Source organism: Pelobates fuscus, chromosome 9 (genome assembly GCF_036172605.1).
Source record: "Pelobates fuscus isolate aPelFus1 chromosome 9, aPelFus1.pri, whole genome shotgun sequence".
In the NCBI taxonomy this organism is placed as follows: domain Eukaryota; kingdom Metazoa; phylum Chordata; class Amphibia; order Anura; family Pelobatidae; genus Pelobates; species Pelobates fuscus.
This window is the reverse complement of record NC_086325.1, coordinates 169,984,761-170,128,939: the sequence shown is the minus strand read 5'-3', so window position 1 is coordinate 170,128,939 and position 144,179 is coordinate 169,984,761. Positions and strand designations below refer to the sequence as shown.

Below are 144,179 nucleotides of genomic sequence, written 5' to 3'. Positions count from 1 at the left end.
AGACCCACCATAGACAAGTCAGAAAGGTATTACACAAACTTCTACAACACGGCTTATACTGCAAATTGGAGAAATGCAGCTTTGACCAGACCCAGATAGATTTTCTTGGATACGTGATTTCTGGGGAAGGCTTTAAGATGGATCCTGACAAACTCCAGTCTATTCTAGATTGGCCATTGCCTAAGGGACTCAAGGCTATCCAGAGGTTTATTGGGTTCTCCAATTATTATAGGCGCTTCATTAAGGGTTACTCTTCTATTATTGCACCTATTACCAATATGACCAAACAAGGGGCTGATACTAAGACTTGGTCTACTGAAGCTCTCGTTGCTTTCAAAAATCTCAAAGAACTTTTTGCTTCTGCTCCAATATTAGCCCATCCTGATACATCCTTGCCGTTCCTACTTGAGGTCGATGCCTCTGAGACAGGAGTAGGTGCCGTTCTCTCACAAAGGTTGGGGGTGGATAAACCGTTACATCCTTGTGGGTTTTTTTCCAAGAAACTTTCTGGGCCTGAGAGCAGGTATGACATCGGAGACAGGGAATTGTTAGCAGTCATTAAAGCCTTGAAAGAGTGGAGACATCTATTGGAGGGCACCTTACATCCGGTTACTATTTTGACGGACCACAAGAACTTGTCCTATATTGGGGAGGCTAAGCGTTTGTCCTCTAGGCAAGCTCGTTGGTCCTTATTCCTGACTCATTTCAATTATGTACTTACTTACAGACCTGGCTCTAAGAACTCTAAGGCCGATGCTTTGTCTCGACAATATGAACCTTTCACTGTATCTGAACCGATTCTTTCTTCTATAGTTCCTAAATGCAAGATTGTTGCTAATACGAATCTCAGGATTCATTCTCCGTTACTGGCCGAGATCATTAAGCTGCAACATCTAGCACCTAAACAGACTCCTGAGGGTCGACATTTCGTTCCTCCTACTCTTCAACTGGAGCTGTTGCAATGTTTACATAACAGCAAGATGGCGGGACATCCTGGTATCCGCAAGACGTATGCTTTGATTTCTAAAGACTTCTGGTGGCCTGCTTTACGTAAAGATACTAAGGATTTCATCGCTGCGTGTGAAGTGTGTACTAAGACCAAACAACCTCATACGCTCCCAATTGGATTCCTGCATCCCTTAGAGGTACCAGAGAAACCATGGTCTTGTTTGGCCATGGACTTTATTGTCGATCTACCTATCTCTAAAAAACAGACTGTTATCCTCACCGTGGTTGACAGATTCACCAAGATGGCCCACTTCATACCCTTGCTTAAACTTCCATCCTCCCAAGAGTTGGCAGAGATATTCGTGAGGGAGATTTTTCGCTTACATGGGATACCTTCCCAAATCGTATCTGACAGAGGGTCCCAATTTGTTTCCCGTTTTTGGAGATCCTTTTGTTCTCAACTAGGTATTAAATTAAATTTCTCTTCTGCCTATCATCCCCAGTCTAACGGAGCTGCTGAACGTACTAACCAAAAGATTGAGCAATATCTACGTTGTTTTGTTTCCGAACACCAGGACGATTGGGTCGGTTTGATTCCTTGGGCGGAGTTTGCGCACAACAATCTCGTTTGTGACTCTACTCATTCAAGCCCCTTCTTCAAGAACTATGGCTTTCATCCATCTATTCTTCCCTCGGTTTCTCCTTCCCAAGGTGTACCGTCGGTTGATGTACATGTTGCCAATTTGAGGAAGTTGTGGGATCAGACTCGACAAATTCTTCTACACAATTCTATGCTGGTTAAGAGACACGCCGATAAACGTAGAAGGGCGGCTCCGATTTTCGTTCCAGGCGATAGAGTATGGTTAAGCACTAGGAATATTCGGCTTAAAGTTCCTTCCATGAAATTCGCTCCTCGATATATTGGCCCTTACAGGATTTTGACTCGAATTAACCCAGTGGCGTATCGTCTAGCTCTCCCAGCTGCCTTACGCATCCCTAACTCCTTTCACGTTTCATTGTTGAAACCCCTAGTTTGTAACAGATTCTCCTCCACGATCGCCCCTCCTCGCTCTGTTCAGGTGGAGGGTCAGGAGGAGTATGAGGTTAACTCCATCATTGATTCTCGTATCTCTCGGGGGAGAGTACAATATTTGGTCGACTGGAAGGGATATGGTCCTGAGGAGAGAAGTTGGGTACCACAAGAGGATGTTCATGCTCCTCGTCTTCGCAGGGCGTTTCACTCACGCTTTCCGTCTCGTCCCGGTTCCTTCCGCCCGGTGGGCGTATCTGAGAGGGGGGGTACTGTCAGGGTCCCTGAAGCCTCTACCTCCGAAAGAGGTAGAGACTTAGTAGTTTACTCCTCCAGCAGGTCGGCTTCCTCCATCCCTCGCGGCTCTCCTAGACACTCTCACGCCGGCCGCGAGGGATCCGTCTCATTTTATGACGTCACGCACGCTGCCCGACGTCATGACGTCAGTCCGGACCGATCTGTCACTCAAGTGACTGGAAGCCACTCAGGACTCGTCGGAGGCGGGTATACTCACTGTAACCAGGGTATTTAAACCTGTTTCTCCCATTCACTCATTGCCCTGTCGTGGTTCTAGCCTGTCTAGTCACACAGTGCTCTGGCGATTTCAGTTATTCCTTTGGTTCCGACCCGGCTAGTTTGACTTACTCTGTTTCCCTCTGGTATCCTTGACCCGGCTTGTTCCTCGCTCACCTGTCCTCTCGTTCCCTCGACCTCGGCTTGTTTCTGACCATTCTCTTTACTCTCCGTACGTTAGTCCGGCCATTCTAAGGTCCGGTATACGTACCCTGTCCTGTTTGTACTTTGCGTGTTGGATCCCTGTCCCGATCCTGACATAAGCTCCGCCCTTTACACCTGGCAGTCAGTATAGAGAGATCCACCTCCATCTTAGCTCCCTGTCAATCATTGTTATAAGCTCCGCCCTTTACACCTGGCAGTCAGTATAGAGAGAGCAGCCTCCACCTTAGCTCCCTGTCAATCATGGTTATAAGCCTCGCCCCTTACACCTGGCAGTCAGTATAGATAGAGCCACCTCCATCTTAGCTCCCTGTCAGTCATTGTTATAAGCTCCACCCTTTACACCTGGCTGTCAGTATAGCGAGAGCCACCTCCATCTTAGCTCCCTGTCAATCATTGTTATAAGCTCCACCCTTTACACCTGGCAGTCAGTATAGAGAGAGCCACCTCCATCTTAGCTCCCTGTCAATCATTGTTATAAGCTCCGCCCTTTACACCTGGCAGGCAGTATAGAGAGAGCCACCTCCATCTTAGCTCCCTGTCAATCATTGTTATAAGCTCCACCCTTTACACCTGGCAGTCAGTATAGAGAGAGCCACCTCCATCTTAGCTCCCTGTCAATCATTGTTATAAGCTCCGCCCTTTACACCTGGCAGTCAGTATAGAGAGAGCCACCTCCATCTTAGCTCCCTGTCAATCATTGTTATAAGCTCCGCTCTTTACACCTGGCAGTCAGTATAGAGAGAGCCACCTCCACCTTAGCTCCCTGTCAATCATTGTTATAAGCTCTGCCCTTTACACCTGGCAGTCAGTATAGAGAGAGCCACCTCCATCTTAGCTCCCTGTCAATCATTGTTATAAGCTCCGCTCTTTACACCTGGCAGTCAGTACAGAGAGAGCCACCTCCATCTTAGCTCCGTGTCAATCATTGTTATAAGCACCGCCCTTTACACCTGGCAGTCAGTATAGAGAGAGCCACCTCCATCTTAGCTCCCTGTCAATCATTGTTATAAGCTCCGCCCTTTACACCTGGCAGTCAGTATAGAGAGAGCCACCTCCATCTTAGCTCCCTGTCAATCATTGTTATAAGCTCCGCCCTTTACACCTGGCAGTCAGTATAGAGAGAGCCACCTCCATCTTAGCTCCCTGTCAATCATTGTTATAAGCTCCGCCCTTTACACCTGGCAGTCAGTATAGAGAGAGCCACCTCCATCTTAGCTCCCTGTCAATCATTGTTATAAGCTCCACCCTTTACACCTGGCAGTCAGTATAGAGAGAGCCCCCTCCATCTTAGCTCCCTGCCAATCATTGTTATAAGCTCCGCCCTTTATACCTGGCAGTCAGTATAGAGAGAGCCCCCTCCATCTTAGCTCCCTGCCAATCATTGTTATAAGCTCCGCCCTTTATACCTGGCAGGCAGTATAGAGAGAGCCACCTCCATCTTAGCTCCCCGTCAGTCATTGTTATAAGCTCCGCCCTTTACACCTGGCAGTCAGTATAGAGAGAGCCACCTCCATCTTAGCTCCCTGTCAATCATTGTTATAAGCTCCACCCTTTACACCTGGCAGTCAGTATAGAGAGAGCCCCCTCCATCTTAGCTTACTGCCAATCATTGTTATAAGCTCCGCCCTTTATACCTGGCAGTCAGTATAGAGAGAGCCACCTCCATCTTAGCTCCCTGTCAATCATTGTTATAAGCTCCGCCCTTTACACCTGGCAGTCAGTATAGAGAGAGCCACCTCCATCTTAGCTCCCTGTCAATCATTGTTATAAGCTCCGCCCCTTACACCTGGCAGTCAGCATAGAGAGAGCCACCTTCATCTTAGCTCCCTGTCAATCATTGTTATAAGCTCCGCCCTTTACACCTGGCAGTCAGTATAGAGAGAGCCACCTCCATCTTAGCTCCCTGTCAATCATTGTTATAAGCTCCGCCCTTTACTCCTGGCAGTCAGTATAGAGAGAGCCACCTCCATCTTAGCTCCCTGTCAATCATTGTTATAAGCTCCGCCCTTTACACCTGGCAGTCAGTATAGAGAGAGCCACCTCCATCTTAGCTCCCTGTCAATCATTGTTATAAGCTCCACCCTTTACACCTGGCAGTCAGTATAGAGAGAGCCACCTCCATCTTAGCTCCCTGTCAATCATTGTTATAAGCTCCACCCTTTACACCTGGCAGTCAGTATAGAGAGAGCCACCTCCATCTTAGCTCCCTGTCAATCATTGTTATAAGCTACGCCCTTTACACCTGGCAGTCAGTATAGAGAGAGCCTCCTCCATCGTAGCTCCCTGTCAATCATTGTTATAAGCTCCACCCTTTACACCTGGCTGTCAGTATAGCGAGAGCCACCTCCATCTTAGCTCCCTGTCAATCATTGTTATAAGCTCCGCCCTTTACACCTGGCAGTCAGTATAGAGAGAGCCACCTCCATCTTAGCTCCCTGTCAATCATTGTTATAAGCTCTGCCCTTTACACCTGGCAGTCAGTATAGAGAGAGCCCCCTCCATCTTAGCTCCCTGCCAATCATTGTTATAAGCTCCGCCCTTTATACCTGGCAGGCAGTATAGAGAGAGCCGCCTCCATCTTAGCTCCCTGTCAGTTATTGTTATAAACCCCGCCCCTTACACCTGGCAGTCAGCATAGAGAGAGCCACCTTCATCTTAGCTCCCTGTCAATCATTGTTATAAGCTCCGCCCTTTACACCTGGCAGTCAGTATAGAGAGAGCCACCTCCATCTTAGCTCCCTGCCAATCATTGTTATAAGCTCCGCCCTTTACTCCTGGCAGTCAGTATAGAGAGAGCCACCTCCATCTTAGCTCCCTGTCAATCATTGTTATAAGCTCCACCCTTTACACCTGGCAGTCAGTATAGAGAGAGCCACCTCCATCTTAGCTCCCTGTCAATCATTGTTATAAGCTCCACCCTTTACACCTGGCAGTATAGAGAGAGCCACCTCCATCTTAGCTCCCTGTCAGTCATTGTTATAAGCTCCACCCTTTACACCTGGCAGTCAGTATAGAGAGAGCCACCTCCATCTTAGCTCCCTGTCAATCATTGTTATAAGCTCCGCCCTTTACACCTGGCAGTCAGTATAGAGAGAGCCACCTCCATCTTAGCTCCCTGTCAATCATTGTTATAAGCTCCACCCTTTACACCTGGCAGTCAGTATAGAGAGAGCCACCTCCATCTTAGCTCCCTGTCAATCATTGTTATAAGCTCCGCCCTTTACACCTGGCAGTCAGTATAGAGAGAGCCACCTCCATCTTAGCTCCCTGTCAGTCATTGTTATAAGCTCTGCCCTTTACACCTGGCAGTCAGTATAGAGAGAGCCACCTCCATCTTAGCTCCCAGTCAATCATTGTTATAAGCTCTGCCCTTTACACCTGGCAGTCAGTATAGAGAGAGTCACCTCCATCTTAGCTCCCTGTCAATCATTGTTATAAGCTCTGCCCTTTACACCTGGCAGTCAGTATAGAGAGCTACCTCCATCTTAGCTCCCTGTCAATCATTGTTATAAGCTCTGCCCTTTACACCTGTCAGTCAGTATAGAGAGCTACCTCCATCTTAGCTCCCTGTCAATCATTGTTATAAGCTCTGCCCTTTACACCTGGCAGTCAGTATAGAGAGAGCCACCTCCATCTTAGCTCCCTGTCAATCATTGTTATAAGCTCCGCCCTTTACACCTGGCAGTCAGTATAGAGAGAGCCGCCTCCATCTTAGCTCCCTGTCAATCATTGTTATAAGCTCCGCCCTTTACACCTGGCAGTCAGTATAGAGAGAGCCGCCTCCATCTTAGCTGCCTGTCAATCATTGTTATAAGCTCCGCCCTTTACACCTGGCAGTCAGTATAGAGAGAGCCACCTCCATCTTAGCTCCCTGTCAATCATTGTTATAAGCACCGCCCTTTACACCTGGCAGTCAGTATAGAGAGAGGAACCTCCATCTTAGCTCCCTGTCAATCATTGTTATAAGCTCCGCCCTTTACACCTGGCAGTCAGTATAGAGAGAGGAACCTCCATCTTAGCTCCCTGTCAATCATTGTTATAAGCTCCGCCCTTTACACCTGGCAGTCAGTATAGAGAGAGGAACCTCCATCTTAGCTCCCTGTCAATCATTGTTATAAGCTCCGCCCTTTACACCTGGCAGTCAGTATAGAGAGAGCCACCTCCATCTTAGCTCCCTGTCAGTTATTTTAAACCCTAGGAAATTCTTTGAGGCGTCTCGTCCACCTTGGCTCAGTTCCTTTTCCCAGTAAGACGGCTCGGAATATCTCGAATTCCTCTTAAACAGGTACATGTAAACCCTCCTTATCCCCTGGTTATAGACTCGCTAGTAAATGCAGAACGTTATAGCGTAATCACTCTCCTAAACATGGTATTACATGAGAAACGGCTTTATTACATTTATTTTGACATTTAGACATTCCAAATCTTGTCACATTTTGTCCCTGTTTGCCGATTTCATGAATATTATTATTCTTTAGACCTTTAGACCATTTGGATATCTTGGTCTCTAATTCCCAATCGATGGGTCCAATTTCAAGTTCATTAGCTCGATCACATTGTTAAAACTCAGACAAAGCTCGTTAGTAGTCAAGGACCCTGTAAACATGTGGCTGTAAATGCGTGAAGCGGATGAATGATTATTTTACGGAGAGTAAGTGGTTTTTTTGTCAGGTATGATTCGTATTAATGACCTTCGTTTTCCTTTTCTTCTGTTAGCTTGCACGAGGAGGAGATCTTATATAAGGCTCTTGCTGACTCTGTGGTGAGCTGATGATGTCCCTCAGGAGCCTTTAGCTTTCTAGGACCCCGATGATAACCGCCATTCACAGAGCGCAATCTGGGGGAACACCTGTTTCAGGGAACGCTGCAAATTAACATCTGCTGCCAGGCCTGCAGGAGCGTTTCGCACAAGACTGAGGCTTTTATAGACCTTGCGCTGGGTTCTTCTACAACATCCAAGGATAAACCTGCCCCACTTGAGACAAACGCCACCCTTTTAGGTGACAATGTCTTATCCTGTAAAGCCCTCAAAGAAAAAGCCTACAAGAAACTTTCTGTCACGTACCTGCTCCGCCATTTCCTGGATCCGGAGATTCTCGATGGAGATAACAGCATGTGCTTCCCTCCAGAAAGCAGAGAAGGTCACACAAATCAGAGAGGAGCCGGACTACCACATTCTGAACTTACCGAGGTTTTATTACGATCCAGATCACCAGGTGAGCCGGAAGGTATTGGATCCCGTGTTCATTCCACCGCCTGTGGAAAGGCCCACCCCTCGGGCCACTGTTATTTCTGGTGCTGATGGGATCAGAGCAAATGAGCTAAGACCACCTGAAAAGATAAACCCACTCCGAAACCAACAACGAGTGCCGTATGTCAAATTCCATTGTAGTCCATTCAGGAAAAACATCTGACCGTGGCCATTATTATACCTACGCCAGGGACATCTCCAGCGATTCAAGGGGTGCCCAGTCAGAGAAATGCTCTGCAAATCCTGCCCCAGAATCCCCCAGCTCTGTGAATGGAAGCCAAGCCCAGAGCAAACCAAAGGAATGGCTCCAGTTTAATGACAGCAGCGTCACTGTGACGACCCAACGCACTGTGTTATATTCCAGTCAGGGCTCGCCACAGGATACGCCCTATATACTAATTTATAAAAAGCAGGGCTGAGGGAGACTGACGCTAAACGCAAACGAGGAAACGAAGCTCTGGGCTATTAACACCAGATATTAAAAACATTGTAGAAAATGCTAAATAAAACAAAATGTTAATTTTTAACAAGAATCCTGCGTGACATTACATCCTTCACAACTGTAATTAGAATAAAACATTATATAAAAAGTGTTTATTTTATGTTTTTGAAATTCTCTATTTCTACACGTCTCTGGCATGCGTGAGCAGCGTCAGACATCGCAAGTACAGGTATGTGGGAAAACATATCGCACAGGCGAACAAACCATAATCCACACACAGCAGGGAACTAACCCGCGATCTGAGGAGGTTTTATGTACCGGTATATTAAAGCTTAAACAGAAGCTGATTGGTCGGAGCGATTATTCTCCTAGGGAGGGGTAGGACATTGTCTTTCTCTGGTACACTCTTACCCTATAAATACAGCCTCCAAGTCCTACGGTATGTATGCTTTTACATGTATAGCCAATGGCAAAAGGTGAAAATAAAACAAAACAACTAACAATGAAATAATATACCACCAGCTTAGAGAGGCGCCTATCACCCACAAGGCCTGTAAGGTCAGCGCGGAGTGATGCCACATCCACCTGTAGAGTTTCCTGGAGGTCACTAAGCACTTTCTTTAGCGTGGCAGTCGTCACAGGCAGGGAGTCTGAGGCCATGGAAGAGACAGTAAGTTCGCAGCTCCACTTCCTGGAATTGACTCCCCAGAGGAGTCTGAGAATCCATCTATGTCCGCTGCCATCTTGGGACCACATGCACCATGCGCTTACCGAAAGAGTTCTTCAATATTCATGCCCGATCTGGGCTTGTCTGGTTTTGCGACCAATGGTAAGTGATGATGCCAGATGCACTGTTTTAGGGCTTTAGAACAGCTTAATAACGCTACAATATGTCGTTATGATATGAAGCCCGTCAAGCAAGCGTCCCCCTGGTTCAGCTCCTTGGCCCTGCCCACATTAGTTTTATTTATCAGTAAAAAGTTTTCAAAGAGACATTTAAAAGTGTAAAAATTTAAAACGAGGAAGACAGTGTTCGTTTGCTGTACCCCTCCAGTTCTTCTGAAGGCCGGACACTTCAATGAGGAAAATTTTGACCATTAGAGAAATGGATGGAGAGAGCGATCAGACGTTATCTTTCAGAGTATAAAGTTAAACTCCGGGGACCTCCCACACCATAACAATTTAACTGTCGGTAAAGCTGGTATGGTGCCCAGAGTGGTCCTTCAAATATCTTTAGTTCAAAAGTCAGCACCTTTACAGGCACTCTATATTGGATACACACAATGCTGCACCAGTGACGCAGCAGAGGGGTTAAACTTTGTATGTGCAGCGTCTCACATACATATTCAAGACACCATGACCACTTCAAATCAATGAAGTGTGCTTGAACCCTTTAAACCTAATATCCCTTTTACCCAATCCCCTTAGTCCATTGCAGTTATGCCCCTCCCACGCAGAGCATACCTTTCTGGAACTGGAGAACCCGTGTCTTATGTGAAGATGGCAATGTCAGGTTTTAGAGCAATAAAAACACAGGGGTTTGATCATCCTATCGGCCAATAATAAGAGTTAAAATGGCAGAACATAGCTAAAAGCAGATATTAAAGGGATTCATTACAAGCACGCGGTGTCCGTGCTGCTTTTTACTTTATGTCAGTCGGCGCACACAGGGAAGGTGCACAAGACACAGATATCTGCATTGGTAGGATTTTTAAATATAGTTATAAATTGGTCTCTTAAACCAATATGGCTGACAGATCATGTGACCTCTGGCCTCATTATAACATAGTGTTCCATGAAAAGTGGAGAATCTACTTCATTAATTGTTGTTTTATGCTACATTAAACTCTCCTTACAGAACTCAAGCAGATCACAACAAGAAAAAAACAACAACCAATCAGAAGCAGGCTGATAGAGGGTATATAAGCCCCTCCTCTTTCTTTGTTGCTCCTGCTGTGCACAGGTCAGAGTATTTTGGCCATCTGACTTTATTATGCTATTTGACTTAATTGTATTGATTACTTTAACCTCTCAGGCCTGAGCCTTGTGGCTCTTCCTACCTATTATTCACTGACTGCAGCTAGATGTACATTACACACAATATGTATGCTAAAACGCACCCAGGCGTACAACTCAAAACACCATAATCAGAACCTGAAAGCAGAGCCCCCCATCCCCGTGAAAAGCATTAAAAGACCCAAGTATGGAATAAAACAAAGGGCAAATAAAGATCAACAGGGAAAGGCAAACCCCCGATCAATAAAAGCTGACAGTAAATGCATAAATGAAGGAATAATAAAACCCACAGATGCAGGAGGCCGAAGTACTCTGACCTGTGCTGTCGAGGAGCAGCAAAGAAAGGGGAGGTGCTAGGAGTGGAGATTTATTGTCTCTGGTGTTACCTGATTGGTTGTTTGTTCTTAGTTAACTTGTGCGGCTGTGGAGTTTAGGAAATAGAGTTTAATGCAAAATATTTGCCTCCTGTTATGTAATAAAAATATTATTATTATTATTATTATTATTATTATTATTATAGCTACCTAGAATAATAAAAGATCAATGTTATAAGTTAGACCTGAACATCTAAAATCACATGGATTTCAAGATCAGAGACAACATGGGTTTACTTCAGGGAGATCATGCCGAACTAATCTTATTGATTTTTTTGATTGGGTAACTAAAATTATAGATCAGGGTGGTGCAGTAGACATTGCTTACCCAGATTTCAGTAAGGCTTTTGACACTGTTGCTCATAGAAGGCTTATCAATAAATTGCAATCTTTAAGTTTGGATTCCAATATTGTTAAATGGGTGAGGCAGTGGCTGAGTGACAGGCAACAGAGGGTTGTAGTCAATGGAGTATATTCAAAGCATGGGCTTGTCACCAGTGGGGCACCTCAGGGATCTGTACTTGGACCCATTCTCTTTAATATTTTTATCAGTGATACTGCAGAAGGTCTTGATGGTAAGGTGTGTCTTTTTGCGGATGATACTAATATATGTAACAGGGTTGATGTTCCAGGAGGGATAAGCCAAATGGAAAATGATTTAGGTAAACTAGAAAAATGGTCAGAGTTGTGGCAACTGACATTTAATGTGGATAAGTGCAAGATAATGCATCTTGGATGTAAAAACCCAAGGGCAGAGTACAGAATATTTGATAGAGTCCTAACCTCAACATCTGAGGAAAGGGATTTAGGGGTGATTATTTCTGATGACTTAAAGGTAGGCAGACAATGTAATAGGGCAGCTGGAAATGCTAGTAGAATGCTTGGTTGTATAGGGAGAGGTATTAGCAGTAGAAAGGGGGATATGATAGAAACATTTAAATAACTTGCAACGGACCCTCCACCAACGGATGCTCCTAGTGCTCACCAAGGACCATCAGCACCGCACCAGACACCATAAGCACTGCAGACCGCTCGAACCGCCGCACTTTGGTTGGGGTCTCGCCGTCTTCTGCCCACCTTGGACCTACGACAAGGCTCCAGGTTCCAGTGGGTAACCCTCTCCTCCAAGAGAGTATAGCAGGATCAGCTGTAGAGCTCTTACAAGAGCTAGTAGAATCCAAGGGAGTATAATGATTAGTGATTATGTAGTGATTATGTTGTGACTATAGCTGTAGTGATTATGTAGTTATTATAGCTGTAGTGATTATAGCTGTAATGATTATGTAGCTGTTCCCTACAACACGAGATGAGGCTGCGAGTTGAGGGTAAGAAGGTCTGAATGTTTATTGGTACAGGTTGGCTTTATCTACAATTCCCCAGGCCAGAGGAACACCCCCTGGACCTGATGGGGCACTGGATTACAAAAAGTACAGAGCAATAAAATCAATGTAACAATGAACGACACTCCCACGTACAGCACACAATCCCTCCCCTCTGCCTGTGATACAATTAAGGCAGATAATGCTTTAACTTAATTATCCCCAGGCAAAAAACATATATTTTTATAGAGTACCATAAGTACCCCAAAACACAACATATCCCCATGTAACATCCCCTGATAGCTCTGATCTGTGTGAACAACATATCCAGAAATCACCCAGATCAGATCAAGGGTTTAGAAATTTTATGGAAGTCATAATTTTTGCCCAGGCGAACACAGGATTTCATGCCCAAAACGGTTCCATAGATTTGCGGCTAAGTGCCGCTGGAGAACCGACCGAGAACCACAAGGTTTTCATGCCGAAAATAGTTCCAGGGCATTCGCGGCTAAGTCCCCCTGAAGCCTATTCACGGTTTTGGCCCATGCGAACAAGATGGCCGCCACCACGTGTTCGAATGTCAAATGGCGGCAACTTCAACAGCTCGGAAGTTCGAAGAAACTTCAGTGGCGAAGTGGCTTTCGTCACATACATAAAGGGAATCAACACAGTAAAGGAGGAGACTATATTTAAAAGAAGAAAAACTACCACAACAAGAGGACAGTCTTAAATTAGAGGGACAAAGGTTTAAAAATAATATCCGGAACAAGCATATAAGATGCTATTCCGATGGTACCTCACACCCAAACGGCTAGCAATCATACACAAAACACCCGACACATGCTGGAAACAATGCGGCGAACAAGGGACATTCCTCCACTGTTGGTGGACTTGCCCCAAGATCAAACCTCTATGGACAAAGGTCACAAACCTACTGACTAAAATACTGCACAAACCATACCCACTAGACCCATGGGCGTTACTATTATCAAAACCACTGGAAGAACTCACAAGAGCAGAAAACAAACTTAGCGCCCGCATAGCTCTTGCAGCTAGAAGAGCAATAGCGGAACTGTGGTCGACCCCCCGAATCCCATCCCCGACAACTATCACAAAAAAAATATTAGATCACATACAAATGGACAAACTCACATCCTTGCTCCACGACACACCTAAACGCTACCACAAAATTTGGGACCCTTGGATCGAGGGAGACACATCCCTACCTTGGTAACTATAATATAGGAAACAAAAGACTCGAAACAATAGGAACCCCCCACTGCGCAAGAACAGGGAGTAACCCTAAAACCAAAAGAACACCCAGAGCATACCTGACCCCTCCGGACCGGGGCCCCGTGCCTTACCGTACCCCATATAACAGCAGAAAGAGACCCCCATGAGAATGAACTACCCTGAGACCAACCCTCCACTCATGACTCCATCGACTTACCTTTGTACGATAAACGTATTCCCCGACAAATCCGCATCACATGATACGCAAACTCGGACACACCTTGACATAAGCTTGATCACCGACTCGGCCACAGACAAATATGCCGACCATGAATACATAAGAACACATATCTATACGGGAAAACAAACCGAACGGTAAAACAGGTCAGATAGGGGACCCGACACCCCCCTTCAACCCTATACAACCCCTCACCTGTTCTACCACCTATACCTCTCAAGGTACACAACCCGACACACATATCAAATAGCGGAAAATTTTGAACTAGAACGTGAACGAACTAGATAGGGCACCCGTACCCCCTCCCTCTACTACTTTTGTACCCCCCCCCCCCCTCTTAGATTCAGAACAATCTTAAAGGTTACACACAAAGTATTGGTACCCGGATGCACAGCAATTAATGTAACCAAAGACGAATTGTACCTAACATGCTTATACAGTATGACTGTTAATGCCAACAATGTTACGCTTGGCACTGTTTGAACCACCTCCCTGTTGCCTCATCCTCCCCTGTACCCTCTACCAACGACAATGAAAATAACCTTTCTTAAAAACAACGATGTTAAAAAACTAAAAATAAGCAAACAGGGTACCCGTACCCCCTCCCCCTTCTATTTTTGTACCCCTCCCTAACCCTTAGAATCAGCGCAGCAACAAATGTTGCATGGATAGCACAAAAGTACCAACATACGTGTGATATTGCAACCAATGAAAGACCTTACCTTGCAAGTATATGATGTATGATTGTCATCACAATGGTAAATAAGCTTTCTGACCTCTGTAACAATAATTTTATTCCCTTGTTCTTTTCTGTACCCCCACCCCAATGACACTGAAAATATTATAAAATATGACAAAAATAAAGAATTTAAAAAAAAAAAAAAATAATATCCGGAAGTATTACTTTACTGAGAGAGTAGTGGATGCATGGAATAGCCTTCCAGCTGAAGTGGTAGAGGTTAACACAGTAAAGGAGTTTAAGCATGCGTGGGATAGACATAAGGCTATCCTAACTATAAGATAAGGCCAGGGACTAATGAAAGTATTTAGAAAACTGGGCAGACTAGATGGGCCGAATGGTTCTTATCTGCCGTCACATTCTATGTTTCTATGTTTATGGCCCGCCAACGGATTTCAGGCGGCTCGGAGGCACTGCCTCCCTCTCAATTAGGAGTTCCATCAAGAGGCCTTTGTACTTAGGGCCACTCGATGGGCATTTGTTAGAAGGCCCGGTCGGGCACTGTGGTGCTTTAACAGCGCGACCAGGCCCCTTGCCCCACTATCAAAGTGTATATTTTGACTTGTGTGTCTGTCAATATGTGTGTGTGTATATGTCTGTCAGTGTGTGTGTGTGTATGTCTGTCAGTGTGTGTGTATCTGTATGTCTGTCCTTGTGTGTGTGTATCTGTGTGTTTGTCAGTGTGTGCATGTCTGACAGTATGTGTCTGTATGTCTGTCCTTGTATGTGTGTGTGTAAGTGTGTGTGTGTATGTCAGTGTGTGTGTATGTCTGACAGTATGTGTCTGTATGTCTGTCCTTGTGTGTGTGTATCTGTGTGTTTGTCAGTGTGTGCATGTCTGACAGTATGTGTCTGTATGTTTGTCCTTGTGTGTGTGTGTGTAAGTGTGTGTGTGTATGTCAGTGTATGTGTATGTCTGACAGTATGTGTCTGTATGACTGTCCTTGTGTGTGTGTATTTGCCAGTGTGTGTGTGTATGTGTCTGTCAGAGTGTGACTACATGTTTCTAGGTATATGTATGTCAGTAAGTGTCTGCATATTTATCAGTGTGTGTGTGTGCATGTCTGTTAGTGTGTGTGTCTCTGTGTGTCTGTGTGTGTGTGTATCTGTATTTCTGTCTGTATGTCTGTCTGTGTGTATTTGTATGTCTATCTGTGTGTTCGCGTGTAATAGGCTCTAAAAAACTTTCTGCGGCCCGAAGAAGCTTAACCTATCAATTTTGGCCCCTACCTATTTCCAAGTTGTGCAGGTCCAGTATAATTGGAAGTAGTGACATCTAGTGGACTAGATTAGTACTACATGCACATGGGATTTAACACTGTAATAAAAGTGTAAAAAGATAATTACTGCTTTTTATGCCTTTACACCAACATTAGTTTACTAATGGAATTTCTAGTACATTTCAAACTCTTCAAATCATTTTTTTTTTTTAAATGCGCTTTTGGCTAACGATCCTCTGCTGCCACCCAGATACATCTGCCGCTGGGAGGACAATGAACAAACATATTTCTTCTGACCCTTCAGAGCACTGTATCCAGTAACATACAGAAGACAAACTACGAGATCCTCTCGGGGCGATATAACACCCCAAGCTGTTACTGTCCATTTCCAGAAAGCAGTCGGTGGCATGGGCGTCCACAGGAATTTTTCCGGGGGGGGGGGGGGGGGGGGCATAATTGTAATGACATCCATGCTCGGTCCCTTTTTGACAGTGTCATGAAGGGGAGGAGCATAGTCATTATCACATAAAGCCAGGGTGAATAGCGTTTTCACATCTATGGTGTCAGGAATACATGTTTGTATTCCTGACATTATAGCGTTCCTTTAAGCAAATTAAAGGAACATTCTGGTCACCATAACAACTTCATCTAAATGAAAATGCTATGATTCCAGGAAGCCCCTGGGTGCTCTCTTTCCTTTAAGGGGTTAAACCGCTCTCAAATGGTTTAACCCCAAAGGCTTCCTCCAGCTCCAGATTTCCAGGTCGCTCAGTGGTATTCAGCTTCTGAAACGGAGCGTTAGGAAGCGCAGATTGAGGTCAGGCATGGATGTTACAGATTGGCTAGAATGGTCAGCTGACGCTCTAAGCCAATCGCTAGTTCCCAGTTCATAAAAATGTTTTACTTTTTTATGAATGGGGAGCTACTGGTTGGCTTAGAGTGACAGCTGACCGCTCTAGCCAATCAGCGACACCCCTCCCCAGCGGCCCTCTGTGCTTCCTGACACCCAGTAAATAAAAGTGAACTCATTAACACTGATGAGTTTTTTTTTTTACCTGGGGAGATGAGAAGGTCCAAAGTTTCCCTGCCAGGCCCAGGTACCAAAGCCTTATGATGTGGTGTCCAGAATAAAGTGGAGGGTTCACTTCACTTGTCCTTCCTGCTCCAATCTCCTTTTCTTCTCCTTCATTTGACACAGTCTTCTTTTTCTTCTGACATTGTCTGCTCTCCTCCTTGGCTCCTTCTGCTCCTTTACCTTTGTGCTACTTCTGTCCCTTCCTGCTCTTTGCTGCCCCTTCCTGCTCATTTGTGTTCCTTTGTGCTCCTTCTCCTCCTTTACCTGTTGTGGTCCTTGCTGTCCCTTCCAGATCCTTGCTGCCCCTTTCTCCTCATTTCTATTCCTTCTCCTTTCTGCTCCTTCTCTTACTTTACCTCCCCATGCCTCACTTCGATGATCTGTAGGCTATCTGTGCCCTCCCCATGCCTCACTTCACTGATCTCTAGGCTATCTCTGCCCCCCCATATTCTTCACTCCCCTAATCTATAGGCTATCTCCCCCATCCCTCACTTCCATGATCTATAGGCTATCTCTGCCCCCCCCCCCATGGCCCCACTTCCATGATCTATAGGCTATCTCTGCCCCCCCCCCCCATATGCCTCACTTCCCTAATCTGTAGGCTATCTCTGCCCCCCCCCCCATATGCCTCACTTCCCTGATCTGTAGGCTATCTCTGCCCCCCCCCCCCCCCCATATGCCTCACTTCCCTGATCTGTAGGCTATCTCTGCCCCCCCCCCCCCCCATGGCCCCACTTCCATGATCTATAGGCTATCTCTGCCCCCCCCCCCATATGCCTCACTTCCCTAATCTGTAGGCTATCTCTGCCCCCCCCCCCATATGCCTCACTTCCATGATCTGTAGGCTATCTCTGCCCCCCCCCCCCATATGCCTCACTTCCCTGATCTGTAGGCTATCTCTGCCCCCCCCCCCCCCCCATATGCCTCACTTCCCTGATCTGTAGGCTATCTCTGCCCCCCCCCCCCCATATGCCTCACTTCCCTGATCTGTAGGCTATCTCTGCCCCCCCCCCCCCCCCATATGCCTCACTTCCCTGATTTGTAGGCTATCTCTATTCTTCACTCCCCTGATCTATAGGCTATCTCCCCCCATGGCCTCACTTCCCTGTTCTATAGGCTATCTCTGCCCCCCCCCCCCCCTTCCCTGATCTGTAGGCTGTCTCTGGCTGCATGTGCTACTCCCCTGCGGATTCAGTCAGAGAGAAGCAGGGATAGATGCAGCTTCCTGTCCCTGTCTCTCTCCATACACAGCGCCACCTACTGTCCGACGTCGGTATTGCAGTTCATTTTAAATCTCACACGAAAATCAGCAGAACAAGCTGAAAAATCCAGGGGGGGGGGGGGGGGGGCAAGTGCCCCCCCTTACCCTCCCCTGTGGACGCCCATGGCCGGTGGCGAACGTGTGTTGTTATTATTTTCAGGAAGTGATATTATACAAAGTTATACGTTAAAGTGAGAATTGGCCAAAAACCATTCCAAGTCTATTCTTTTATCAGTTCTTATATTTTGTGTCATATTTTGACACTAAATTTGAAGTTCACTCTAAGGGGTTATTTACAAAAGACCTAATTTTATCCAGACGGACAAAATTCTGTGAAAACGGGTGAATTGCATCCTGACTGGCAATTCTCATATCTACGAAAGCCAATTCAATTTAAAATCAGGGCTTTTCACACAGCACAAAGTATGGGATCCAGAGTATTTTCACTAAATTGAGACTGCGTTGCATCGTGCTGCCTTTTTGCATTAACCCCTTCAGGACGGAGTCAATAGTGCATGTTCTGATCAAAACAAAACATAAACAAAAACTGGAATTTGCGCTATATGTCTGTTCACCCGTAGTTCCCCTCTTTCATATTAAATGCACCCACACTTATTATATATCATTTTGTTCAGGAGAAACAGGGCTTTAATTTATCATTAACTATTCATCTATGGAACATAATTCATTATGAATAAAATAAAAAAAATGTGAGAAAATAAGATTTTTTAAAAATTTGTATTTCCGTCTGACATTTTAACTGTGAATGTCATAATACTGTTTTACTGCACAAAAATGCACATATTTGTAATCAGCGATGTCTCACGAGTACAACCGTATTAACAGGTTTTATGGTGTTTTGGAAAGTTACAGGGTCAAATATAGAACGTTCCATTTTCAAATAGAAATTTGCCAGATTAGTAATGTTACCTTTGAGACGGTGTGGTAGCCCAGCAATGAGAATTACCCCCATAATGGCATACCATTTGAAAAAGTAGACAAGCCAAGGTATTGAAAGTGGGGTATGTTTAGTCTTTTTTAGTAGCCACTTAGTCACAAACACTGGCCAAAGTTAGCGTTCATATTTGTTTTTGTGTTAAAAAAGCAAAAAATGAATATTTGGCCAGTGTTTGTGACTAAGTGGCTACTAAGAAAGACTGGACATACCCCACTTGCAATACCTCGGGTTGTCTACTTTTGCAAATGGTATGCCATCATAGGGGTAATTCTCATTCCTGGGCTACCATACGCTCTCAAAGGCAACATAACCAATCTGGCAAATTTCAATATCAAAAAAATTAAATGCAAGCCTTATATGTGACTCTCTAACTTTCCAAAACACCATAAAACCTGTACATAGGGGGTACTGTTATTCTTGGGAGATTTCACTAAACACAAATATTAGTGTTTTAAAACAGTAAAACATATTACAACAATAATATAGTCCATAAAAGTGCAGTTTGTTTGTAAAAAATGCAAAAACCGTAACTTTTACTTAAAATATCATCATTGTAATACAATTTACCAATTTGAAACACTAATATTTGAGTTCAGCGAAGTCTCCCGAGTAAAACAGTACCCCCTATATACAGGTTTTATGTTGTCTTGGAGAGTTACAGGGTCAAATATAGTGCTTGCGAATTAAATTCTCTGCACTTTCTCCCTGTGTTGTCAGGCATGTCAATCAAATTTTATTAATCAAATGACATAATTATGTTAAAAAAATTACTTAAATATACACGTAGAATTTTAATATATATGCATTTATAGGTATTTAAATTCGACGTGTATACTAATGTAATCTTTTATGTAATTATATGTATTTATCTATATATATATATTTGCGGTTATTTGCATTTTATATATAGATAGATATATATAGAATGTCATTCTAAGTGTATTTTATTACCAATATATGTATATTAATAACAAAATACAGTTAGAATGAAATTACATATGTATATATAATTTATATTAAATTTTGTTTCAATATTTTATTTATTAATTTTATTATTTTATTTATTTATTATTGTAATTATACGTATTTATATATATAATATATGTATATTATATATATGTAACGTCATTCTAAGTGTATTTTAATACTAATATATGTACTTATATTAGTATTAAAATACACTATGTATGACGTTAAATATATATAATATACATATATATTATATATATATAATATAAATACATATATTATATATATATATATATAAATATATTTATTTTAATTTTACACATGTCTAATATATTTTTTTTACAGATCCCACCAGCAGGGGGACTGTCTGATATTTTAGACAGTCCCCCTGCTGGCAGATCCACAGCCAGCTATAGGGGGCCATGTGATCGCTCTTTGAAAGCGATCACATGGCCCCCGGGGGCCTGATTTGCCGTGGGGGGGCTGCCTGGGCTGTGAGGCAGTCCTCCCGAAGCGGAGCGCTGGTAAGGTAAGTATACCGGGCGCTCCAGGGCTCAAAGCCGTTACGGAGTTCTATGCCGTCGCAGCGGCTTTAAAGCCCACTTAATCCGTGACGGCACAGAACATCGTAACGGCGTTAAGGGGTTAAAGGAAGTCTTAAGTGTTAAGAATACAAAGCTGCTGTTTCCTGTATCCCTAACACTAATGTGTCCCTCTGCCCCCGCCCTTCCCCTGCAATCCACCAAAGGGTTAAAAAAAAATGTTTCAGTCCCTTCCAACGCCAAAGTCTCTCTGCTCTGGGTTGGGTTCCTCCTCACCATCGTCAGCCGAGGGAGGGTACCTAATGTGCATGCGCGATAAGGTGCACTTTAGATATTCCCCATAGGAAAGCATTGAATCAATCGTATAGCGCTGTCATACAAAGCCATATATCGGAGACAGCCACTAGAGGCAGTCTTTACCCTGCAATATAAAAACTGGGACAGTGCACCCACACCACTTTAGTGAGATGAAATAGTCTATGGTGTCAATTTAATCATAAGTGCTATTTGCTTGCCGGCAGACTTGTTATACCAGAGAAACACGCTATACAGAAAACCTCTATGGGGAATCACAAGGACACCATAACGATGGTCTGGAACTCACAGGAGGTTTATACAGATCTGATATCTTTCTCCAGGCCTCCATCATTCCATGATCCCAGAACATTCCATGCGCGAATACGTCAGAATGACGCACGGCTAGTGATAAAGTACGCAGGAGTGAAGCATCTGGCGATACAGTTGTTGCCAGAAAGACACAAATACTGGATGGGTCATTGCTCAGCGTCACAATTGATGTGGATACGAGAGGAACAGAGAGTACGGTAACCTTACAGGGTTAAACGGTTTGAAACTAGTTTAACCACTGAAGGTAAGATGGCACCCAGGGAATCCTGCCACCATCACAACATCATAGACATGAAGTTTTAGAGTGGTAGTGTTTCTTTACTCGATACTAACAAAACAAACAGCAGTGCAAAGAAACATTAGGTATTAACGGGGCACTAGGCATGTTTGGGCCCCTCATTCTTCACGTAAGGGTGGTGAATGGGGCCAAGCAAATTCAGGATTCCGTGGTCCCTGTCTGACCCCTGGGCCAGGTGAATGGCCAGGTGAACCGGCGATATAATCCGGTAATAGAAGGTTTTACACCATCAGCTTAAGCCAATCACGCAGACGGACCCATTGCTATTAAACTAAAAAACTACTTAAAAAAAAAAAAAACACTTTAACTTAATTTCCAGTTGGGTCTCGAAAGATTTTATTAATTACATTTATAGTAATTACTTTTAATTCTTTATTTTATTGTGCTGGTGATAACATACACGATTGGTGCGCCACGATAGCTGTACCAATAACAATATGAACATTCAATGAGAAGCAAAACATGGCATATATAGAAACAGCACATTTTTAGGTTTTAGTTGCAATCGTTAAGGTGAGATGCCATTCAGAGCTAGCTTTTTGTGTTGTATACCCAGCCCCTTTTTAAGGAGTCTGTTACTTGAGAACACAGCCTCGCTAAGCCTTGGATTCTGTATTGTTATCGGTCTCTGCTCTAAGTGAAATCTCCTTCCACCAGTCCTATCGGGTGACGACGTGATCTTTGGACAGTCCTGTTAATAAACGGGTCCTATATATGTTACAGTCATGTATCATATCTCCTGGTTCATTTCTAAAATAAACAGCTTCATTATTAAACAACTCCAGACGTTTATAAATGTTATCTACAAAGGGGGCTACGAGGTGGGGGTCTTCCGTCGTTTTATAAAATGATAGATTTTTGTAATCATTCCAATCCCTAACCTTGCCTTAGTGCTATATGTTTTAATGTCTGTTTTTGTGTCGGTTTATATGACTGTACCACCCTGTTTATTGGGGATATTCAGAACGTATACGAAGTCAGAAGACCTTAATATTATTATACTAGTAATGCCTATTACACCATCAGTTGTGTATTATCCTACGGACGGACATGAATTTGGGAGTCAGATGGCTTTAATAAACTAATACCCAATAAAAGCCTTTTCTAAGAAGGAGCAATATGTTTGAGAGGAATACCTATATTTTTACATTATTGGAGCTCTGCGTTACTGGATATTAAATGGTTTAAAATGCTGTTTCTTTAGTTCTAAGATATTCTAACGCTTAAAACAATAAATAGTCAGCAAGTAGCAGGAATAAAGCAGGGATGGGTCTGATCCGAGGAGCTTACAGTCTAGAGCCTGTTGGTGCTATAGTTCTAGAAGAGGGACGTCATGTAGCTATGTTCCAGCCGAGCCAGCAGATTCGCGAATACCGTTTGATCAAGACGTGTTGACTGCGCTACAAGCTTGAAGCTATCAACATGTCTGCAAACAGGAGGTAGCCCAGCGAGGAGCGTCTCTCTCTCTCCGGACACAGGGGAGAATTGGATTCTATTTATTTCTATTTATTTTCTCTAGCACCATCTTCTGCACTTCCCCCTCACTCTGTGATCTTCACATAAGATATTTGCGACCCTCTGCAAGCATGTTGTCTATTTTCTATCAAACCTGTGTCTTCTCTGCACTCCTGTCGCTTAAACCCCTTGCATCACAACTCAACTTTGAATTCTATGTGTCGTCTTGCTCAGAAATGCTTCAGACTTGAGAAAGGGAGGTTCTCCCGAAAGCTTGTCATTAAAAAATTCTGTTAGTCCAACACTATATTTTTAAATAGAGAATGTCGTTTGTTCCCGTTCTCTGTCGTGTCAGTCTAACCAGTCTGCATTCCCCTGAGCTCGAGCCCTGCGGCTAGCCATTGACACAAGGTGGCTGTCCTTTCCCTCTCTCGGCCGCAAGTTCCCGGCTCACATAACGACCCTAACGTATTCATTGTCTCCCTAGCTGCAGGGAACTTCAAACAACATGTCTGAAAATTATTGGATTGGGTTTGTTTTTCGATAGTATCAAATCTGTATAAGACAATTCAATTACAGCTTAATGTATTATTACTGCTCGGTGTATTATAACAGCTTATTGTATTATTACAGCTCAATGTATCATTACTGCTCGGTGTATTATTACAGCTTATTGTATTATTACAGCTCATTGTATCATTACAGCTCGGTGTATTATTACAGTCCGTATTATTACAGCTCAGTGTATTTTATTACAGCTCAATGTATCATTACTGCTCGGTGTATTATTAGAGCTCAGTGTATTATTACAGCTCATCGTATTATTACAGTCCGTATTATTACAGCTCAATGTATCATTACTGCTCGGTGTATTATTACAGCTCAGTGTATTAGTTCAGTCTGTATTATTACAGCTCAGTGTATTATTACAGCTTATTGTATTATTGCAACTCAATGTATCATTACTGCTCGGTGTATTATTAGAGCTCAGTGTATTATTACAGCTCATTGTATTATTACAGTCCGTATTATTACAGCTCAATGTATCATTACTGCTCGGTGTATTATTACAGCTTATTGTATTATTACAGCTCAATGTATCATTACTGCTCGGTGTATTATTAGAGCTCAGTGTATTATTACAGCTCATTGTATTATTACAGTCCGTATTATTACAGCTCAATGTATCATTACTGCTCGGTGTATTATTACAGCTTATTGTATTATTACAGCTCAATGTATCATTACTGCTCGGTGTATTATTAATGCTCAGTGTATTATTACAGCTTATTGTATTATTACAGCTCAGTGTATTATTACAGCTTATTGTATTATTACAGCTCAATGTATCATTACTGCTCGGTGTATTTAATGCTCAGTGTATTATTACAGCTTATTGTATTATTGCAGCTTATTGTATTAGTACCGCTCATTGTATCATTACAGCTCAGTGTATTACAGCTCAGTGTATTTTTTACAGCTCATCGTATTATTACAGCTCAATGTATTATTACTGCTCGGTGTATTATTACAGCTTATTGTATGATTACAGCTCAGTGCATTATTACAGCTCATCTTATTATTACATCTCATTGTATCATTACTGCTCGGTGTATTATTACTGCTTGGTGTATTATTACAGCTTATTGTATTATTACAGCTCATTGTATTATTACAGCTCAGTGTATTATTACAGCTCATCGTATTATTACAGCTCATCGTATTATTACAGTCTGCATTATTACAGCTCAATGTATTATTACTGCTCAGTGTATTATTACAGCTTATTGTATGATTACAGCTCAGTGTATTATTACAGCTCATTGTATAATTACTGCTCGGTGTATTATTACTGCTCGGTGTATTATTACAGCTTATTGTATTATTTCAGTTTATTGTATTATTTCAGCTTATTGTATTATTATAGCTCATTGTATTATTACAGCTCATTGTAATATTATAGCTCAGTGTATTATTACAGCTCATCGAATTATTACAGTCTGTATTATTACAGCTCAAGGTATTATTACTGCTCGGTGTATTATTACAGCTCAGTATATTATTGCTGCTCAGTGAATTATTACAGCTCATTGTATTATTACAGCTCATCGTATTATTACAGCTCATTGTATTATTACAGTTTCTACAAAAGGAAAGAGAAAGAAAATAAGAAAAGAGACCAGGGAGCTGATACGGAGAAAACCTCTGAACTGGGGGTAACCCCTATAAATAAACAGCAATAGGAGAGGGAAAAAATAGGAGGATATCTGTGTATCCTAAAATTGTGAAAAATCTGTATGAAAATTGTAAATATAATGTATACGTGGAAAGATTCCTAACTCAGTCAGAATCAGACTGAAAAAAAAGATAAAACGTAGTCTTTATTAAAATTTAGTTTAAAAAGTGGGACAACCGAGCAAGCAGAGCGGACGCACAAAGCTGAGCTCCCGACACACAGACCCGATTTACCATGATTACTCGCCAAAATCGAAACAATTTCCCAACCGGGTTCCGATACCTGAATCAAGGAGGACCTGGTGACAAGCCCGACACCTTACACGAGTATCCAGGAAATCGGGAACCCAAGATGGCAAGCCGTGGCTTAAAGGCAGCGGGGGACGGGAGAGACGGCCGCTTTCCCGGCCACCGCACTGGAGACCCACGAGCACCCTGCTCCCCCCCCCGGACCGGTGGGGGTTATCCCGGTCCAGCCATGAGAGGGCACACACGAACGGAAAACCAACTGGAAAAAACATGCGAGCAGCGAGACGAGGCGCGGACCCGCAAAATGGCCGCCGCCACGTGTACTCAAGCCAATGCACTGCCTAGTCTCGAAGACAGGCTGGAAGCTATACTAACTGCCTTCTGGAAGAAACTGGCGCAGACCCAAACAGCCAAAAAGGCCCCTCGCCAGCCAGTCATCCCTCCGGTGCATCCACTAGCCCCGACAGGCACTGAGGAGCCGCTGGACGGAACAAAGCGAGGGAGGAGAGCGAGAACTACCCCCCAACTTCTGAGCCGCAGAACACGCATCGAAGGCCGCCCACCTGGTTCCCGACGCAGACGGAGAGCCCACGCACATGGCCCTCTGTGGTCCGTGCCTAAAGGACACTACAGGGGGGTCCACGCACGGCACACAACCAGCATGGCTAAGTTGGTCACTCAGCGCCCCACCCACCGTCAAGCTAACAAAGCTGCTACAAGTGCCCTGGCGGGCTTCGACTCGGGGCCTCGGGGAAACAACCAAACATCAACTCACAGATCAGCAGGGAGAGAGACGAGGTCGGCGCACCGACGAAATCATACGCCCACCACACAAGGTACCCACGATAAGCTGGAGAGTTGCTACGGAGCCCACTTGACCCCCTTGCCTGACAGCGGTGCCGGAATCTCACTAAGCCAGGACTGTGGAATCGGCTGAGGTCTTGCCCATAGACTCTGAGCCCAATATTTGCTCAACTGACTCACGAGGCTGTCCTGTAGTGCCTCACATTCGCATACCCTCTCACTGACATTTCTAAACCTTATAATCTACTAATAAGTTTAACATTTTGAAATCCATAGGAGTACTCTAACTAAACGCTTAATCCTTCCTCTCACGTGTACCCTATTTCCAAATGTTTTAGCCTGTATAACTTAGTAACAATGCACGTGTTTATAGTTAATCTATAATCTATAACCCTACTGCAGCACACACAACCGCACTAATAATAACCAATGCTTGATTGTCTATAAGTGACTACATACCATCTCTCCAGTTAAAATGTTTAAATGTTTCATTGTTAGGCATCCACATGGTATTTTCTTAATACTTAAAAGCATTATTGTTATCGTTTTTTTATTTTTTTTATTTTATTATGCCTAAGTGATTACTCCTAGTACGGACCTGGGCATTACCTAGCCTACCTACCTGCCCGCATATGTGTAGCCATTAGCAGTAAGAGGCAGGGAAATCCCAGTGGAATCTATAAAGCAGAGGCTAGCTACTAGAAATCAGCTGGTTTACATTTAAGCGACTACACCAAAGTTTACTTTGCATTACTTATTGTTTTGTTTTATTCATACTTTTACTCGACATAACTTTATTGCAAGACTCGGGGGGCCTAGGATGTGACGCAGGCAAGAATTAGGGCAAATATTGTCAGACACCTGAGCTTGTACATGCCTGTAATTATTTTATTTTTTTTAATGTCAGTTTGCATATCCGCTCCTGTCTACTTTTCTACGCTGCATGTTGCGTGTTCACTGACATAGCTATTACTTCGCCTGAAACCAAGCTTGTATGTTAAAGATAAAAAATTGTGCAGTTGTCACTTATGTTTGCTATACCAGAACCGCCGGCACCTGCTGTTGTGGCAGTACCGGCAAGTTTGTAATTTCTATGCACACCAAAATAAAGAATTTAAAAAAAAAAAAGTGGGACAACCAAAGAAAAATAAATCCCACAATACACAACATATCTTTTTTTCCTCAAAATGCCAACACGGCAATTAAACACAGCAATTACACACACTGACACTCAAAGATACACACACACTGACAAACACACACTCACAGATATACACTGACACTCACAGACACACTTACACTGACACACACACCAGAGGCGGCTCTAGACTTTATGAGGCCTTAGGCGAAACGCAAACATGAGGCCCCACTAACAAAAAAGTGTCACATATACACATTGATGCACTGTCTACCTGTGTATGTGCCTGAGAGTGTGTCTGACAGAGAGTATCCTTGTGTGTGCGAATGTATGTCTCTGTGAGCATGTTTGCGTTTTTGTCTGAGACCCTATGTGTATGGGGTAGCTGATGGTGAGAGGGAGCGGGGGGTGTGATGGTGAGAGGGAGCGGGGGGGGTGTGATGGTGAGAGGGAGCGGGGGGTGTGATGGTGAGAGGGAGCGGGGGGTGTGATGGTGAGAGGGAGCGGGGGTGTGTGATGGTGAGAGGGAGCGGGGGGGTGTGATGGTGAGAGGGAGCGGGGGGGTGTGATGGTGAGAGGGAGCGGGGGTGTGTGATGGTGAGAGGGAGCGGGGGGGTGCGATGGTGAGAGGGAGCGGGGGGGGGGTGTGATGGTGAGAGGGAGCGGAGGGTGTGATGGTGAGAGGGAGCGGGGGGTGTGATGGTGAGAGGAAGCGGGGGGTGTGATGGTGAGAGGGAGCGGGGGGTGATGGTGAAAGGGAGCAGGGGGTTGATGGTAATGTGAGAGGGAGCGGGGGGTGATGGTAATGTGAGAGGGAGCGGGGGGTGATGGTAATGTGAGAGGGAGCGGGGGGTGATGGTAATGTGAGAGGGAGCGGGGGGTGATGGTAATGTGAGAGGGAGCGGGGGGTGATGGTAATGTGAGAGGGAGCGGGGGGTGATGGTAATGTGAGAGGGAGAGGGGGTAATGTGAGAGTGAGAGGGGGTAATGTGAGAGTGAGAGGGGGGTAATGTGAGAGTGGGGGGCTAATGTGAGAGTGGAGGGCTAATGTGAGCGTGGGGGGCTAATGTGAGCGTGGGGGGCTAATGTGAGCGTGGGGGGGCTAATGTGAGAGTGGGGGGGCTAATGTGAGAGTGGGGGGGCTAATGTGAGAGTGGGGGGGGCTAATGTGAGAGTGTGGGGGTAATGTGAGAGTGGGGGGGTAATGTGAGAGTGGGTAATGTGAGAGTGAGAGGGGGGTGATGTGAGAAGGAGGGGGTGATGGTAAGTGGGGGGAGGCTGAGGGTGGTGATGCTGAGGGTGGTGGGGGGTAATGCTGAGGGTGGTGAGGGGCGATGCGGAGGGTGGTGGGGGGTGATGCTGAGGGTGGTGGTGGGTGGTGAAGCTGAGGGTGGTGAGGGGTGATGGGGGATGGTGAGGCTGAGGGTGGTGGGGGGTTATGGGGGATGGTGAGGCTGAGGGTGGTGGGGGGTGAGGCTGAGGGTGAAGGGGTAATGGTGAGGGTGGTGGGGGTGAGGCTGAAGGTGGGGAGGGGTTATGGGGGATGGTGAGGCTGAGGGTGGTGGGGGGTGAGGCTGAGGGTGGGGAGGGGTTATGGGGGATGGTGAGGCTGAGGGTGGTGGGGGGTGAGGCTGAGGGTGGGGAGGGGCGATGGTGGTGGGGGTGAAGCTGAGAGTGGTGGGGGGTGAGACTGAGGGTGGTGATGGTGGTGGGGGGTGAGGGTGGTGGGGGGGTTAAGCTGAGGGTGGTGGGGGTGAGGGTGGGGAGGGTGGGGAGGGGTGAGGGTGGGGGGGTGATGGTGGGGAGGGGTGAGGGTGGTGGGGGGGTGATGGTGGTGAGGCTGAGGGTGGTGATGGTGGTGAGGCTGAGGGTGGTGATGGTGGGTGGTGGGGGGTGATGGTGAGGAGGGGTGATGGTGGTGGGGGTGAGGCTGAGGGTGGTGGGGGTGAAGCTGAGGGTGATGGTGGTGGGGAGTGAGGCTGAGGGTGGTGGGGGGTGATGGTGGTGGTGGGGGGTGAGGCTGAGGGTGGTGGGGGGGTTATGGTGGTGGGGGGTGCGGCTGAGGGTGGTGGGGGTGATGGTGGTGGGGGGTGAAGCTGAGGGTGGTGGGGGGTGATGGTGGTGGTGGGGGGTGAGGCTGAGGGTGGTGGGGGTGATGGTGGTGGTGGGGGGTGAGGCTGAGGGTGGTGGGGGTGATGGTGGTGGGGGTGAGGCTGAGGGTGGTGGGGGTGATGGTGGTGGGGGTGATGGTGGTGGTGGGGGTGAGGCTGAGGGTGGTGGGGGTGGGGGTGAGGCTGATGGTGGTGGGGGGTGATGGTGGTAGTGGGGGTGAGGCTGAGGGTGGTGGGGGTGATGGTGGTGGGGGGGTGAGGCTGAGGGTGGTGGGGGTGAGGCTGAGGGTGGTGGGGGTGATGGTGGTGGGGAGTGAGGCTGAGGGTGGTGGGGGTGATGGTGGTGGGGAGTGAGGCTGAGGGTGGTGGGGGTGATGGTGGTGGGGGTGAAGCTGAGGGTGGTGGGGGTGATGGTGGTGGTGGTGGGGGTGAGGCTGAGGGTGGTGGGGGTGATGGTGGTGGGGGTGAAGCTGAGGGTGGTGGGGGTGATGGTGGTGGTGGGGGGTGAGGGTGGTGGGGTGATGGTGGTGGGGGGTGATGGTGGTAGTGGGGGTGAGGCTGAGGGTGGTGGGGGTGATGGTGGTGGGGGGTAGGCTGGGGGTGAGCCTGAGGGTGGTGGGGGGGTGATGGGGAGGGAGAGCCTACCTTTCCCTGGTGGTCCAGTGGGCTCCCTGGTGGTCCGGTGGCCACTGCTCACGGTCTGCAGCTCCTCAGAGCTGCAGACCGTGTAATCTCGCGAGATTTCAGAGCGTTGCCGTGGTAACCCGCGGCAACGCTCTGATTGGCCAATTCTCGCGTGTCACATGGTCTGCAGCTCTGCACACCGCGGAGCTGCAGACCAGTGTCTGCGGTGGCCGGCCTGGCAGCCAGGAGGGGCCTCGCACCCGGCGGCATACCGGGCAAGCCGCCGGGCCCCCTCCTGGTGTCAGGTCCTCGGTCACTGACCGAGGACCTGACACACTCTGCCCACAGGCGGTTTAGGCGGCCGCGAGGCCCCCGCCAGCGCGAGGCCTTAGGCGGCCGCCTAAACCGCCTAATTAGAGAGCCGCCTCTGACACACACACACTGACACACACAGAGTGACACACTCACTCACTGACACGCACTCACTGACAGACACAGAGTGACTGACAGACACACACACACACTCACTGACAGCTATGGGGTGGGGGCCAGGGGGGGAGGACATTAGGTCCCCCCCTTATTTTACTGTAGGGCCCCCACCCACCACTCAGGGGTGGGGGTCAGGGGGGAGGACATTAGGTCCACCCCCCTTATTAGTATTTAGGGCCCCCACCCGCCGCTGAGGGGTGGGGGCCAGGGGGGAGGACATTAGGTTCCCCCCCCTTACTAGTATTTAGGGCCCCCACCCACCGCTCAGGGGTGGGGGCCAGGGGGGAGGACATTAGGTCCCCCCCTTATTAGTATTTAGGGTCCCCACCCACCGCTCAGGGGTGGGGGCCAGGGGGGAGGACATTAGGTCCCCCCCTTATTTTACTGTAGGGCCCCCACCCACCGCTCAGGGGTGGGGGCCAGGGGGGAGGACATTAGGTCCCCCCTTATTCTGATTTAAGGCCCCCACCCACCGCTCAGGGGTGGGGGCCGGGGGGGGGGGCAATAGGTCCCCCCTTCAGGTTAGGAGGGGGGACATTTTTTTGTGTGTTTTTCACTGTGAGCAGCCACAGGCTGTTCACTGTTTAATAGACATGCCCCTACTTGTGGTATAGCGAGTAGGGGCATAATTTACTAATACTAAGTAATCTTTACTTAGTATTAGTAAATTTGGCTGAAAGACCAATTCAGGTATTTCATTCAGCCTTTTAGTAGATAGCTCCCTAATACCGTGGGAATTAGGGAGTTATCTACTTATTCATTCCTGTCATTACACTGACTGGCCAAGTAACTTACATTTTATATGAATGTGTGTTACTTGATTGTTGTAAGTGTTGCAAATGCTTACAGCTGAATCCTGTCTATGTTTGTATACTTTTTATTTAAAATTGTTTAAAATGTAACATTCTTCTTCTTTCACTGGGTAAGTATATTAGTACTTAGGCAATACTGTGCTTCGGCACTTTGACACTTCGGAACTTCGGCAAATTCGGAACTTCGGCACTTCGGATATTCGGTAATTTCGGAACTTCGGGACCTCGGCAATTCGGCACTTCGGCAATTCGGACATTCGGAAGTGCCCGAATGTCCGAATTGTCCGAAATTCGTCCAAATTCATATTCGGACCGAAACGAATTGCACATGTCTACTATAGAGGGATACCTCCCTTCTTAGATTGGAGTCCCGTGAACACATAGCATTCTCCAATACGCAGGCAAGGCATAAAGTCCCTTCGCTCACAACAGGTGACCCCAGAGAGCAGATAAAACGAAAAAAAATCTGAATATATATAATATATGATATAATAGAAAATGGTATAGGCTATATACCAACAAGTGGAGCGGTATTACAATATGGATAGTAAAGGGGTACACTTACCCAATTCAGTACAGTGACAATCTGGGAGTATACGCTTGAGTATGCATCAAAAGGGAAATACAAGGAAAAACAATATATAGTGCAGATGGTTTTCAAATGGAAATGAGTGATAGTAGAAAATTGTTGAACCACTCACATGGACTGGAGCCTATATGGTATTGGCTCCGTAAATAAATCCTTTTTGCTTTTTGGCAGCAACACACCCCTGTTCCCGAATGATATTCCTCCAGGGATATAGAACAAGAAAGAGACAAACCAGCTGAGTAGTACTGTATGAAGACGTAAATATAGTATTGGTGGTAATGGTTATGCTCACCTCAGAGGCGGCTCTCTAATTAGGCGGTTTAGGCGGCCGCCTAAGGCCTCGCGCTGGCGGGGGCCTCGCGGCCGCCTAAACCGCCTGTGGGCAGAGTGTGTCAGGTCCTCGGTCAGTGACCGAGGACCTGACACCAGGAGGGGGCCCGGCGGCTTGCCCGGTATGCCGCCGGGTGCGAGGCCCCTCCTGGCTGCCAGGCCGGCCACCGCAGACACTGGTCTGCAGCTCCGCGGTGTGCAGAGCTGCAGACCATGTGACACGCGAGAATTGGCCAATCAGAGCGTTGCCGCGGGTTACCACGGCAACGCTCTGAAATCTCGCGAGATTACACGGTCTGCAGCTCTGAGGAGCTGCAGACCGTGAGCAGTGGCCACCGGACCACCAGGGAGCCCACTGGACCACCAGGGAAAGGTAGGCTCTCCCTCCCCATCACCCCCCCACCACCCTCAGGCTCACCCCCAGCCTACCCCCCACCACCATCACCCCCACCACCCTCAGCCTCACCCCCACTACCACCATCACCCCCCACCACCATCACCCCACCGCCCTCAGCCTCACCCCCACCACCCTCACCCCCCACCACCACCATCACCCCCACCACCCTCAGCTTCAACCCCACCACCATCACCCCCACCACCCTCAGCCTCACCCCCACCACCACCACCATCACCCCCACCACCCTCAGCTTCACCCCCACCACCATCACCCCCACCACCCTCAGCCTCACTCCCCACCACCATCACCCCCACCACCCTCAGCCTCACTCCCCACCACCATCACCCCCACCACCCTCAGCCTCACCCCCACCACCCTCAGCCTCACCCCCCCCACCACCATCACCCCCACCACCCTCAGCCTCACCCCCACTACCACCATCACCCCCCACCACCATCAGCCTCACCCCCACCCCCACCACCCTCAGCCTCACCCCACCACCACCATCACCCCCACCACCATCACCCCCACCACCCTCAGCCTCACCCCCACCACCATCACCCCCACCACCCTCAGCCTCACCCCCCACCACCACCATCACCCCCACCACCCTCAGCCTCACCCCCCACCACCACCATCACCCCCCACCACCCTCAGCTTCACCCCCCACCACCATCACCCCCACCACCCTCAGCCGCACCCCCCACCACCATAACCCCCCCACCACCCTCAGCCTCACCCCCCACCACCACCATCACCCCCCACCACCCTCAGCCTCACTCCCCACCACCATCACCCTCAGCTTCACCCCCACCACCCTCAGCCTCACCCCCACCACCATCACCCCTCCTCACCATCACCCCCCACCACCCACCATCACCACCCTCAGCCTCACCACCATCACCACCCTCAGCCTCACCACCATCACCCCCCACCACCCTCACCCCTCCCCACCATCACCCCCCCACCCTCACCCCTCCCCACCCTCCCCACCCTCACCCCCACCACCCTCAGCTTAACCCCCCCACCACCCTCACCCCCCACCACCATCACCACCCTCAGTCTCACCCCCCACCACTCTCAGCTTCACCCCCACCACCATCGCCCCTCCCCACCCTCAGCCTCACCCCCCACCACCCTCAGCCTCACCATCCCCCATAACCCCTCCCCACCCTCAGCCTCACCCCCCACCACCCTCAGCCTCACCATCCCCCATAACCCCTCCCCACCTTCAGCCTCACCCCCACCACCCTCACCATTACCCCTTCACCCTCAGCCTCACCCCCCACCACCCTCAGCCTCACCATCCCCCATAACCCCCCACCACCCTCAGCCTCACCATCCCCCATCACCCCTCACCACCCTCAGCTTCACCACCCACCACCACCCTCAGCATCACCCCCCACCACCCTCCGCATCGCCCCTCACCACCCTCAGCATTACCCCCCACCACCCTCAGCATCACCACCCTCAGCCTCCCCCACTTACCATCACCCCCTCCTTCTCACATCACCCCCCTCTCACTCTCACATTACCCACTCTCACATTACCCCCCCACTCTCACATTACCCCCACACTCTCACATTAGCCCCCCCCACTCTCACATTAGCCCCCCCACTCTCACATTAGCCCCCCCACTCTCACATTAGCCCCCCCACGCTCACATTAGCCCCCCACGCTCACATTAGCCCCCCACGCTCACATTAGCCCTCCACTCTCACATTAGCCCCCCACTCTCACATTACCCCCCTCTCACTCTCACATTACCCCCTCTCACTCTCACATTACCCCCTCTCCCTCTCACATTACCATCACCCCCCGCTCCCTCTCACATTACCATCACCCCCCGCTCCCTCTCACATTACCATCACCCCCCGCTCCCTCTCACATTACCATCAACCCCCTGCTCCCTTTCACCATCACCCCCCGCTCCCTCTCACCATCACACCCCCCGCTCCCTCTCACCATCACACCCCCCGCTCCCTCTCACCATCACACCCTCCGCTCCCTCTCACCATCACACCCCCCCCGCTCCCTCTCACCATCGCACCCCCCCGCTCCCTCTCACCATCACACACCCCCGCTCCCTCTCACCATCACACCCCCCCGCTCCCTCTCACCATCACACCCCCCCGCTCCCTCTCACCATCACACCCCCCGCTCCCTCTCACCATCACACCCCCCGCTCCCTCTCACCATCACACCCCCCCCGCTCCCTCTCACCATCACACCCCCCGCTCCCTCTCACCATCAGCTACCCCATACACATAGGGTCTCAGACAAAAACGCAAACATGATCACAGAGACATACATTCGCACACACAAGGATACTCTCTGTCAGACACACTCTCAGGCACATACACAGGTAGACAGTGCATCAATGTGTATATGTGACACTTTTTTGTTAGTGGGGCCTCATGTTTGCGTTTCGCCTAAGGCCTCATAAAGTCTAGAGCCGCCTCTGGCTCACCTTTAACAGAGCCCTGGATTCCCGGCTCTGAGGTTGATTGACAGTGTGCTGCTTTTATTGGGCTAGCACTCCCCAAATGTGGTTCCTGATGGCTAGAAAGGACTTGTAGGACTAATAAGTATAAAAAATTAAAACAGAAATAGTACTTCTTCTATAAAAATAAAAAAAGTCTGAATAAAAAAGTCCAAATTAAAAGTCCAAAATTTAGCTAAACACGTTTCACTCCATGAGCTTCCTCAGTAGCTGTGTAGTAGCCTCAGGGATCTTCTGCTTTATATATGTTCCAAAGTTCATATGGGTCCTCCCTTTTAGGGTCACATGATGTATAAATGACCAATCATAAAGTAAAGTTCTTTCTCTTTATTATGTGTGGTAGAGACACCTGTAGTGGAGGAGCCCCCATTTGATAATAATACTGTCAATCCTTAAAAAACTTTAATTGAACAAAAATAATTGGTGATTAGATGATTTCATAATGCTAGACATCCAATGGGGTCAGTGGTTGGCGGAAGTGACGACACGGATAGTTCCGCCCGCCACTTCCGCCCTCCACCGCCATCACAAAGTTATATATATATTAGAGTAATGGTTGATAATCAGGCATGTCGCTCCCTAATGATGGAAGTGACAAGGCATAATGGGCTGCATGTCACAGCCTCCTATGTATAATTGCCGGATTGCTACCATGCGTACATGGGAGGGTCCGGACGTCGGTCGGGGGAGTGGTTTCGCCGACGTCACAGACAGGAAACTGTGCGTCGGATTAACGATCCCCCCCGAACGGCGAAAAAAAAAGGGGAGGGAACCCCTGTTCAGGGAAAAAATAAACAGGAGGGAGAATATTATTGAGACACACTGAAATCACCCTAATGGGTTCAACTTACATAAGTCTTCCCATCCGGTCCGCGAATAGCAAAAATGAAGTGATGGGCGATCCCGTTCGTCAAAACAGCCCTCTGCATGAGTGGGCTTAAATAAAAAGTATAAAGTATTAAAAGTATTGAGGGTAATATCTGGGGGGGGGGAAATGTAGATACTAGTGAAAAAGAATATGGTACGAAGCATAGATAAAAAAGGAGGGAGGTGGCCGTAATGACATAACAGTTAGACACTGTGTGTCAGCCCAAAACCCCTCCTAATTGCATATGAGTTACAAAAAAACTCCATCTTGAAGATGGGCATAGAAGAAGAGAAAAGGAAAATGATGAGTGACATTGCCTGAGTAGCACTCCATATCAAGTTATCCAATTGAGATTATAAAATTAGCAATTTGAAGCCCACAAGGGATAGAAGGGAAAATACAATTAAATAAATAAAATAAAAAAGGAAAAAAGGTATACGTTTAAACAGATAATACATACATCGAAGGATTGCAAAGTGCAGAAGGTGATCAATTTGGAAAAATAAAGTAAATAATGAAAAATAAATAATAAAATACATTGATTATATAGGAATGCCATTTAAGATATATATTAAATGTATAATAGTAATTGGTGGTTAAAATTACCTAGAGGTGCCTGTTGAGTGTGGATTTAAAGGAAATGGCATAATTCAAAGTCAATGTTTAGGCCATTAGGTTGCAAAGTCCCAAGGTTAAAAATCCACCTCATTTCACTTTGTCCTAAAATGTTATTAAAATCGCCTCCTCTCCAATTACCTAACACTTTCTGTATACCCGTGAAAAGAAGTCCTTTGGGGTTACTATTGTGTATGATCTTAAAATGGTTGGATACACTGTGTCCTTCATGTCCCTTCCTAATGTTTCTTATGTGTTCTTCTATCCTTGTGTGTGTCAGGGTACCTGAAGTCTCTACCTCCGAGAGAGGTAGAGACTTAGACGTCCATCCGTCCGGACGGGCTGTTTCCTCTGTTCCTCGCGGTCCATCCGGTCACGTAAACGCCGGCTGCGAGGGACTCACTTCCTTTTCTAGCATGACGTCCGGAAACCGACGTCATGACGCCAACCCGGAACGACCTGTCACTCAATCCTTCAGAGACTAATCAGGACTCGTCGGAGGCGTGTCTACCCTTCCGAGCCAGGGTATTTAAACTTGCTTCTCCCATTTGCTCATTGCCCTGTCGTGGTTCTAGTCTGCCTAGTCACACAGTGCTCTTGTATTTCTGTTATCCCTTTGGTTCTGACCCGGCTTGTTTGACTTACTCTGTTTATCTCTGTTACCCTTGACCCGGCTTGTTCCTCGCTTACCTGTCTTCTCGTTCCCTCGACCTCGGCTTGTCTTTGACTATTCTCTATATTCTCCGTACGTTAGTCCGGCCATTCTAAGGTCCGGTATACGTATCCTGTACCTGTTTGTACTCTGCGTGTTGGATCCCTGTCCCGATCCTGACAGTGTGCAAGTTTCGTTTTGTGCGGCCCACATATTTTAGGCCGCATGGACATTCCGACAAATAGATTACGTTGGTTGAATGGCAAGTAATAAGGCTTTTTATGTCAAACTCTTCATCATTTTTAGTGTTCCTGAATTTTTCTATGTGTCTTTTTTTGCTTCCAGTGTTCCTACATGCCAGGCACATACCGTACCCAAAGAAACCGTTCCTTGTATCAATCGGTTTCATGTTACATTCTTTTCTAGTAACTTTTTCATATTGGGAGCTCCTCTAAAAATCACCTTCGGTTTGTCCGGCAAGATAGTGGACAAGACAGGGTCTTCCCTTAAAATTGGCCAATGTTTATTAATGATTTTTCTAAATTGATAGTTGCCGTGACTGTAGTTGCAAATAATTGGTGTGGCATCATTAAGCCCTATTTTATTATCATTATTTTCTCTATTCTCCAGTAGGGTCTCTCTTTTAATCGTTGATACTTGATTTAAAACACTGGCTAGATCCTCTTGTTTGTATCCCTTTTAAAAAAGGTTAGCTTTTCATTTCTGCGACTGTTCCATAAATTTTGCCTCCTCTGTGCAGTTTCTCTTAATCCTAATAAATTGGGATTTAGGAATCCCTTTGAGCCAAGGTGTGAAGTGACAACTGGTGGTGTGGATAAAACTATTTGCATCAAATTTTTTAAAGTATGTGCATGTTTGAATTCTATTGTCTTCAATAAAAATTTCAAGATCTAAAAAATTCACTCTGGATATACTAAAATCCGAGGTTAAAACTATGCCCCAGGCGGAGCCTGGCAGCGAAACGGGCCGGTCACCATTGCCGCGAGCTCCGACAACCACGGGCTCAATCTGACGGACATCAGCCAACAGCAGCACCATCCACCAGCACAAACAACACCATCACACGGAGGGGAACCCCCGGAACCGACCGATGCCATTCCGGTACACCCCGAAGCAGGCAAAGCCGAAAACCAGAGCCCGGGCCTACCTCCCATCAGCCCACCACGGCCTGGATTATCTGTTTGACGGGGACCTCCTGGACGACGTGTGGGGCACGTCCCAGCTCAACTCCGACCACGGAACCCTCGGAATGGGGCGCAGATCACAGAAGCCCCAACCAGGTACAGCACAGCCTGATATTAGCACACTGCTACTAAAACACACACCCGCCAAAATGGCGGCCGCACAAGGCCCTGTTCCCCCTCCAGAGCCTCACTCAGTGGAACATAGCCCTCAAGGGGTTAAACAGCCAAACCTCACACCCCAGCAGGTTACCACCGAACTTGCCACTAAACAAGACCTACAGCACATGCAAAACATGCTGCAAGAAATACAAAGCCTACTGGCAGCAGATTTGCCCACCCTCAAAACCAGCATGCAACAAATCACTGACAAAGTACTACACACAGAGGGAGAAGTAAAGGGGATCCAAAAGGAACTCACCTCGCTGCAGGAATCCCTTTCCCAAATGCAACATACTCAAAGAAATCTGGAGGCACAGATGGCAGCCCAAGAAGATAAACTCAGAAGCAACAACATTAAAATACGTGGTATCCCTGCATCAGTCTCCAGGGAAGATCTACCTCACTATGAGCGACGTCTCATGCAATCCATACTTCCCCCCGGGGTGGCAAGGAAACTCACCTTTGCCGGAATATACCGACTACCCACTCCAACAAGGGCATCCACACTCCTCGCTGGAGATGTAATACTCCGCTGCGCCCTTCACCAAGACAGGGGACACATATTGTCGGCACTCAAGGGCAAGACACCACTCGACTTTGAAGAGTCCCAATTGACTTTCTACCAGGACCTAACTAGAGCCACTCTCCAATGGAGAAAAACCCTCAACGACTTCACCAGCCAGCTGCGCGCAGTAGAAATACCATACCGGTGGGGAAACCCACGCCACCTCCTGGTTACACACCAAGGACACACATACAAAATCACTTCAGGAACTGAAGCTGCCGCGCTACTATCAAAACTGGGTATACCAACCAAGACCACCCAGATCGCTTCTCCCGCTTGGGACCCAGAGACAATCGAACCATTGGTCCCGAGGACACAGAGAATGGACACCCAGGCCACTTGACAGGATGGGGGTGAGAAGTCTCCTACCCCAACCTGCTCACAGGCTAAATACTGTAATTTGCCGTTTACCTATGGTTTTTCTCCTTTTTCTTCTATTACTTTCTAACTTCTAACGTTAACGTTCTGTTGATTTCTCCACGACTTAAGTAACGCAACTCTAATGACGACCTAAGAGCATGCCAGGGATGGCGCCGGCACGCTAGTGTACCAGAGGAATGTGTGCTGCACCAAGGCACACACCTCCCCCCCCCCCCCCCCCCGACAGCCCCTAGGTTAGGGCTACCACACCTCAAAAGTAGTTTAAACAGACCAAACTGAGACCATTAGACCAGGGCCGGACTGGGAAAAAAATTAGGCCCGGGCATTTTTCAATCAGAGCGGCCCCCTAAAAAGGGGGCGGGGCCAGAGAGGGTGTGTTTTGTCATCACTAATGACAAGCACACCCCCTCTCAAAGTGAGCAAGTTGGTTCAATGCGCAGAGCCGCGCTGAAGAGCTCTGGCATTAGAAAAAGGCTTGCGCTGTGTTTGCTTTTAAATTGTCTCTGGTCTTTGATCTCCCCACCGGCCCATGGAGGCTCAGAGCAGGGCCGGCACTCGGATAGCGCTGGCCCTGCTGGGGCTGGCAGGGGAGATCCTGTGATCTCCCCTGCCGGCCTCGGCCCCACGGCCATCGCGGCCCACCGGGCATTTGCCCGGTATGCCCGATGGCCAGTCCGGGCCTGCATTAGACAAACTACTCCCAAGACGAACCGACCATCACCACAGACCACTGGCTAGAACCACGGATCCATTCAGGAGATATTCCCTCCTCACGAAACCTAGACTCCGAGCCTAACACTGACTTGGTACAAACCACCCAATATGGACCACCCCATCTTTACTAATCTAGGTCCTAGGAATGGGCGTCCACAAACCAAACAGAACACCACACGTAGTATTATACCACTTCCTAGGTCTTACGACGTTTCCTTAAAAATAAAAATTGTGCTAAATTACAACATATGCTCTGTAACTTTGAAACTGTACATGTTAAAGTTCACTATTGCATGTGGTTACGTTACCCTATGTTAAACAGCACGCAAAAATAAAGAATTAAAAAAAACAAAAAAACTATGCCCCAATCGTTGGCATTGAGTGTGTTGATAAAACCAAATATAATATGGTAACTAAATATAATGTATATAATATATAAAATAAATATATAATATGGTAACTAAATATAATATAAATCAGAAATAAGTCATACTAAATCCCAAAGCCACCCACTATAAGCAGGAGGCAGTGGTACTCTGACCCAGGGCCGCCATCAGGGGGTGACAACCATGACAGTTGTCACGGGCCCGGCGGCCCTGGGGGGCCCGGACTGCTCTGGCAGTCCTGGGCCCCGCTTTCCCTCTCTGCACACATAGATAGCGAATATCGCGATCTATGTGTGCAGCCGCGGGCCCCCCGGCTTCCCTGTTACCGCAGAGGGGGCCCAGGCAGCACACAGCCTCTTCTCTTCTCGTTTCTGCTAATAACTCTCGCGAGACCCGGTTGCCATGGCAACGCTCCGCGGGTCTTGCGAGAGTTATTGGAGGAGAGAAGAGGCTGTGTGCTGCCTGGGCCCCCTCTGCGGTAACAGGGAAGCCGGGGGGCCCCACCATGCCACCGGACCACCAGGGATGGAATCTCCCCCCTCCCTAGACACAGGTAAGCAGGGAGGGGGGAGAAACAATTTAATTAAATTATTTATTTTTTTTTATGTTAAAATGCCCCCCCTCCCCCTCACCCCAGATTGCACATTTACACACATACACTGACACAACACACACACACACACTGCATACACTGACACAACATGCACACACACACACTATATACACTAACACAACACACACACACTATATACACTAACACAACACACACACACTGCATACACTAATACAATACACACACTGCATTCACTAATACAACATGCACTCTGCATACACTACACACTAACCCACTCACTGCATTCACTACACATTAACACGCTCTCTGCATTCACTACACATTAACACACACTCTGCATTCACTACAAATTTACACACACACTACATTCATTACACTGACACACTCTGCATTCACTACACCCCAACACACACTCTGCATTTATTACACACTAACACACACTCTGCATTCACTAAACTATGCACACACTCTGCATTCACTACACTAACACTCTGCATCAACTGTACACACAGCATCCACTACACAAACATCCTGTATTCACAGTACACACACTACATCCACCACAAATTGAAACACTCTGCATTCACTATACACAGATACTGCATCTAATACACACACTACATCCACTACAGACACTGCATCCACTAAACACATTTCATCTAGTACATACAAACACTACATCCACTACACAAACACACACTACATCACTGTACACACACTACATCCACTACTCAAACACTCTCTGCATTCACTACACATTAACACTCTGCATTCACTAAACTAACACACACTCTGCATCCGCTACACACTAACACACCCTCTGCATTGACTACACATTAACACGCTGCATCCGCTACACACTAACACACACTCTGCATCCGCTACACACTAACACACTCTCTGCATTCACTACACATTAACACACACACTCTGCATTCACTACACATTTACACACACTCTGCATTCACTGCACTAACACACACACACTACATTCATTACACTGACACACTCTGCATTCACTACACACTAACACACACTCTGCATTCATTACACACTAACACACACTCTGCATTCACTAAACTATGCACACACTCTGGATTCACTATACTGACACACACTCTGCATTAACTGTACACACAGCATCCACTACACAAACATCCTGTATTCACAGTACACACACTACATCCACCACAAATTGAAACACTCTGCATTCACTATACACAGACACTGCGTCTAATACACACACTGCATCCACTACAGACACTGCATCCACTAAACACATTTCATCTAGTACATACAAACACTACATCCGCTACACAAACACACACTACATCACTGTACACACACTACATCCACTACTCAAACACATTCTGCGTTCACTATACACACTGCATCCGCTACACAAACACACACTCTGCATTCACTGCACAAACATTATCTAATACACACAAACACTACATCCATTACACACATTCTAATTCACTTCCACAATACACACCACATTCAGTCCCGCATCATTGTCAGCGGACTAGGTAGGGCGTGGGCGGGCCCGGGAGGGAGGGGGCGGGGGGGCCCAGACCTTGTGCTTTGTCAGGGGCCCCAAAATTTCTGATGGCAGCCCTGCTCTGACCTGTACTGACTGCAGAGCAGCAAAGAAAGAGGAAATGATGCATGGGGAGGGGAGTTTTATAGTACCTAACTTTTTTCTGATTGGCTGTTTTTTCTGTGCTGCTGTGGAGTTCTAGTAAAGAGAGACTTAAGCAAATACGAAGCCTCCTGTCATGTTATAAAATTGTCTTTATAATATTGCATGTATTTCCCCATGTATTTGTGACTATTCGTGTGTTTGCCAGCTCTCTGTTCAGGGGAACTATATGAACGGAACTCGTTCGTCTCCCGTACGGGGACCACCCTAATACCTAATTTAGAATGCTGATTTAAAATGTTCACACCTCGACCTACAGACAAAGCCGCACGGGAAGCCTTGGCGTCTATCTCCCCTGGGTGGCCTCCCTTTCGTATCACTGGCCACCATCCAGGGGAAGCATCCGTGAACTGCTTCCCTCCTCGTTCGTGTCCCGAACATACCCCATTAGTTTCCCAAATGAAAACCACCCAAGGTCCATTGAAATGTTCACACCAATCAATTAGAACATTCCCCAAGTTGCAACATAAGTGCAAAACCAAAATAACACTTCGCAATAAGTGTGAAACCGCAAGGGAGGTAATTAATGAGTGCTTCCCTGGGTAGCAGCCGTTCGTATAAACGGGCACAGACCAGGGAAAGCATTCGTATCCCGAAAAGAGACACTTCCCTTGCCTGGTTTTACACAGGGACCTAGCAAACGGGGACTGTTCACAACAGGTACCGTTGTGGAGGTCCCTGGGGTCTGTGTGGACATCCTTTGGGGACAATGGCAGGTCTGGTGGGCTTTTTGTGCCTAGGAGCCCAGGAGGCGGGAGTCTTTCCCGCGCTCGGACTCCCAGGTATAGAGGCTCTTGGGAAGAAGACCCTGAGTGGCAGGAATTCTGTGCCTGTGAGACAAAAGGACAACGACCCCCCTCTCCTGCGTTTTGTCCCCGGGTATAAAGGATTACGGGAAGAAGACCCCCTGTCTCCAGGGCCAGACTGGCCTACCGAGATACCGGGAAATTTCCTGGGGCTGGGCTGACAGCCCTAATCAGTGATCATGTAATCACGGCCGGCCATGTGCGAGCTGTGGGAGCAGGGGGAGCCAGGCAGCCGGCACAGCTCACAAATGGCCGGCCGGGATTATAAAAAAAAAAAATAATTAAAATAATAATATTGCGGCAGGGGCGAAGCTAAGCGTGCGGCGGGGGGCGGAGCTTACTGTGCGGCGTGGGACCTGGTAACTGCAGCATGGGAAGCAGGAAGGAGTCCCTGCTTCCCCAACAACCAGTCTCCAGGAGCTCCAAGGGATGTGGAGGTAAGAAGCAGGTCAGTGTGTGTGTGTGTGTGACTGCCTGTGTGTATGTGTGTGACCGCCTGTGTTTATGTGTGTGACTGTGTATGTGACTGTGTGTGTGTGTGTGTGTGACTGTCTGCCTGTCTCTGTGTGTGTGGACGTCAGCCTCTGTGACAGTGACTGTCTGCCTCTGTGTGTGTGGATGTGTTTGTGTGTGTGCATCTGCTAGTGAGTGAGCGAGCTTCTGTGTGTGTGTGTGTGCGCGCATCTGCTAGTGAGTGAGCTTCTGTGTGTGTGTGCATCTGCTAGTGTGGGAGCTTCTGTGTGTGTGTGCATCTGCTAGTGTGGGAGCTTCTGTGTGTGTGCGCCTGCTAGTGAGTGAGCTTGTATGTGTGTCAGTGAGCTTGTCTATAGGGATCATATGTGTGTGTGTGTGTGTGAGTGTTAGTGAGCTTGTCTGTAGGGAGCATGGGTGTGTCTGAGCCTGTCTTTGGTGAGCATGTGTGTCAGTGAGCTTGTCTGTAGGGATCATATGTGTGTGTGTGTGTGAGTGTTAGTGAGCTTGTCTGTAGGGAGCAAGGGTGTGTCTGAGCCTGTCTGTGGTGAGCATGTGTGTCAGTGAGCTTGTCTGTAGGGATCATGTGTGTGTGTCTGTGTGTGTGTGTGTGAGTGTTAGTGAGCTTGTCTGTAGGGAGCATGGGTGTGTCTGAGCCTGTCTGTAGTGAGCATTTGTGTCAGTGAGCTTGTCTGTAGGGATCATATGTGTGTGTGTGTGTGTGTGTGTGAGTGTTGGTGAGCTTGTCTGTAGGGAGCATGGGTGTGTCTGAGCCTGTCTGTAGTGAGCATGTGTGTTAGTGAGCTCTTCTATGTATATATATATATATTGTGAAAGAAATGGCAGAACTCACGGTCTTCACTTAAAATCTTCTTTTATTTGCAAGATTAAAACATGGGTCAACGTTTCAGTCCCTAAGTGGGACTTTCTTCAGGATCAATATGATATATGATAATTATAAAATTTGCATGGGGGAAAAGTATAAAGCCAGGTGTGGCCAATAAAGTTGTTGTTGTACCCCGGGGAACTGTGTATCGTCCAGTTACTGGGGGGGGGGGGGGGAGAATGGGATTCTATATGTTTTTTTTGTTTTTTTTTAATTCTTTATTTTTGCTGCGCAGGTGGGTACAAGGAATCAACAAACGCCACAACAGCGTATTGCAAGACATACATTGGCATAACAGTGGCATAAGAGACTGCACATTTTTATAATTATAACAAGCTTGGTTAGAACAGTTGTGTCGTTAGCGTGAAGGTAAATAAAATGTAGCAAGATAACTGTCGTTCAACAGGGCTAAAACGTCAATGGTGTTAGGTATACATGCGAAATACAAAATAGTTAGCTGTATTTTGACATTCAAACTTAGATTAGGTTCATTATCAATATTAGATTACTGTAAGCTCAATTAAGGTTATAAACCAGGGGGCAGCAGAACGTCAGGCATATTTGTATGCCCAGATAGCTTAGTTAGAATATGCAGAGAGCTTAGAACACCTACCACATCACATTGCAAACTTTTACAATTGCACACCTCTTTATAAAAAAAAATAAAAAAATGCCATAAACCAGGGTTAGTAACATCTACTATATAATCGATTTGGGTGACCCTGTGTATGCCATATTTGGTGGGGTAGTATGAGCTGTATTAAGGGTGCTAGGTGGTCGGTTGATCATGTATAGTGTCATTTCAGTCCGCCATCTTGTTGTGTGTGTCCCCTTTTACCCTATACCAGAGGTCGGCAGGCCTTCGGCATAGGTCTGCAAGCAGTCCGAGGCTTCCTGTGAGGGGGCTATCTCCTGTGTTGCTGCTGTGTGGTTTCGGCTGTGAGCAGTCGCTTGGGCTGGGTGTCCAGCTTGGCCGTGTGCGGTGAGGTTTCGCTGGGGCTGGGTAGTAGTTTGTTCCGGGGCTTTCACCGGCAAGTGTGGGCGCTTGAGAGGGGGAGCGTTGGTGCCTGGGGGGCGATCCGTCATCTCTCGTTGCTTTGTTCTCTGCCTTCGTCCCCTTCTGACGGTTTCCCTGGGGGCTCGTTGTGGGCATTTACTCAGTAGCCGCCGGGTAGCTGGTCGGACCCATGCTGCTATTGCTTGGACCGCTTGTTGAAAAGGCCGAACCTTACGATGGAGTTGTGACCATAAGTAGCAGCAGAGCTCCCATGTGTCTAGGTGGAGTGGCAAGGGCTTTGTTGGTACCTCGGTTCGCCATTTTTCTCCCTTTTGCTGAGTGTCTGTCTTTGCTGTAACGGGGCTGTATCAGGCCACGTGTAGTAAAGCTGGGCTCGTCTGCCATCTTGGGCGCCGCCGTTTCCCTCCTGCTTGAAAGTTTAGTGGCTTCTGCCGATATGTCTCGGCTTGTTGTTGCTCGTGCTGGTGGGGACCGGGATATCCCCCACCGGTCCAGAGGGGCGGGGGGAAGCGGTGTGTGGGTGTCCCCTCCTCTGCCTGAGACCCGGGAGAGCGGCCGTCTCTCCACGGCTCCCACCTGTGCAGGCCGCGGGTTGAGAGGTGGGTTTTTCCGCGGAGGAGAGACCCGAATCGGGTATCTCCAGGCTCAGCATTCCCTCCTGCATATGAGGGTGTTTGTCCGCTTACTGCACGATCCGGTGGCCGGGCGTTATGCCCAGGATCAAGGCGTCAGATGTGGGAGCTCCAACCATGTGCGTCTGGCTTGCTCGGCTGGTAAGCTCCGCCCCCGGATTCTATATGTTTTAACGATTTCCTCTTAAGTGACAGAAGTGAAGATAACCGTTCAGGTTACCCCGGCTCGCTATAGCATGTATATCTAAAACCTCTAGAAAATCAAGTGAAACTCTAGCATAAACAGACAGACGCTGGAACCACATTTAGACTTGAATACGATGCAAAGTAGAACTGGACACAATGTAAGGTGCAACAATGTTTCAATAGGAAATAACACAATAGGAGCTGATACAAGTAGGGAGTGATATAGGATAAGGCAAGAAATCTTATACAATAACCGCTTATATCTCCTAAAGTACCGGCTACTAAAGTATCCCTATTATAATGATTAACCCAACATGCAGAATGAAAACCCATCAGTATAATAGAGAAAGAAAGAAAGTCCTTCAGCCGGTCCTTAGAATGGCCGGATAAAAGAGTCAGGGAAACGAGAAATACACGATAACGAGGAACGAAGCCGAGTCAGGGAAACCAGAAATACACGATAACGAGGAACGAAGCCGAGTCAGGGAAACCAGAAATACACGATAACGAGGAACGAAGTCGAGTCAGGGAAACCAGAAATACACGATAACGAGGAACGAAGTCGAGTCAGGGAAACCAGAAATACACAATAGCGAGGAACGAAGCCGAGTCAGGGAAACCAGAAATACACAATAACGAGGAACGAAGCCGAGTCAGGGAAGCCAGAAATCAGAATAGTCGAGAGCAAGCCGGGTCAAAACCAAAGAACTATCACAAAGGGATACAGGAACACACTAAGGGGACACTAGTGACACAAGGCACACTATGAACCACAACAGGGCACTGTATTTAGGACCGACTGGGCTTTTATATGATTGGAGGCAGTGGCGTACATACCAGGGTTGCAGGGGTAGTGGCTGCGACCGGGCCCGGACCACCAGAGGGCCCGGCCGCCCCTGCGACCCGGTATGTACCCACCGTGGCCAGCCTCTTCTCCTGCGGGGCCCAGGAGCCGGCCACCTCAGGGCCCCCCAAGGCTGGCCCTGCTGTCACCCCACGGCCGGTCCTGCGGGCACGTGAGGGAGCACTCTCCCCTGAGTGCTTCCTATTCAGCTTCCTCGCGCACCGCACTGATAACGGAGCGGGAATGTTAATGTCATCTTCCGGCGCCGGCATCCTTATGCGGCGCGCGAGGGAGCTGAAGAGGAAGCACTCAGGGGAGAGTGCTCCCTCGCGCGCTGGCCAGCCTGCCTGCCTGCCCAGTGACCGGCCGCCCAGGAGCCCAGCAACACCACTGGACCACAGCACTCCAAAAGGTAAGGAGGCTGGGGGGATTAAATAATAAAAAAAATGTGTGAGTGTTAGTGTGAGTGTTAGTGTGCGTGTTAGTGTGCGTGTTAGTGTGAGTGTTAGTGTGAGTGTTAGTGTGTGTGTGAGTGTTAGTGTGAGTGTGTGTTAGTGTTAGTGTGTATTAGTGTTAGTGTGTGTGTGTGAGTGTGAATGTTAGTGTTAGTGTGAGTGTGTGAGTGTTAGTGCGTGTGTTAGTGTTAGTGTGTGTTAGTGTGTGTGTTAGTGTGATTGTGTGAGTGTTAGTGTGTGTGTTAGTGTGTGTGTGAGTGTTAGTGTTAGTGTGAGTGTGTGTGTTAGTGTGAGTGTTAGTGTGTGTTAGTGTTAGTGTGTGTGTGTGAGTGCTAGTGTGTGTTAGTGTGAGTGTGTGTGTTAGTGTGAGTGTGTGAGTGTTAGTGTGTGTTAGTGTTAGTGTGAGTGTGTGTGTTAGTGTTAGTGTGAGTGTGTGTGTTAGTGTGAGTGTTAGTGTGAGTGTTAGTGTGTGTGTTAGTGTGAGTGTGTGTGATAGTGTGTGTGTGTGTGTGTGTGTGACTGTGTTAGTGTGAGTGTTAGTGTGTGAGTGTTAGTGTGTGTGTTAGTGTGAGTGTGAGTGTTGGTGTGTGTGCTGGTGTGTGTGTGTGTGTGTGTGTGTGTGTTAGTGTGTGTGTTAGTGTGTGTGTGTGTCTGCTAGTGAGTGTCAGTGAGTGTGTCTGTTGAGTGTGTGTCTGCTAGTGAGTGTGGTACTGTGTGTCTGTTACTGAGTGTGTTTGTGTGTGTGTTAGTGAGTCTGTTTGATGTCTGTTAGTGAGTGTGTGTTTGTCAGTGAGAGTGTATGTTTTGTAAGTGAGTGTGTATGTATGCCTGTCTGTCGCTGAGTGTGTCTCTGTCAGTAAATGTGTGTGTCTGTTAGCTAGTGTGTATGCGTCTGTTCGTGAGAGGGTGTGTATGTGTCTTCAGCACTTACCTTTCTCCAGCGCTGGACTCCCATGGCGCTGGGGATCCCTCCGCCTCTCAGCTCCGAATGCGCATGCGCGGCAAGAGCTGCGCATGCATTCAAACCACTCACAGTAAAGCATTACTCGGGGGCACCCCTTAATAAAAACCTGTCCCTAGTATTCAAATGTTCAATAGTTGCCCGCCCAGTTAATAGTTGCCCGCCCAATCGATTCAGTCACCAAAGGCACTGTTTGCTCCTCTCCACATTCTCCTAAGTTGATTCATATATTGACCGGTATCTCAGGAGATTTATTCATTGGGCGGGCAACTATTGAACATTAGAATACTAGGGACAGCTTTTTCTTAAGGCACAATAGGGATACTTTAGTAGCCGGTACTTTAGGAGATATAAGCGGATATTGTATAAGATTTCTTGCCTTATCCTATATCACTCCCTACTTGTATCAGCTCCTATTGTGTAATTTCCTATTGAAACATTGTTGCACCTTACATTGTGTCCAGTTCTACTTTGCATCGTATTCAAGTCTAAATGTGGTTCCAGCGTCTGTCTGTTTATGCTAGAGTTTCACTTGATTTTCTAGAGGTTTAAGATATACATGCCTCTAATACTATCTGCATTTGGGAGGTATTTAGACGAAGCTATTTTGCATTATTTAGTAGACCTTCCCCTTCTATCTCATATTTCCTTCATTCATGAGGCTATTTTTCGTACACTCTGTAGACAGTCCCTATCTATTGCACATTTGCTGTTTCTACGTCTATTTTTATATGTATGGTTTTATTGAGTTTATGTTGTGTATTGTGGGATTTCTTTTTCTTTGGTTGTCCCACTTTTTAAACTAAATTTTAATAAAGACTGCGTTTTATCTGTTTGTTCAGTCTGATTCTGACTGAGTTAGGAATCTTTCCACGTATACATTATATTTACAATTTTCATACAGATTTTTCACAATTTTAGGATACACAGATATCCTCCTATTTTTTCTCTCTCCTTTTGCTATTATTACAGCTTATTGTATTATTACAGCTTGGTGTATTATTACAGCTCATTGTATCATTACAGCTCATTGTATTATCACATCTCATTGTATTATTACAGCTTATTGTATCATTACAGCTCATTGTTTTATTACAGCTTGGTGTATTATTACAGCTTATTGTATTATTACAGCTCAGTGTATTATTACAGCTTATTGTATTATTACAGCTTGGTGTATTATTACAGCTTATTGTATTATTACAGCTCAGTGTATTATTACAGCTTATTGTATTATTACAGCTTGGTGTATTATTACAGCTTGGTGTATTATTACAGCTCATTGTATCTTTACAGCTCATTGTATTATCACATCTCATTGTATAATTACAGCTTATTGTATTATTACAGCTTAGTGTATCATTACAGCTCATTGTTTTATTACAGCTCATTGTATCATTACAGCTCATTGTATTATTACAGCTCATTGTATTATTACAGCTCATTGTTTTATTACAGCTCATTGTATCATTACAGCTCATTGTATTATTACAGCTTAGTGTATCATTACAGCTCATTGTTTTATTACAGCTCATTGTATCATTACAGCTCATTGTATTATTACAGCTCGGTGTATTATTACAGCTCATCGTATGATTACAGCGATGGACAGATCGATTAGATTAGAACAGGCATTTGATTCACTCAGTACAGTTTACGATTTGCTTTCTGGATTATCCTGCTTGAGCCCAGATTTACTGCGTTACAGGACATTAATCTTCTTATGACATGTGCCCTGGCCTGGTGGGGTACCTCAGGGATCTGTACTTGGACCCATTCTCTTTAATATTTTTATTAGTGATATTGCAGAAGGTCTTGATGGTAAGGTGTGTCTTTTTGCTGATGATACTAAGATATGTAACAGGGTTGATGTTCCAGGAGGGATAAGCCAAATGGCTAATGATTTAGGTAAACTAGAAAAATGGTCAGAGATGTGGCAACTGACATTTAATGTGGATAAGTGCAAGATAATGCATCTTGGATGTAAAAACCCAAGGGTAGAGTACAGAATATTTGATAGAGTCCTAACCTCAACATCTGAGGAAAGGGATTTATCATGCATGGAATAGCCTTCCAGCTGAAGTGGTGGAGGTTAACACAGTAAAGGAGTTTAAGCATGCGTGGGATAGGCATAAGGCTATCCTAACTATAAGATAAGGCCAGGGACTAATGAACGTATTTAGAAAGTTGGGCAGACTAGATGGGCCGAATGGTTCTTATCTGCCGTCACATTCTATGTTTCTATGTCTCCAATACCGCACGCCCAACAAGGAATCAGGTTTGATGGCCTTTATGTCACCTTTCTGGTATAACCAGATTCCAACCGATAATCTCCTAAATCAATGCTCGATCTGGGGATCCTCTCAGCGTCACACACAAACACTGCCTCCACTATACAAACACTGCGTCCACTACACAAACACTGCGTCCACTACACAAACACTGCGTCCACTATGCAAACACTGCGTCCACTATACAAACACTGCGTCCACTATACAAACACTGCGTCCACTATACAAACACACAAACATTGCATCCACTATACAAACACTGCGTCCACTATACAAACACTGCGTCCACTATACAAACACTGCGTCCACTATACAAACATTGCATCCACTATACAAACACTGCGTCCACTACACAAACACTGCGTCCACTATACAAACATTGCATCCACTATACAAACATTGCATCCACTATACAAACACTGCGTCCACTATACAAACACTGCGTCCACTATACAAACACTGCGTCCACTATACAAACACTGCGTCCACTATACAAACATTGCATCCACTATACAAACACTGTGTCCACTACACAAACACTGCGTCCACTATACAAACATTGCATCCACTATACAAACACTGCGTCCACTACACAAACACTGCGTCCACTACACAAACGCTGCGTCCACTATGCAAACATTGCATCCACTATACAAACACTGCGTCCACTATACAAACACTGCGTCCACTATACAAACACTGCGTCCACTATACAAACACTGCGTCCACTATACACACACACAAACACTGCATCCACTATACACACACTGTGTCCACTATACACACACACAAACACTGCATCCACTATACACACACTGTGTCCACTATACACACACTGCGTTCACTATACACACTCACTGCGTCCACTATATACACACACACTGCGTCCACTAAACACAAACACTGCGTCCACTATAGACACACACAAAAACTGCATCCACTATACACACACTGCGTTCACTATACACACACACAAACACTGCGTTCACTAAACACACACACACACTGCGTCCACTATAGACACACACAAAAACTGCATCCACTATAGACACACACACACCTCCTTTCTGATGCACACACTACATCCCTTACACACACTGGATTCTCTATACTACACATTCACTACAATCCCTAAACACACCCATTACATCCACTACAAACACACACTTCATTACCTACCACAGCTAGAATTTAAATTCAGCCGAATTTCGGCAATTCAGACATTTGGATGCTTCCGAATGTTCGAATTCCGGAAGTGCCGAATTTTGGAAGGGCCAAACCGAACCGAATAGCAGAAGTGCCGAATTTCGGAAGTGTTGAAGTGGTTCGAATTTCTGAAAAGTGGCAAAACAGGAGAGGGAGGGAAAATTAAGGGAATGATGATAGGAATCTAACCCTACTCCTAACCCTAGCCATAAACCCACCCCTACCCCTAACTCCACCCCTACTAGGGTTAGGGGTATGGTTGGGGGTAGAGGAAGGTTGGGGTTATGGGTAAGTGGTAGGGTTGGGGTAGGAGTTAGGGGTGGGTTTAGGGTTAGAAGTTAGGGGTAGGGATGGGGTTAGGGTTGTGGTAGGAGTTAGAGGTAGGGTTAGGGGAAGGGTTAGGGGTGGGGTTAGGAGTTAGGTGTGGGGTTAGGAGTTAGGGGTGGGGTTGGGTAGGGTTGGAGCTGGGGTAGGGTAAGGGCTGGGGTTAGGAGTTAGGGTTAGGTTAGGGGTAGAGTTAGGGGTAGGTTTAGGGGTGGGGTTAGGAGTTATGAGTTAGGGGTAGGGTTATGAGTTAGGCGTAGGGGTAGGGGTGGGGTGAGGTTAGGGAACTGCCAAAGTCCCGAATTCCCGATTTTCGGAAATGCCGAACCTAACAGAAATGCCGAATTGCCGAAGTTCCAAATTTCAGAAGTGCTGAACCGAAGTGCCGAAGTCCTGAATTGCCGAAGTCTCGAATTTCGGAAGTCCGAACTGAACCAAATGTTTTGCCCATGCACATCCCTACTAAGTGCCTGTTATATGGTGGTGGAATGGGTGGCGGGCCCTTTGGGTGGACTTGGGGCCAGCCCTGTGGGCAGACTCAGGGGAGATGGGGACGCTCGGGGCCCAGGCCTTAAGCTGTGTAAGGGGCCCAAACCTCTGTGATGGCAGCCCTGATTGTACATATTTCAATATACATGTGTGTGTAATTGTGTATTTTTATATGTTTAAGGCCGTAGGCCTGTATTTGTGGGAGGAGTTAGTGTTCCTATAAAATGCTACTCCTCTCTCCTTACCTTTGCCATGTTGTCCGCTGTTAACCCCACCCACCACACCCTCTCATATTCACACAATACCTTCGGGAGGCCCTCTTTTTTACAGGTCTACCCCCTACGTCGGTTCCGGCACACCACACTGACTTTAACCAATCATATAGTATTTCACAGTCACAAATTAACGACCACAAATATATCTTGGTTGGTGGGTAGTGTGATGTCATGGGAACGTTGGTTGGTGGGTAGCGTGATGTCATGGGAGCGTTGGTTGGTGGGTAGCGTGATGTCATGGGAACATTGGTTGGTGGGTAGCGTGAGGTCATGGGAGCGTAGGTTGGTGGGTAGTGTGATGTTATGGGAACGTTGGTTGGTGGGTAGCGTGATGCCATGGGAACGTTGGTTGGTGGGTAGCGTGAAGTCATGGGAGCGTAGGTTGGTAGTGTGATGTCATGGGAACGTTGGTTGGTGGGTAGCGTGATGTCATGGGAGCGTTGGTTGGTGGGTAGCGTGATGTCATGGGAACGTTGGTTGGTGGGTAGCGGGATGTCATGGGAACCTTGGTTGGTGGGTAGCGTGATGTCATGGGAACCTTGGTTGGTGGGTAGCGTGATGTCATGGGAGCGTAGGTTGGTGGGTAGCGTGATGTCATGGGAGCGTAGGTTGGTGGGTAGCGTGATGTCATGGGAGCGTAGGTTGGTGGGTAGCGTGGTGTCATGGGAACGTTGGTTGGTGGGTAGCGTGATGTCATGGGAACGTTGGTTGGTGGGTAGCGTGATGTCATGGGAACCTTGGTTGAGTGGCTGTTTGTTTGGGGCTGTGAGTCACAGCTACGGTTACTTAGAACCAGTCCTGTGGTTGGCTAAATGTGGTTCCAGCTTCTGTATGGTTGGCTTCTCAAGCCAGCCGCCTGCCTTTATAGTGTATAGCGGTGCGGTGCAAATGGACGACAGTTAGCAGAAACAGTCTATTGGTTTCCATGGTGATTGCGAAAGGTTTTTCTTCATAATTGCCCCATGGGGCATTCTCTGTCTGGAATATGACTGGATGCCCACAGGTTCCGTATTTCCATATTTATAAATGGATTATTCTTAGCTCCTGGGTCACAGCGATGCCTGTAAGGAGTCACTTTACAGGCAGTCTCTGCTCACTGCGAGGAGGGGCCAGACAGAACCCAAAATGCCCAGGGGGGGGGGGAGAATAGCTCCACCCTGGGAGAGTGACATCAAATCTCAGCACCTTTCTTCTGTTTTATATACAGGCGGCTCGGCTTAGAAAGGTCACCCAACTCCTAGATTCCCAGCCAGGGAAATGACCTGCCTTCACCCCCTCTATACAAGGTATGCCTTATACAGAGAGTTAGTGTGAGTGTGTGTTATACAGAGAGTTAGTGTGAGTGTGTGCGTTATACAGAGAGTTAGTGTGAGTGTGTGCGTTATACAGAGAGTTAGTGTGAGTGTGAGTGTGTCCTGTGTGTTATACAGAGAGTTAGTGTGAGTGTGCGTTATACAGAGAGTTAGTGTGAGTGTGAGTGTGTCCTGTGTGTTATACAGAGAGTTAGTGTGAGTGTGTGTGTTATACAGAGAGTTAGTGTGAGTGTGTGTTATACAGAGAGTTAGTGTGAGTGTGTGTTATACAGAGAGTTAGTGTGAGTGTGAGTGTGTCCTGTGTGTTATACAGAGAGTTAGTGTGAGTGTGTGTGTTATACAGAGAGTTAGTGTGAGTGTGTGTTATACAGAGAGTTAGTGTGAGTGTGTGTTATACAGAGAGTTAGTGTGAGTGTGTGTTATACAGAGAGTTAGTGTGAGTGTGTGTTATACAGAGAGTTAGTGTGAGTGTGTGTTATACAGAGAGTTAGTGTGAGTGTGTGTTATACAGAGAGTTAGTGTGAGTGTGTGTTATACAGAGAGTTAGTGTGAGTGTGTGCCTTATACAGAGAGTTAGTGTGAGTGTGTGTTATACAGAGAGTTAGTGTGAGTGTGTGTTATACAGAGAGTTAGTGTGAGTGTGTGTTATACAGAGAGTTAGTGTGAGTGTGTGTTATACAGAGAGTTAGTGTGAGTGTGTGCATTATACAGAGAGTTAGTGTGAGTGTGTGTTATACAGACAGTTAGTGTGAGTGTGTGTTACACAGAGAGTTAGTGTGAGTGTGTGTGTTATACAGAGAGTTAGTGTGAGTGTGTGTTATACAGAGAGTTAGTGTGAGTGTGTGTTATACAGAGAGTTAGTGTGAGTGTGTGTTATACAGAGAGTTAGTGTGAGTGTGTGTTATACAGAGAGTTAGTGTGAGTGTGTGCATTATACAGAGAGTTAGTGTGAGTGTGTGTTATACAGACAGTTAGTGTGAGTGTGTGTTACACAGAGAGTTAGTGTGAGTGTGTGTGTTATACAGAGAGTTAGTGTGAGTGTGTGTTATACAGAGAGTTAGTGTGAGTGTGTGTTATACAGAGAGTTAGTGTGAGTGTGTGCCTTATACAGAGAGTTAGTGTGAGTGTGTGTTATACAGACAGTTAGTGTGAGTGTGTGTTATACAGAGAGTTAGTGTGAGTGTGTGTTATACAGAGAGTTAGTGTGAGTGTGTGTTATACAGAGAGTTAGTGTGAGTGTGTGCGTTATACAGAGAGTTAGTGTGAGTGTGTGTGTTATACAGAGAGTTAGTGTGAGTGTGTGCGTTATACAGAGAGTTAGTGTGAGTGTGTGCGTTATACAGAGAGTTAGTGTGAGTGTGTGTGTTATACAGAGAGTTAGTGTGAGTGTGTGTTATACAGAGAGTTAGTGTGAGTGTGTGTGTTATACAGAGAGTTAGTGTGAGTGTGTTATTCAGAGAGTTAGTGTGAGTGTGTGTTATACAGAGAGTTAGTGTGAGTGTGTGCGTTATACAGAGAGTTAGTGTGAGTGTGTTATTCAGAGAGTTAGTGTGAGTGTGTGTTATACAGAGAGTTAGTGTGAGTGTGTGCGTTATACAGAGAGTTAGTGTGAGTGTGTTATTCAGAGAGTTAGTGTGAGTGTGTGTTATACAGAGAGTTAGTGTGAGTGTGTGCGTTATACAGAGAGTTAGTGTGAGTGTGTTATTCAGAGAGTTAGTGTGAGTGTGTGCGTTATACAGAGAGTTAGTGTGAGTGTGTTATTCAGAGAGTTAGTGTGAGTGTGTGTTATACAGACAGTTAGTGTGAGTGTGTGCGTTACACAGAGAGTTAGTGTGAGTGTGTGCGTTATACAGAGAGTTAGTGTGAGTGTGTGTGTTATACAGAGAGTTAGTGTGAGTGTGTGCATTATACAGAGAGTTAGTGTGAGTGTGTGTTATACAGACAGTTAGTGTGAGTGTGTGTTACACAGAGAGTTAGTGTGAGTGTGTGTGTTATACAGAGAGTTAGTGTGAGTGTGTGTTATACAGAGAGTTAGTGTGAGTGTGTGTTATACAGAGAGTTAGTGTGAGTGTGTGCCTTATACAGAGAGTTAGTGTGAGTGTGTGTTATACAGACAGTTAGTGTGAGTGTGTGTTATACAGAGAGTTAGTGTGAGTGTGTGTTATACAGAGAGTTAGTGTGAGTGTGTGTTATACAGAGAGTTAGTGTGAGTGTGTGCGTTATACAGAGAGTTAGTGTGAGTGTGTGTGTTATACAGAGAGTTAGTGTGAGTGTGTGCGTTATACAGAGAGTTAGTGTGAGTGTGTGCGTTATACAGAGAGTTAGTGTGAGTGTGTGTGTTATACAGAGAGTTAGTGTGAGTGTGTGTTATACAGAGAGTTAGTGTGAGTGTGTGTGTTATACAGAGTTAGTGTGAGTGTGTTATTCAGAGAGTTAGTGTGAGTGTGTGTTATACAGAGAGTTAGTGTGAGTGTGTGCGTTATACAGAGAGTTAGTGTGAGTGTGTTATTCAGAGAGTTAGTGTGAGTGTGTGTTATACAGAGAGTTAGTGTGAGTGTGTGCGTTATACAGAGAGTTAGTGTGAGTGTGTTATTCAGAGAGTTAGTGTGAGTGTGTGTTATACAGAGAGTTAGTGTGAGTGTGTGTGTTATACAGAGAGTTAGTGTGAGTGTGTTATTCAGAGAGTTAGTGTGAGTGTGTGTTATACAGAGAGTTAGTGTGAGTGTGTGCGTTATACAGAGAGTTAGTGTGAGTGTGTTATTCAGAGAGTTAGTGTGAGTGTGTGTTATACAGAGAGTTAGTGTGAGTGTGTGTGTTATACAGAGAGTTAGTGTGAGTGTGTGTTATACAGAGAGTTAGTGTGAGTGTGTGTTATACAGAGAGTTAGTGTGAGTGTGTGTTATACAGAGAGTTAGTGTGAGTGTGTGTTATACAGAGAGTTAGTGTGAGTGTGTGTTATACAGAGAGTTAGTGTGAGTGTGTGTTATACAGAGAGTTAGTGTTAGTGTGTGTTATACAGAGAGTTAGTGTGAGTGTGTGTTATACAGAGAGTTAGTGTGAGTGTGTGCCTTATACAGAGAGTTAGTGTGAGTGTGTGTTATACAGAGAGTTAGTGTGAGTGTGTGTTATACAGAGAGTTAGTGTGAGTGTGTGTTATACAGAGAGTTAGTGTGAGTGTGTGCATTATACAGAGAGTTAGTGTGAGTGTGTGTTATACAGACAGTTAGTGTGAGTGTGTGTTACACAGAGAGTTAGTGTGAGTGTGTGTGTTATACAGAGAGTTAGTGTGAGTGTGTGTTATACAGAGAGTTAGTGTGAGTGTGTGTTATACAGAGAGTTAGTGTGAGTGTGTGCCTTATACAGAGAGTTAGTGTGAGTGTGTGTTATACAGACAGTTAGTGTGAGTGTGTGTTATACAGAGAGTTAGTGTGAGTGTGTGTTATACAGAGAGTTAGTGTGAGTGTGTGTTATACAGAGAGTTAGTGTGAGTGTGTGTGTTATACAGAGAGTTAGTGTGAGTGTGTGCGTTATACAGAGAGTTAGTGTGAGTGTGTGCGTTATACAGAGAGTTAGTGTGAGTGTGTGTGTTATACAGAGATTTAGTGTGAGTGTGTGTTATACAGAGAGTTAGTGTGAGTGTGTGTGTTATACAGAGAGTTAGTGTGAGTGTGTTATTCAGAGAGTTAGTGTGAGTGTGTGTTATACAGAGAGTTAGTGTGAGTGTGTGCGTTATACAGAGAGTTAGTGTGAGTGTGTTATTCAGAGAGTTAGTGTGAGTGTGTGTTATACAGAGAGTTAGTGTGAGTGTGTGCGTTATACAGAGAGTTAGTGTGAGTGTGTTATTCAGAGAGTTAGTGTGAGTGTGTGTTATACAGAGAGTTAGTGTGAGTGTGTGCGTTATACAGAGAGTTAGTGTGAGTGTGTTATTCAGAGAGTTAGTGTGAGTGTGTGCGTTATACAGAGAGTTAGTGTGAGTGTGTTATTCAGAGAGTTAGTGTGAGTGTGTGTTATACAGACAGTTAGTGTGAGTGTGTGCGTTACACAGAGAGTTAGTGTGAGTGTGTGCGTTATACAGAGAGTTAGTGTGAGTGTGTGTGTTATACAGAGAGTTAGTGTGAGTGTGTGCATTATACAGAGAGTTAGTGTGAGTGTGTGTTATACAGACAGTTAGTGTGAGTGTGTGTTACACAGAGAGTTAGTGTGAGTGTGTGTGTTATACAGAGAGTTAGTGTGAGTGTGTGTTATACAGAGAGTTAGTGTGAGTGTGTGTTATACAGAGAGTTAGTGTGAGTGTGTGCCTTATACAGAGAGTTAGTGTGAGTGTGTGTTATACAGACAGTTAGTGTGAGTGTGTGTTATACAGAGAGTTAGTGTGAGTGTGTGTTATACAGAGAGTTAGTGTGAGTGTGTGTTATACAGAGAGTTAGTGTGAGTGTGTGCGTTATACAGAGAGTTAGTGTGAGTGTGTGTGTTATACAGAGAGTTAGTGTGAGTGTGTGCGTTATACAGAGAGTTAGTGTGAGTGTGTGCGTTATACAGAGAGTTAGTGTGAGTGTGTGTGTTATACAGAGAGTTAGTGTGAGTGTGTGTTATACAGAGAGTTAGTGTGAGTGTGTGTGTTATACAGAGAGTTAGTGTGAGTGTGTTATTCAGAGAGTTAGTGTGAGTGTGTGTTATACAGAGAGTTAGTGTGAGTGTGTGCGTTATACAGAGAGTTAGTGTGAGTGTGTTATTCAGAGAGTTAGTGTGAGTGTGTGTTATACAGAGAGTTAGTGTGAGTGTGTGCGTTATACAGAGAGTTAGTGTGAGTGTGTTATTCAGAGAGTTAGTGTGAGTGTGTGTTATACAGAGAGTTAGTGTGAGTGTGTGTGTTATACAGAGAGTTAGTGTGAGTGTGTTATTCAGAGAGTTAGTGTGAGTGTGTGTTATACAGAGAGTTAGTGTGAGTGTGTGCGTTATACAGAGAGTTAGTGTGAGTGTGTTATTCAGAGAGTTAGTGTGAGTGTGTGTTATACAGAGAGTTAGTGTGAGTGTGTGCGTTATACAGAGAGTTAGTGTGAGTGTGTTATTCAGAGAGTTAGTGTGAGTGTGTGTTATACAGAGAGTTAGTGTGAGTGTGTGCGTTATACAGAGAGTTAGTGTGAGTGTGTTATTCAGAGAGTTAGTGTGAGTGTGTGCGTTATACAGAGAGTTAGTGTGAGTGTGTTATTCAGAGAGTTAGTGTGAGTGTGTGTTATACAGACAGTTAGTGTGAGTGTGTGCGTTACACAGAGAGTTAGTGTGAGTGTGTGTTATACAGAGAGTTAGTGTGAGTGTGTGCGTTATACAGAGAGTTAGTGTGAGTGTGTTATTCAGAGAGTTAGTGTGAGTGTGTGTTATACAGAGAGTTAGTGTGAGTGTGTGTGTTATACAGAGAGTTAGTGTGAGTGTGTTATTCAGAGAGTTAGTGTGAGTGTGTGTTATACAGAGAGTTAGTGTGAGTGTGTGCGTTATACAGAGAGTTAGTGTGAGTGTGTTATTCAGAGAGTTAGTGTGAGTGTGTGTTATACAGAGAGTTAGTGTGAGTGTGTGTGTTATACAGAGAGTTAGTGTGAGTGTGTTATTCAGAGAGTTAGTGTGAGTGTGTGTTATACAGAGAGTTAGTGTGAGTGTGTGCGTTATACAGAGAGTTAGTGTGAGTGTGTTATTCAGAGAGTTAGTGTGAGTGTGTGTTATACAGAGAGTTAGTGTGAGTGTGTGTGTTATACAGAGAGTTAGTGTGAGTGTGTGTTATACAGAGAGTTAGTGTGAGTGTGTGTTATACAGAGAGTTAGTGTGAGTGTGTGTTATACAGAGAGTTAGTGTGAGTGTGTGTTATACAGAGAGTTAGTGTGAGTGTGTGTTATACAGAGAGTTAGTGTGAGTGTGTGTTATACAGAGAGTTAGTGTTAGTGTGTGTTATACAGAGAGTTAGTGTGAGTGTGTGTTATACAGAGAGTTAGTGTGAGTGTGTGCCTTATACAGAGAGTTAGTGTGAGTGTGTGTTATACAGAGAGTTAGTGTGAGTGTGTGTTATACAGAGAGTTAGTGTGAGTGTGTGTTATACAGAGAGTTAGTGTGAGTGTGTGCATTATACAGAGAGTTAGTGTGAGTGTGTGTTATACAGACAGTTAGTGTGAGTGTGTGTTACACAGAGAGTTAGTGTGAGTGTGTGTGTTATACAGAGAGTTCGTGTGAGTGTGTGTTATACAGAGAGTTAGTGTGAGTGTGTGTTATACAGAGAGTTAGTGTGAGTGTGTGCCTTATACAGAGAGTTAGTGTGAGTGTGTGTTATACAGACAGTTAGTGTGAGTGTGTGTTATACAGAGAGTTAGTGTGAGTGTGTGTTATACAGAGAGTTAGTGTGAGTGTGTGTTATACAGAGAGTTAGTGTGAGTGTGTGTGTTATACAGAGAGTTAGTGTGAGTGTGTGCGTTATACAGAGAGTTAGTGTGAGTGTGTGCGTTATACAGAGAGTTAGTGTGAGTGTGTGTGTTATACAGAGATTTAGTGTGAGTGTGTGTTATACAGAGAGTTAGTGTGAGTGTGTGTGTTATACAGAGAGTTAGTGTGAGTGTGTTATTCAGAGAGTTAGTGTGAGTGTGTGTTATACAGAGAGTTAGTGTGAGTGTGTGCGTTATACAGAGAGTTAGTGTGAGTGTGTTATTCAGAGAGTTAGTGTGAGTGTGTGTTATACAGAGAGTTAGTGTGAGTGTGTGCGTTATACAGAGAGTTAGTGTGAGTGTGTTATTCAGAGAGTTAGTGTGAGTGTGTGTTATACAGAGAGTTAGTGTGAGTGTGTGCGTTATACAGAGAGTTAGTGTGAGTGTGTTATTCAGAGAGTTAGTGTGAGTGTGTGCGTTATACAGAGAGTTAGTGTGAGTGTGTTATTCAGAGAGTTAGTGTGAGTGTGTGTTATACAGACAGTTAGTGTGAGTGTGTGCGTTACACAGAGAGTTAGTGTGAGTGTGTGCGTTATACAGAGAGTTAGTGTGAGTGTGTGTGTTATACAGAGAGTTAGTGTGAGTGTGTGCATTATACAGAGAGTTAGTGTGAGTGTGTGTTATACAGACAGTTAGTGTGAGTGTGTGTTACACAGAGAGTTAGTGTGAGTGTGTGTGTTATACAGAGAGTTAGTGTGAGTGTGTGTTATACAGAGAGTTAGTGTGAGTGTGTGTTATACAGAGAGTTAGTGTGAGTGTGTGCCTTATACAGAGAGTTAGTGTGAGTGTGTGTTATACAGACAGTTAGTGTGAGTGTGTGTTATACAGAGAGTTAGTGTGAGTGTGTGTTATACAGAGAGTTAGTGTGAGTGTGTGTTATACAGAGAGTTAGTGTGAGTGTGTGCGTTATACAGAGAGTTAGTGTGAGTGTGTGTGTTATACAGAGAGTTAGTGTGAGTGTGTGCGTTATACAGAGAGTTAGTGTGAGTGTGTGCGTTATACAGAGAGTTAGTGTGAGTGTGTGTGTTATACAGAGAGTTAGTGTGAGTGTGTGTTATACAGAGAGTTAGTGTGAGTGTGTGTGTTATACAGAGAGTTAGTGTGAGTGTGTTATTCAGAGAGTTAGTGTGAGTGTGTGTTATACAGAGAGTTAGTGTGAGTGTGTGCGTTATACAGAGAGTTAGTGTGAGTGTGTTATTCAGAGAGTTAGTGTGAGTGTGTGTTATACAGAGAGTTAGTGTGAGTGTGTGCGTTATACAGAGAGTTAGTGTGAGTGTGTTATTCAGAGAGTTAGTGTGAGTGTGTGTTATACAGAGAGTTAGTGTGAGTGTGTGTGTTATACAGAGAGTTAGTGTGAGTGTGTTATTCAGAGAGTTAGTGTGAGTGTGTGTTATACAGAGAGTTAGTGTGAGTGTGTGCGTTATACAGAGAGTTAGTGTGAGTGTGTTATTCAGAGAGTTAGTGTGAGTGTGTGTTATACAGAGAGTTAGTGTGAGTGTGTGCGTTATACAGAGAGTTAGTGTGAGTGTGTTATTCAGAGAGTTAGTGTGAGTGTGTGTTATACAGAGAGTTAGTGTGAGTGTGTGCGTTATACAGAGAGTTAGTGTGAGTGTGTTATTCAGAGAGTTAGTGTGAGTGTGTGCGTTATACAGAGAGTTAGTGTGAGTGTGTTATTCAGAGAGTTAGTGTGAGTGTGTGTTATACAGACAGTTAGTGTGAGTGTGTGCGTTACACAGAGAGTTAGTGTGAGTGTGTGCGTTATACAGAGAGTTAGTGTGAGTGTGTGTGTTATACAGAGAGTTAGTGTGAGTGTGTGCGTTATACAGAGAGTTAGTGTGAGTGTGTGTGTTATACAGAGAGTTAGTGTGAGTGTGTGCGTTACACAGAGAGTTAGTGTGAGTGTGTATGTTATACAGAGAGTTAGTGTGAGTGAAGTCCTGTGTGTTATACAGAGAGTTAGTGTGAGTGTGTGTTATACAGAGTTCAGTAATTTGAGGGGTTAGTAGTTTGTGCTAATGTATCTGAAGTTGTGTATTTAGAAGGTACAATAACTAATGGAATCATGGAAATGTCAAGCGGCACTAAATCCTTGGTTTTACCAAAATGGAGCCAGTACAAAGCTGAGGCACTCACTGGGTATTACGTTATAAGAAGTATAAAGGGGGGGGGGGGGGGTAGGGGGGGCACACTCAATAATGGATAGAGCTTAATTAATATCAAGAGAGGAGGAATTATCCTGCATGACTGGGGCAGCTGAGTCTAATATGACTAAAAGTTAATATTTGGCTTGCACACAGACTGATTTAGTACAATAACAGCTACATTTAGTCTTGGATCCCTTGCTCCCTGAGTTGCGCAGTTAACTCAAATTGTTGTGGGTTCCTTTTTTTCCTCTACAGATTAAATAATGTGAGAATTATTGGATAATGGCAGATTGCATACCGGGGAGGGCAAGAAGGATCTGGTATTTTGACGTCTCTGGTTATTGATATAAACTGCAATGTCTGCCCTGATCAGCAGGTAGGATAGGCTGCAATGGGTTAAATCCACACATTGCCTGAGCTTTGTAAAGAATAATCCTCTGATATATGCCAAGAGCGAACACAACTAAACAATACGGGATTCATTTACTAAATGGTCACAGGCTGTGAAATAATGGGGAAATAAGAGCAGGTCACAGACAGCAGGTAACATAGAGCAGGTAACAGACAGCAGGTAACAGAGAGCAGGTAACAGAGAGCAGGTAACAGAGAGCAGGTAACAGAGAGCAGGTAACAGACAGCAGGTAACAGAGAGCAGGTAACAGAGAGCAGGTAACAGACAGCAGGTAACAGAGAGCCGGTAACAGAGAGCAGGTAACAGAGAGCAGGTAACAGAGAGCAGGTAACAGAGAGCAGGTAACAGAGAGCCGGTAACAGAGAGCAGGTAACAGAGAGCAGGTAACAGAGAGCAGGTAACAGAGAGCAGGTAACAGACAGCAGGTAACAGAGAGCAGGTAACAGAGAGCAGGTAACAGAGAGCAGGTAACAGAGAGCCGGTAACAGACAGCAGGTAACAGACAGCAGGTAACAGAGAGCCGGTAACAGAGAGCCGGTAATAGAGAGCCAGTAACAGAGAGCAGGTAACAGAGAGCAGGTAACAGACAGCAGGTAACAGACAGCAGGTAACAGACAGCAGGTAACAGACAGCAGGTAACAGAGAGCAGGTAACAGAGAGCAGGTAACAGACAGCAGGTAACAGACAGCAGGTAACAGAGAGCAGGTAACAGAGAGCAGGTAACAGCCAGCTGGTAACAGACAGCAGGTAACAGTGAGCAGGTAACAGACAGCAGGTAACAGACAGCAGGTAACAGTGAGCAGGTAACAGACAGCAGGTAACAGACAGCAGGTAACAGACAGCAGGTAACAGTGAGCAGGTAACAGACAGCAGGTAACAGTGAGCAGGTAACAGACAGCAGGTAACAGACAGCAGGTAACAGACAGCAGGTAACAGAGAGCAGGTAACAGACAGCAGGTAACAGAGAGCAGGTAACAGAGAGCAGGTAACAGAGAGCAGGTAACAGACAGCAGGTAACAGACAGCAGGTAACAGAGAGCAGGTAACAACCAGCAGGTAACAGACAGCAGGTAACAGACAGCAGGTAACAGACAGCAGGTAACAGACAGCAGGTAACAGACAGCAGGTAACAGACAGCAGGTAACGGCCAGCAGGTAACAGACAGCAGGTAACAGACAGCAGGTAACAGAGAGCAGGTAACAGCCAGCAGGTAACAGACAGCAGGTAACAGACAGCAGGTAACAGACAACAGGTAACAGAGAGCAGGTAACAGACAGCAGGTAACAGACAGCAGGTAACAGACAGCAGGTAACAAACAGCAGGTAACAGAAGCAGGTAACAGACAGCAGGTAACAGACAGCAGGTAACAGAGAGCAGGTAACAGACATCAGGTAACAGACAGCAGGTAACAGTAAGCAGGTAACAGACAGCTGGTAACAGACAGCAGGTAACAGACAGCAGGTAACAGACAGGAGGTAACAGACAGCAGGTAACAGGCAGCAGGTAACAGACAGCAGTTAACCGTAACAGTGAGCAGGTAACAGAGAGCAGGTAACAGACATCAGGTAACATAGAGCAAGTAACAGAGAGCCGGTAACAGACAGCAGGTAGCCGAGAGCAGGTAACAGGCAGCAGGTAACAGAGAGCCGGTAACAGAGAGCCGGTAACAGACAGCAGGTAACAGAGAGCAGGTAACAGAGAGCAGGTAAAAGAGAGCCGGTAACAGTTAGCAGGTAACAGAGAGCAGGTAACAGACAGCAGGTAACAGAGAGCCGGTAACAGAGAGCCAGTAACAGAGAGCAGGTAACAGAGAACCGATAACAGTGAGCAGGTAACAGACAGCAGGTAACAGACAGCAGGTAACAGAGAGCAGGTAACAGCCAGCAGGTAACCGCCAGCAGGTAACAGACAGCAGGTAACAGTGAGCAGGTAACAGAGAGCAGGTAACAGACAGCAGGTAACAGACAGCAGGTAACAGACAACAGGTAACAGTAAGCAGGTAACAGACAGCAGGTAACAGACAGCAGGTAACAGACAGCAGGTAACAGTAAGCAGGTAAAAGACAGCAGGTAACAGACAGCAGGTAACAGACAGCAGGTAACAGACAGCAGGTAACCGTAACAGTGAGCAGGTAACAGAGAGCAGGTAACAGAGAGCAGGTAACAGAGAGCAGGTAACAGACATCAGGTAACATAGAGCAAGTAACAGAGAGCCGGTAACAGACAGCAGGTAACAGACAGCAGGTAACAGACAGCAGGTAACAGACAGCAGTTAACCGTAACAGTGAGCAGGTAACAGAGAGCAGGTAACAGAGAGCAGGTAACAGACATCAGGTAACAGAGAGCCGGTAACAGAGAGCCGGTAACAGACAGCAGGTAACAGAGAGCAGGTAAAAGAGAGCCGGTAACAGTGAGCAGGTAACAGAGAGCAGGTAACAGACAGCAGGTAACAGAGAGCCGGTAACAGAGAGCCAGTAACAGAGAGCAGGTAACAGAGAACCGGTAACAGTGAGCAGGTAACAGAGAGCAGGTAACAGACAGCAGGTAACAGACAGCAGGTAACAGAGAGCAGGTAACCGTAACAGTGAGCAGGTAACAGAGAGCAGGTAACAGACAGCAGGTAACAGACAGCAGGTGACAGACAGCAGGTGACAGACAGCAGGTAACAGAGAGCTGGTAACAGAGAGATGGTAACAGAGAGCAGGTAACAGACAGCAGGTAATAGAGAGCCGGTAACAGAGAGCCGGTAACAGAGAGCCGGTAACAGACAGCAGGTAACAGAGAGCAGGTAACAGAGAGCAGGTAACAGACAGCAGGTAACAGTGAGCAGGTAACAGAGAGCAGGTAACAGAGAGCAGGTAACAGACAGCAGGTAGCAGAGAGCAGGTAACAGAGAGCCGGTAACAGACAGCAGGTAACAGATGGCAGGTAACAGACAGCAGGAAACAGAGAGTAGGTAACAGAGAGCAGGTAAGCGTAACAGTAAGCAGGTAACAGAGAGCAGGTGACAGAGAGCCGGTAACAGACAGCAGGTGACACACAGCAGGTGACACACAGCAGGTAACAGAGAGATGGTAACAGACAGCAGGTAACAGAGAGATGGTAACAGACAGCCGGTAACAGACAGCAGGTAACAGAGAGCAGGTAACCGAGAGCAGGTAACAGTGAGCAGGTAACAGACAGCAGGTAACAGATAGCTGGTAACAGAGAGCTGGTAACAGACAGCAGGTAACAGAGAGCAGGTAACAGAGAGCAGGTAACAGTGAGCAGGTAACAGTGGGCAGGTAACAGAGAGCAGGTAACAGTGAGCAGGTAACAGACAGCAGGTAACAGAGAGCAGGTAACAGACAGCAGGTAACAGTGAGCAGGTAACAGAGAGTCGGTAACAGTGAGCAGGTAACAGTGAGCAGGTAACAGACAGCAGGTAACAGACAGCAGGTAACAGAGAGCAGGTAACAGACAGCAGGTAACAGTAAGCAGGTAACAGACAGCAGGTAACAGACAGCAGGTAACAGTAAGCAGGTAACAGACAGCAGGTAACAGACAGCAGGTAACAGACAGCAGGTAACAGACAGTAGTTAACCGTAACAGTGAGCAGGTAACAGTGAGCAGGTAACAGACAGCAGGTAACAGATAGCTGGTAACAGAGAGCTGGTAACAGACAGCAGGTAACAGATAGCAGGTAACAGAGAGCAGGTAACAGTGAGCAGGTAACAGACAGCAGGTAACAGACAGCAGGTAACAGACAGCAGGTAACAGTGAGCAGGTAACAGACAGCAGGTAACAGATAGCTGGTAACAGAGAGCTGGTAACAGACAGCAGGTAACAGAGAGCAGGTAACAGAGAGCAGGTAACAGTGAGCAGGTAACAGACAGCAGGTAACAGAGAGCAGGTAACAGACAGCAGGTAACAGACAGCAGGTAACAGTGAGCAGGTAACAGAGAGCAGGTAACAGTGAGCAGGTAACAGTGAGCAGGTAACAGACAGCAGGTAACAGACAGCAGGTAACAGTGAGCAGGTAACAGACAGCAGGTAACAGATAGCTGGTAACAGAGAGCTGGTAACAGACAGCAGGTAACAGAGAGCAGGTAACAGAGAGCAGGTAACAGTGAGCAGGTAACAGACAGCAGGTAACAGAGAGCAGGTAACAGACAGCAGGTAACAGACAGCAGGTAACAGTGAGCAGGTAACAGAGAGCAGGTAACAGACAGCAGGTAACAGACAGCAGGTAACAGAGAGCAGGTAACAGACAGCAGGTAACAGACAGCAGGTAACAGTAAGCAGGTAACAGACAGCAGGTAACAGACAGCAGGTAACAGTAAGCAGGTAACAGACAGCAGGTAACAGACAGCAGGTAACAGACAGCAGGTAACAGACAGCAGGTAACAGACAGCAGGTAACAGCCAGCAGTTAACCGTAACAGTGAGCAGGTAACAGTGAGCAGGTAACAGACAGCAGGTAACAGATAGCTGGTAACAGAGAGCTGGTAACAGAGAGCTGGTAACAGACAGCAGGTAACAGAGAGCAGGTAACAGAGAGCAGGTAACAGTGAGCAGGTAACAGACAGCAGGTAACAGACAGCAGGTAACAGTGAGCAGGTAACAGTGAGCAGGTAACAGACAGCAGGTAACAGACAGCAGGTAACAGAGAGCAGGTTACAGACAGCAAGTAACAGACAGCAGGTAACAGTGAGCAGGTAACAGAGAGCAGGTAACAGAGAGCAGGTAGTAGATAACAGTTAGCAGGTAGTAGATAGTTTAGTGTTTGTTTTCTTGTTTCTTTTTGCATTTTAAATGTGAGCTGCGTATTCCATCCAAATGCTTTTCTTTGACATTCTGCATACCGTTCTCTGTTCCTGTCTGTTGTTCTGCCTATGTTTTTCTGTGTCTGTACGTTTGTCTTACAGCCTTTCTCTAGCTGTCTTTTTCAGTCAGTCTTTTATCCTCTTTACCTGTCTTTGTCTACTAACCCCCTGTCTGCCTGTCTTTGTCGAATACCCTCGCAATCTATCTGCCTTTGTCTAATACCCTCGCTATCTGTCTGTCTGTCTGTCTTTGTCGAATACCCTCGCTATCTATCTTTGTCTAATACCCTCCCTATCTGTCTGTCTTTGTCAAATACCCTCGCTATCTGTCTTTGTCTATTACCCTCGCTATCTGTCTTTGTCCAATACCCTCGCTATCTGTCTTTGTCCAATACCCTCGCTATCTGTCTTTGTCCAATACCCTCGCTATCTGTCTTTGTCCAATACCCTCGCTATCCATCTGTCTTTGTCCAATACCCTCACTATCTGTCTGTCTTTGTTTAATACCCTGTTCCTAAATGTAATGGAGCTGCCTGTACCCCGGCTGGGTACCTCCGCCAAGGACCGCTACCTAGCTGGAACAGGGGACAAACCACAGCACTTCTGCCCACAGTCGCCGTGGCTTGACTGGGGTCCTGGAACTGCTCCCTCCTGGAGAATTCGCTGTATACAACCCCGGGCACTGGACGACATTCAGTCCTGGGAGCTCTAGTCCTTACAAGGACTTTCCCCATTGAATCCTCCACACTGGAACACAGTTCTGTGAGTGCAAGCTGAAATACATTTATTGGCAACCACAACTGTTGGCTACCACAACTGCCTTATATGCAGTTCTCCATGCAAGGGGCACTCCCTCCTGGACCTGAGAGGAAAGACTACAGTAAAAACATACACATGATTACATTGGCTCTCAGGTCCAGGACACTCCCATACAAAACAAGATAATCCCTCCCCTGTGCCTGGGAGATAATTGAGTCAAGCATTGTATTAACTCAATTATCTCTAGGTACAACAAGCACTCCAAAAGTTCCTTAAAAATACATAAAACCCAACAAGTTACATCCCCTGATAGCCCCGATCTGAGTGACCAACATATCCAAAAATCACCCAGATCGGTTCAGGGGTTCAGGAATTTCCTGGAAGTCATAATTTGACAGATGGCACGCATGGTCCCATGCCCTAAACAGTTCCAAAGAAGCAGGGCTTGCGGTCGGTCTAGTTCGGTAGTTTAAAAACTGAACAAACTACCAAACAGAGTCAATGTTCTTACCCTGGAGCTTGTTTCCCTTGTTCGTGGGAAAGTTTCCACCGAACAATGTCTTTCTAAGTGTTGTAGAACCAAACGCGGGCGATCATGGAAGTCCAGCGGTGTTCGGGAGTTTCAGTGTCCAAAAATAGTTCCATGAACTGGACGACCAAACACCGCTATACGTCCATAGGAATTGCAGCCACCCAGATGAACACTTAGACCACTGAGGTGGAAATTGCTACAAAGTATCAATTAGGCTTAACAAGCTCCAGGGTGGTCTCCGGTTCGTGTGGCTGTTCGGTTCCCGAACCATATAGTCCAAATACACGAATGGAGACTTTTACATCACATTTTACCGGGTCCATAGTCTGTGGCCAGGAGGCTGGCAAGCAGGCTCCTCCAGGAACTTATGACAAACTCACTTGGAAAGGGGAGTTTGTCACACTAAATTACTAATTTTCATTGACTGGATCGGTATACGAGCCTCACCGAACAGATTGCCCTATTTGATTCATATACTGAATAAAGTACCGAACACATGGATCAACCAGAACAGCCGTGTGCCAATCGTTAACCCACTTGACCTCACTAACACTTTCACAAACCGCAATCACTTCAACATTCTAAGTGGTCGGCTGGGTGGCCGTCGTTCGGATGGACAAACACGAGGCGGCAGCCATCTTGGTTTTCGAACCCACCCAGCGGTGTTTGGTCATCGAGTGTATGGAACTATGATTGGACTTCCACCTATGTTCGTTTCCATTCATCTGGGAGGTGCGGCGTTCGGTGGGAGCAAACTCCTGAACAAGATACACGGTGTAAGCGTACGCATGAACAGTTTATTTGCATACATTGTTTTATTTCATACTCCCGAAAGAGACCGACCGCACAGGCTTAAGTCATGGAACTCTTTTGGGCAAGCGCCTTGTGTTCAGTCGATCTAAACTATTCCCCGGTGGTGATTCGGCTACGTTTTTTGAGCGCTTTTCGATACATTGGGCGCTCATATCTAGGCTATCCGGGGATATAGTACTTGAGGGGTACCTCACTGTTAAAGGGGTGTTTTGGGGGTTATTCCTGTACATGTCCTGGACCTGAGAGTTAATATAATTATGTTGTGTACTTTGTGTCTATCCCCTCTCAGGTCCAGTGGGCAATGCCCCTGGAATATGTTATTGTAGACCCCTTGCCTGGGGATTCACATGAAAGGCCAAGTGTGGTCCCATTAAAACCAGTTCACTTCACCCTCAACACAGACACTCGTCTCGTGATTGTAGGGAACAGCTATACCAGCTTTATTACCGCTTGGACATCTACTTGGGAATGCTACAGCACTACTCACACTAGGGGGAAAGGACATCTCTGGCGGCAGAAACCCCTCTTCTCTCGGGGTGGCCGCCACACTCGCTATCTGCCTGTCTTTGTCTAATACCCTCCCTATCTGTCTGTCTTTGTTGAATACCCTCGCTATCTGTCTGTCTTTTTGTTGTACCATTGCTATTTGTCTGTCTGTCTTGCAGGCTCCCTATCAGTCTGTCTTTTTGTACAACTACCTGTCTCCCATTTATATGTCATCCCCCATGAAATGCTGGTTTAGTGAAGTACATGGACATTAAATGCAATGCGAGGATGGCCAAACACAAAGCACCTAGTGAATAGTTACAAATGGACTTTCTTGCTTCCAATTTAAACAAAATTATGTTTCAACACAAATCACATGATCTTCAAGGTACCAGCAGGATGTGTTGGTCATTGACTGGTGCTGTCCAGCTGTACCCGTGCCTGGCCATGTTTCAGCTGAAGCGCTGTAGGAGTGGTCAGATCCCCTGAGTTTGTCTTATTGGGGTCTTGTCTTTGGTCTCCCTAGTAGTAGGACATCAGATGGTAAATCTGCAATGGAGGGCGAGTAACGTCTTACATCTGGTCTTGGACTGTCATTCTCAGTCAGATCCCCAGAGGGATTAGACCGCACATAGGGCTTTTATTGCTAAAGATAATTTAATCTCTGTCTCTTCCAATCTGCCTGTCTCTTGTCTTAAATTTCTCTAATCTTACATTGTATTTTTTCTGTATTTTGTTGTCCGTTACAGAATATCCGCTACGACCATTTGCTCCACATGCTGGGTTATCTAATGAGACCCTCTCCTCAGAAATACACCATATTTATATTAAATTATATATATTTTCCTGTGAAGTTTTGTTTTGAGACGATTGGTCCCAGTGAAGATGGGGTGACGTCCGGAAAAAGATCTTCCCAACGTTCAATAAATGGGGGCTCCCTGTGAAAAGTATCTCGATATGGAGGACAGCAAACAGAACCCAGAACCCACCCACTGCGCAGAGCAAGTTATTGTATCCAACCTGCCTCTTCCACCGGAGGAGCGTATAGACAGCACTGGAAAAGAAGGGAAATGGTGCCGCTTCCTCCCTACCGGTATTTGGAAAGAATCCCGTCTTCTGCTGGTGTTGGCCGGTCCTGGGGTAAGAACTAACGGTAAAGTGTCTACAGAAATGGTCGATATGTCGACCCGCCCCTTCTTACCCCCAGCTATCAAGGCCAGCAAAGCATCGTTGCAGTTGTAGCTCTATAAGAGTTGGGGGGTCTTCATTGTCACAGTCCCTGCATCATATAGGATATTTACTAACCCACCGTGACCCGGTAAAAGAGGAAGTGTGACTTCCCAGAATTTGAATACTATGTTTACTTATATTTAATAAATATGTATATGTGAGCTGTGAAAAAATTAAATGTAGAAATTCACAGCTTTATTACCCTGCATCTATGGCGGAGCAAAGGGGGCATTCAACCCCCTAGATTATTCTTCGGCCCTCTTTATGCCCCTGCCTAGAGTGCCAGTGCCCAACTAGTAGGGCAGTGTAGGCGCCTGCCCACTCACATGACAGGGAGCCAAAATATCTCAAAATATGTCTCCAGTCTCGGAGCTGGACTTGGGGCTACAGTGGAGGCCCTTTAATACTGTGCTCTTTCTGTACAGCTAACTCACGCACCCTGTAGTGAGCCAGCAGCTGGGAAATGGCGTCATCCTACTGGGCACACGTGGGTACTGTGCAGGAAGAGCACAGCGATCCCATCACATTGGCAACCACTGGCCACCAGGGAGAGCATCCACCCCAGCCCTCCCACAGCAAGGTACGGACGCTGGGGGGACCTCAATTACTAAATGTGTGTATGTGTGTCGATGAATGTGTGTAGGTCTGTGATTGTGTGGATGCCTCTGGTTACGTGTGTGTATGTATTTGAGTATATGTGTGTAGGTCTGTAATTGTGTGGATGCCTGTGGTTACGTGTGTGTATGTATTTGAGTATATGTGTGTTTAGGTCTGTGATTGTGTGTGTGAGGTTCTGTGATTTTGTGTGTATGTCTCTAGTTATGTATGTGTATGTGTTTAGTAGATAGCTCCCTAATTTGGAATCCCTAAATATGTCAATCCCACATAAGGATACCAAATAAGGGAGTTATCTGCCAAACAACTGTAATATTACATTTAAAGAAATGCTTTTCTTAATGTGCCCTTTTAGGTGTTTAGTAGATATGTCCCCAAATGGATGCTCTGTTTAGCAGACATCTCCCTTATGTGGTCCTTTGCGCCTGGCAGTCAGCACAGAGAGAGCTTACAGTGAGGAGGAGGAGTGGAACCATTTTTCTATATCTTCTCTTCATTTACATTGTGTGCCTTGTCTGTGCCTCGTCTGAACTGGACTACGATATTCTAAATCTTTAATGCAAAAGAAAACAGAACATTTCATGAAAACAGTTTAATACAGTAATAGTTACATTTTATTCAGCGGGATAAACCCACTTTCATACACGGACACCTGCCGTTAGTTTAGATAATAATCTCGGCAAATCCCGCATTATTGGCAGAACCCTGTCAGACGGCAATGGGTGCAGTAGTTATAGTGGCCTGACCTGTTTGGGGAATATTGGATGAGCAAAGAGGTACACAAATGGAAAGGGATCAACAGAAAATGTTAGGGGTTTACTCACTAAACAGCAGGAGCCGTTGAGAGTTTCTGAAGTGACTGTTTAGTAAATAAGTCCTTTCAGTGCGATTCAGGACAGGGGATGGTGATGTCGGCCTATGTGGGATGTCTATGAATACACGGGGGAGCAGGTCCATTTAATAACACAGGGAGCTGCTGATTAACCCCTTAAGGACCAAACTTCTGGAATAAAAGGAAAATATCTGATTTACAGCTAAAATCCCATGAACGCTTCCAAGACACAAACAACGTCTTTGGATGACACAGCATCATGGGAGTTGTAGTTGGCTGATAGTGAGTATCTGTGTTATGTATTGAAGAGTGAAATGGTGATCCCTGGGCCATCCTATGGTCAATGGATCTCAGTACGCGATAAAGAAATCATTGGGGCTTACTGCCATCAAACTGAATCATCCCCCATACCGAGCACTTTATTACTGCCATCAAACTGAATCATCCCCCATACCGAGCACTTTATTACTGCCATCAAACTGAATCATCCCCCATACCGAGCACTTTATTACTGCCATCAAACTGAATCATCCCCCATACCGAGCACTTTATTACTGCCATCAAACTGAATCATCCCCCATACCGAGCACTTTATTACTGCCATCAAACTGAATCATCCCCCATACCGAGCACTTTATTACTGCCATCAAACTGAATCATCCCCCATACCGAGCACTTTATTACTGCCATCAAACTGAATCATCCCCCATACCGAGCACTTTATTACTGCCATCAAACTGAATCATCCCCCATACCGAGCACTTTATTACTGCCATCAAACTGAATCATCCCCCATACCGAGCACTTTATTACTGCCATCAAACTGAATCATCCCCCATACCGAGCACTTTATTACTGCCATCAAACTGAATCATCCCCCATACCGAGCACTTTATTACTGCCATCAAACTGAATCATCCCCCATACCGAGCACTTTATTACTGCCATCAAACTGAATCATCCCCCATACCGAGCACTTTATTACTGCCATCAAACTGAATCATCCCCCATACTGAGCACTTTATTACTGCCATCAAACTGAATCATCCCCCATACCGAGCACTTTATTACTGCCATCAAACTGAATCATCCCCCATACCGAGCACTTTATTACTGCCATTAACAATGTGTCTCTGAATGTCCCTCCAGTTTCTGTACCAGTTGATGATCTTCATGATAAGTATAGTTAGTGCTATTTTCTGTGGACACCTGGGGAAGGTGGAGCTGGACGCAGTGTCGCTGGCGGTTGCGGTAAGTCTGAGCTCTCATTGGGTGCAGATTATTTACATTTCTCTGAGTTCAGTAGCCCTGTCCTGCTTGATAGCTATTCAATAGTAAAGGCAAGCAGTGACAGACCAATGCTCACAGTGCGCAGACACATACTGACAGTGACAGACACATACTCACAGTGACAGACACATACTCACAGTGACAGACACATACTGACAGTGACAGACACATACTCACAGTGACAGACACATACTCACAGTGACAGACACATACTGACAGTGACAGACACATAGTGACAGTAACAGACACATACTCACAGTGACAGACCAATGCTCACAGTGACAGACACATACTCACAGTGACAGACCAATGCTCACAGTGCGCAGACAAATAATCACAGTGACAGACAAATAATCACAGTGACAGACAAATAATCACAGTGACAGACACATACTCACAGTGACAGACCAATGCGCACAGTGCGCAGACAAATAATCACAGTGACAGACAAATAATCACAGTGACAGATACCTACTCACAGTGACAGACACATACTCACAGTGACAGACACATACTCACAGTGACACATACTCACAGTGACAGACACACTCACAGTGACAGACCAATGCTCACAGTGCGCAGACAAATAATCACAGTGACAGACACATACTCACAGTGACACATACTCACAGTGATAGACACATACTCATAGTGACAGACACATACTCACAGTGACAGACACATACTCACAGTGACACATACTCACAGTGACAGACATACTCACAGTGACACATACAGTGACAGACACATACTCACAGTGACAGACCAATGCTCACAGTGCGCAGACAAATAATCACAGTGACAGACACATACTCACAGTGACAGACACATACTTACAGTGTGCAGACCAATAATCACAGTGACAGACACATACTCACAGTGACAGACACATACTTACAGTGTGCAGACCAATGCTCACAGTGACAGACAAATAATCACAGTGACAGACAAATACACACAGTGAGACACATACTTACAGTGTGCAGACCAATACACACAGTGACAGACACATACTTAATGTGTGCAGACCAATGCTCACAGTGACGGACAAATAATCACAGTGACAGACAAATACACACAGTGAGACACATACTTACAGTGTGCAGACCAATACACACAGTGACAGACACATACTCACAGTGACAGACCAATACTCACAGTGACAGACAAATCAATGCAGTTTCTGCACTGGGATGAATGTTTTAGCAATATTTCTCCGTCACTGTTGTGATAGGCCAGCACATATAAGGATTTGCAATCTGTATTAGTGGTGAGTTCACTAAACCCCGCATTAGAGACTAATCACAGCGAGATTAAATTTCTGGCAAAACAGCCAAAATCTCATACTTGCCCCCCCAAAATAATCTAATTTTCCTCCTGGGACGCGGACTAATTGGATGGAAAAAAAACATGAGATGAAATATGGGTGGAGTCTGGAGAAAGGGGGAGGTGCCATTACATTCAGATTATTAGCGCACCGCGTTTTCGTTTAGCACATTCACAGGTAAAGATCCTTTTTAGCGTCAGTTACTGAATTCTGTACTATGATTGGCCGCTCTCTTTGTTTCCAGATGATAAACATCACAGGCGTGGCTGTGGGAGCTGGCTTAGCCGGAGCGTGTGACACGTTAATATCACAGGTGAGTAATCCAGTTATAGGCACTATAACCACTTCATCAGAGTCTTCTGGCACTGTCCTTCCATTCAGTGTTAAACCATTCCATCTCATTGAAGTGGTTATAGTGCCTGGAGTCCTCTGGCACTGTCCCTCCATTCAGTGTTAAACCATTCCATCTCATTGAAGTGGTTATAGTACCGGAGTCTCTGGCTCTGTCCCTCCATTCAGTGTTAAACCATTCCCTCTCATTGAAGTGGTTATAGTGTCTGGAGTCCTCTGGCACTGTCCCTCCATTTATTGTTACATCATTCCATCTCATTGAAGTGGTTATAGTGCCTGGAGTCCCCTGGCGCTGTCCCTCCATTCAGTGTTAAATCATTCCATCTCATTGAAGTGGTTATAGTACCGGAGTCTCTGGCTCTGTCCCTCCATTCAGTGTTAAACCATTCCCTCTCATTGAAGTGGTTATAGTGCCTGGAGTCCTCTGGCACTGTCCCTCCATTCAGTGTTAAACCATTCCATCTCATTGACGTGGTTATAGTGCCTGGAGTCCCCTGACGCTGTCCCTCCATTCAGTGTTAAATCATTCCATCTCATTGAAGTGGTTATAGTGCCTGGAGTCCCCTGGCACTGTCCCTCCATTCAGTGTTAAATCATTCCATCTCATTGAAGTGGTTATAGTACCGGAGTCTCTGGCTCTGTCCCTCCATTCAGTGTTAAACCATTCCCTCTCATTGAAGTGGTTATAGTGCCTGGAGTCCCCTGGCACAGTCCCTCCATTCAGTGTTAAATCATTCCATCTCATTGAAGTGGTTATAGTACCGGAGTCTCTGGCTCTGTCCCTCCATTCAGTGTTAAACCATTCCATCTCATTGAAGTGGTTATAGTACCGGAGTCTCTGGCTCTGTCCCTCCATTCAGTGTTAAATCATTCCATCTCATTGAAGTGGTTATAGTGCCTGGAGTCCTCTGGCACTGTCCCTCCATTCAGTGTTAAATCATTCCATCTCATTGAAGTGGTTATAGTGCCTGGAGTCCCCTGGCGCTGTCCCTCCATTCAGTGTTAAACCATTCCATCTCATTGAAGTGGTTATAGTACCAGAGTCTCTGGCTCTGTCCCTTCATTCAGTGTTAAACCATTCCCTCTCATTGAAGTGGTTATAGTGCCTGGAGTCCTCTGGCACTGTCCCTCCATTCAGTGTTAAATCATTCCATCTCATTGAAGTGGTTATAGTGCCTGGAGTCCCCTGACGCTGTCCCTCCATTCAGTGTTAAACCATTCCCTCTCATTGAAGTGGTTATAGTGCCTGGAGTCCCCTGACGCTGTCCCTCCATTCAGTGTTAAACCATTCCATCTCATTGAAGTGGTTATAGTGCCTGGAGTCCCCTGACGCTGTCCCTCCATTCAGTGTTAAATCATTCCATCTCATTGAAGTGGTTATAGTGCCTGGAGTCCCCTGACGCTGTCCCTCCATTCAGTGTTAAACCATTCCCTCTCATTGAAGTGGTTATAGTGCCTGGAGTCCCCTGGCGCTGTCCCTCCATTCAGTGTTAAACCATTCCATCTCATTGAAGTGGTTATAGTGCCTGGAGTCCCCTGATGCTTCCTCATTATCCCAATCAGCACAAAGGGGATGGGGCTGCTGAGAGTCTCTTGTTTAACACTAAATAAGGGACAGCTCCAGGGGACTCCAGACACTATAACCACTTCAGTGATATGAAGCAGTTACAGTGCCTACACTGTCCCTTTACTATTACAGGTTGTAAGAAATTATGACCCTCTTACAAGAATATTTTTTTAGGGAATGTGTGACAAATAAGACACAAACACAAGTGTTTTCATAAAATGTATTGTTAAAGGAACACTATAGTCACCTAAATTACTTTAGCTAAATAAAGCAGTTTTAGTGTATAGATCATTCCCCTGCAATTTCACTGCTCAATTCACTGTCATTTAGGAGTTAAATCACTTTATTTCTGTTTATGCAGCTCTAGCCACACCTCCCCTACAATATAAAGATATAATATACACAATATATCGCTATAATATACACAATATATCAATATAATATATAATATACACAATATAACGATATAATATACACAATATATAGATATAATATATACAATATAACTATATAATCTACACAATATAACAAAATAATATACACAATATATAGATATAATATACACAATATAACTATATAATCTACACAATATAACGATATAATATACACAATATAAAGATATAATATATACAATATAACGATATAATATATAGATATAATATACACAATATAGAGATATAATATACACAATATAACTATATCATCTACACAATATAACGATATAATATACACAATATATAGATATAATATATACAATATAACGATAAAATATAGACAATATAACGATATAATATACACAATATAAAGATATAATATATAGATATAATATATACAATATATCGATATAATATATAATATACACAATATAACGATATAATATATAATATACACAATATAACGATATAATAACACAATATATAGATATAATATATACAATATAACGATAAAATATAGACAATATAACGATATAATATACACAATATATCGATATAATGTAATATACACAATATAAAGATATAATATACACAATATAAAGATATAATATATACAATATAACGATATAATATATACAATATAAAGATATAATCTACACAATATAACGATATAATATACACAATATATAGATATAATATATACAATATAACGATATAATATATAGATATAATATACACAATATAACGATATAATATAGACAATATAACGATATAATATATACAATATAAAGATACATATACACAATATAAAGATATAATATACACAATGTAACGATATAATATATACAATATAAAGATATAATATACACAATATATCGATATAATATAGACAATATAACGATATAATATACACAATATAAAGATATAATATACACAATGTAACGATATAATATATACAATATAAAGATATAATATATACAATATAACTATATAATCTACACAATATAAAGATATAATATACACAATATAACAATATAATATACACAATATATAGATATAATATACACAATATATAGATATAATATATAGATATAATATACACAATATAACGATATAATATATACAATATTGCAGTTTTGCATATCAATTTCTTACAAGGTGAGCATGCATTTAGTATCCCAGGCCGTACCTACTGTGATATTATGTTATAAAGCGATTTCTATGGTAACTGTGCGCTGATTTGGTAATACTCAGTGACTGACCAGTATTAATAACACAGGGCTGGGATCGAACAGGACGCACATTTATTTGCTGTATACTAATCAGAATGATATAATAATGTTCAATATATCACATATTTGTAGTAAAATCTGATAGAGAATGGCGGAGATCCTGGAGTCGCTGGTAGTAAAGGTTTTTCATTTTTGTGTTGTAGATTTACGGAGGACGTAATTTAAAGTTGGTTGGGACGGTCCTGCAGCGTGGGATCCTGATCCTGCTGCTATTCTGCTTTCCGTGCTGGGCGCTGTTTATTAACACGGATCCAATTCTGCGCCTCTTCAGACAGGACCCCGAAGTGTCTAAGTAAGCCCTCCCACATGAATATCACAGAGTAACCGGCTACACAGAGACCTCGCTTATTACATTCCTGATTCCACATGTCACTCGTGGCGCTAATTACTATTCTGCCATGAATCGCACGCAATTATGTCATCAATGGGAATTCTATATCGTCAACCCCTTAAGGACCAAACTTCTGGAATAAAAGGGAATCATGACATGTCACACATGTCATGTGTCCTTAAGGGGTTAAAGGGACACTATAGTCACCTGAACAGCTTTAGCTTAATGAAGCAGTTTTGGTGTATAGAACATGCCCCTGCAGCCTCGCTGCTCAATCATCTGCCATTTAGGAGTTAAATCCCTTTGTTTATGAACCCTAGTCACACCTCCCTGCATGTGACTTGCACAGCCTTCCATAAACACTTCCTGTAAAGAGAGCCCTATTTAGGCTTTCTTTATTGCAAGTTCTGTTTAATTAAGATTTTCTTATCCCCTGCTATGTTAATAGCTTGTTAGACCCTGCAAGAGCCCCCTGTATGTGATTAAAGTTTAATTTAGAGACAGAGATACAATTATTTAAGGTAAATTACATCTGTTTGAAAGTGAAACCAGTTTTTTTTCATGCAGGCTCTGTCAATCATAGCCAGGAGAGGTGTGGCTAGGGCTGCATAAACAGAAACAAAGTGATTTAACTCCTAAATGACAGTGAATTGAGCAGTGAAATTGCAGGGAATGATCTATACACTAAAACTGCTTTATTTAGCTATTATTATATAATATTACTCACCTTTCCTGCGTTCCCTCTGCCAGGCCAGGTCACGCCACACGCCAAACACTGATTTGTCCATATCATACTTATATTTGTCAGATTCACTCATTTCGGGTTAGTAGCTTGTTATTTACACGTTTCTTTTTTTTATTGGGCTTTTGTTTTTTTCAGATTAACAGAGATTTATGTCTTGATCTTCCTCCCCGCACTGCCGGTAAGATATTTCATGCTATCTCCTCGCACCGCAGCCATTTTTATTCTGTATATTTTCCGACTCCCCTGGTTTTAATGGCGGCTTTCAGGGCACTATTTTTGCAGTTTTTCGGGCTATAGAAAATCTTTATTAAATGGAAACTGTCACTTCTCAGGATTTCGATGTACTTTGTTTCCTTAACCCCTATATTAAACAATATGTGTTAGTGAGGTCTAAAAAATGAAATGAAATAGTAATCCACGCGGCTGTATTTACCTCTGTCTTGGAGCTGGGTGCCGCCATCTTGGCTCCCTGTCAATCATTCTGTAAGCTCCGCCCTGGCATTTACCAGCTGTTTATTATTGAGCCTCGATATTAAAGAGCAACGTTCCCTAACGGGAAATTGGAGCAATCACAGCACGAGGACGTCAAACGGAATTGGACGTTTTTACACCCAACCCTCCGGGTTTCTGTATTGTTCTCTGGCTCTCCATTTTCAATGTTTTATTGGATAGCGTAAATGCCAGAGGAGAGACCGTTCCCCTTTAAATGTTTCATTAGACAAATGGAGGTTATTATCAAATCAGTCACATGGGGATTATTTATTGACAGGCTGCGTTCATGTTCCAACTTCAAGCAAAATATCTTCAGAATCAGGTACGAAGTGTTTCCACTGATATCTACTGCGCGTTCCAAAATCAACAGAAATGTCGAAACTGAGTAAAAAGCCAAAACCTGGAACATTAAGGGGCTTGTTTATTATAATACATTTAAAGTGACCTCATCATCTACTGATAACTATTTATGGAAATAAAACGCACAAGAACAATGTATCTTATTACACAGACTGATTTCTAAACACATTTATTGAAGTTTAAAGACACATTACTGGGAGTATTATTGCTGTGGAGCTCTGTTATATACTCAGACACATTACTGGGAGTATTATTGCTGTGGGGCTCTGTTATACACTCAGACATATTACTGGGAGTTTTATTGCTGTGGAGCTCTGTTATACACTCAGACACATTACTGGGAGTATGATTGCTGTGGAGCTCTGTTATACACTCAGACACATTACTGGGAGTATTGTTGCTGTGGAGCTCTGTTATACACTCAGACACATTACTGGGAGTATTATTGCTGTGGGGCTCTGTTACACACTCAGACACATTACTGGGAGTATTATTGCTGTGGAGCTCTGTTATACACTCACACATTACTGGGAGTATTATTGCTGTGGAGCTCTGTTATACACTCAGACACATTACTGGGGGTATTATTGCTGTGGAGCTCTGTTATACACTCAGACACATTACTGGGAGTATGATTGCTGTGGAGCTCTGTTATACACCCAGACACATTACTGGTAGTATTGTTGCTGTGGAGCTCTGTTATACACTCAGACACATTACTGGGAGTATTATTACTGGGGAGCTCTGTTATACATTCAGACACATTACTGGGAGTATTATTGCTGTGGAGCTCTGTTATACACTCAGACACATTACTGGGAGTATTATTGCTGTGGAGCTCTGTTATACACTCAGACACATTACTGGGAGTATTATTGCTGTGGAGCTCTGTTATACACTCAGACACATTACTGGGAGTATTATTACTGTGGAGCTCTGTTATACACTCAGACACATTACTGGGAGTATTATTGCTGTGGAGCTCTGTTATACACTCAGACACATTACTGGGAGTATTATTGCTGTGGAGCTCTGTTATACACTCACACATTACTGGGAGTATTATTGCTGTGGAGCTCTGTTATACACTCAGACACATTAAGGGAGTATTATTGCTGTGGAGCTCTGTTATACACTCAGACACATTACTGGGAGTATTATTGCTGTGGAGCTCTGTTATACACTCAGACACATTACTGGGAGTATTATTGCTGTGGAGCTCTGTTATACACTCAGACACACCAACAATATCGAGCTCTTAGAAAAGAGGGATGTTAAAGCGGGACAGAGGGATGCTATGACTGCAATAGGGACATTGGGATAGAGAATAAGAGATTTGGGCCCGATACGGGGAAATCTGGGAGTTCTGTCGATTGCTATATTCCTGTAAAATAGATGTCTTATGTCAATATTGTCTTTAATAAAGTGAATATTATCACAGGCAGACTGACTCTCCTGGTCTGGAAAGAGTCATAACAATATGTTCTCCTCCAATATTTGGGAGCGATGTTGTCCTTGGAGTGCGGGACTCACTGGGTGGATGATTGCTGTGGAGCTCTGTTATACACTCAGACACATTACTGGGAGTATTGTTGCTGTGGAGCTCTGTTATACACTCAGACACATTACTGGGAGTATTATTGCTGTGGGGCTCTGTTACACACTCAGACACATTACTGGGAGTATTATTGCTGTGGAGCTCTGTTATACACTCAGACACATTACTGGGAGTATTATTGCTGTGGAGCTCTGTTATATACTCAGACACATTACTGGGAGTATTATTGCTGTGGGGCTCTGTTATACACTCAGACACATTACTGGGAGTATGATTGCTGTGGAGCTCTGTTATACACTCAGACACATTACTGGGAGTATTGTTGCTGTGGAGCTCTGTTATACACTCAGACACATTACTGGGAGTATTATTGCTGTGGGGCTCTGTTACACACTCAGACACATTACTGGGAGTATTATTGCTGTGGGGCTCTGTTACACACTCAGACACATTACTGGGAGTATTATTGCTGTGGAGCTCTGTTATACACTCAGACACATTACTGGGAGTATTATTGCTGTGGAGCTCTGTTATACACTCAGACACATTACTGGGGGTATTATTGCTGTGGAGCTCTGTTATACACTCAGACACATTACTGGGAGTATTATTGCTGTGGAGCTCTGTTATACACCCAGACACATTACTGGGAGTATTATTGCTGTGGAGCTCTGTTATACACTCACACATTACTGGGAGTATTATTGCTGTGGAGCTCTGTTATACACTCACACATTACTGGGAGTATTATTGCTGTGGAGCTCTGTTATACACTCAGACACATTAAGGGAGTATTATTGCTGTGGAGCTCTGTTATACACTCAGACACATTACTGGGAGTATTATTGCTGTGGAGCTCTGTTATACACTCAGACACATTACTGGGAGTATTATTGCTGTGGAGCTCTGTTATACACTCAGACACACCAACAATATCGAGCTCTTAGAAAAGAGGGATGTTAAAGCGGGACAGAGGGATGCTATGACTGCAATAGGGACATTGGGATAGAGAATAAGAGATTTGGGCCCGATACGGGGAAATCTGGGAGTTCTGTCGATTGCTATATTCCTGTAAAATAGATGTCTTATGTCAATATTGTCTTTAATAAAGTGAATATTATCACAGGCAGACTGACTCTCCTGGTCTGGAAAGAGTCATAACAATATGTTCTCCTCCAATATTTGGGAGCGATGTTGGCCTTGGAGTGCGGGACTCACTGGGTGGATGATGTTTTGTTAATTCGTGGTTTCCTTGAATATTGAGATAGCAGATAGACAAAGATTATGAAAGAGGTGGAAAGTTAGTATAGAGCACTGCCATTCCCACTACACTGAGCCAGCACCACACACAGTCTGGCTTAGAGTTTAACATCCATCACAATCACTCAGAATGGAGCAGCTTTATTGATTGGGATTATTGGGGAGGGTTTGAGACTGTGCAGGCCGCGGTGAGAGCACTCACTGGATTTACCGCTCGGCTAAAGATCATTTCCAAATAGCTGAGCAAGTCATCTCCGCATAGACTAGATGGTAAGCTCTTGTGCCAGGCAGACACAATGCAAATTCCCAGCTCTAAAACTACAACTCCTATCATGCTTTCTCTGCCTAAACAAACTAGGATTGTAGACAACCCCAATGGCATCTTACTCTGTGTTCATATGCTACAATGTGATGTAGGTTTTATAGCTGTGGAGCTCTGTGATACTCATACACACTGCACATTACTGTGAGTATTATTGCTGTGGAGCTCTGTGATACACTCATACACATTGCACATTACTGTGAGTTTTATAGCTGTGGAGCTCTGTGATACACTCATACACATTGCACATTACTGTGAGTTTTATAGCTGTGGAGCTCTGTGATACCCTTATGCACACTGCACATTACTGTGAGTTTTATTACTGTGGAGCTCTGTGATACGCTCATACACACTGCACATTATTGTGAGTTTTATTGCTGTGGAGCTCTGTGATACGCTCATACACACTGCACATTACTGTGGAGCTCTGTGATACGCTCATACACACTGCACATTACTGTGGAGCTCTGTGATACGCTCATACACACTGCATATTACTGTGAGTATTATTGCTGTGGAGCTCTGTGATACGCTCATACACACTGCATATTACTGTGAATATTATTGCTGTGGAGCTCTGTGATACCCTCATACACACTGCATATTACTGTGAGTTTTATTGATGTGGAGCTCTGTGATTCATGCAATTATTTCTGCTTCTTTTTGTGTATTTTCAGGGCATCATTCTGCCTCAGGTTCTGACTGGATTTATAGCAAATCTGATTAACGCGTTAATAAACTATATCTTCCTGTACGTGCTGGGCCTGGGTGTCATGTAAGTACCTGGGGAGGAACCCTGCAGATTTCTGGGAGTATGTAAACGGACGGCCGTGATGGGGACAAGGTTTATTCACATTCTAACTCACAATATCAAAACTGCAAAAAATCCTCAAATCAGGTAAACTGTGCATAGCCAGCTCTTCTCACTGTGGGCGGTGTACAGAGCACGCACTCTGCGCTAGGCCAGGTTAGGGACACACACTATTTATTCTGTCAGGAGATAAATTCCAAGGCCTCTCTTATGACATCAATGCACAATTCAGCTTATTCTACAGTCCGTCACGAAATGCAACATTCAGGCTAAAGTAGCCAAGATGCAACCTGAGCACAGTTGGGGAATTTTTCTAGATCGGCTATTTTAGCCTAAATTTTATCAAATGTTTTCACACAATCTAACTCACGAATAAACCCCTTTCCTGCCTTTTCTCGTGTTTTTTTTTTATTATTTGTTTTGTACTATTTTCGTCATTAGAATTTGGAATGCGTAGACAATGTTCAGACATTAGTTTTGGTGACTGTCTCATTAGTGACTGTTCTTGTGACTGGCGTGCGGTGGACTAATGCAAAAATACTTTACAGCTGGCACGGACAAATCTAATTTAATTTAATTTACGCCAAACTAATCGATCCATCCAGAATTTACCGGTGGAGTCCGACCCAATAAATAAGGCTACACAGGGACACCGGGCGGAATGATTAATTCAGGTGTAAATTAAAAGTAATTCGATTGGCGTCCGCTGAGAAGAATATGTGCACAAGTCTAGCGCGTGATAAATCGCAATCAATATGGCTGAACGCTCGCTCTCTCTCTGCAGGGGCTCCGCCTGGGCTAACACAATATCCCAGTTTGCGCAGGCCATTTTATTGTTTCTGTACATCATATGGAAGAAGCTGTACCGGGACACGTGGTCAGGTGGGTCACGCAGTGCTTATAGTGTGCTTAATCCAGATCTTCTATAAATGTTCCTCTCAAACCCCATTCCAGAGATCACTTAATGCAGCCTGAGGAGGATCTAGGGACAGGTTGGCAGAATTGGGGGCCCCTGTTTAGCTCTCGTGGGGGCCACTTTAACAGACACCACGTGACGGAATATTCTGTCATATTTTTGGAAATTTGCACGGAATTAACATTAAACCATCTCAGGATTCCGGATATTGTGAAATAAATGATGACCCAGCTCTATGTACTCTAGGTAAACCGTGCCAAAGTCTGGATAAAACGATTAGGAGTTTATTTACTAAACAGTGAGTCGCGTTGAGTTAATGTTCCAATTCTATGATCAGCTCCTTCACGTTATCCTAAAGTACAGATACATGACGGGTCTCCGCTCACCGTGGCTGCTTAGTGTAATGAATTCTCGCTGTTTACCCCCCCATTATCCATCGTTAGAGGGGGGCTTTGTTTCCCATCTCTCCTTAAAAGATAAAAAGTAGAAATGGGACAGGCAGCAATCCCCAGGAATAAACTGAAATGACCTGTCGCTCCTCCTTATTCCTGCCGTAGGGTGGTCTCCGGAGTGCTTTGAGGAGTGGGGGTCCTTTATCCGCTTGGCTATTCCCAGCATGTTAATGCTCTGCATTGAATGGTGGACGTTTGAAATCGGAATCTTTCTGGCAGGTCAGTAAAAACGGACAAATTATTTGTATTTTCTACAAATGGTTCTGGAAATGAGTGTGTTATGCAATGAGGGACCATATGCCATCGCAGTGTTGGTATGTAGGGATTAGGGTGATATCCTGTATTAAAGGTGGTAAGCTGGCATTACGGGTGCTTTATTGGCACAAGGACTGGCATGTGGGTATAGAGCTCAGTATACTGTATGAGAGGGGGCATGTCGGTTTGATGGGTGGTATATTGTATGAGAGGGGGCATGTCTGTTTGATGGGTGGTATATTGTATGAGAGGGGACATGTCTGTTTGATGGGTGGTATATTGTATGAGAGGGGACATGTCTGTTTGATGGGTGGTATATTGGTATTATAGGGGGCATGTCGGTTTGATGGGTGGTATATTGTATGAGAGGGGACATGTCGGTTTGATGGGTGGTATATTGGTATGAGAGGGGGCATGACGGTTTGATGGGTGGTATATTGGTATGAGAGGGGGCATGTCTGTTTGATGGGTGGTATATTGGTATGAGAGGGGGCATGTCGGTTTGATGGGTGGTATATTGGTATTATAGGGGGCATGTCGGTTTGATGGGTGGTATATTGGTATGAGAGGGGGCATGTCGGTTTGATGGGTGCTATATTGGTATTATAGGGGACATGTCGGTTTGATGGGTGGTATATTGGTATGAGAGGGGGCATGTCTGTTTGATGGGTGGTATATTGGTATGAGAGGGGGCATGTCGGTTTGATGGGTGGTATATTGGTATTATAGGGGGCATGTCGGTTTGATGGGTGGTATATTGGTATGAGAGGGGGCATGTCTGTTTGATGGGTGGTATATTGGTATGAGAGGGGGCATGTCTGTTTGATGGGTGGTATATTGGTATGAGAGGGGGCATGTGTAGCGGAACGCAGTAAGCCTGTCCTGCAAAATGCCTGTGTGACTGTATTCGTTATATTTTTACCTATGTTGAAATTGCTATTCGCCTATTTAATATGTGAATTGTATGTTATTCGGTAGTTTCCATCCGTACTATATACTTATGGAAACTACCGAACGGAGAGACCACCCCGGAGAGAAGTGTGCCAGCAATTAAGGTTCACATTCTTTCCAAACCGCAAGTTAACCGGCTCATTAACATTGTGTCTGGGTGGCCGCCATTCGGCATGCGTACACGTGGCGGCGGCCATCTTACGCATGAAAATCTCAGCGGTGTTTTGTCGTCGAGTGTCTGGAACTCAAATCGGACACTCAAACAACCAAACACCGCTGAGACCTCCAGAGCTCCGTAACTGCCGAACGGAGAGACCTAACGAATCCCCATTCGGTAGTTACAAAGTACCGAATGAGGGAATCACTATCCAGGTGAATGTAAATGTGGATGGCAATTATAAATGTCTGTTTTAACTGCCGAACGGAGACCGACCGCAGGGCCCATTCTCATGGAACCCTTTTCGGATACCAACTCGTGTGCGGTCGGTCAAACTTCACCTTCCTGTAACTACCGAACCCCTGGTCCGATCTGGGTGAATTTTGGATATTATATTCACCCAGATCAGGGCTACCTAGCGGTACCCTAATAGTAAGGATATGTGATGGTTTAGGGGTACATCCAAGTTTGGGGTAAAGTACTGTACAAGTTAAGGGGATCATGACTCACTCTGAGGGGAGGAGATGTGTGGGAGGTAACAAGCACTGCATTGGTTACTGTCATAATTACTGTAGTTCCCTCCCTTGCATGGGAGCAGGCTTTATAAGAAACCTTGGAATAAACGATTGTCAGTTCTACTCCTGAAACTGTGTGTCGTCCAGTTATTGGGAGTGCTGTGGGGATTTTGCTGTACCTTTTTACCTGCTGGAAACTCTGCTGTGGATTTACTAATGACTTGTTCCTGAGCCCTCCTTGGATCTAAAGTGGAGAATAGCTGTGAGAAATCAGCTCTCCGCTACAGCATGTCTGTTTGATGGGTGGTATATTGGTATGAGAGGGGGCATGTCTGTTTGATGGGTGGTATATTGGTATGAGAGGGGGCATGTCTGTTTGATGGGTGGTATATTGGTATGAGAGGGGGCATGTCTGTTTGATTGGTGGTATATTGGTATGAGAGGGGGCATGTCGGTTTGATGGGTGGTATATTGGTATGAGAGGGGAAATGACGGTTTGATGGGTAGTATATTGGTATGAGAGGGGGCATGTCGGTTTGATTGGTGGTATATTGGTATGAGAGGGGAAATGACGGTTTGATGGGTAGTATATTGGTATGAGAGGGGGCATGTCGGTTTGATGGGTGGCATACAGTAATGGGAAGGATGCTTTGCATGTGATAGAGTCTCTTTGCAGGTTACTTTAATGGTGTCTGTTCCCACTAGGAATTATTGGTGTGGTGGAGCTCGGGGCGCAGGCGGTGGTTTACCAGTTGGCGAATATTGTGTTCATGGTAAGACCCAGGGAGCTCGCTACTGTCACTGACAGATTAATAGTTTATTCTTTCATCGGTAGATAAAAATGAACAGTGAGTTTTAGAAGTTAACAGCAAAAATTGAAAAATAACTCTGTGTGGCCACCAGTTCGCCCAAATAAAAATACCTACAGCTGCTGTGGGAGACAGAGACCCTGTGTGTGATATACAGGACGGCTGGAGAATGGTGGGAGTCACATGTCACCTGCCATACAGCAAGCGGTTCTGGAATGGTTCACGCAGGCCTAGTACCATGCCATACTATATGTCACATGTCACTAAGTTACCGTACCCCTAGCGGTTCTGGAATGGGTCACACAGGCCCAGTACTATGTCATACTATATGTCACTAAGTTACTGTACCCCTATCGGTTCTGGAATGGGTCACACAGGCCCAGTACCATGCCATACTACATGTCACATGTCACTAAGTTACCGTACCCCTAGCGGTTCTGGAATGGGTCACGCAGGCCCAGTACCATGTCATACTACATGTCACATGTCACTAAGTTACTATACCCTTATCGGCTCTGGAATGAGTCACGCAGGCCCAGTACCATGTCATACTATATGTCACATGTCACTAAGTTACTGTACCCCTATCAGTTCTAGAATGGGTCACACAGGCCCAGTACCATGTCATACTATATGTCACATGTCACTAAGTTACTGTACCCCTATCAGTTCTAGAATGGGTCACACAGGCCCAGTACCATGCCATACTATATGTCACATGTCACTAAGTTACCGTACCCCTAGCGGTTCTGGAATGGGTCACACAGGCCCAGTACTATGTCATACTATATGTCACTAAGTTACTGTACCCCTATCGGTTCTGGAATGGGTCACACAGGCCCAGTACCATGCCATACTATATGTCACATGTCACTAAGTTACCGTACCCCTAGCGGTTCTGGAATGGGTCACGCAGGCCCAGTACCATGTCATACTACATGTCACATGTCACTAAGTTACTATACCCTTATCGGCTCTGGAATGAGTCACGCAGGCCCAGTACCATGTCATACTATATGTCACATGTCACTAAGTTACTGTACCCCTATCAGTTCTAGAATGGGTCACACAGGCCCAGTACCATGTCATACTATATGTCACATGTCACTAAGTTACCGTACCCCTAGCGGTTCTGGAATGGGTCACACAGGCCCAGTACCATGTCATACTATATGTCACATGTCACTAAGTTACTGTACCCCTATCAGTTCTGGAATGGGTCACACAGGCCCAGTACCATGTCATACTATATGTCACATGTCACTAAGTTACCGTACCCCTAGCGGTTCTGGAATGGGTCACACAGGCCCAGTACCATGCCATACTACATGTCACATGTCACTAAGTTACTGTACCCCTATCAGTTCTGGAATGGGTCACGCAGGCCCAGTACCATGTCGTTCTGTATATCTGAATCCTTCCCTTTTGGCAGATGCCGGTTGGCGTTAGCATTGCGGCCAGTGTCCGAGTCGGTCATGCCCTGGGAGCCGGGGACATCAAACAAGCAAAGAAATCTGCCATCGTCTCCTTACTGATGACAGGTAAGTCCAATAAACATACCTACCCCGGCCTTCCCTAATCCTGATCCCAGAGCGGCGTCATTTAAACCAGCGTCCTGTCTAATTAAACCGAGTCACATCGTAAATGCTCACCTTACACAAAATGTGATGTGAGGAAGGGGTTATATACTGAGTATTGGGGGTTATATGTTGAGGTAATAAGGGGTAATATGTTGGGGTATTGGGGGTGTCACGGACCGTTTCAGCAGACAAGTCGTTAAAATCCGTCTAGGCGATATTCCCCTTTCAGATATAAAGGCAGCTTCTGTAGAACACCAAACTCCCGAACCGGATACAAGGGAATGCACCAAACTCCCGAACTGCATACAAGGGAATAAGGTAGCACTCCAAACTCCCGAACTGGAACCTCACGAATTGCTGCTAGCAGACGAACAGGAAAAGCTCCCAAGCGGCTTACACTCCTGGCAGTCAGTCCCTATCAGCATACAGTGAATCCCCCCAAGAACGAGACAAGGCTCCGTGTTGAGGGTCAAGCAGTGGTCAGTTTTAATTAACACTCTCAGACTTTTATGCAAGTCCCCATGCAAGGGGACATCCCACAGGGAGGGACAACATGTAACCAATCCCGTACAGTAAAACAGAAGGCACACCCAGCACAAACACATAAAATCCTCCCCTCTGCCTGTGATATAATTACTGAACACAATGGGTAATATAATTATCACAGGCAGGAAAAATACAGTTTTTACAGCATATTCATAACTTCTAAAATATACATCACATTCACATAAAATATATATTCACAATCAATCCATTCAGGGGAACAACATATAAAAAATGGCATGAATCAGACCAGGGGTTCAGAAGTTAGTAAAGTATCTTTTGGGGCCTGGCTGGCAGCATGGCTATCTGGCCCAAACCGGTTTTACAGAGCCCTCTATCCTGGAGACAATGGGGAAAATAATCCAATTATATCCAGGGATAGAGGCAGACTCCATTGAGCACATGTTACCAGTAAAACACAAAAGGATACAAAAATACATAACTCCTATCATACTGAATTGAACGGGCCAAATCTCCCAGGGTCCATAGTCACAGGGCAAGAGGCGGGCAACCAGGCTCCTCCAATGCAATGTGGCGAGATTGCTCTCGTCACAGGGGGTAATATGTTGGGGTATTGGGGGTAATATGTTGGGGGTAATATGTTGGGGGTAATATGTGGGGGTGTTGGGAGTAATATGTTGGGAGTAATATGTTGGGGTGTTGGGGGTAATATGTTGGGAGTAATATGTTGGGGGTAATATGTTGGGAGTAATATGTTGGGGTGTTGGGGGTAATATGTTGGGGGTAATATGTTGGGGGTAATATGTTGGGGGTATTGGGGTAATATGTTGGGGTAATTGGGTATCAGTAAGTGACTGTGTAGGGGACTATGATTTATCTGTTTTGGTTACAGAATCCTTCGCCCTGTGCTGCTGTATTCTGCTGGTCAGCCTGAAAGAGATCATAGCATATGTTTTCACATCCGACCAGTGAGTGCACAGAATTAGGGGACATTCCTATTACTGCCCAGTCACAAGTAACATACCCCCCCACCCCCCCCCCCCCCCCCCCCCGTGGGCATTGGGTGGGGGATTTAATCCTAAAAACAGGGGTCCTAGGTTCTCCCCCAGTCCCTCCCTATGAATGGCGTTGGGGGGGGGGGGCTTTAATAGCATTGGGGCTCTAGATACATATCATGGGGGACAGCTGGTGGGGGCTATAAGTAAAATGAAGGGGGTTCATCCAGCCCCCACCCATGGAGTCAGTATTAATCAATGTTATCGGGGTGCAGTATTAATACGTGTTATTGGGGTACAATTGGGATGTATGTAGTCAGTGTTATTGATTATTATATTGTCACGGGATTATCAGGCAATATATTGATAAAGGCTGCATTATTGATTATTGGTTATTATATTGTCACTGGATTGTCAGGCAATATATTGATAAAGGCTGCATTATTGTTTATTGGTTATCGTATATTGTCACGGGATTATCAGGCAATATATTGATAAAGGCTGCATTATTGATTATTGGTTATCATATATTGTCACGGATGGATTATTAATAAGGTGCTCTCTGCTTCCTTCCAGTGAGATTGTAGCTCTGGTTAGTTACGTGCTCCCAGTATATGCCGCGACGCACCTGTTTGACGGATGTGTGGTGAGTTCTCTCTCTAATTCCTGTTATTTTTGATTAGGAATCTCGTATAAAAACATGGGTTCTGGTGACCAGCATATAATACACTGGGACAATTAATGGAGATATTAACGTGACATTACTCCCTTCCTTCGCACACGTCACATGGTCAGAGAGGGGCTAATGTAGCTAACCTCATAACCTGCCATAACCATTTATGGAAATAAAATGTCATTTATAACAAAACAATGTATCTTATTACACAGACTGATTTCTTTTTTTATGAATTCTTTATTTTTCAGTGTTTTCAATTTTTGTGGTCATGGGGGGTGGGGTACAGAAGGCAAAAAGGGGTAGAGAGTCTCGTTACATAATACACACTTTTTACATTGCATTTGTTGGTTACGACATTCATGCATTTGGAGTCTGTTTAGTGTTTTTCATTTTTGGTTTTCATCTATGTTGTGTTTTCTAGATGTCTTCTGTACGTAACCATTGCTGCGACTCTAGGTCTAAGGTTTGGGGTGAGGGTACAGAATGAAGAAGGAGGGATTAGGGATGTCCTATCGAGTGCCCCTCCGCCATCCCGCTCTCTTGGTTTTCGGTCCCCGCCCTCTCCCTGCCCCTCCCCCCCCCCCGGTACCGCTGTCGCTTTATCTGCCTGTATGTCAGGATCGGGACAGGGATCCAACACGCAGAGTACAAACAGTAGCCAGATACGTATACCGGACCTTAGAATGGCCGGACTAACGTAAGTAGTACAGTATAGAATGGTCAAAGACAAGCCGAGGTCGAGGGTAACAGAAGACAGGTAAGCGAGAGACAAGCCGAATCAAGGGTAACAGAGATAAGCAGAGTAAGGTAAACAAGCCGGGTCAAAACCAAAAGGGATAATAGAATACACAAGCACTGAGTGACTAGAACAAGCTAGAACCACGACAGGGCAATGAGCTAATGAAAGAAGCTCTGTTAAATACCCTGTTCAGAGCAGTAACCACGCCTCCAAGGCGTCCTGATTGGTCCTGCAGCCATTGACTGACAGGTTGTTCCGGGGGAGTGTCCTGATGACTACTTCCTGCCTAGATGCTGTAAAAGGCAGTCACTCCCTCGCGGCCGGCCTAGCATGACCGGATAGACCGCGGGGAAGGGAGCCATCAGACCGTCTGGATGGAGGAACAGCTAAGTCTCTACCTCTTTCGGAGGTAGAGACCACAGGTACCCTGACACTGTAGGGTCTGAATTATGTTTTGCTGTGCTAGCGACCGTGCGGGAAGCCGGGATCGGGGAGGAGGGGGGAGGAAAGGTTCGCCTGCCTATCCATTTGCATCTTGTCACCTATTATTGTTGGTGGATGGGTCTGGCCCATGCAATGTTGTCGTGTGTCCGTGTGCTCGGGTGTTCGGAGCTCGTGGTCTTGCTCCTTCGGTGCAGGCGTACAGTGGTCTATTGGCCCCTGCGGGGCGGGCGTTTTAGTAGTGTTTTTTGTGGTTGTGAGGCCTGTGTCTCCCAGGTGCCCCTGGTTGTGGTAGATGTAGTTTGAGTATCTCGGGTGGGGTCTGTGCCTGGGGGATGGTCCTCGCGAACCTTTATGCAGGGCGGCCGGGGGGGGTGGGGGGGAATATGGGTGTTCGCTTGTCGTTATCTCTTGTATGGGGTGGCTTGGTGGGGGGGAATTGCCCCTTTCCCGCGCCGGCAGAGCCCCAGGTCGGGAGAGGAGGATGAGGGAGGAGGGGTGGGAGGGAGGGAGGCTAAGGGGAGAGGGGGGTTTGTCCGCCCGGAGGGCCCTCCTTGGGGGGTCGTGTCCGTCGGTTGAGCGTTGATGTTCTGCGTGCGGAGTGCTTGCTTCGTAGGCTATGGTTCGGTGCGGTTTCTAGCTTCGGGTCTTTTACTTTATTTCGTTGGGTTTGCGTGTAGGCTTGTCTGGTTCATGTCCCATGGGTCCCATATACGGTGGAACGCTTTGTATGTGTCGTTGATCTGTGCTGTTAGTTCGTCCAGGTCTCTGGTTTCTTTAATTTTGCGAATGATGGTTGAGATCGTGGGGATTTTGGGGTCGGCCCACAGTTCTGCTATCGCTCGTCGCGCCGCTAGATTGATTCGGGCTATTAGTTTATTTTCGTTCCTTGTTAGTGAGTCAAGTGGTTTACTGAGGAGCATAGTCCAAGGTTGTGCGGTGATTGGCTTTTCTAGTACCTTTTCCAGGAGGTTGCTAACTTCTCCCCAAAGTGGTTTGAGTTTTGGGCATGTCCACCAACAGTGGAGATAGGAGCCGGTGTCGCCGCATTGTTTCCAGCACCCGTCGTCAGGTTTTTGGCCCATTTTGTTGAGTCTGTACGGCGTCAGGTACCACCGATGCAGAGTCTTGTATGCTTGTTCTTTGTGCGTGACGCAGACCGTTAGTGCGTTGGTTGCCTCCCAAATATCTGCCCAGTCGTTTGGTTCTTCTGGCGGTCCTAGGTCGCGTTCCCAGGCGGTGATGTACGTGAGGTTGATCTGCGAGGTGTGGGTCGTCAGTGTGTTATAGAGGGCTGAGATTTGCCCTGGGTGTAGGGGTGCGTCAAAGCACTGTTTTTCGAATGTCGTCGGTGGTGAGGTGCCTGCTTGTTTGATCATTGGTTGTTGCGCAAAATCGCGGAGTTGTATATACCGGAAGTGATCTTTTGTGGTTAGGGTTTCCGCGTGGGGAAGGTCGGTATACTGGAAATTTGCCCCCTGGCGGTACAGATGGAGTAATCTGGAGATATCCTGTTGGTCAAATGCTAAGAAGTGTTTTGCTGTCAGGCCTGGGGGAAAAAGTTTGTTACGATATATTGGTGTTACTGGAGAAATGAAGGATGATAGGTCGTATTTTGGGTTGAGTTTGTCCCAGAGGGTTAATGTGTGAGTGACTGCCGGCGAGGTAGGTGGTGGCAGTGGTCGATGTATACGTGGTACCCACATGTAGGAAGAGGGTTGGTCCCACCCCAAGATGTCGTGCTCCAGGTCTACCCAGCGCTTAGTGCCGGGGGGGCGTGCCACTGCTGGATGTGGGCTAGTTGGGTTGCATTGTAGTATTGTTGGAAGTTGGGCAATCCTAGGCCTCCTCTTAGTCGAGGAACGTACATCGTGGCTCTGCGTATTCTGGGACGTTTGGCTTTCCATATGAATTTGTCGATGGCCGCCTGCAGGCGTTTGAAGTCCGGTTTATGTATCGGGATGGGCAGCGTCTGGAAGAGGTAGAGAAATCGTGGGAGGAGGTTCATTTTGATGGTAGCGACTCTACCTAGCCACGATATCCCTAGCTTGTCCCAGCGCTGCAGGTCCGAGTAGGCGGTCTTGAGAAGTGGTGGGTAGTTGAGGTCGTATATGTCCTCCAGTGTTGGGGCTAACCTGGTGCCTAGGTAAGTGAGGGCTGTCGTGGTGACGCTGAAAGGGAAGGATTGGCGGATCAAGTGGAGTTGCTGGGGAGTCGTTGCTATGGGCATCAGTGTTGACTTGCTTAGATTGATTTTGTATTCCGATATGGTTGAGTATTCGGTGATGAGGGTGAGCGTGGCGTGCAGTGAGGGGATGGGGTCCGTCAGTGTTAGGAGAACGTCGTCGGCGTAGGCTGCCACGGTGTACGTTTCTCGCCTGATCTGTATCCCCTGTATGGCGGGATGGGTGCGGATGGCCTGGAGCAGAGGTTCCAAAGAGATTGCGAAGAGTAACGGGGAGAGGGGACACCCCTGTCTGGTCCCGTTTTTGATGCTGAAGATTTGGGTGTCTACATGGGGGAGTAGGAGTTTTCCGGTAGGTCAGTGGTATATTGCTCGTATAATGTTCAGGAATCCCGGTGGGAATTTAAGGTGGGCCAGTACTGTGTGCATGAATGACCAGAGAAGGCGGTCGAATGCCTTCTCGGCGTCTAGGGATAGCACAACTGATGGTATGTTTCGATGTTTGGCGTACCAGATCGTGTCGTACGTTCTCCTGGTGTTATCCGCTGCCTGTCTTTTGGGGATAAAACCGACCTGATCCGGGTGGATCAGTGATGGGAGGTGTGGGTTGAGGCGGTTGGCCAGGGCCTTTGTTAGGATCTTCAAGTCTGTGTTGAGGAGCGAAATGGGGCGGTAGTGACCCGGGTTGAGGTGATCTTTCCCGGGCTTGGGCAGGAGGCATATGTCAGCCATTAGCATGTCGGGGGGGAGTTCATGTCCTTGTAGCAGTGAGTTGAAGGCTTTGCATAGGTGCGGTATTAGTATGGCCTGGAATGTCTTGTAGTAGATGGCAGTAAAGCCGTCCTGTCCCGGGCTTTTCCTTGGTTTTAGTGTCTTAAGGACTAGGGCGATTTCTCCGGCCTCTATAGGCGTTTCCAGTTTGGCTTGCGCTACGTTGGAAAGAGCTGGTAGGTTGAGGGGTCTCAGAAGGGAGGATATGGTCTTTGGCTGCTCTGTGTCTCCCGTGGGTGTTGTAGCGGCATGGTTGTAGAGGTTGGTGTAGTATTGGAGGAACTCTTGGGCTATTGCTTCCGGGTTTGTTGTTGTTTCTCCGGACCTGGTTCGGATTTTCGAAATTTTCTTGTTGTCCTGCCTTTTTTTGAGGCAGTTTGCCAGGAGTGAGTCCGCTTTGTTTCCTTTTTCATAGAATCGTTGCTTGGACCACATGAGGTTCCTTGCTACGTCCGCTGCCGATAGTTGTTTGAGATGTTCCCTTGTCGCCTTGAGTTTCTCAAGGAGTGAATCCGTCGGGTTCTGCTTGTGGAGGGTTTCGAGTCTCGATAGTTCCTTCAGAGCTTCCGTGAGTTTTTGTAATCTTTGCTTCTTGAGGGCCGTGGCTATCGCTATAAGGTTGCCTCTGATCGTTGCCTTGTGAGCTGCCCAGACCGTTGTTGGCGCTACGTCGTCTGTGGTATTAAGGTCGAAGTAGGTTTTAAGGTGCTCTGACACGGTGTGGACTGTAGCCGCGTCTTTAAGTATCCATGGGTTGAGCTTCCATCTCCACGGGTGTGCTCGTAGAGGGATCTGTATCGTTAGAGCCACTTCGGCGTTGTCCGACCACGCGATGCTTCCTATGTGCGTGTGGGTGATCCAGGGTTGGACTGCTTGAGAAATAAGGAATCCGTCGATGCGGGAATAGGACCTGTGAGTGTGGGAGTAGAAGGTGAAGTCTACCGACGACGGGTGCTGGAGTCTCCATGCGTCCAGTAAGGGTGTGTCGGTTAAGAAGTCTGCATATAGTTTGTCATTTCTGGTTGGAGCCGATGCCTTTCCATCGCGTGTCCTTCTGTCTGTGGCCGGCGTGAGGGTCGCGTTTAGGTCTCCGCCAACAATTATGTGTTTGGCGGAAAGGGTCTTGAGGTGGATCTTGAATGTGTCCCAGAATGATGCGTCTGGGGTGGTGGGGGCGTATAGGGAGCATATGGTTAGCGTGGTTGTTCCCGCTCTCCCCGTGAGGAAGAGGAATCTCCCTGCTGGGTCTTTGCGAATGTGAACGTCGTCCAGTGGGCAGGAGTTTCGTAGCAGTATCGCGACCCCTTTTGTTTTTGCTTCTGGCGAGTTCGCCAGATAGTATCTTCTAAAGTGTCGGTTGACTAGTGGGAATTGTTTATGATCAGTAAAGTGGGTTTCCTGTAGTAGGATGATATCCGCTCCCGTCCGGTTAGCCCATCGCAGTATCCCATGTCTTTTCCCCGGCGAATTGAGTCCCTTGACGTTGAGGGATGTGAAACGGATTTGGAGGTTCCGTGGTGGCATGCTGTCGTAGCCAGGCTGTCTCCGTCGAGTGGATAGATGTTGGGTTGTGTTTAGTTTAGTGTGTCTCCTGGGCGCGGACGCGTTTGGTGGGTGTTTGGTGTGGGTTGGGGTAGGCGGGGGGTGGGGGGGTGGGAGGTAGGGGGTTGATGGGGCTCCGCCTGCGCGGGTCTGTTGGGACGTGGTCGTCTCGCGGGGGCTGGGTTCGTGGCGGACGGGGCTTATCTAACTGGCCAGTCGTTAGTTAGGCGGGGGTCTCGGTTAGCCGGCCCGAGGTCCGTGTGGCGGTTCTCGGGAGGGCCGAGGCCGGTAGGGGGAGTGTGTTCTCAAGTGATGGCAGGTTCCGCCTAAGGCCTGCCCATCGTCAAATGTATATAACTGAGCCGGGAGGTGGGTGTGAGGTAGGGGGGTCGGTGGGGAAAGGTGGGAGTTGGGCGAGGGTGTTTTCCTGCGCTTTCTGCTGTGTGGTGGGGGGGTGCGTTTGGTGTCACTTGGGAGGTGTTTAAGGGGTGGCTATATGTGTGGTGTCCTGGTATTGCGTGCCGGATTGGTTTTGTGTTGTGTGACCATGAATGTTCGAATGTTGGGTTTGTGTGCTTGTGCGGTGTTTCTCTGTTTTAGCGACGCAAGATCTGCGCCGCCGCCCGGTCAGCTGGGGGTGGCTCACGGGGGCGGAGGGGGAGCAGCTCCGCGCCGCTGGAGGTGTGCGGAGTGGCCCTATGTATAGTATGTTCGCTGTGCTCCATCGTTGGTAATGGGTGGGCGTATTTTGTGTGGCCTGGTGAGGCCAGTTGTAGTGTGGGTTTGTGCCTATTCCAAGCATTTAGGTTGCCGGGTATCGTCCACCCCCTAAAGGGGGGAGGGTTGTGGTCTGTTCTGGTGTGGTGTCTTTCGTATGGAGCGTTATGGAACTGCTGCGGCCTCTGGCCGGGGTTGTGTTCTGTAGTCCATGTGTAATATGCGTGTTGGCTTTAACTTTTCAACAATAGAACCCTTGAACAAGTATAGATTAGCAGTATTAAACATCATACAATAGGCAGAGGTCAGAGAACAATGCATTTGGTAGACCTTGCACCAGGTGTTGCGTACCGGGTGTGGTGTCTTTCGTATGTAGCGTTGTAGAACTGCTGCGGCCTCTGGCCGGGGTTGTGTTCTGCAAACCATGTGTAATGTGCGTGTTGACATTAACTTTTCAACTATAGAACCCTTGAACAAGTATACATTAGCGATATTAAACATCATACAATAGGCAGAGGTCAGAGAACAATGCATTTGGTAGACTTTGCTCCAGGTGTTGCGTACCGGTTTTGTTTTGTGTTATGCGACCCTGATTGTTCGGGTGCTAGGCGTGGGTGCTTGTGCGGTGGGATGTTTCCCTGCGCCATCGACGCGAGATCTGCGCCGCCGCTGCCCGTTCGGCTGGGAGTGACCCACGGGGGCGTGGGGGGAGCAATCCCGCATCGTTGGAGGTGTACGTGTACGGAGTAGCCCTGTGTATAATATGTTCGCTTCGCTTTATCGTTGGTAATGGGTAGGCGTATCTTATGTGGCCTGGTGAGGCCCAGTGTAATGTGGGTATGTGCCTATTCCAAGCCTTAAGGTTGCCGTGTATCGTCCCCCCCCTAAAGGGGGGGGGATTGTGGTCTGTTCTGGTGCGGTGTCTGTCGTATGGAGCGTTATGGAGCTGTTACGGCCGCTGGCCGGGGTTGTGTTCTGTGCCTCTTGTGTATTATGTGTGGTGGCATTATCTTTTCAGCAATAGAACCCTTCAACAATTATACATTAGCAATACTAAACATCAAACAATAGTTAGAGGTCAATGAACAATGCATTTGGCAGGCTTTGCAATGTCTCTATCGGAGGGTGTCCGGCCTACCATATCCCCAGCGACCCTTAAGGTGTCCCAGAGCTAGGTCGTCAAGTCTGTGTCTTGTGTGTGGTGCGCCATCCGTTCTGTCCGTGGGGGCCCCCCATCTTGTCTACTCTCCGGTGGTCTACCCAGTGTGGTCATAAGTAGCGTGTACTGTGGAGGTGTGTGTTACTTTGCTGGGGTGTCGTGGTGCTCTGGGTGCAGAACCGGGGTGTGCAGGTTATCTGTCTTGGGTCTGCCGTCAGGTGTTATCGATGGGTCCTGGCAGGGGATGGGCGTCCGGTAGGGTCGGAGTTGGGCCCTCCCTGCCCCTATGTGTGGTATGAAGGGTCCCCGGGGGCCCGTGTTGTCCGGTTTTTGTCAGTCACCCCGTCTCCCCGGTTAGGCGTCTATGAACATTACCCCTTCGACCCCTCCTCCCCCCAAGTCCCCTGTGTTTTCTGCGGTTGAGGCCTGGGGTGTAACCTGGGACCGGGTAGTTGTGAGCGAAAGTCGCTACACAGGATGCTTATGGGGTTGATACAAGTACTGTCCCAGTTGTTAAATACTTTCTGCGTTATGCTCAGTGTCCTGGTTGCGGTGTCCCTTTTCCCAGCACTAACGTCCGTGTTCCATGGTGGGCATGGGCCCGGAGAGAGGTGCCAGGGTAGGGTGGGCTGTGTTTGCTGGGTGTCTTGGCCGGTGGAGGGGGTGTTCCCGTCGCTGGTGGTCGGCAGGTTGGTGGGGGGGAACAGTCTTTATCGGGGTCCAATGTGTTGGTGGTTCATCCGCTTGCGATGTTGGCGTGGGCTGTGTGGTGTTGAAGTGAGGTCCATTAGGGATGATGGTCTACGTTTGCAGTGTCTTGTAGTTTGGGTCGGGCTTCGGTGTGTGAGCATTAGAGCTCGGTTGTACTGTTCATGCTTTGCATCTTGTGCTCCGGTCGTTTCAGCCCAGGGTCGGGAGTGCTCGCTGGGGTCAGAGTTGCTGTGGTGAGGGGAAGGGAGGGGAGCGTGCCGTGCTCCGTGCAGTTTTGTAGGCCTGCAGTCGTGTGTCTTGGTCTTGTCCGTTACGGTGGTTTCTGGCGTCTGGGCTTGCGGGCAGTGCTGTTGCGAGGCAGCTCGTGCCGTGTGGGCTATGGTTGTCTGGTTGGGGTGCTGGGGTGTGGAGCCGAGCAATTGCGCCTGCAGTTATGTCCCCTCTCCTCCTCTTCTACCTCCGTGCTGCGTCAGCATTTTGCGGTGCCGTGCTTCTTTGTGGACGGTCACCGTTTCTGGCTGGCAGATTGTTGCTTGGCGGTTGTCGTGCAGGGAGGTCGTCGTCGGGCGGATGCAGTGCCGGTAACTGTGGTAAGCTCAGTTGGGCGAGGAGTGCAGGGACTTCCTCGGGCTTTGTCAGGGAATGGAATCTTCCGTCCTTGCGGACTATCAGTCGGAAGGGGTGACCCCATGCATACCGGAGGCCATGATGGCTGAGGTGTTGTGTGAGTGGGCGCAGTTCTTTCCGCCGTTTCAGGGTGGTGGGAGCCAGATCTTGAAATAGTTGGACTTGCACCCCCTCTATTTCAATGGGGGTGTCTCTGGCAGCTTGCATGATGCGCTCCTTGATGTGGTAAAAGTGGAGCCGCACCACTATATCTCTGGGGGTCGTGGTGTTGGTGCTTGGGGCTCTCAGTGCTCTATGGGCCCGGTCCATCAGTAAGTCGGCCGCTGTGGCCTCTGGCAGGAGGTTGTGGAAGACCTCTGTAAGGGTGTCAGTGAGGAGGTCGGTGGAGACCGATTCAGGGATGCCCCTTACCCTGATGTTGTTCCTCCGTGTTCTGTTGTTCAAGTCTTCGTTGGATTCTTCAAGGTATCTTAGTTGTGCGCGTAAGTTTTGTAGTTCACTGCCATGTGCTTGTACTTTTTCGTTGGTGTCTGCCATTTTGGACTCCACGGCCTGTGCACGCGCTGAGAGGTCAGCCATGCCTTCTAGTATGGGGCATAGTCGTTTATCCAGCTCTTCAGCCACTGAGTGTTTGAAGTCGGCCAGAAATCCCTGCATGTCCCTCCTGGTCAGTGGTGCCTCTGTTCTCTCAGAGTGAGCCTGGTTGCTCATTTCGGAGTCGGAATCGGATTGTGCAGGTTCCAAAGATGGCGCCCGTTGTTGCTCAGGCTTTTGCCTGAAGATCGGTGCGACTGAGGAGTTTCGGGTTTTCTTTCCGCCGCCCATAGGGGAGGTGGGTGTCGGGGGAGTATCAGGGGGTATTTTCGGGGAGTTTGGGGGCTCAGATGCCGTAGATGGCTTGAGATTTAGGCAAGGCCTCGGCGGAGCTCGGGAATTATGCGGCCATTCACTCGCGAGGTTAGGCTCCGCCACACAGACTGATTTCTAAACACATTTATTGTAGTTTAAAGACACATTACTGGGAGCTCTGTCATACACTCAGACACATTACTGGGAGTATTATTGCTGTGGGGCTCTGTTATACACTCAGGCACATTACTGGCAGTATTATTGCTGTGGGGCTCTGTTATACACTCAGGCACATTACTGGCAGTATTATTGCTGTGGAGCTCTGTTATACACTCAGGCACATTCAGTGGCGGATCCAGAGCCTGATCTCGGGAGGGGCACTTGTAGATTATTTAAAGAAATAATCCAGACACAATAACCACTACAGCTCAGTGTAGTGGTTATGGTGTCTATAGTGCCGGGACCCCCTCCCAGAGTAAGTAGTCAAACCGTTTAAGAACAGTTTGACAACTTACCTGAAGTCTGCTGGGAAATGGGGCTGCAGTAGTGCATTGGAGCAGTAGTGTGTGTGAGTGGTGCAATGTGTAAGGGGTGCAGTGTGTGTGTGAGGGGGACAGTGTGTGAGAGCGGCAGTGTATGTCAGGGATGCAGTGTATGTGTGGGACAGTATGTGTGTGTAACAGTTGCAGTGTGTGTGTGTGAGTATTGCAGTGTATGTGTGAGTGTGGGCAATGTGTGTATATGGGGCGGCAGTGTCTGTGTATGAGGGGGCAGTATGGGGGGCAGTACAGGTCTATGGGGGTCAGTGTGTGTGTATGAGGGGGCAGTATGGGGGCAGTACAGGTCTATGGGGGTCAGTGTGTGTATATGGGGGCCAGTGTGTGTGTATGGGGGCAGTATGGGGGGCAGTATGGGGGCAGTATGGGGGGCAGTATGGGGGGCAGTGTGTGTGTATGGGGGGCAGTGTGTGTGTATGGGGGGCAGTGTGTGTGTATGGGGGGCAGTGTGTGTGTATGGGGGGCAGTGTGTGTGTATGGGGGGCAGTGTGGGTGTATGGGGGGCAGTGTGGGTGTATGGGGGGCAGTGTGGGTGTATGGGGGGCAGTGTGGGTGTATGGGGGCAGTGTGGGTGTATGGGGGCAGTATGGGGGGCAGTGTGTGTGTGTATGGGGGGCAGTATGGGTGTATGGGGGGCAGTATGGGTGTATGGGGGGCAGTATGGGTGTATGGGGGGCAGTATGGGTGTATGGGGGCAGTATGGGTGTATGGGGGCAGTGTGGGTGTATGGGGGCAGTGTGGGTGTATATGGGGGCAGTGTGGGTGTATGGGGGGGCAGTGTGGGTGTATGGGGGGCAGTGTGGGTGTATGGGGGGCAGTGTGGGTGTATGGGGGGCAGTGTGGGTGTATGGGGGGCAGTGTGGGTGTATGGGGGGCAGTGTGGGTGTATGGGGGGCAGTGTGGGTGTATGGGGGGCAGTGTGGGTGTATGGGGGGCAGTGTGGGTGTATGGGGGCAGTGTGGGTGTATGGGGGCAGTGTGGGTGTATGGGGGCAGTGTGGGGGGCAGTGTGTGTGTGTATGGGGGGCAGTATGGGTGTATGGGGGCAGTGTGGGTGTATGGGGGCAGTGTGGGTGTATGGGGGGCAGTGTGGGTGTATGGGGGGCAGTGTGGGTGTATGGGGGCAGTGTGGGTGTATGGGGGCAGTATGGGGGGCAGTGTGGGTGTATGGGGGCAGTATGGGGGGCAGTGTGGGTGTATGGGGGCAGTATGGGGGGCAGTGTGTGTGTGTATGGGGGGCAGTGTGTGTGTATGGGGGGCAGTGTGTGTGTATGGGGGCAGTGTGGGTGTATGGGGGTCAGTGTGTGTGTATGTGGGTCAGTGTGTGTGTATGTGGGTCAGTGTGTGTGTATGTGGGTCAGTGTGTGTGTGTATGGGGGGCAGTGTGTGTGTATGGGGGGCAGTGTGTGTGTATGGGGGGCAGTGTGTGTGTGTGTATGGGGGGCAGTGTGTGTGTGTGTATGGGGGCAGTGTGGGTGTATGGGGGCAGTGTGGGTGTATGGGGGGCAGTGTGGGTGTATGGGGGGCAGTGTGGGTGTATGGGGGGCAGTGTGGGTGTATGGGGGGCAGTGTGGGTGTATGGGGGGCAGTGTGGGTGTATGGGGGCAGTGTGGGTGTATGGGGGGCAGTGTGGGTGTATGGGGGCAGTGTGGGTGTATGGGGGGCAGTGTGGGTGTATGGGGGCAGTGTGGGTGTATGGGGGGCAGTGTGGGTGTATGGGGGCAGTGTGGGTGTATGGGGGCAGTGTGGGTGTATGGGGGCAGTATGGGGGGCAGTGTGTGTGTATGGGGGTCAGTATGGGGGGCAGTGTGTGTGTATGGGGGGCAGTGTCTGTGTATGGGGGCAGTGTGGGTGTATGGGGGGCAGTATGGGGGTCAGTGTGTGTGTATGTGGGTCAGTGTGTGTGTATGTGGGTCAGTGTGTGTGTATGTGGGTCAGTGTGTGTGTATGTGGGTCAGTGTGTGTGTATGTGGGTCAGTGTGTGTGTATGTGGGTCAGTGTGTGTGTATGGGGGGCAGTGTGTGTGTATGGGGGGCAGTGTGTGTGTATGGGGGGCAGTGTGTGTGTATGGGGGCAGTGTGTGTGTATGGGGGCAGTGTGTGTGTATGGGGGGCAGTGTGGGTGTATGGGGGCAGTATGTGTGTAATGGGGGGCAGTGTGGGTGTATGGGGGCAGTATGTGTGTAATGGGGGGCAGTGTGGGTGTATGGGGGCAGTGTGGGGGGCAGTGTGGGTGTATGGGGGGCAGTGTGGGTGTATGGGGGGCAGTGTGGGTGTATGGGGGGCAGTGTGGGTGTATGGGGGGCAGTGTGGGTGTATGGGGGGCAGTGTGGGTGTATGGGGGGCAGTGTGGGTGTATGGGGGGCAGTGTGGGTGTATGGGGGCAGTGTGGGTGTATGGGGGCAGTATGGGGAGCAGTGTGTGTGTATGGGGGTCAGTATGGGGGGCAGTGTGGGTGTATGGGGGCAGTGTGGGTGTATGGGGGCAGTATGGGGGGCAGTGTGTGTGTATGGGGGTCAGTATGGGGGCAGTGTGTGTGTATGGGGGCAGTGTGGGTGTATGGGGGGCAGTATGTGGGTCAGTGTGTGTGTATGTGGGTCAGTGTGTGTGTGTATGGGGGGCAGTGTGTGTGTATGGGGGGCAGTGTGTGTGTATGGGGGGCAGTGTGTGTGTATGGGGGGCAGTGTGGGTGTATGGGGGGCAGTGTGGGTGTATGGGGGGCAGTATGTGTGTAATGGGGGGCAGTGTGGGTGTATGGGGGGCAGTGTGGGTGTATGGGGGGCAGTGTGTGTGATATAAGGGTATTGGGTCTTTTTTTTTTTATATATATTTATTTTTTATTTAAATAAATATTCTATGTCCCCCCTCCCTTCTTACCTTTACTTGGGGAGGGGGGACATTTCCCTGGTGGTCCGGTGGGCGATTCATTGGTGGTCCCAGTGGGGAGAGTGAACTCTAGCCCACGCTCCCGGGCTAAAGTTCACTCTCGCAAGATTTGGAGCGTTGCCGTGGTAACCGCGGCAACGCTCCAAATCTCGCAAGAGGAGGACCCGGAGGAGCTGCAGCCTGACCTCCGGGTCCTCCCTCTAACTCCCTCCCTCCCCCGCCGGCCGCCAGCACTGTGCCTGCGGACCGGGGAGGGAGATCTGTGATCTCCCCTCCGGTCCGCACGCACATTTAAGGGCTGGCAGGGGAGGGGGAGGGAGAGGGAGACCGTCGGTATTCTCGGGGGGGGGCAATTGCCCCGTTGCCCCCACCCTGGATCCGCCACTGGGCACATTACTGGGAGTATTATTACTGTGGAGCTCTGTTATACACTCGGACACATTACTGGGAGTATTATTGCTGTGGGGCTCTGTTATACACTCAGACACATTACTGGGAGTATTATTGCTGTGGAGCTCTGTTATACACTCAGACACATTACTGGGAGTATTATTGCTGTGGGGCTCTGTTATACACTCAGACACATTACTGGGAGTATTATTGCTGTGGAGCTCTGTTATACACTCAGACACATTAAGGGAGTATTATTGCTGTGGAGCTCTGTTATACACTCAGACACATTACTGGGAGTATTATTGCTGTGGAGCTCTGTTATACACTCAGACACATTACTGGGGAGTATTATTGTCGTGGAGCTCTGTTATACACTCAGACACATTACTGGGAGTATGATCGCCGTGGAGCTCTGTTATACACAGACACATTACTGGGAGTATTATTACTGTGGAGCTCTGTTATACACAGACACATTACTGGGAGTATTATTGCTGGGGAGCTCTGTTATACACTCAGACACACCAACTATACGGAGCTCCTAGAAAAGGGGGGCAGAGGGATTTGGGACCAAAATAGGGACTGTCTCTCCTAAACAGGTATGTACTGCATAGGAAAATTCATATTTTATTATTATTATTATTATTATTATTATTATTGCCATTTATATAGCGCCAACAGATTCCGTAGAGGGGGATAAAGTTTAAATAAAGTTAAAGATGCTGTCACATAATATGAACCATTGCTGCAGAATAAGGAGTTTTTTGGGGGGACCCTGGGGTGTTTTTTGGGGACCACGGTGGTGGGTATTTACAAGACCCGGGGGGTGGTAATTTGTAACTTGGGGGGCTCTCAGTGGTGTTTTTTGGGGACCCCGGTGGTAGCTTTTACAGGACCCTGCTGATGGTATTTGGGGTCATTTCACGATGGACAAATATAAATGTTTATTTCTGTTCCAGGCCACATGTGGGGGTATCCTGAGGGGAACAGGAAGGCAGAAGATTGGCGCTATCTTTCATTTTGTTGGTTATTACGTCATTGGCCTTCCTGTTGGGATCTCACTGATGTTCGCAGCTAACATTGGAATAATAGGTGAGAGACCGCGTCATGTCATGTGGGCGCACGGGAGGGATTTAGTCCATCTGAGATCATCCTCCTTATACTAAGGGGTCTAGAAACACCGCATTTCCTTTATTTGGGCTCCCAGCACCCTCCGCGCACTGGGTAAAGGGGGAGCCTTGCTTTGTTAACTCTGCTGTTGCCCCATTGATGTTTTTGGGGATATTTATGAATCCTTCACGCTATATCTTGAAAGTGCTGCCCGGCAGAGAATGTATACTTCATACACTGTTGGAGTGAAATCAGTCAATCACAGCGACTACATTATTACTCCGACCATGATTAGTGAACGTATGAATTCTACATACAGCCGAGCAGCACCGGGTGAGGGTTGATAAAAATGCCCCAGAGTGTAGGTAGGTGATGGGTTAATCGGGCGGTTTCTCTCTGTACAGACAGGATCTCCTCGTACAGCCATACTGTGTGCGCTATGGCGATTTCTCCCGTTTAATACGGTGTGTTTTGTCCTGTTTACCTGTCAGGGTTCTGGATCGGGACGCTGCTGTGCGGCATGCTGCAGGTTATTGCATTTCTCACCTTTGTGTTTAAAATCGACTGGAAGAAAGCGTCAGAAAAGGTGAGTTTGAGACCCTGTGCTGTAACACACACCATAATCACTGCAGGGATACGGTGTAATACGGCATGGAATTGGGGGGAGGAAAGGGGGGGTTTCTCAGTTTACTTATTTTGGCCTAAATCCTCCAATATCCCCCTTTAGTAAATAGAGAGTGATTATACAACGTAGAGGAGGAACAGTGTCGAGCGTCTGATACGCAGCCACTACAGGCAGTCTTATTACGACATAGGAATCATTGCAGGACTTACTGGGACACTGCACCCAGACCATTTCAACTAGCTGACGTTGTCTGGGTGCCTATAGTGTCCCTTTAATTTTTAATTGCTTTTCTCCTGTTAATCGCTTGCTAGACCCTGCAGGAGCCTTGTGTGTGCAATTAAAGGACCACTATAGGCACCCAGACCACGTCAGCTCAATGTAGTGGTCTGGGTGCCAGGTCCATCTAGGATTAACCCTGCCTGCTGTAAACATAGCAGTTTCAGAGAAATTGCTATGTTTACATAAGGGTTAATCCAGCCTCTAGTGGCTGTCTCATTGACAGCCGCTAGAGGCGCTTCTCACTGTGAAAATCAGTGAGCAGATGCCAGCGTCCATAGGAAAGCATTGAGTAATGCTTTCCTATGGACTGGGTGAATGCGCGCGTTGCTCTTGCCGCGCATGCGCATTCGGCAGATGACGTCGGAAGAGGGAGGAGAGTCCCCTGCCCCGAGGAAGCCTGTCGCTGGAAATAGGTAAGTGTTTTAACCCCTTCCTCCCCCTTCAGCCCGGCGGGAGAGGGACCCTGAGGGTGGGGGGGGACCTAAAGACCCTATAGAGCCAGGAAAATGAGTTTGTTTTCCTGGCACTATAGTGGTCCTTTTAAAGCTCAATTTACAGAGTAGGAGATAAAAACTTTTAAAGTAAGTTAACATGTGATTGATAAATAAAACCATTTTTTTTTTATGCAGACTGTGTGAGTGACAGCCAGGGCAGGTGTGGCATAAACAGAAACAAATTGATCTAACTCCTAAATGGCAGAGAATTGAGCAATGAGACTGCAGGGACATGATCTATACACCAAAACTGCTTCATTAAATTAAAATTGTTTTGGTGACTATAGTGTCCCTTTAAATTTAAAATTCCCTATGTATTCTCACTTTAGTGAATAACTCTACTAGTTTATGTATCACCCCCTCTGCTGGCTGTTTGTTAGTATTACACTTAATACAGTGTTGTTTTCATTACAGGCGCAATCACGCTCTATGCAGCGGGTAAAGGTGAAAAAGGACCTAAATGACCAGCCAGCAATTTATCAGAGCGCCCCACCCTCAGGTAGGTCCTATTGTGCCCCGCCCTCGTGTATGTTCTATTACACACGCAGCGCCCCGCCCTCAGGTATGTTATATTACACACGCAGCGCCCCGCCCTCGTGTAGGTTATATTACACACGCAGCGCCCCGCCCTCGTGTAGGTTATATTACACACGCAGCGCCCCGCCCTCGTGTAGGTTATATTACACACGCAGCGCCCCGCTCTCAGGTATGTTATATTACACACGCAGCGCCCCGCTCTCAGGTATGTTATATTACACACGCAGCGCCCCGCCCTCGTGTATGTTATATTACACACGCAGCGCCCCGCCCTCGTGTATGTTATATTACACACGCAGCGCCCCGCCCTCGTGTATGTTATATTACACACGCAGCGCCCCGCCCTCGTGTATGTTATATTACACACGCAGCGCCCCGCCCTCGTGTAGGTTATATTACACACGCAGCGCCCCGCTCTCAGGTATGTTATATTACACACGCAGCGCCCCGCCCTCGTGTATGTTATATTACACACGCAGCGCCCCGCCCTCGTGTAGGTTATATTACACACGCAGCGCCACGCCCTCGTGTATGTTATATTACACACGCAGCGCCCCGCCCTCGTGTATGTTATATTACACACGCAGCGCCCCGCCCTCGTGTATGTTATATTACACACGCAGCGCCCCGCCCTCGTGTATGTTATATTACACACGCAGCGCCACGCCCTCGTGTAGGTTATATTACACACGCAGCGCCCCGCCCTCGTGTATGTTATATTACACACGCAGCGCCCCGCCCTCGTGTATGTTATATTACACACGCAGCGCCCCGCCCTCGTGTATGTTATATTACACACGCAGCGCCCCGCCCTCGTGTATGTTATATTACACACGCAGCGCCACGCCCTCGTGTATGTTATATTACACACGCAGCGCCCCGCCCTCGTGTATGTTATATTACACACGCAGCGCCCCGCCCTCGTGTATGTTATATTACACACGCAGCGCCCCGCCCTCGTGTATGTTATATTACACACGCAGCGCCCCGCCCTCGTGTATGTTATATTACACACGCAGCGCCCCGCCCTCGTGTATGTTATATTACACACGCAGCGCCCCGCCCTCGTGTATGTTATATTACACACGCAGCGCCCCGCCCTCGTGTATGTTATATTACACACGCAGCGCCCCGCCCTCGTGTATGTTATATTACACACGCAGCGCCCCGCCCTCGTGTATGTTATATTACACACGCAGCGCCCCGCCCTCGTGTATGTTATATTACACACGCAGCGCCACGCCCTCGTGTATGTTATATTACACACGCAGCGCCACGCCCTCGTGTAGGTTATATTACACACGCAGCGCCCCGCCCTCGTGTATGTTATATTACACACGCAGCGCCCCGCCCTCGTGTATGTTATATTACACACGCAGCGCCCCGCCCTCGTGTATGTTATATTACACACGCAGCGCCCCGCCCTCGTGTATGTTATATTACACACGCAGCGCCCCGCCCTCGTGTATGTTATATTACACACGCAGCGCCCCGCCCTCGTGTATGTTATATTACACACGCAGCGCCCCGCCCTCGTGTATGTTATATTACACACGCAGCGCCCCGCCCTCGTGTATGTTATATTACACACGCAGCGCCCCGCCCTCGTGTATGTTATATTACACACGCAGCGCCCCGCCCTCGTGTATGTTATATTACACACGCAGCGCCACGCCCTCGTGTATGTTATATTACACACGCAGCGCCACGCCCTCGTGTATGTTATATTACACACGCAGCGCCACGCCCTCGTGTAGGTTATATTACACACGCAGCGCCACGCCCTCGTGTAGGTTATATTACACACGCAGCGCCCCGCCCTCGTGTATGTTATATTACACACGCAGCGCCCCGCCCTCGTGTATGTTATATTACACACGCAGCGCCCCGCCCTCGTGTATGTTATATTACACACGCAGCGCCCCGCCCTCGTGTATGTTATATTACACACGCAGCGCCCCGCCCTCGTGTATGTTATATTACACACGCAGCGCCCCGCCCTCGTGTATGTTATATTACACACGCAGCGCCCCGCCCTCGTGTATGTTATATTACACACGCAGCGCCCCGCCCTCGTGTATGTTATATTACACACGCAGCGCCCCGCCCTCGTGTATGTTATATTACACACGCAGCGCCCCGCCCTCGTGTATGTTATATTACACACGCAGCGCCCCGCCCTCGTGTATGTTATATTACACACGCAGCGCCCCGCCCTCGTGTATGTTATATTACACACGCAGCGCCCCGCCCTCGTGTATGTTATATTACACACGCAGCGCCCCGCCCTCGTGTATGTTATATTACACACGCAGCGCCCCGCCCTCGTGTATGTTATATTACACACGCAGCGCCCCGCCCTCGTGTATGTTATATTACACACGCAGCGCCCCGCCCTCGTGTATGTTATATTACACACGCAGCGCCCCGCCCTCGTGTATGTTATATTACACACGCAGCGCCCCGCCCTCGTGTATGTTATATTACACACGCAGCGCCCCGCCCTCGTGTATGTTATTACACATACAGCGCCCCGCTCTCAGGTATGTTATATTACACATACAGCGCCCCCCCACATGCAATCCGCTGCGTTTTTATCATCTTCCCGCGGATTTCTAACGGCACATCTCCAGAGTCCTTCCTGTAACTTGCTAGCCACCTCCTTTACTCCTCTTATTATTCCCTGATCGCCAGCATGGCGGCCACCCCCCAGGCTCCCTACCATAGATGCCTCTCCTCCATCCAACCTCATATTGATTCCCAACTCGGTCAATCGCTTCTACAACAAACACTCTGCTCTTCAACGCCGCTTTCTCTTCTCTGACCGAGGGGCCTCCTGTCTTCTTATCTCTATGCTATACTTTACTTTAGATTTGTGCATTTAGTTTCAGATAAATCGAGATTTGCCTGAATTTGGGGCGATTTAAGAGTCGTCTGTGGGCTTACTGCAGAATGCGATCATCTGAACTACATCTCCCATAAAGCATTGCCTGCTGGCCTGGATGCTTAGTTTGGAATGATGATATCATTTTTATGTTTGCTTTCACTGTATCACCCCACATTGTAATCTCTGCGGTATACAGCGAGTTAACCGGGGATCATTCATTAACCTCATCCCATTCCTTGTATTCACAGAACCAGACGTTGAAAACACCACACTTACTGAGCATGACATCACAGCCTGCGAAACCCCCCAGCCGTCGGAGAACGAGTCTCCTTCATGTACCCTCTCCCCAAAACACAAACCTCTGACCAAAAGGCAGCTGATCCGACGGCGCTCTCTGACCCTTATCGGGGCCATAATTATATTAATGATTGGGATTTCAATCAGACTTACAGTATAACGTATCCATCCATGTAGGTGGAACTCAGAATGAGGATAGAATTCTGCCCTATGCCATCAGTGAGCATACTCGCGGGCGGCACAACTCAAAATAATACCGTGATTTGCAACCACGAGGGTGGAATGAATACGCAGAAGATCAAAGCAATACTGGATTTAGAAGGAAAATAGAAATTTGCTGATCCAATACGCTGACAGCCAGGATCCACAATGTCAATGTTTTTATTGGTGGGTGAAATATTTCTTTCTGCAGGAAACCTGTCCTAATATTTATCAATCTGGTAAGAAATCTAAGAACCGGCTGAGACCCAGCACATTCCAGAATAATTCCTGTTAAAGGGACAGTACCACGACAAACCCAATATATCCCGTGCCTTTACATGCAGCTCCGATCACACAAACGGTGTTCATGGAAAGTGAAATCCAATAGGTTATCACGGCTTCTTACAGGAGAAGCCATCCCATAATATTCAGTCAGGGTAGCAGGAGAACATTATATCCTCTGTTTACCCAATCAAGGCCCTCTGAATGTCAATGATGGGATCACGTAAGAAACATCTCTCTATAATAAATGGTGTTCTTCGTAAATAGTGAGCGATAGCCAGGATTGCTGTATCAATGCAGAAAGATTAGCGGATAATGTGGAGAGAAGTGGTTATGGTTAATGTGTAGGACAGTCCATTGCCTAGAGCCACGAGCCACCTCATCGTTCTTCACTCAAGTGAGAATTCCAAGTCCATTTCAAATTTAAGGTGGAAATGTTAGATTGTTAGATTGTGAGCTCGTTTGAGCAGGACCTCGTCATTACTCCGTACGTCAGTCCTTGTTGCTTTATATCCTTAATGTATTATTCTAAAGTGCTACGGAGTATGTTGGCGCTATATAAATGATACAATTTCTTCCAGTATCCCTCCTCTGATTCACGTAGAATTCTTTCTTTAGTTAATGTCTCCAACGATGGACCCAGTGAAGGTAAAGTCGGTAACTGGCCCTGGGGGTTACATGTGTCTGTCCATGGGATCACCTTAATACAGAGATTTCATCTCCGACACCGCCTCGCACAGCACGCTCTCACAGACTCTTCCCAGTCTGAAGTTACACCAAACGGGGGAACGGAGACAGAACGTTACTCTCGATAATAGACTACTGCGATGCTCTGCAAACTGTCCTGAGAGACTGAGAAGCATCCATAGAGAACTGAGCAGCATCCAACATTGTTATAATATTAAACAGCAACTACCCCATCCATTATTATATATTATTATTACACCATCCATTATTATTACACCATCCATTATTATTACACCATCCATTAATATATATTATTACACCATCCATTATTATATATTATTATTACACCATCCATTATTATATTATTATTACACCATCCATTATTATATTATTATTACACCATCCATTATTATATTATTATTACACCATCCATTATTATATATTACACCATCCATTATTATATATTACACCATCCATTATTATATATTACTACATCCATTACTATATATTATTATTACACCATCCATTACTACATCCATTATTATATATTATTATTACTAGAAACATAGAAACATAGAATGTGACGGCAGATAAGAACCATTCGGCCCATCTAGTCTGCCCAATTTTCTAAATACTTTCATTAGTCCCTGGCCTTATCTTATAGTTAGGATAGCCTTATGCCTATCCCACGCATGCTTAAACTCCTTTACTGTGTTAACCTCTACCACTTCAGCTGGAAGGCTATTCCATGCATCCACTACCCTCTCAGTAAAGTAATACTTCCTGATATTATTTTTAAACCTTTGTCCCTCTAATTTAAGACTATGTCCTCTTGTTGTGGTAGTTTTTCTTCTTTTAAATACAGTCTCCTCCTTTACTGTGTTGATTCCCTTTATGTATTTAAATGTTTCTATCATATCCCCCCTGTCTCGTCTTTCCTCCATGCTATACATGTTAAGATCCTTTAACCTTTCCTGGTAAGTTTTATCCTGCAATCCATGAACCAGTTTAGTAGCCCTTCTTTGAACTTTCTCTAAGGTATCAATATCCTTCTGAAGATAGGGTCTCCAGTACTGTGTACAGTACTCCAAGTGAGGTCTCACCAGTGTTCTGTACAATGGCATGAGCACTTCCCTCTTTCTACTGCTAATACCTCTCCCTATACAACCAAGCATTCTGCTAGCATTTCCTGCTGCTCTATTACATTGTCTGCCTACCTTTAAGTCATCAGAAATAATCACCCCTAAATCCCTTTCCTCAGATGTTGAGGTTAGGACTCTATCAAATATTCTGTACTCTGCCCTTGGGTTTTTACGTCCAAGATGCATTATCTTGCACTTATCCACATTAAATGTCAGTTGCCACAACTCTGACCATTTTTCTAGTTTACCTAAATCATTTTCCATTTGGCTTATCCCTCCTGGAACATCAACCCTGTTACATATCTTAGTATCATCCTCAAAAAGACACACCTTACCATCAAGACCTTCTGCAATATCACTAATAAAAATATTAAAGAGAATGGGTCCAAGTACAGATCTCTGAGGTACCCCACTGGTGACAAGCCCAAGCTTCGAATATACTCCATTGACTACAACCCTCTGTTGCCTGTCACTCAGCCACTGCCTTACCCATTCAACAATATTGGAATCCAAACTCAAAGATTGTAGTTTGTTGATAAGCCTTCTATGTGCAACAGTGTCAAAAGCCTTACTGAAATCGAGGTAAGCAATGTCTACTGCACCACCCTGATCTATAATTTTAGTTACCCAATCAAAAAAATCAATAAGATTAGTTTGGCATGATCTCCCTGAAGTAAACCCATGTTGTCTCTGATCTTGAAATACATGTGTTTTTAGATGTTCAACAATCCTATCCTTTAACATGGTTTCCATCACTTTCCCCACTACTGAAGTTAGGCTTATTGGCCTATAGTTGCCCGACTCCTCCCTATTACCTTTCTTGTGAATGGGCACAACATTTGCTAACTTCCAATCTTCTGGGACTACTCCTGTTATCAATGATTGGTTAAATAAATCTGTTAATGGTTTTGCTAGTACACCACTAAGCTCTTTTAATAGCTTTGGGTGTATTCCATCAGGTCCCATTGACTTATTTGTCTTTACTTTTGACAGTTGAAATAGAACCTCTTCCTCTGTAAACTCACGTGTAATAAATGACTCATTTATCCTTTTTCTTAACTGAGGTCCCTTTCCTTCATTTTCATCTGTAAATACCGAACACAAATATTCATTGAGGCAGTCAGCTAGACCTTTATCCTCATCTACATACCTTCCTTCTTTTGTTTTTAATCTAACTAATCCTTGTTTTACTTTTCTTTTCTCATTTATGTATCTAAAAAAGGTTTTGTCCCCCTTTTTTACTGACTGTGCTATTTTCTCTTCTGTGTGTGATTTGGAAGCTCTTATAACTTGCTTAGCCTCTTTCTGCCTAATCTTATAGGTCATTCTGTCTTCCTCACTCTGGGTTTTTTTATAATTACTAAATGCTAACTTTTTGTTTTTTACTATTTTGGCTACATCTGTGGAGTACCACAGTGGTTTCTTGAATTTTTTGCTTTTACTGACAAGCCTAATGCAATTTTCTGTTGCCTTCAGTAGTGCAACTTTTAAATAATCCCATTTCTTTTGGACTCCATTTAAATTGCTCCAGTGTGATAATGACTCCTTTACACATATTATAATTTTGTAAAAGTCTGTTTTTCTAAAGTCTAAAACTTTTGTTTTTGTGTGGTGTGACTCAGTCACTGTTCTTATATTAAACCACACTGACTGATGATCACTGGATCCTAAACTTTCACCTACAGTAATATCTGATACCAAATCTCCATTTGTTAACACTAAATCTAGTATGGCCTCTTTACGAGTTGGCTCCTCAACGACTTGTTTTAGAGACAATCCCAGTAGGGAGTTTAGAATATGTGTGCTCCTGGCACAAGTAGCTATTTTTGTTTTCCAATTTACATCAGGAAGATTAAAGTCATCCATGATGATAACTTCCCCCGTCATTGTCATTTTGGCTATTTCTTCAACTAGTAGATTATCTAACTCTTCAATTTGTCCTGGGGGCCTATAAATCACACCTACACGAGTTACTGTGTGATTACCAAATTATATATTATATATTATTACACCATCCATTATTATATTATTATTACACCATCCATTATTATATTATTATTACACCATCCATTTTTATATTATTATTACACCATCCATTTTTATATTATTATTACACCATCCATTATTATATATTATTATTACACCATCCATTATTATATTATTATTACACCATCCATTATTCTATATTATTATTACTACATCCATTATTATTACACCATCCATTATTATATATTATTATTACACCATCCATTATTATATATTATTATTACACCATCCATTATTATATATTATTACACCATCCATTATTATATTATTATTACACCATCCATTATTATATTATTATTACACCATCCATTATTATATATTATTATTACACCATCCATTACTATATATATATTTATTATTACACCATCCATTATTATATATTATTACACCATCCATTATTATATATTATTACACCATCCATTATTATATTATTATTACAACATCCATTATTATATTATTATTACACCATCCATTATTCCATTATTATTACACCATCCATTATTATATATTATTATTACTACATCCATTATATATTATTACACCATCCATTATATATTATTACACCATCCATTACTATATATATATTTATTATCACTACATCCATTATATATTATTACACCATCCATTATTAGATATTATTATTACACCATCCATTATGAGATATTATTATTACACCATCCATTTTTATATTATTACACCATCCATTTTTATATTATTATTACACCATCCATTATTATATATTATTACACCATCCATTATTATATTATTATTACACCATCCATTATTATTACACCATCCATTATTATATTATTATTACACCATCCATTATTGTATATTATTATTACACCATCCATTACTATATATATATTTATTATTACACCATCCATTATTATATATTATTACACCATCCATTATTATATTATTATTACACCATCCATTATTATATATTATTATTACTACATCCATTATATGTTATTACACCATCCATTATATATTATTACACCATCCATTATTATATATATATTTATTATCACTACATCCATTATATATTATTACACCATCCATTATTATATTATTATTACACCATCCATTATTAGATATTATTATTACACCATCCATTTTTATATTATTATTACACCATCCATTTTTATATTATTATTACACCATCCATTATTATATATTATTATTACACCATCCATTATTATATTATTATTACACCATCCATTATTATATATTATTACACCATCCATTATTATATTATTATTACACCATCCATTATTATATTATTATTACACCATCCATTATTATATATTATTATTACACCATCCATTACTATATATATATTTATTATTACACCATCCATTATTATATATTATTACACCATCCATTATTATATATTATTACACCATCCATTATTATATATTATTACACCATCCATTATTATATTATTATTACAACATCCATTATTATATTATTATTACACCATCCATTATTCCATTATTATTACACCATCCATTATTATATATTATTATTACTACATCCATTATATATTATTACACCATCCATTATATATTATTACACCATCCATTACTATATATATATTTATTATCACTACATCCATTATATATTATTACACCATCCATTATTAGATATTATTATTACACCATCCATTATTAGATATTATTATTACACCATCCATTTTTATATTATTACACCATCCATTTTTATATTATTATTACACCATCCATTATTATATATTATTATTACACCATCCATTATATATTATTATTACACCATCCATTTTTATATTATTATTACACCATCCATTATTATATATTATTACACCATCCATTATTATATATTATTACACCATCCATTATTATATTATTATTACACCATCCATTATTATATTATTATTACACCATCCATTATTGTATATTATTATTACACCATCCATTACTATATATATATTTATTATTACACCATCCATTATTATTTATTATTACACCATCCATTATTATTTATTATTACACCATCCATTATTATATATTATTACACCATCCATTATTATATTATTATTACAACATCCATTATTATATTATTATTACACCATCCATTATTCCATTATTATTACACCATCCATTATTATATATTATTACACCATCCATTATATATTATTACACCATCCATTATATATTATTACACCATCCATTACTATATATATTTATTATCACTACATCCATTATATATTATTACACCATCCATTATTATATATTATTATTACACCATCCATTATTATATTATTATTACACCATCCATTATTATATATTATTATTACACCATCCATTATATATTATTATTACACCATCCATTTTTATATTATTATTACACCAGCCATTATTACATACATTATATATTATTATTACACCATCCATTATTCTATATTATTATTACACCATCCATTATTATAGATTACTAGTACAACATCCTATATTATTACATCAATTATTCTATATTCTATACTATTACAGAATACATTATTACAATAGCTATTATTCTATATTATTACACCCATTATATATTATTACAACATCCATTTTTATATATTATTATTACAGAATACATTATTACATATTATTATTAGAACATCCATTATTATAGATTATTATTACAGAATACATTATTTTACATTACTTTTTTGTTACACCAAAATAACAAATTGTGAAAAACTCACCATCTAGGATATATATATATATAATATAGACCTGCACATTCACACTGGTACTCACATATACACACTGACACAGACATACTAATAGATACACACTGACACATATTATAATTACACATACACACACACACAAACACTGACACTCACAGATACACACTGACACATATAATTACACATACACACACTCTGATACACATACCTGCACACAATCACTGACACTCACAGATACACACTGACACATAACTAAATACACAGATACACACATACTCACAGATACACACTGACACACAACCAAATATACACACACCCACAGACACATAGCTAAACATACACACTGACACACGTACTCACAGATACACATAGCTAAACATACACACTGACATAGCTAAACATACACAAAGATACACACCGACACATCGCTAAACATACACATATACTCCGATACACACTGACACATACTCACAGATACACACTGACACACAACCAAATATACACACACCCACAGACACATAGCTAAACATACACACTGACACACGTACTCACAGATACACATAGCTAAACATACACACAGATACACACTGACACATAGCTAAACATACACACTGACACACGTACTCACAGATACACATAGCTAAACATACACACTGACACACGTACTCACAGATACACATAGCTAAACATACACACAGATACACACTGACACATAGCTAAACAGAAAAAGTAAGTTGGATACCCAAACTGGGAAGCAACTAGTAGTGTGTCCTGGGGCGACCAAATTAGGGGTTAACCCTTACAAAATTGTATAAATAGAAAAGCAGACCTGGTGGGTCAGAGAGAGTAGGGCGCCCCCTAGTGAATATCTGTACATATATACAAGGAGTAAAACATAACTTTTAATAGTTGCTGCATAAAAAATGCTAATGGTAGGGACCCAGATACAAAAATAATAATGAATACAAAAAAAGTGAACACACTACACCAATTAACAGAAACAAAACAAAAAGAAAATAGTTTGGGAGGATATCAATAGATGTGAGAGCGTTCTGGATGGGGATGAAGTATCCTAAGGTGATAACCTAGGGGTTACTAGGCGAATGAAACGCTCCCCCAAACCTACTAAATATCTCACGAGTACACTGGTTACTCTCTGTTTAATCGTGCTGTTAACCCTCCGTTTAGTACCCACTAACAGTATCCAACACGGAATCTGGTGGGGTAAAGACCGTGGCAAACTATAATTTGTCCATGAAAAAGGGAACTTGGCAACAAAAAAGTAACATAAGAGGTTAGTGTATCAAATAGTTAGTCCTATTCTGGATGATACCAGTGTATCTAAAAAATGATACAGTTATGAGAGCAATACCATTGGGGTTAAGGGAACGAATTCAGTGAGGAGAGAGCAGCCACAATTTTGCAAACAGCGCTAGAAGGCATTAACTAACAGCCGTGCAGTTGTGTCTTAGAAAAATTACTCAATACCCCTCAACCGTCCCCCCATCGTCACCCCTCTGTCTAGAAATGATACAAATGATAGGAAATGGCTGCGGGAACAAGGCTCGGTGTGCAGAGAGCACTCAATGGCTGTCCTGCAGTGCTATAATAGACCAGATATAGACTAGCCGACCTGCTGGATCTTAGGACTAGTAATCACCACTCGCTCAATGCACCCCCTCAGTCCCCTTGTCGCCACCCCTCTTGATCGAGAGAAAACCTCTGTATCTCTACTGAAGACCTAATCAGTATTGCTCAGCTTACTAACTAATCATCCATACGAATAGACTCGTCACATATCCTCCCTAACTGCCTGCCTGACACGTGTTTCGGCGCCAATGCTAGCGCCTTCTTCTGAGGCTAAACGAGAAATGAGCAACGGGAGCTCCTTAAATATCCCCACAAAACTACGTCACAGAAGTGGGCGTGTTCCACAATTTTGCGCCCAGACTGATCGGGAACGGGCCAATCACGCCCCTTGATGACGTGTTATGCTAATGAGATTCGCCGGACCCTATTAACCCCTTCTGTGCCCTTAACATGTGTGTATTAACCATAAATGTGGAGAATCCACTTGTATATACACCAAACAAAGGGCTACTACCAGGTGACAGTGCCTTAGTCAGTATAAGAGTGCGAACCCGAAAAAAATCCGGGTATTAGGGACCTGAGATGAACCTCCTGTCAAACAAGTCCTCTATTAAGAGGGGACTGCTTCAGATGCATGGAGTGCCAACCGTGGGATACAATCCCGGCTGAGGCACAGGAGGGTTAGTCCGATAACACTAAGGGGGTACCAGTTCAAAGTGGGGTATTGGCATATAAGTAGGGTCCCCGTTGTTGCAAATTGGACATGAAAAAAATAATAAATGACAGTGGCACAAATTAGGAGAATAAAGTGTGATGAAACAAATAATAATAACGAGTAAAATAAATTAAATAAAATAAGATTAAAGTAAAATAAAATAAGTGAAAATAAAATGAATAAACGGAGAAATGAACTAAGATAAATAGGGTGAGGAGTAACGAAAGTATATACAGTCCCTAAGGAAATTATGTACATATGTAATATAATCATATTATTAGAATCTTGGTGTGATTATTTCTCAATAAAGGGAGTGAATGTAAATCCCTCATTTAGACCGTTGGGGGCCAAGGTTTTAAACCTGTAGATCCAATAACACTCTCTTTTAAGTAGAGTGTTGTCCAAGTCACCGCCTCTATGACCTAAAGTCACTCGCTCAATCCCAGCGAACCTAACTCCCTTGGGGTCTCCGGAATGTTGGTTCCTGATGTGTCTCGCCACAGGTGTATCCCTCAGGTTTTTTACAGAGTGTATGTGCTCCATAATTCGCCTTTTAAATGGGCGGATCGTTTTGCCCACATATTTTAGGCCACATTCACAGATCAGGAGGTAAACTATGCCTTTGGTGCTGCAATTAAAAAATTGTTTAATATTGCAGACCACCTGATCACTTGCGTCCATAAGGTGTTTGGAGTCTTTGCAAATGTAGTTGCATGCTACACATTTGCCACACTTGTAGGTACCCTGTAGAGAAAGCCAGTTATGTCCAGATTTCTTGGAGGATAGATGGCTGGTCACTAGTGTCTCTTTTAGATTTCTGCCTCTACGTGCTGTTAGGGATACGTAGGGGGTGACTATCCCTTTGAAGTGGGGGTCCTGTGATATGAGTGGCCAGAACCTGCCTAGTATCTTTTTGGCCTGGTTCCAACCTGAATCGAAATTCGCGATGCAACGAATTGGCGTTTGTGCGGCAGGTGTCAATTTGTCGTTAAGGAGTTCCAATCTATCACTGTTCAAGGCCCTTTGATACGCTTGCTTTAGACAGCGGTTGGGATAGCCTCTTTCTTTAAATCTTTGTTTGAGGAGTTTGGCTTGGATGGTAAATTCCTCCACGTTAGAACAATTTCTCCTGAGCCGGAGGTACTGTCCCGTAGGGATGCCTCTCTTCAGTGTGGTAGGGTGATGGCTCTCCCACCTCAACATAGTATTAGTTGAGGTGGGTTTCCTGAACAGAGTCGTCTCAATGGTTTGTTTTGATGTGGTTGTGAACGTGCAATCGAGGAAGTTCAAGGAGGACCCACCTATCTCCATCGTAAACTTCAGGTTGAGGTCATTGGAGTTCAAGGTCTCTACGAAGGCCGTGAACTGTTCCCTCGTGCCTGTCCATACCACTAGCACGTCATCTATATAGCGTTTCCACATAAAGATGAACTTAGTGTGCTCAATATTTGAGTTATTAAAGACCACGTACTCCTCCCACCACCCCAGGTGCAGGTTGGCATATGATGGGGCACAAGATGTCCCCATAGCTGTGCCCTGCACCTGGTGGTAGTATTGACCATTGAACAAGAAAAAGTTATGGGTCAGGACAAACTGTAACAGGTCTATTACAAAGGAGGTGTGGCCCTGATGTCTAGGACCGCGTGTTTCCAAGTAGTGCTTGGTGTGTCTTAACCCTAAGGAATGGGGGATAGATGAATAGAGTGCCTCTACGTCCAGGCTGCATAGGATGGCATTCTCTGGAAGGCTGGTGGAGGCTAGACATTTCAAGGTGTCCTTGGTGTCCCTGAGATGGGAGGGTAGTTTTTCTACAAAGGGGCGAAGAATCTTGTCTATATAGACACTAGCTTTACATGTTAGGTTGTTAGATCCCGACACAATGGGTCTAGCAGACAAGACTCATATTGTTTATGCACCTTCGGTAGACAGTAAAAGGTGGACACAGTAGGGCACTTTACGTATATATACGAATATTCATCTTTTCCTAGGATTCCATCATCGAATGCCTTATCCAGGAGGTTTTTGAGTGTTAATAGAAATTTGGCCGAAGGGTCAGAGGGTAGGTGTTTATAGGTGGTACTGTCCTTAAGTATATTTTGGGCCATTTGTACATACTGTGTTTTGTTTTGTACCACTATATTTCCCCCCTTGTCTGCCGGCTTGATGACGATGTCGTCATTTGCCTGTAGTTCACAGAGGGCTTGCCATTCACGCCTTGAAAGGTTGCTGTGTGGTCGAAGTTGGAGGGTATCCAATTTTAAGTCTTGTATCATTTTACAAGTCGACTCTACGAACATGTCAATGTTCTTATAGTCCCTGATGTTCGGGGTGAATTTACTCTTAGTTCGTAGGTCGGTATAAGGTAGCAACTCAGGGCCATCGTTCTCATCTAGTAGAGATACTAGATCACTGAGGCACTGATATTCCCTCATATTAAAACCCAGGTCTCTGGCTTTTTTCTCTTTCTCAATAAAGAAAAATTTATGGAGGGCCAATCTCCGCCCAAAGAGGTGGATATCCTTTATCCATTCAAACTTGTTGAATAGAGGAACCGGGACAAAGGATAACCCCTTTGTGAGAACCTGGACCTGGGTTTCAGTGAGTGCCTCATCTGAGAAATTGATGACTTTATTACTGGAGTTTAATAGCGTTTGCGTGACCTCCCCCTGTATCGGGTTTGTCTGTACTGTGCTTGGGGTTCCCCCTCTCGGGGGTTTTGGCCTAAAAAAGCCACCCCTTTTTTCAGTATGCCTCTTGTTTGAGTGACATTAGAGGGTGTAGAACTCGTGTTTGAGCCGTCAGTGTCTGTGTCAGAAGTCTCGTACTCTGATGTTGAGTACTGGTCTGAGTCTGTACGTATGTTTTTTCTGTTAAATTTTCTGTAGACTCTACCATTTTTATAGTCTAGATTGTCCCTTATGAACTTTTTATGCTTCCGATTTTTAATAGTATCTTTGTACTTATTCAAATTCTGCTGTAGTTGTAATTCTTGTGAGTCAAAGGTTGGATCATCTTTGTGTTTTTGTACAGCCTCAACTGCTTCCTTAACATTGTTATTTATAAGTTCCAACCTTTGGCTCTCAAATCTACAGATAATGTTCATGAAGGTACGGGAGCATAGATTAGCTGCATCCTCCCATTCCTTTAGGAGGGCAGTATCCTCCATTTGCATATTAGGCAGGACTTGGATTCTAAGACCTCTGGGAATCATAGATTTGTTAAGATAGTTGTGGATAGAGGAAATTTCCCAACCCAGTCTAATTTGCTGCTTACAAGCATTGGATACAAGTCTGAATTTAGATTCAATGCTAGTGTCCTGGGAGAGAAAAACACTCTCTTTATCTGTAAAAACATTTTCGGCGTCAAGGCACCATTGGTTTGGATCTTTAAGTTGGTTCAAAAAGTTAGCCATTACTTAAGAGAACCACACACACCAAGATCTGAATTATATTATAGGACACAGGTAGGTATTGAAACCTTGTAGGTAATAAAGAAAAAGTAAGTTGGATACCCAAACTGGGAAGCAACTAGTAGTGTGTCCTGGGGCGACCAAATTAGGGGTTAACCCTTACAAAATTGTATAAATAGAAAAGCAGACCTGGTGGGTCAGAGAGAGTAGGGCGCCCCCTAGTGAATATCTGTACATATATACAAGGAGTAAAACATAACTTTTAATAGTTGCTGCATAAAAAATGCTAATGGTAGGGACCCAGATACAAAACAAAAATAATAATGAATACAAAAAAAGTGAACACACTACACCAATTAACAGAAACAAAACAAAAAGAAAATAGTTTGGGAGGATATCAATAGATGTGAGAGCGTTCTGGATGGGGATGAAGTATCCTAAGGTGATAACCTAGGGGTTACTAGGCGAATGAAACGCTCCCCCAAACCTACTAAATATCTCACGAGTACACTGGTTACTCTCTGTTTAATCGTGCTGTTAACCCTCCGTTTAGTACCCACTAACAGTATCCAACACGGAATCTGGTGGGGTAAAGACCGTGGCAAACTATAATTTGTCCATGAAAAAGGGAACTTGGCAACAAAAAAGTAACATAAGAGGTTAGTGTATCAAATAGTTAGTCCTATTCTGGATGATACCAGTGTATCTAAAAAATGATACAGTTATGAGAGCAATACCATTGGGGTTAAGGGAACGAATTCAGTGAGGAGAGAGCAGCCACAATTTTGCAAACAGCGCTAGAAGGCATTAACTAACAGCCGTGCAGTTGTGTCTTAGAAAAATTACTCAATACCCCTCAACCGTCCCCCCATCGTCACCCCTCTGTCTAGAAATGATACAAATGATAGGAAATGGCTGCGGGAACAAGGCTCGGTGTGCAGAGAGCACTCAATGGCTGGCCTGCAGTGCTATAATAGACCAGATATAGACTAGCCGACCTGCTGGATCTTAGGACTAGTAATCACCACTCGCTCAATGCACCCCCTCAGTCCCCTTGTCGCCACCCCTCTTGATCGAGAGAAAACCTCTGTATCTCTACTGAAGACCTAATCAGTATTGCTCAGCTTACTAACTAATCATCCATACGAATAGACTCGTCACATATCCTCCCTAACTGCCTGCCTGACACGTGTTTCGGCGCCAATGCTAGCGCCTTCTTCTGAGGCTAAACGAGAAATGAGCAACGGGAGCTCCTTAAATATCCCCACAAAACTACGTCACAGAAGTGGGCGTGTTCCACAATTTTGCGCCCAGACTGATCGGGAACGGGCCAATCACGCCCCTTGATGACGTGTTATGCTAATGAGATTCGCCGGACCCTATTAACTCCTTCTGTGCCCTTAACATGTGTGTATTAACCATAAATGTGGAGAATCCACTTGTATATACACCAAACAAAGGGCTACTACCAGGTGACAGTGCCTTAGTCAGTATAAGAGTGCGAACCCGAAAAAAATCCGGGTATTAGGGACCTGAGATGAACCTCCTGTCAAACAAGTCCTCTATTAAGAGGGGACTGCTTCAGATGCATGGAGTGCCAACCGTGGGATACAATCCCGGCTGAGGCACAGGAGGGTTAGTCCGATAACACTAAGGGGGTACCAGTTCAAAGTGGGGTATTGGCATATAAGTAGGGTCCCCGTTGTTGCAAATTGGACATGAAAAAAATAATAAATGACAGTGGCACAAATTAGGAGAATAAAGTGTGATGAAACAAATAATAATAATGAGTAAAATAAATTAAATAAAATAAGATTAAAGTAAAATAAAAATAAGTTAAAATAAAATGAATAAACGGAGAAATGAACTAAGATAAATAGGGTGAGGAGTAATGAAAGTATATACAGTCCCTAAGGAAATTATGTACATATGTAATATAATCATATTATTAGAATCTTGGTGTGATTATTTCTCAATAAAGGGAGTGAATGTAAATCCCTCATTTAGACCGTTGGGGGCCAAGGTTTTAAACCTGTAGATCCAATAACACTCTCTTTTAAGTAGAGTGTTGTCCAAGTCACCGCCTCTATGACCTAAAGTCACTCGCTCAATCCCAGCGAACCTAACTCCCTTGGGGTCTCCGGAATGTTGGTTCCTGATGTCTCGCCACAGGTGTATCCCTCAGGTTTTTCACAGAGTGAATGTGCTCCATAATTCGCCTTTTAAATGGGCGGATCGTTTTGCCCACATATTTTAGGCCACATTCACAGATCAGGAGGTAAACTATGCCTTTGGTGCTGCAATTAAAAAATTGTTTAATATTGCAGACCACCTGATCACTTGCGTCCATAAGGTGTTTCGCTGGGATTGAGCGATCTACTTAAAAGAGAGTGTTATTGGATCTACAGGTTTAAAACCCTGGCCCCCAACGGTCTAAATGAGGGATTTACATTCACTCCCTTTATTGAGAAATAATCACACCAAGATTCTAATAATATGATTATATTACATATGTACATAATTTCCTTAGGGACTGTATATACTTTCGTTACTCCTCACCCTATTTATCTTAGTTCATTTCTCCGTTTATTCATTTTATTTTCACTTATTTTATTTTACTTTAATCTTATTTTATTTAATTTATTTTACTCATTATTATTATTTGTTTCATCACACTTTATTCTCCTAATTTGTGCCACTGTCAATTTGCAACAACGGGGACCCTACTTATATGCCAATACCCCACTTTGAACTGGTACCCCCTTAGTGTTATCGGACTAACCCTCCTGTGCCTCAGCCGGGATTGTATCCCACGGTTGGCACTCCATGCATCTGAAGCAGTCCCCTCTTAATAGAGGACTTGTTTGACAGGAGGTTCATCTCAGGTCCCTAATACCCGGATTTTTTTCGGGTTCGCACTCTTATACTGACTAAGGCACTGTCACCTGGTAGTAGCCCTTTGTTTGGTGTATATACAAGTGGATTCTCCACATTTATGGTTAATACACACATGTTAAGGGCACAGAAGGGGTTAATAGGGTCCGGCGAATCTCATTAGCATAACACGTCATCAAGGGGCGTGATTGGCCCGTTCCCGATCAGTCTGGGCGCAAAATTGTGGAACACGCCCACTTCTGTGACGTAGTTTTGTGGGGATATTTAAGGAGCTCCCGTTGCTCATTTCTCGTTTAGCCTCAGAAGAAGGCGCTAGCATTGGCGCCGAAACACGTGTCAGGCAGGCAGTTAGGGAGGATATGTGACGAGTCTATTCGTATGGATGATTAGTTAGTAAGCTGAGCAATACTGATTAGGTCTTCAGTAGAGATACAGAGGTTTTCTCTCGATCAAGAGGGGTGGCGACAAGGGGACTGAGGGGGTGCATTGAGCGAGTGGTGATTACTAGTCCTAAGATCCAGCAGGTCGGCTAGTCTATATCTGGTCTATTATAGCACTGCAGGCCAGCCATTGAGTGCTCTCTGCACACCGAGCCTTGTTCCCGCAGCCATTTCCTATCATTTGTATCATTTCTAGACAGAGGGGTGACGATGGGGGGACGGTTGAGGGGTATTGAGTAATTTTTCTAAGACACAACTGCACGGCTGTTAGTTAATGCCTTCTAGCGCTGTTTGCAAAATTGTGGCTGCTCTCTCCTCACTGAATTCGTTCCCTTAACCCCAATGGTATTGCTCTCATAACTGTATCATTTTTTAGATACACTGGTATCATCCAGAATAGGACTAACTATTTGATACACTAACCTCTTATGTTACTTTTTTGTTGCCAAGTTCCCTTTTTCATGGACAAATTATAGTTTGCCACGGTCTTTACCCCACCAGATTCCGTGTTGGATACTGTTAGTGGGTACTAAACGGAGGGTTAACAGCACGATTAAACAGAGAGTAACCAGTGTACTCGTGAGATATTTAGTAGGTTTGGGGGAGCGTTTCATTCGCCTAGTAACCCCTAGGTTATCACCTTAGGATACTTCATCCCCATCCAGAACGCTCTCACATCTATTGATATCCTCCCAAACTATTTTCTTTTTGTTTTGTTTCTGTTAATTGGTGTAGTGTGTTCACTTTTTTTGTATTCATTATTATTTTTGTTTTGTATCTGGGTCCCTACCATTAGCATTTTTTATGCAGCAACTATTAAAAGTTATGTTTTACTCCTTGTATATATGTACAGATATTCACTAGGGGGCGCCCTACTCTCTCTGACCCACCAGGTCTGCTTTTCCACATAGCTAAACATACACACTGACACACGTACTCACAGATACACATAGCTAAACATGTGTGTGTGTTCCTGTCAGTATCAGTGAGTGTGTGTTCCTGTCAGTATCAGTGTGTGTGTATGTGTATGTTCCTATCAGTGAGTGTGTGTTCCTGTCAGTATCAGTGTGTGTGTGTGTGTGTGTATGTGTGTGTTCCTATAAGTATCAGTGTGTGTGTGTGTGTGTATGTGTGTGTTCCTATCAGTATCAGTGTGTGTGTGTGTGTGTGTTCCTATCAGTATCAGTGTGTGTGTGTGTGTTCCTGTCAGTATCAGTTTGTGTGTTCCTGTCAGTATCAGTGTGTGTGTGTGTGTATGTGTGTGTTCCTGTCAGGAATACACACACACACACTGATACTGACAGGAACACACACATACACACACACTGATACTGACAGGAACACACACACACACACACACTGATACTGACAGGAACACACACACACACACTGATACTGATAGGAACACACACACACACACACACTGATGCTTATAGGAACACACACATACACACACACACACACACTGATACTGACAGGAACACACACTCACTGATAGGAACATACACATACACACACACTGATACTGACAGGAACACACACTCACTGATACTGACAGGAACACACACACACACACTGATACTGATAGGAATACACACACACACACACACTGATACTGATAGGAATACACACACACACACTGATACTGATAGGAATACACACACACACACTGATACTATCAGTATCAGTGTGTGTGTGTGTTCCTGTCAGTATCAGTGTGTGTGTGTGTTCCTGTCAGTATCAGTGTGTGTGTGTGTGTTCCTGTCAGTATCAGTGTGTGTGTGTGTGTTCCTGTCAGTATCAGTGTGTGTGTGTGTGTATTTGTGTGTTCCTATCAGTATCAGTGTGTGTATGTGTGTGTTCCTGTCAGTATCAGTGAGTGTGTGTTCCTGTCAGTATCAGTGTGTGTATGTGTGTGTTCCTGTCAGTATCAGTGAGTGTGTGTGTTCCTGTCAGTATCAGTGAGTGTGTGTGTGTTCCTGTCAGTATCAGTGTGTGTGTGTGTGTGTTCCTGTCAGTATCAGTGAGTGTGTGTGTTCCTATCAGTATCAGTGTGTGTGTGTGTTCCTGTCAGTATCAGTGTATGTGTGTGTTCCTGTCAGTATCAGTGAGTGTGTGTTCCTGTCAGTATCAGTGTGTGTGTGTGTGTGTGTTCCTGTCAGTATCAGTGTGTGTGTGTGTGTTCCTGTCAGTATCAGTGTGTGTGTGTGTGTGTTCCTGTCAGTATCAGTGTGTGTGTGTGTGTGTTCCTGTCAGTATCAGTGTGTGTGTATGTGTGTGTTCCTGTCAGTATCAGTGTGTGTGTATGTGTGTGTTCCTATCTGTGTGTGTGTGTGTGTGTGTGTGTTCCTGTCAGTATCAGTGTGTGTGTGTGTGTGTTCCTGTCAGTATCAAACATCCAACTTTATGTTTTAAAACATCAAACATCAACTTTTAAAACATGGCAGACTGTTGGTAACATGGTACAGAACACTTCAACTGTACATAAATCACACGCCAACAGGGAAAACATGGAAAATTTCAAAACAATTTCAACACTTTTTGGAAGATGAGGAGGACGAGGGCAATTGGGCAGCACTAACACAAGCAGGTTCTTCTTCATGTCTCGGCTGTTTTTGTAGGAACCTTTCCATTGTCTGCTGCCTCTGGCGCCTTTTAAGCATCCCTCGGAAAGGGGACATGATGTCTGTGTCAAAACTGCTCACAAGTCTGTGGGCTAGAGCCTTATCTGGGTGGTGCTGCTGTACAAAAGTCTGTAGGTTTACCCACATTTGGCATGCCTCCTTGAGTTCCATGGAAGAGAGCTGTTCCTCACTCATTTCCTCCTCCTCCTCAAATGCGATCTGCTCCTCCATCGCCTCCTTCTGCAATTCCACCAGCTCCTCGGTGGTTAGGTCACGGTCGTGTTCCTCCACCAGCTCGTAGGCATCCTCATCAGTCACCTCCAGGCCCATGGTCCTCCCCAAGGAAACAATTTCCTCCAACACTGTTGACTCTGGTGCACGTGCAGAAGCACTGGAGGCAGGTTTCACAACACAGTCTGGCCACAGGTTGCGCCAAGCAGAATTTAAGTTTGTCTGGCTGACCCCGGCCCAGGCAATGGTGATAATCTGCAGACCGCTCACAATGTCAAAATGCTCTCTCCAAAATTCATGGAGGGTGAGGCTTGAGCTTGAGGGTGAGGCTTGAGCGATCTCAAAGCATCGCCGGAAAAGCTCCCTTGTGTAGAGTTTTTTTAAATTGGAGATGACCTGCTGGTCCATTGGCTGGAGTAGTGGGGTGGTGTTAGGCAGAAGGAACATGACTGTGGCGGAACCAACCTCGCCACTGTGGACTGGAGAAGCCTGGTTGCTAGCCTCCTGCCTTGCGACTATGGCCCCTGGACATATTGCCCTTTAAAAACTATATCTGGGCTTAATGGATTTTTATATTGCTGTCTCTGGCGCTTTAAATGGGATGTACAGAGACTATGGACACCTGGAATATGTTTAAATACCTTGCTAGGGATTTGGTAGTAAAAACCGTTCGTGTCATTTTCATCATTCCCTTTGTCTCAGTGTCTGGGTGGCCGCCATTTCGGGACTTACACGTGTTTGCGGCCATCTTGCGCACGAACGGCGGTGTTTGCCTGTGAACGCATGGAACTAAAAACGGATACGTAAATAGGCGAACACCGCTGAGACCTCCATACATCCATAACTTCGTGCTTGAACTACTGAACAACCGGCCGTTCGGTAGTTATACTTAATTTACTAGGGGGAGTCTAGCGACCACCGATATTCGACTGGATGGCACGAATTTCATCCCTTTTCATCATACGAACGAGGACCGACCGCAAGGCCAAAACTTATGGAACCGTTTTCGGCTAGTTGGTCTGTGCGGTCGGTCAAATCTTTGGAGCCCTATAACTCCCGAACCGTTTATCCGAATGAACTGATTTTTGGATATGTTGTCCCCCTGAATAAGAGCTATCAAACTGTGTTGGATTTAAAGGTGTACCCCCTGTTTTTGGGGTACATCCAGAACTTGGGTAAAAAATGTGTATGCTCCAATTATGTTAACTGTTTATCTGAGGGGAGGGGATGTGTGGGTTGGACCTTGTATGTAATTGGTTATTTCCAACCTCCCCCTGGGTGTGTTCTATTTGTACCTGACTGTAATAAAAGCCAGGCTGGATGTGCCAGTCTAGAGTTCCTGCTTAACCCTCAAAGTGAAGTGTCGTCTCATTATTGGGGGAGGATTTATTGCATGCTGTTCCAGTTTGACTGCTAGGAGTGCAAACCTATTCGTATGGTTCCTATTCAACTGTTTACAGCATTCAGAGGCTTGAGAGGATTTATATGCTTCTCCGATTCGGTGATTGTGGTGTCTGCCAGAGTGCTTGGAGTCCTCAGGAAGCGCTAGGAGCATCCTTTAAACGGAGGTACCCAGTCGGGGTGCCAGGCGATCCGTTACAATGACCTTGATGAAATTAAAGTCCTCCAGCAAGTCTTCCTCGAGGTCTGGAGGATGGGCAGGAGCATTGTCCATGAGCAGCATGGCCTTGAGTGGCAGGTTATTGTCCACAAGGTACTTCTTCACAGCATGACCAAAAACCGCATTGACCCACTTCACAAACAAGAGGCGTGTGACCCAAGCCTCTGGGTTAGACTGCCACAAAACGCTCAACTGCTCCTTGTTCACCTTGAGTTTCTTGAAGGCCCGTGGGTTCTCTGAATGGTAGACAAGCAGGGGCTTGATCTTAAGGTCCCCACTGGCGTTGGTGCAGAACAGGAGGTTGAGACGGTCCTTCATCGGCTTGTGGCCAGGCAATGAGGTCTCCTCTTCTGTGATGAAGGTACGCTTTGGCATCCTCTTCTGTGATGAAGGTACGCTTTGGCATCCTCTTCCAGAAGAGTCCAGTCTCGTCGAAGTTTTAGACCTGCTGAGGAAGGTAGCCCTCTGAAACTATGACCTCCAGGAACTCCGTAGCAAATTCCTCAGCTGCAGCAACATAGGAACTTGCAGCCTCTCCATGCTTGACCACACTGTGGATGCCAGATCTGGTCTTGAACCTTTCGAACCACCCCCTGCTGGCCTTGAAGCCTTCTGAATCTGCTGACGTTCCTGGCTGTTTGAGGAGGTCAGCGTGCAAGGCCTTGGCTTCTTCGCAGATGAGCGCCTTGGTCACTTAGTCCCCTGCACGCTGCTTCTGTTCAATCCAGAGCAGGAGCAACTTCTCGACCTCCTCCAGAACAGGTGGCCGTTGCTTGGAGACCCTGGTGACTCCCTTGGCTGCATCTCTCCCAGTTATCTTCTCTTTCATTTTTAGGATTGTACCGATTGTGGATGCACTCCTTCCATACTCTTTGGCAAGGTCAGTCAATCGCATTCCTCCTTCATGCTTCCTGGTGATTTCTTTCTTGTCCTCAAGCAGAATCATCTCCTTCTTCCTCTTCCCAGCTTCCGCTGCTTTCTTGGGTGCCATGACACCACCGTCCCTAAGTATGCAAAAAAAAAAAATGCTTTGCAACCACATGAGCTGATATGGAAAACAACCCCACAATGCAAAACACACAGTAAAAGGCATGCACAGCACATGAGCTGGCATGGAAATCCCCCCCAGAATGCAGAACACACAGTAACAGGCATGCAAACAACTAAGCTCAGCTCCCTACCTTTCCACCTCTTGAGATGCACCAAAAAGGCTCCAAATCTTGCTGCAAATGGCTCCAAAACCTCTCCAACACCTCCACACTCCACACTCACGTGCTACCCAGACTCCATTATGCAGGGGGCGGAGCTATAAACCGATCACTTGTTTCATATTACGAAAAAAATTCGTAAACCGAGGCATTTTTTTTTTACGAATTCTCATTCGTAACCCGAATCTTTCGTTTACCGAGGCGTTCGTTAACCGAGGTTCCACTGTACATTGAATGAATCCATTTGTATGGGGAATGCTCAGCGCCTCCATGCAGAGCGTTGATTCACTGAACGTAGGTGCCGCACAGTGTACGGCACTGACCCAGGAAGCACGTCTAGTGTCTCTTGTGACTGTCATTGGAGGCGTCCCACGGGGAGCAATGTAAACACTGCATTCTCTCTGAAAAGACAGTGTTTACTGCAAAAAGCCTACAGGGACTGACTAAAGACACCAGAACAACTACATTAAGCGGTTCTGGTGACTGCAGTGTCCCTTTAAGATCAGCTACCATTGTCATTGCAAATTTATCAAACCCCGGTTTAGTAAATCAAACTAAAAACATCTGACATTTCACAGAAATATAATCTTTATTAAACTGATTTCTGCACAAGGTAATAAAACATATATATGAAAAATAAAAGCGTTGAGTACAGCGATTGCTATGTTACATGGTGATGGCCTAGTGGCAGTCTCAGGGCTGTGTGGTATTTACACTGCCTCTCACGTCCGTGGCTTTCCCCAGATTTCCAGCTTCTCTCTTCAATACGTTCAGCAGAGTTTGGGAGCTCTCCAGTATCTGAAAGGAAAGGCTCGATATTAAACGCCATCGCAACACACGTAGGCAGAACGCTTCCCAACTCCGTTTACACGCAGTCAGGCTTCAAAGTACTTCCTAACATACATTCGAAACAGCAGTATCAATCTTACGACTCACACAGCCTCCATGAAAAGAAGGTCTTGTTTTTACAGCACTGTGTGTTTACTTTAGAAGTTCACACCTATTGCTCAGTTACTTGAAATTTTATCACACACACAGGAGGCTCCTGCAGGATCTAGAAAACCATTAACAGAGCAGGAGAGAAGGAATTGTAAGTGTGTAGGGTGGCTGTGTGACTCCTAGCCAGAGGAGGTGTGACTATAGTTGCATAAACAAAGGGATTTAACTCCTAAATGGCAGAGGATTGAGCAGTGAGACTGCACGGGCATGATCGATACAGCAAGACTGCTTCATTACTATAGTGTCCCTTTAATACACGTTTACAATAGCAATACTGACAGGCCTGGACATTTCTAGAAGTTTATAAAAAGTGTGTGGCTTTCCTCCCTCTGTTTGACAAGCCCAACACTGCTCGTATTATATGGGACTCATGACAGATCGTACCATGCACAGTGCGCTGGCAAAGCCATGATTGGAAAGCTTCCCAGCAAATTATCGAGATGGAATATTTTGGCTCAGAATATGAAAGTCGTTGTCTTGATAAGCTCCATGATACCAGCTGCAGTCCCCCTGCCTTGTTTTCCCATGGGATAATGTGGTTAACAGATTAAATTCACTGAGGATTAATAATATCGGGGGCATGTGATAACCAGACTGTCTGGGCGAATGTGAGCAACTACTAAACCCAGACAGCACGGAGACACTTAATACAGAGACAGCACGGAGACACTTAATACAGAGACAGCACGGAGACACTTAATACAGAGACAGCACGGAGACACTTAATACAGAGACAGCACGGAGACACTTAATACAGAGACAGCACGGAGACACTTAATACAGAGACAGCACGGAGACACTTAATACAGAGACAGCACGGAGACACTTAATACAGAGACAGCACGGAGACACTTAATACAGAGACAGCACGGAGACACTTAATACAGAGACAGCACGGAGACACTTAATACAGAGACAGCACGGAGACACTTAATACAGAGACAGCACGGAGACACTTAATACAGAGACAGCACGGAGACACTTAATACAGAGACAGCACGGAGACACTTAATACAGAGACAGCACGGAGACACTTAATACAGAGACAGCACGGAGACACTTAATACAGAGACAGCACGGAGACACTTAATACAGAGACAGCACGGAGACACTTAATACAGAGACAGCACGGAGACAGCTTGCGAGGCTCTGCATTAATTGTGTAACAGGCAGCAGAAATGTCCAATAGACCAGAAACAGGTCCATACAATCATTTCCTGACCGACATCCCCTGCTGAGATTAGAATTAACAGAATTCATCAGTGGAGACGTAAAATCCACGTTCACATAAAAACATTGGATAGATTTAAGAATGAATCTGGAATAATCATGGAAATGGACAGATAACGTAAAGGATCCTTTTTATTCAATGTATCCCGATAGCAGAATGAAAATCTTAGCTTTTCGCAGAGATAAATATATCCTGATAACAGCATTCAATAACTAATACAAAGCACACCCCCCGGCATGGCACAGCCACAAACCGCGCGCCCCTCTCAGGCCTGGCACAGCCACAAACCGAACATTCCCCAGCCTGGCACAGCCACAAACAGCACCCTCCCCTCCCCCCCCACCCCCCCCAGCACTGATACACAGCGTGCCCACCACCAGCACAGACACACAGCCTGCTCCCCCACCCCCACCGATCACCCGCCGGCCTGGCTCAGCCACAAACAGTGCACCCCCGGCCTGGCACAGCCACAAACAGCATCCCCCCCCCCCCTCTGGCCTGGCACAGCCACAAACAGGAACCTCTCCCCCCCCCCCCCAGCCTGACACAGCCACAAACCTAACATTCCTCAGCCTGGCACAGCCACAAACAGCACACCCCTCCCCCCCCCCCCCCCCCCCCCCCGCACAGTCACACACAGTGCGTCCCTCGGCCTGGCACAGCCACAAGCAGTCATGCTCCCTTGCCTGCCAGTACTGGGTACATACCTTCATGTAAGCAGCCTGGGTTTCAGCGATAGTTTTGTCAAACTCGTTCCGAGATGCCATCTTTCTGGCCAGGTTCTCGTTGACCCGTGACAGCTTCTCCGACAGGACACGGATGTCATTCTGAAGTTTGTTTTTCTCCTCCTCCTCTTGCAGAATCTGTCGGTTCAGCTCGTCCCTTTTACTGCACAAATCTTCAATGCCTGAATCAGGAATAAGAGAAAGAATGAATTATCAAAACGAGATACATAACATCGCCAGCTTTATAGAATTCATTTACTAACCAGAACACCCAATCATTTGAACCCCCTGGACTGGCAAAGCCACAAACTGTGCGTCGCCCCGGCCTGGCACAGCCACAAACAGCGCGCCCCCTCCCGGCCTGGCACAGCCACAAACAGCGCGCCCCCTCCCGGCCTGGCACAGCCACAAACAGCGCGCCCCCTCCCGGCCTGGCACAGCCACAAACAGCGCGCCCCCTCCCGGCCTGACACAGCCACAAACAGCGCGCCACCTCCCGGCCTGACACAGCCACAAACAGCGCGCCCCATCCCGGCCTGACACAGCCACAAACAGCGCGCCCCCTCCCGGCCTGACACAGCCACAAACAGCGCGCCCCCTCCCGGCCTGGCACAGCCACAAACAGCGCGCCCCCTCCCGGCCTGACACAGCCACAAACAGCGCGCCCCCTCCCGGCCTGACACAGCCACAAACAGCGTGCCCCCTCCCGGCCTGACACAGCCACAAACAGCGTGCCCCCTCCCGGCCTGACACAGCCACAAACAGCGTGCCCCCTCCCGGCCTGACACAGCCACAAACAGCGTGCCCCCTCCCGGCCTGACACAGCCACAAACAGCGTGCCCCCTCCCGGCCTGACACAGCCACAAACAGCGTGCCCCCTCCCGGCCTGACACAGCCACAAACAGCGTGCCCCCTCCCGGCCTGACACAGCCACAAACAGCGTGCCCCCTCCCGGCCTGACACAGCCACAAACAGCGTGCCCCCTCCCGGCCTGACACAGCCACAAACAGCGTGCCCCCTCCCGGCCTGACACAGCCACAAACAGCGTGCCCCCTCCCGGCCTGACACAGCCACAAACAGCGTGCCCCCTCCCGGCCTGGCACAGCCACAAACAGCGCGCCCCCTGGCCTGACACAGCCACAAACAGCGTGCCCCCCCCCGGCCTGACACAGCCACAAACAGCGCGCCCCCTCCCGGCCTGACACAGCCACAAACAGCGCGCCCCCTCCCGGCCTGACACAGCCACAAACAGCGTGCCCCCTCCCGGCCTGACACAGCCACAAACAGCGTGCCCCCTCCCGGCCTGACACAGCCACAAACAGCGTGCCCCCTCCCGGCCTGACACAGCCACAAACAGCGTGCCCCCTCCCGGCCTGACACAGCCACAAACAGCGTGCCCCCTCCCGGCCTGACACAGCCACAAACAGCGTGCCCCCTCCCGGCCTGACACAGCCACAAACAGCGTGCCCCCTCCCGGCCTGACACAGCCACAAACAGCGTGCCCCCTCCCGGCCTGACACAGCCACAAACAGCGTGCCCCCTCCCGGCCTGACACAGCCACAAACAGCGTGCCCCCTCCCGGCCTGACACAGCCACAAACAGCGTGCCCCCTCCCGGCCTGGCAAAGCCACAAACAGCGCGCCCCCTCCCGGCCTGGCAAAGCCACAAACAGCGTGCCCCCTCCCGGCCTGGCAAAGCCACAAACAGCGTGCCCCCTCCCGGCCTGGCAAAGCCACAAACAGCGTGCCCCCTCCCGGCCTGGCAAAGCCACAAACAGCGTGCCCCCTCCCAGCCTGGCAAAGCCACAAACAGCGCGCCCCCTCCCGGCCTGGCAAAGCCACAAACAGCGTGCCCCCTCCCAGCCTGGCAAAGCCACAAACAGCGCGCCCCCTCCCGGCCTGGCAAAGCCACAAACAGCGTGCCCCCTCCCAGCCTGGCAAAGCCACAAACAGCGTGCCCCCTCCCGGCCTGGCAAAGCCACAAACAGCGTGCCCCCTCCCGGCCTGGCAAAGCCACAAACAGCATGCCCCCTCCCGGCCTGACACAGCCACAAACAGCGTGCCCCCTCCCGGCCTGGCAAAGCCACAAACAGCGTGCCCCCTCCCAGCCTGGCAAAGCCACAAACAGCGCGCCCCCTCCCGGCCTGGCAAAGCCACAAACAGCGCGCCCCCTCCCGGCCTGGCAAAGCCACAAACAGCGCGCCTTCCCCGGCCTGGCACAGCCACAAACAGCGGAATGCAGTCTGATTTAGCAGTATTGGGAATGCAGTCTGATTTAGCAGTATTGGGAATGCAGTCTGATTTAGCTGTATTGGGAATGCAGTCTGATTTAGCAGTATTGGGAATGCAGTCTGATTTAGCAGTATTAGTGTAGTCTGGTTTCACACCTTAGTATCAGTACAGTGTGGTTTAGGATTAGCAGCGTTGTCTGATTTCGCAGTGTAATGGCTTTGGCAGCAACAATTTAGTGCGGTTTGGCAGAAGCAGTGTAGTCTGGTTTAGTAGAGTCACTAATGTCTGGTTTAGAAGTAATAGTGGAGTCTGGTTTAACAGAGTCAGTGTTGTCTGGTTTATCAGTAATGTCTGGTATGGCAATAGTAATGCAGTCTGGTTTAACAGCAATGTAGTCTGGTTTGACAGTAGTAATGCAGTCTGGTTTGGTGGCAATGTAGTCTGATTTACCAATAGTAATAGTGTAATCTTGTTAAGCAGTAGTAATGTAGTCTGGTTTTAATAGTAGTGTAGTCTAGCATAACAGTAATGCAGGCCAGTTTAGTAGTAGTTATGGTGCAGTCCGCTTTAGCAGCAGTAGTGGTGCAGTCCGCTTTAGCAGCAGTCGTGGTGCAGTCCGCTTTAGCAGCAGTCGTGGTGCAGTCCGCTTTAGCAGCAGTAGTGGTGCAGTCCGCTTTAGCAGCAGTAGTGGTGCAGTCTGCTTTAGCAACAGTAGTGGTGCAGTCTGCTTTAGCAACAGTAGTGGTGCAGTCCGGTTTAGCAGCAGTAGTGGTGCAGTCCGCTTTAGCAACAGTAGTGGTGCAGTCCGCTTTAGCAGCAGTGGGGGAGAGGGGGTGTAGTCTGGTTTAGTAGCAGTGGGGGGGAGGGGGGGTGTAGTCTGGTTTAGTAGCAGTGGGGGGAGGGGGGGTGTAGTCTGGTTTAGTAGCAGTGGGGGAGGGGGGGTGTAGTCTGGTTTAGTAGCAGTGGGGGGAGGGGGGGTGTAGTCTGGTTTAGTAGCAGTGGGGGGAGGGGGGGTGTAGTCTGGTTTAGTAGCAGTGGGGGGGAGGGGGGTGTAGTCTGGTTTAGTAGCAGTGGGGGGGGGCGGGGTGTAGTCTGGTTTAGTAGCAGGGGGGGTGTAGTCTGGTTTAGTAGCAGTGGGGGTGTAGTCTGGTTTGGTAGCAGTGGGGGGGTGTAGTCTGGTTTAGTAGCAGGGGGGGTGTAGTCTGGTTTGGTAGCAGTGGGGGGTGTAGTCTGGTTTGGTAGCAGTGGGGGGTGTAGTCTGGTTTGGTAGCAGTGGGGGGTGTAGTCTGGTTTGGTAGCAGGGGGGGTGTAGTCTGGTTTGGTAGCAGTGGGGGTGTAGTCTGGTTTGGTAGCAGTGGGGGGTGTAGTCTGGTTTAGTAGCAGTGGGGGGGTGTAGTCTGGTAGCAGGGGGGTGTAGTCTGGTTTGGTAGCAGTGGGGGGTGTAGTCTGGTTTGGTAGCAGTGGGGGGGGGCGGGGGTGTAGTCTGGTTTAGTAGCAGGGGGTGTAGTCTGGTTTAGTAGCAGGGGGTGTAGTCTGGTTTAGTAGCAGTGGGGGGTGTAGTCTGGTTTAGTAGCAGTGGGGGGTGTAGTCTGGTTTGGTAGCAGTGGGGGGTGTAGTCTGGTTTGGTAGCAGTGGGGGGTGTAGTCTGGTTTGGTAGCAGTGGGGGGTGTAGTCTGGTTTGGTAGCAGTGGGGGGGTGTAGTCTGGTTTAGTAGCAGGGGGGGTGTAGTCTGGTTTGGTAGCAGTGGGGGGTGTAGTCTGGTTTGGTAGCAGTGGGGGGTGCAGTCTGGTTTAGTAGCAGGGGGGGTGTAGTCTGGTTTGGTAGCAGTGGGGGGTGTAGTCTGGTTTGGTAGCAGTGGGGGGGCGGGGGTGTAGTCTGGTTTAGTAGCAGTGGGGGGGTGTAGTCTGGTTTAGTAGCAGTGGGGGGGCGGGGGTGCAGTCTGGTTTAGTAGCAGTGGGGGGTGCAGTCTGGTTTAGTAGCAGTGGGGGGGGTGTAGTCTGGTTTAGTAGCAGTGGGGGGTGTAGTCTGGTTTAGTAGCAGTGGGGGGTGCAGTCTGGTTTAGTAGCAGTGGGGGGTGTAGTCTGGTTTAGTAGCAGTGGGGGGGGTGTAGTCTGGTTTAGTAGCAGTGGGGGGGTGTAGTCTGGTTTAGTAGCAGTGGGGGGGGTGTAGTCTGGCTTAGTAGCAGTGGGGGGGTGTAGTCTGGTTTAGTAGCAGTGGGGGGGGTGTAGTCTGGTTTAGTAGCGGGGGGGGGTGCAGTCTGGTTTGGTAGCAGTGGGGGGGTGTAGTCTGGTTTAGTAGCGGGGGGGGGTGTAGTCTGGTTTAGTAGCAGTGGGGGGGTGTAGTCTGGTTTAGTAGCAGTGGGGGGGCGGGGGTGTAGTCTGGTTTAGTAGCAGTGGGGGGGTGTAGTCTGGTTTAGTAGCAGTGGGGGGGTGTAGTCTGGTTTAGTAGCAGTGGGGGGTGTAGTCTGGTTTGGTAGCAGTGGGGGGGTGTAGTCTGGTTTAGTAGCAGTGGGGGGGCGGGGGTGTAGTCTGGTTTAGTAGCAGTGGGGGGGTGCAGTCTGGTTTAGTAGCAGTGGGGGGTGTAGTCTGGTTTAGTAGCAGTGGGGGGGTGTAGTCTGGTTTAGTAGCAGTGGGGGGGTGTAGTCTGGTTTAGTAGCAGTGGGGGGGTGCAGTCTGGTTTAGAAGCAGTGGGGGGGTGTAGTCTGGTTTAGAAGCAGTGGGGGGGTGTAGTCTGGTTTAGTAGCAGTGGGGGGGTGTAGTCTGGTTTAGTAGCAGTGGGGGGGTGTAGTCTGGTTTAGTAGCAGTGGGGGGGGTGTAGTCTCGTTTAGTAGCAGTGGGGGGGGTGTAGTCTCGTTTAGTAGCAGTGGGGGGGTGTAGTCTGGTTTAGTAGCAGTGGGGGGTGTAGTCTGGTTTAGTAGCAGTGGGGGGGTGTATTCTGGTTTAGTAGCAGTGGGGGGGTGTAGTCTGGTTTAGTAGCAGTGGGGGGGTGTAGTCTGGTTTGGTAGCATTGGGGGGTGTAGTCTGGTTTAGTAGCAGTGGGGGGGTGTAGTCTGGTTTAGTAGCAGTGGGGGGGTGTAGTCTGGTTTAGTAGCAGTGGGGGGGTGTAGTCTGGTTTAGTAGCAGTGGGGGGGGGTGTAGTCTCGTTTAGTAGCAGTGGGGGGGGTGTAGTCTCGTTTAGTAGCAGTGGGGGGGTGTAGTCTGGTTTAGTAGCAGTGGGGGGGTGTAGTCTGGTTTAGTAGCAGTGGGGGGGTGTATTCTGGTTTAGTAGCAGTGGGGGGGTGCAGTCTGGTTTAGTAGCAGTGGGGGGGTGTAGTCTGGTTTAGTAGCAGTGGGGGGGTGTAGTCTG

The 144,179-nt window shown here is 46.2% G+C and overlaps 2 protein-coding genes and 1 long non-coding RNA gene across 4 annotated transcripts in view; 2 read left to right on the top strand and 1 right to left on the bottom strand.

The window, feature by feature from the left end:
• Nucleotides 1-54,858: 54,858 nt before the first annotated feature.
• Nucleotides 54,859-114,582, top strand: LOC134573383 (multidrug and toxin extrusion protein 1-like). 2 transcript variants are annotated; one of them, XM_063433118.1, is made up of 19 exons: nt 54,859-54,968; nt 63,856-63,920; nt 72,154-72,544; nt 75,231-75,332; nt 76,943-77,011; nt 80,486-80,634; nt 81,554-81,596; nt 82,188-82,232; nt 86,088-86,185; nt 87,006-87,103; nt 87,695-87,808; nt 90,173-90,240; nt 91,709-91,817; nt 93,253-93,328; nt 93,932-94,001; nt 108,566-108,698; nt 109,208-109,302; nt 110,529-110,613; nt 113,787-114,582. In XM_063433118.1, the coding sequence occupies exons 3-19, from the start codon at nt 72,332-72,334 to the stop codon at nt 113,993-113,995; spliced, it is 1,776 nt and encodes a 591-aa protein (XP_063289188.1). In that variant the 5' UTR covers nt 54,859-54,968; nt 63,856-63,920; nt 72,154-72,331; the 3' UTR covers nt 113,996-114,582. The 2 variants fall into 2 exon arrangements, with proteins under 2 accessions (XP_063289188.1, XP_063289187.1); XM_063433117.1 differs by having other exon boundaries at nt 63,856-63,976.
• LOC134573390 (uncharacterized) lies at nt 90,955-91,666 on the top strand. The gene is made up of 3 exons (XR_010085321.1): nt 90,955-91,004; nt 91,077-91,309; nt 91,545-91,666. It is a non-coding gene; the product is annotated as an uncharacterized LOC134573390 (long non-coding RNA).
• A 21,631-nt stretch (nt 114,583-136,213) lies between the features above and the next one.
• SSNA1 (SS nuclear autoantigen 1) overlaps nt 136,214-144,179 on the bottom strand; it is an 8,843-nt gene continuing 877 nt past the window's right edge. The window contains exons 2-3 of the mRNA XM_063431815.1: nt 138,586-138,785; nt 136,214-136,446 (exon numbers count right to left, since the gene is read on the bottom strand). Of these exons, the coding sequence (XP_063287885.1) occupies nt 136,342-136,446; nt 138,586-138,785 (305 nt within the window). The 3' untranslated portion in view covers nt 136,214-136,341. The remainder of the gene's footprint in view (nt 136,447-138,585; nt 138,786-144,179) is intronic.

Excerpts from the sequence above, each read along its gene's own strand:
- LOC134573383 (XM_063433118.1), top strand. The coding sequence starts at position 72,332 with ATGGGGGCTCCCTGTGAAAAGTATCTCGATATGGAGGACAGCAAACAG. Across the intron at positions 72,545-75,230 it reads TGGTGTTGGCCGGTCCTGGG|TTTCTGTACCAGTTGATGAT; the intron begins GTAAGAACTAAC and ends ATGTCCCTCCAG. Across the intron at positions 87,104-87,694 it reads GTACCGGGACACGTGGTCAG|GGTGGTCTCCGGAGTGCTTT; the intron begins GTGGGTCACGCA and ends TTCCTGCCGTAG.